The 127,774-nt window shown below is 43.8% G+C and overlaps 3 protein-coding genes, 1 long non-coding RNA gene and 1 pseudogene across 7 annotated transcripts; 3 read left to right on the forward strand and 2 right to left on the reverse strand.

Moving 5' to 3' along the window:
• Positions 1-4,921: 4,921 nt before the first annotated feature.
• Positions 4,922-56,842, reverse strand: ERMP1 (endoplasmic reticulum metallopeptidase 1). Of its 4 annotated transcripts, none has more exons than XM_074953326.1 (15): positions 56,702-56,842; positions 54,407-54,708; positions 44,662-44,789; positions 43,221-43,326; positions 35,832-35,978; positions 28,688-28,780; positions 26,852-27,064; positions 25,331-25,551; positions 22,856-23,030; positions 21,508-21,698; positions 20,253-20,405; positions 8,567-8,769; positions 7,869-7,984; positions 7,180-7,343; positions 4,922-5,553 (listed from the first exon to the last, which is right to left on the reverse strand). In XM_074953326.1, exons 3-15 carry the CDS (start codon positions 44,755-44,757, stop codon positions 5,389-5,391), a joined length of 2,043 nt encoding a protein of 680 aa, XP_074809427.1. In that variant the 5' UTR covers positions 44,758-44,789; positions 54,407-54,708; positions 56,702-56,842; the 3' UTR covers positions 4,922-5,388. The 4 variants fall into 4 exon arrangements, with proteins under 4 accessions (XP_074809427.1, XP_074809426.1, XP_074809425.1 ...); XM_074953325.1 differs by having other exon boundaries at positions 56,679-56,807; XM_074953324.1 differs by lacking the exon at positions 56,702-56,842 and adding an exon at positions 56,310-56,651.
• On the forward strand, positions 29,941-31,607 carry LOC141987903 (uncharacterized). The gene is made up of 2 exons (XM_074953741.1): positions 29,941-30,493; positions 31,087-31,607. The coding sequence occupies exons 1-2, from the start codon at positions 29,941-29,943 to the stop codon at positions 31,605-31,607; spliced, it is 1,074 nt and encodes a 357-aa protein (XP_074809842.1).
• A 7,552-nt stretch (positions 56,843-64,394) lies between the features above and the next one.
• LOC141987716 (uncharacterized) lies at positions 64,395-85,890 on the reverse strand. Its single transcript, XR_012639608.1, has 4 exons — positions 85,475-85,890; positions 85,114-85,229; positions 83,578-83,636; positions 64,395-64,854 (listed from the first exon to the last, which is right to left on the reverse strand). It is a non-coding gene; the product is annotated as an uncharacterized LOC141987716 (long non-coding RNA).
• LOC141987904 (uncharacterized) lies at positions 77,438-78,936 on the forward strand (annotated as a pseudogene).
• A 30,882-nt stretch (positions 85,891-116,772) lies between the features above and the next one.
• MLANA (melan-A) lies at positions 116,773-126,703 on the forward strand. The gene is made up of 5 exons (XM_074953328.1): positions 116,773-116,955; positions 118,263-118,361; positions 119,685-119,781; positions 125,334-125,435; positions 126,566-126,703. The coding sequence occupies exons 2-5, from the start codon at positions 118,288-118,290 to the stop codon at positions 126,638-126,640; spliced, it is 348 nt and encodes a 115-aa protein (XP_074809429.1). The 5' UTR covers positions 116,773-116,955; positions 118,263-118,287; the 3' UTR covers positions 126,641-126,703.
• The last annotated feature ends 1,071 nt before the right edge of the window (positions 126,704-127,774 follow it).

The raw sequence follows: 127,774 nt of genomic DNA on the forward strand, positions 1-127,774 counted from the left end.
CAAATATTAAACTAATGAAGAGTTCTATATAAAGGTTTCCTCTCACCAACAGAAGTTGGTCCAATAAAAGATACTGTCTCATCTACCTTATCCTGGGACTTACACAGCTGCATGTTTGTCTATGAGGTACAGCAGGAATTGGCTTGATATAACATTTTATCAATTAACTGGAAGAAAAGAATTACTGAGACAGTTTGGGGCTTAGTAAATAGTGACAGTGGGTCAAGATGCAAATGTAAGGTCATACTTACACGATGGGGAATCAATCCTGGGATGCAATGACTCAAGAGTTAATCAGGTGAACATGAACACTACTGTAGCCAAAAAACCTTATGCAATCCTTGGATCTACAGGCAGGAGGAGGAAATTTATATTACCGCACTGGTGCAGCTGTGTTCAAATTTATCACCATCATTCCTAAATTGTGGAGAGAAGAGCTGAGTTATTGGAAAATGTGCATTATAAGACTCCAAGGTGCTGAGACTGATCAAGTTAAAACCTACACTGTGAACCCAAATTTGATAGCCCTTCAATTTAGCAGAGAAATATAATCCAATAGCTTGAAGCAAAAGTGCTTCAGACTAAAACTATGAGGAACAGTTTACCATGGGTTGTGGTGGACTCTCCCTCGCTGGAAATCTTAAATCAAAAGATATGCTTTAGTCCAGTGACTTCCAACATTTTTTCATCTGCAGACCCCTTTGGAAATCTTACGCAGTGTGTGGACCACAGGTTGAAAACCACTGTTGTATAGTAACGACAATCTTTCGTTAATCCCTTAGATATAATCGGCAGACCACAGATTGAAAACCAGTGCTCTTGTCAACCATAGGTTTTGGAATTGAAGCAGGAATTATTTCACGTGACTCCCAGAGCCTGTATTATGCAGGAGATCAGAGTTTCTAGCCTAACCTGGAAATGCTGAGCAGCAGCATGGATCTCTATTCACAGGTATCAGCCTCCATCTCTGCTGCCCAGTTTGGTCAAGCAGTATTAGTCTTTACTTCAATAGGTTCCCATCTCATGATCTAGAAGAGTTAAGCCTGAGTAATCACCAAGAGCGGAATACATACGGACAAATACTCAAAGAAACAATGGTTTACTTACCTGACAGTAACTGAGGTTCTTCAAGATGTTCTATACGCAGATGGGGATGCTGCACCCTCAAGAGGGGTGGCATGAAGCCATATAGAGCACATCCACAGCCCCAAACACACACTGCTGGTTAAAAGATTCTGATCACCTGTGTACAAGAGTGGGATCCATGTGTACAGAATGCACAGATCCACACTTACTGTAACATAATTAACTTATTTTGAAACTTTTATGTTTATTTATATAAACACACCACTGGTAAAGGTTTAAATTAATAAGACTTACAGGTACTCCTGGAAAGTCTCACGTGGTAAGAGTTAGCCTAAACTAAAGCAATTTTAAAAAGACTAGACCTCTAGAAACTTCTACCACCTCAAATGGAACAATTAATCCACTACTTGCTTACTGCACCACAAAAAGTAAAGAAAGGCTTCCACCACAGTGCACCTTTACCTTTCAACTCAATGCATGAGTGTGACAGCCTATGGGCATATTGCAATTTAGTTATGAAGCATGTCACAAAGGCAGTCAAGTCCAACACTGTGCTTTATTAGGAGTTTGAGGCAAGAAAACTGCAGTATTAAAAAAGGTAGGTGAGTTCCTGAAATGGTTTACTGAAGGCTGCACTGTTTATAGTGTGAAATGAGTGAGTTGCATGTAGGGCTTGCAGAATTATTTCTAGAATTCAAAGAAAAAACTAATACAGAAGAAACTGCATTGGTATCAGTTTTTATTCAACATAACCAATATACCTGAATCCCACTGCCATTTTGGCATCTGATTACCTACACGTGATTTGTATCATTGCAGTTTTTAGATGCCTGTTACCCTGACACCTGCTAAATAATTCAGCAAACCTATGCTGCACTAAGCAGGCTCACCTACTAAGATACACAGACATGTTGCCCTCTTACTCCATGTCCACACTTCACGGAGAATATTTTTACGCTCTTCATTCATGCCATGTCTTACCAGTAATTGTAATTCCCCAAGTCTCAAGTAAAAGGTTTGGGCTTGCAGTGCTAGAAACAAAAACAATCAATCAATCTCCCAGTAACAGAATTGGCATGTTAATAAGGCAGGAATTCCAGTAAGTCTTCCCAGACAATTTAATTCTGTTATTTAATAAAGGGTGATCCTGAGTTAGCAACGCCATTTTACTTTTTCTTTCAGTAACAAAATATAGTTATTGCTTCACTGAAGTTCCAGAAGTTGTCTGCATGCTGCACACTGACATTTCCCCCCTCCCCATGGACTCCTCTTGCACTTGTTTTTTTAAGTTTACAAGTTAGAGGCACAATAAAAATACTAATTTTGGGGAAGACAGTGAATGATTCTGGTACAGCCTTAATCATTATTTAATTGCCAACTCTAGTGTAAGTGGAGTACAAAATAGTACATTTAATGAGACTTACTATACATTTAAGAAAGCTATTAAGACTCAGATTTCTGCAAAACTATTACTAATAATACACCCCTATTTATAGTTAAGTACTCTAAATGAATAGGGATAAGCACTGTACATGAAAGACCAGGTGCTGTTGAGCCAACAGTGTTAGTCTGGTGGCTTTCTTTCCTTTATGCAGTACACAAACCAAAACAATTAGATACTTTAATTGGTCTGTGAGAATCTCACTCATGCAACACCTTACAAATGTATCCTCATAATATTCTGATTTGTTCCATGCTGGTTAAGTACACTCTAACTGAACAATTAAAAAAATTAAATTAGCAGCTAATAAACCTGATCATGAGAACCATCATCCTGCAGGGCCAACTGCAAGTCATGAGGAATGTCATCTTAACCATTAATTTCTCACATAGATATCCACAACACTACAGCGTGTTTGCTTTAACTGGTACATACACAAGAACTCCTGTGCATATAATTTGGCAATTTTTATTCAGGTGAAAGTGAGGAGTGGTAGATACGCTGGAGAGTATGGCTAGGATACAAAGGGACCTAGACAAATTAGAGGATTGGGCCAAAAGAAAGCTGATGAGGTTCAACAAGGACTAGTGCAGAGTCCTGCACTTAGGACGGAAGAATCCCATGCACTGCTACAGACTAGGGACCAAATGGCTAGGCAGCAGTTCTGCAGAAAAGGACGTAGGGGTTACAGTGGATGAGAAGCTGGATATGAGTCAACAGTGTGCCCTTCTTGCCAAGAAGTCTAACGGTATTTTGGGCTGTATAAGTAGGGGTATTTCCAGCAGATCGAGGAACATGATCGTTCCCCTCTATTTGACATTGGTGAGGCCTAATCTGGAGTACTGTGTTCCAGTTTTGGGCCCCACACTACAAGAAGGATTTGGAAAAATTGGGAAGAATTCAGCGGAGGGCAACAAAAATGATTAGGGGGCTGGAACACATGATTTATGAGGAGAGGTTGAGGGAACTGGGATTGTTTAATCTGCAGAAGAGAAGAATGAGGAGGGATCTGATAGCTGCTTTCAACTACCTGAAAGGGGGTTCCAAAGAGGATGGATCTAGACTGTTCTCAGTGGTAGCAAATGACAGAACAAGTAGTAATGGTCTCAAGTTGCAGTGGGGGAGGTTTAGGTTGGATGTTAGGAAAAACTTTTTCAGTAGGAGGGTGGTGAAGCACTGGAATAGGTTACCTAGGGAGGTGGTGGAATCTCCTTCCTTAGAGGTTTTCAAGGTCAGGCTTGACAAAGCCCTGGCTGGGATGATTTAGTTGGGGACTGGTCCTGCTTTGAGCAGGGGGTTGGACTAGATGACCTCCTGAAGTCCCTTCCAACCCTGATATTCTATGAACAAAGCACTAAGTTCATGCCATTGTGCTAGAGAATGATCAGCACAAACAGCTGGAATTAATTTGGAGAAGTTTCCCAACAGTCTAAAAATTTTCCCTACTTCCCCAGCTTACAGATACAGTTTAGGAAAACAAAAATCAAAGATTCCAGTTTTTTTTGGTGGCTGCATTTTTCTAGAGGGGTGGAATTTTCCAAAACACATAGCTAACTTAGGAGCACAAGCCCTGTTGACTTTAAATGGGAGCTGTGTTCCTAAATCACTTGTGCTTTTGAAAATCCCATGCTCTTAAGATTAAGTTAAGAACAGTTCTCCACAAATGTCAGATACTTCATGTGCTTTAAAAGTCTCTTTTCACAATAGTTACATAAATCCTTATGGAAAGCACTTTGTTTAAATTAAACTAAACACGGAACCAAAGTATTAATGAAATGAAGTGAAATGAAATGAATTACGCTTAACCAACCAAGAAAACCTACATAAAAGTACTTATCAAAAATATACAGATAGAAATAATCCAGTATGCTAAATAGAGATTTATAATCAACACCAATTTAGAAACTAGTAATCAAGCGGTTACAAGATGCCCACTCAAAAAAAAAAAAAAAAAAAAGGCCAGAGTGTGACTCAGTGCTCTGATGTACACGACAATGCCACATGCCTGCATCTCATGTACGAGTCTAGTCTTCATGTTGTACTTGAAACAGGTTGCAAGATCCCAACAGGGAAATAAGTAGAAGACTGTATGATTTGGTCAAACCTCCTCCACTCAAAAGTCACTGTGGTAAAGAGTTAGCACAAGGACAGAGAAAGGAAGTGACCAATAAACATCTTTAAACAGAACAGTGGAGGACAGGAAAAGAAAAGTTGTTAGTGATCTAAATAACAGACTGATCATTAAGTTTCATGGCATGAAATTTCAAGTCTTTGAAATTTTCCAAGGACACAGCATAGCCTAAGTGACTACTTCAAAACTGTTTCATCCAGAGGTCACAGTAATACTTACTCAGAAAAAGGCTTCTGGCTCCATCACATACATGATCAAAAATCTTTTAGCCAAAACCTTATTTTATTTTAATAGGACAGGTAGGACTAAGTGTTCGTAGGTGATAGCATCCATATGTATTTAAAACCTGATGAGTATTTTACAACATTGTGGGAATTCCTTTACAAAGACCCTCATTAAAGTTACCTCCCCACATGCAGTCTTCATGTTAGATCCACACTAGTCAAACTGCCACGTCAGTGCGAGAAACAGCTGAATTATAGTTGCATAAATATGGAGGCACTTCTCCCCCAGCCCGAGAGGGCAAGACCACCCACTCCCAGAGAAAGAGGACAGGAACCCTGCTTATCCTTTAAGCAGTCAAGCTACCACAGAAACAATCTTGTGTCCAAAATGTTTGCCACAGATTTGTGAAAACCATCTTGTGCACCTTGCCAGAATGAACTCATGAATGAGAGTTGAATCTTCTGACACAGTGACACTAATCTTTCATCTTTGCATTGCTGCAAGACTAAAAGACAAAGAGGTCATAGGTGCAGACCCAACCGGAAGGAAATGTCCAGTTTGGAAATCTCTCCATTAAGGCATACAGCTGAGGTGACTTTTGATCTTCCCCAAAGAAATAATGTGCTGCTATGGCGAGGGAAACCATTCCATCAGAGTGCTTTTCTGAAGCCTGAAAGTGAGAAAAGGCAATGCCAAATTTACCAAGCATTACTTTTACCTTGGCCTCTTCATAGGTTCTAGATACCATTTATTCCAGATACCCCTGCTGAGTCTTCCTACAAGCCAGCTAGTGTCCAATATACTACATCAGCCCCATGGTTCACTATTTTTAAAGTTAAAAGCCTTCTTAATGTCTGTTAAGATATACCAGCAGTATTATCTAATGTGAAAGAAAATCAATTTACCATCATGCAGAAGAGACTCTGCAGAATGGAGATCCCTGATAGAAGAGAGAATCAACAGATGTATTGGTATTGACCCAATATCCCAGCTGATCTGTATTCCGCTGCACATGTACAATGCCATTTACTTAAGACTGCACACATTCAGTTGTGCTCAGGACTTGGCCCATGTATCCTTGAAGAGGTCAGTATGATCAAATCTCCAATACAAACAAGGAAGTGAATCTTCCTGCCTGAAGAGAGTTACTGTGAAAAGCTTCCAAAGGCTGCTCCTTCACCTGTTGGATCAATCTACTTGTCATGATTCTGATGGACCCTGCAGCAGGCTCACTCATCACCAGCACCAGAGTTCCTTTCCTAGCAACTAAATGAAATTAATTTACCTTAAGTTTACTATACAAAGGAGTTCAGCCCCCTGATCATAGCTACCAAAGCGGGGCTACAAGTTTTGCGAGCTCTTCCCAACTCCTCAATCTCGTGTTCAGGTAACAAATAAAATTTCTTTGTCCGTCTGGCAGAGCTCCAGTATAAAACAGACTCCTGTTTGGCACAACTGGGTGCAAGGCCACTGGTGAGTATCTCTTTACTCCACCTTGGAAGATCATTTGGCAAGTGATCAGAATACCTTATCCAGGAATGAACCCTTGCTGAACCCGTGTGGTTCCCTATAAAAATTTCCAAGGGAATCAGACATCTTAAATTTTATGGCAATAAAAGATTCCAGGTATGCTGTGAATTATTTCTGGGAAACTTTAGGTAAGATGATGAGAGATGACTACCCTGGTCCCATCAACATTCACCTTGGAAAACAAACTGGGAATTGCTCAAAGGGGCACCTTAAAAGGGTAAACGTATCCACAGGAAGTTTACAAAACAAAGCCTGTAACTCCCTCCCTTTCTCAGGGAATGGATTTGCTACTTAAAAGAGTCCTAGTTTCCCAAAGCAAGTAAACATAGTACAGGGGGAGGAATTATTTAGACTACAACAAAACTGCTCTGATTAGGAGCAGTGAGATACTATTAAAAAAAGGTAAATTTGAGCTAAATATAAAAAAATCCTAATGGCAAGACAGAAGACTGTAAAAGAGTCTATCAAAGGAAATAATGGAAGCCCCACCCTTGGGTCATTTAAAATTTGACAAGAGAATGCACTAAAATATATATATATATATATATATATATATATATATATATATATATATATATATATATATATATATATATATATATATATACACATATACACACACACACACAGTGAGGAACAGCCTTGTATCAGCCCACAGAGGACAGACTAAAAGACAATTAAATCTCATCTCTACATTCTGTTAATCTATGTAATAAAGCAAGTTGGGTTTATTTTTAAAGTTTTCTCAAACATTTTTCACTCTTACCTTCAACTCTATCCAGAAGCGCCATGCCACAGCCTGCAGCCCATGAGCGTAAAACACAAAATAATCCCCTCCTATATTAGCAACAGGAATTCCATCTCCAAGAGACCAGCTGGACAGTGTTGACCCTTCATGTGGTCGAATGTACAGCGACATGTGACTGGGACCTACAACATCAGACAGGCAAATGTATTTGGATGTATTAGCAGAAGAAGGTGAAGAGAAACACATTTCTACTGCATTCTAGCTACTATGGGTTCTTCTGTGCCCCAATCAGCTGTTTAATTTCATTTTGTATGAGAGATTTCGTCTGTGCGCTGCCAGTTGTCTCTCTCAATATGAGATACAGAACTAAGCAGCTCTCCTGTCTGTAGCAGAAGCCATAGAGGATCCTGTGCAGCAAGACAAATAAAGGGGGGTGGATGGGATAGAGTTATAAAATGGGCTTTAAAAAGTTCTAGCTAACAAAAGTCAATTGTTAATTCAAATGAGCCTTTAAGTTTACAATTGCAATATAGCCACAATTTTTCGAGTGCCTGGGAAGTTGAATTAGTTGATGCCAGGTTCCCAATTATGCATTAGTGCCAATCACTCCACTATCCTAGGGATAGCATAGCCACTTTCAATACCAGAATTTAAGCCTATAATGAGCATAACAATCACAAGAGGCAGATAGACAGATAGCCACTCACCTGATACTTCAAAGGTTAACTTTGTAGAATCCCAGTGCATTTGCTCTTTGGCCAGAAGTTTAAAGTGAACAGGGTTTGTGGGAGAAATTTCTTCAGCAGGAAGATACCAGTTCTTTCTACAATAAAAAGCATTTTTTACCTTATAGTGCTAAAAGATTACAGACTCTGGGCAAAATGCAAGTCTTTGTACAAGGCTGGGTGGCCTTGCTATTACAGAATGTAGTGTTCAAGTGCCATTCACCCTAGAGGTGAAGATTAATGCTTTCACAGTCTGTGGCCACAATCAAAACATTTAAAAGGGACACTCAGTGAACAGCAGGATTGCCTCCACCATGCCTTTATTCCTCACCTCATTCTCTTTGACCCAAGCCATGGTTAACTTAAGGTAGAACAAGCTAAAACAATAACCAAAGTAAGGAATTTTTAGATGTCCAAATTGCTACCCTTTGGGTGGACACGAGACCATGACATCAGTTATCAAATGTTTTCTCATAAAATTTCTGTGACAAAACACTTGCAGCCAGGGACATTATAATATGATGAAAGAGAAAGCCTTTTGCAGTGACAGACAAAAACGTTACAAAATGAGTTTTATTCTTCATCCTTCTATGGATCTTTTGCAAAAGTGTCTGGTGCGTCTTGGAAATTAAGTTCCATGTGGCCCTAACAGGCAGTGGCATTACTGAGAAGAAAGTTACCTGAGAAGAAAGTGCACAGGAAGAATCCAAGGAAAGCCACAGAGAGGGGCTTTGTCCTCACAATTAGTTCTGATAGTGTCATTGAGTTCAGGTACGTGAGGAGTGATGTGAGATATTCCAGCATAGTCCAACCCATTAATCCATATTCCAGAGTCACTTTTTACCAAATTTCCATTTAGGCCATAAAATCTTCTGCTCACGTGCTGGAAGAGTGAGGAACAAACAGAAAAACCATCAGGCATTTGGAATATTTTGTGCAACCTGATAAAGTCAGAACTGATTCTGAAATGCCCACCACAACCGCCTACACATTTTTGGCACAGCGTAAGGTCTTCTATGGCAGCGTTTTTAAAACTGTGGGTTGTGACACACTACTGGGTCGCCGCATGTAAGGCGCTGGTTCGCCTTGCTCTGGTCAACACTGCCAACCGGGATGTTAAAAGTCTCATCGGTGGTGCTGCCTAGCTAAGGCAGGCTAGTGCCTACCTTTTCCAACACCACGCTGCGCCCCGGAAGCGGCCAGCAGCGGGTCCAGATCCTAGGCAGGGGGGCCACGGGACTCTGCACAGGGCTCCACACACTGCCCCCGCCCTGAGCCCCAGCTCTGCACTCCGATTGGCCAGCAACCAATGGGGGGTGCCTGCAGGCGAGAGTCACGCAGAGCTGCTTGTGCGCCTTTGCCGAAGAGCCAAACCTGCTGCTGGCTGCTTCTGGGGCACAGCATGGTCCACGGTGCACCCCGATTGCGCCTGACAGGGAGCTGCTGGAGGTAAGTCCGTGCCCATGCCCCAATCCCCTTCCCCAACTCTGAGCCCCCACACACCTGCACCCCAAAATCATCTCCAGCTCCACCCCAGAGCCCTGACCCCCCCTGCACTCCAATCCCTTGCACCAGCCCTGAGGCCCCCCCCCCCAAACCTGGAATCCCTTCCTACACACCAAACCCCTCATCTCCAGCCCCACCCCAGAGCTCTGACCCCCTCCCACATCCCAACCCCCTGTCCCAGCGCTGGCCCCAGCCCACAGCCCTCACCCCAATCCTCTGCCCCAGCCCTGAGCCCCTCCCAAACCCCTCATCCCCAACTCCGTTGGGTCACAGGCATCAACAATTTTCTTCAACTAGGTCCCCAGAAAAAAAGTTTGAAAACCACTGTTCTCTGGCAGTGGTTGTCAACCAGGGATCTGGGGCCCACGAGCAGGTTTCAGGGAGTCCGCCAAGCAGGGCTGGCATTAGACTTGCTGGGACCCAGGGCAGAAAGCCAAAGCCCCACCACCTGGGTCTGAACTCCGAGGCTCCAACACCCACTACCAGAGGCTGAAGCTGAAGCCTGGGCAACTTAGCTTCACAATGCCTCCTGTGGTGTTGGGTGCTGGGCAACTGCCCTGCTTGCTATCCCCTAACACTGGCCCTGACTTTTATATGCAGAGAAACAGTTATTGTGGCACAGGTGGGCCATAGAGTTTTTTTCACATGTTGGGGGGGGGGGGGGGGAGACTCAGAAAGAAAAAAGGTTGAGAACCCCGGTTCCACGGTATGTTAGAAAATGTGTTTCTATCAAGCTACTTATATGGTCCCCAGCATCGTGGTACCTGAACACCTGCGCAGATTTGGCCACTAGATATTGCTGTAGGACACAAACAGACCTTCTTAAACATCAATGCTTATTGGACCTAGTACAGAGGTTGAACTCAAGTAAAACAATTTTACAAAGCAAAGAAACTAAGCCCCACGGACTCAGGGAAGAAAGACTGTCCCCAGGTTGCACTTTCCAAATGTTTTATAAGAGGTACTTGCTACTCCCTGAATAAGGTCAGTGTAGCCCAGTGACACTGGCAATAGTCCCAGAGATGTAATGTATAGTTTGCCTGACTGAAGCACTTAGGATATGTCTACGCAGCAAATAAAAACCTGAGGCCAGCCCACACCAGGTGACTTGGGCTCGTGGGGCTCAGGCTAAGGGACTGTTTAATTGCTGTGAAGATTTCCGGGCTCAGTTTGGAGCGTGAGCTCTAGGACATTATGGGGTGGGAGGGTCCCAGAGCCAGTGCTCCAAACCAAGCCAACAAGTCTACACAGCAATGAAACAGCCCTGCAGGCTGAGCCCTGTGAGCCTTAATCAGCTAGCAAGGGCCAGCTGCAGGTGTCTAGTTGCTGTGTAGACATAAGCTTAGAGGGGAGATCCTCTGAACTTGTCCCCAGAATGACCAGAGAGGCTGTATGGAGACTTTTAAACTGAGCCTAAGTTTCTAAGAACAGCTCAAGTATGGCAGAAAGTAGAGGACTACTGAATTGGCTGTTATGGACGTCTAAGCAGTTTTTAGCTCTAGTGACAGTAAACAGATGCCTCCAGCTTTGGAAGGGAAAAAGGCAGCAACAGACTTTGGAGAGCAGGAATTTAGGAGGAGTTTACAGGAAATTAACACTCAATGAAACTCAATTAATCTCCCTCTAAAGTACTGAGTCAACCCTTCTTTAGGCCTTGTTTACACAGGAACTTGGTACTACCTTATACTGGTTTCGTTAGACCTGTACCGAACACTTTTTCCCCCCAACCCTGTGAGCATTCTTATTCTCTTATTTTTCAAAGAGCCTTTTTCGGTTTAGGTTAAACCCCTTGCCAGACAAACTACCTCTACTTAGCTTAACAAAGAGAAGGTTATGAGGAGACTTGATTATAGTCTAGAAGTATCTACATGAGGAACTAATATTTGATAACGGGCTCTTCAATCTAGCAGAGAAAGCTATAAGATGATCCAATGTCTAAAAGTTGAAGCTAAACAAATTCAGATGGGAAATAAGGCATAAATTTTTAACAGTGAGGATAATTAGCCATTGGAACAATTTACCAAGGGTCATGGTGGGTTCTCTATCACTGTCAATTTTAAAATCAAGAATAGATGTTTTTCTAGAAGATATGCTAGGAATTTTTGGGGGGCGGAAGTTCTATGGTCTGTGTCATACAGGAGATCAGACTAGATGGTCACAACTGAAAAACACAAAAGTAGTGGACAAGAGTGTCCAAATGGAGCATTACACCAGTTTAATAATTCACACCTTAGATTATACCAAAAAGACTTTCCAATGTAGACAAGGCCTAGTGTGAATCACATATTCCAAAAATCTAGGAATTACAAATCCTGTACTTATACATTTTTCATACTTCTTTTCTGGGTGACTATAAATGGAAGTTACCTACCTGTAACTGCAGTTCTTTGAGATGTGTGGTCCCTATCTGTATTCCACACATGGGATATGCATGCACACCATGCACGTGAGTAACCTGCATTTCTTCTTTGAGTGAGGTCCCGATGCATATTCCACACATGGGAGATTAACAAGCAGTATGGTGGGTGGAGAGGATACAGAAGTAACAGTTAACTGCAGTACTGCTGTCCCCCCAGCCATATACACAGTTGACGACTGTATCAGGGCATAACGTCTCGTGAAGGTATACAAAGAGCTCCAAGTAGCTGCCCTATATATATATATATATATATATATATATATATATATATCTCTAGAATGAAGTAACCTACCCCCTTGTGCAATGTGTCTCTACCCATCATGGCTAGTTGGTAACAAAAGGGGTACTATAACCAAGATCCATTTTGAAAGTCTCTGCACCAATATAGATGGACCTCTTGATTGCTCTGCTATGGAAACAGTTTAGGTGTCTTTCTAATGTCCTTTGTTCTTTTCTCCAAACGTCCAGAGAATACAGTCTTTTCTTCTCTTCTGAGACATGTGGTTTAGGAAAAAATACAGATAAGTGGATGACCTATGAAACTCTGAAACTACCCGAGGTGGGGGCATAACAAGATCTTTTCTTTATAGAAAGCAATGTATGGTGGGCCTGCAATAAGCACTCTCAGTTCATTGACTCGTCTGGTCAATGTTTTAGCTATCAGAAAGACCACCTTCACGGACAGATGCATGTGGCCAGCAGTTCAAAGGGAGTCTTACTCAGTGATGATAGAACACAACTGAGGTCACATTGAGATTTGATCTTCACCACTGGTGGAAAGGATCTGAGAATCTCATTCAAAAATCTAGCTGTGACAGGGTGCATGAAGGTCATACGATTATTAAGTGGAGGATGGAAAGCGCAGATTGTGGCTACGTGCACCCACAGGGAACCAAATGCAAGACCTGAAGACTTGGGGTAAATGTACACTCTAAGACATCAGGGATTCCTGCGGAATCTGGACGCAAATTGTGTTGATGAGCCCAGGCAGAAAAATGGTTGCAGTTAGGTGAATAAAAGATGGTTACTCACCTTTGTAACTGTTGTTCTTTGAGATGTGTTGCTCATATCCATTCCAATTAGGTGTGTGTGCTCCGCATGCACGATCGTTGGAAGATTTTTACCCCAGCAACACTCGGTGGGTCGGCTGATGCGCCCCCTGGAGTGGCACCTTCATGGCGCCGGATATATGCCCCAGCCGACCCAGAGCCTCCTCAGTTCCTTCTTGCTGGCTACTCCGACAGAGGGGAAGGAGGGCGGGTTTGGAATGGATATGAGCAACACATCTCGAAGAACAACAGTTACTCACCTTTATAACCATCTTTTCTTCTTCGAGTGCTTGCTCATATCGATTCCAATTAGGTGACTCCCAAGCCTTACCTAGGCGGTGGGGTCGGAGTGAGATGTCGCAGAGTAAGGACTGCTGAACCAAATGCAGTATCACCCTGGACTGCTGAATTATCACATAGTGGGCGGCAAAGGTATGCACCGATGACCAAGTCGCTGCCCTACATATCTCCTGTATGGGTACATGTGCCAGGAAAGCAGAAGATGAAGCCTGAGTCCGTATGGAGTGGACGGTAAGGTGCATAGTTGGGATACCAGCCAAGTCATAGTACGCACGGATGCATGATGTGATCCAGAATGAGATGCGCTGGGAGGAGACTGGAAGGCCCTTCATCCGGTCTGCCACAGCAACAAACAGGTGCAACGTTTTCCTGAAAGGTTTCGTTTGCTCAATGTAGAAGGCCAGGGCCCTGCGGACATCCAGGAAGTGCAGCTGTTGTTCCCGTCGAGAGGCGTGCGGCTTCAGGTAGAAGACGGGGAGGAAGATGTCCTGGTTGATATGGAAGGCAGACACCACCTTCGGGAGGGAGGCCGGGTGGGGTCGCAGCTGTACCTTGTCCTTAAGGAACACCGTATACAGTGGTTCCAATGTGAGTGCCCTGAACTCAAGACACGTCTCGCCGAAGTGATAGCTACGAGGAAGGCGGTCTTCCAGGAAAAGTACAGGAGCGAGCAGGTGGCCATCGGCTCAAACGGGGCAGCCATGAGTTTGGAGAGGACCAGGTTAAGATCCCACGTAGGGACTGGTTGTCGAATTCATGGGAACAGGCACTCCGATCCCTTGAGAAATCTGCTGACCATGGGATTGGAAAAGACCAAACGCCCATTTTCGCCTGGGTGGAAAGCCGAAATAGCTGCCAGGTGCACTCTGATGGATGATATTGCCAAGCCCTGCTGTTTTAAGGACAGGAGGTAGTCCAAGATGATAGGTACTGACGCCTGTAGCGGGGCCATATGACTGAGCGCACCAGCAGGAAAAACGCTTCCACTTGGCTAAGTATGTGGACCTGATAGAGGGCTTCCTGCTACCCAAGAGGACCTGCTGCACCAGGCGAGAGCAGCGCAGCTCAGATTGAGTTAGCCATGCAGCATCCATGCTGTGAGGTGGAGAGATTGCAGGTTGGGATGACAGAGTTGTCCGTGGTCCGGACTGATCAGGTCTGGTCACAGCGGGAGTGGAATTGGAGTGACCACCGACAGCTCTAGGAAAGTGGTATACCAGTGCTGCCTGGGCCACGCTGGGGAGACCAAAATCAGACGGGCTCTGTCCCTGCGCAGCTTGAGCAGGACCCTGTGGACTAGCGGGAATGGAGGGAAGGCGTAGCACAGGTGAGCCTTCCACTGTATTAGGAAGGCGTCTGACAGGGAACCCGGAGAGCGTCCTCATAGAGAGCAGAACACTTGGCATTTCCAATTCTCATGAGAGGCGAATAGGTCTATCAGGGGAAAGCCCCACTTCAGGAAGACAGAGTGGATGATGTCCGGGTGAACCGACCACTCGTGAGTCTGAAATGATCTGCTGAGGTGGTCCGCTAAGGTGTTCTGGACTCCTGGGAGAAACAACACCATCAGACGGATTGAGTGGGCGATACAGAATTCCCACAGATGAGTGGCCTCCTGACAGAGGTGGGATGACCGGGCTCCCCCTTGCTTGTTGATGTAAAACATGGCCTGCAACACAATGGCCCTGAATGCACTCTCGGAATCCGACACGCCAGGCGCACAGCTCTGAGTTCCTGTACATTGATGTGCAGGGATAACTCTCCTGCCAACCATAGCCCGTGTTTGCGGAGGTCCCCGAGGTGGGCTCCCCATCCCAGGGATGACGCATCCATGACATCCGGAGGGCCGTGAGACGTGAAATGGCAACCCTTCGCACACTGATTTGGGGTCCAGCCACCAGTCTAGAGAGGCTAATATCCCTGGCGGGACGGTAACCACTATGCTCAAGCTGTCCCGACCTGGGCAGTATACTGTTGATAGCCAGGGTTGGAGTGGACGTAGCCGCAGCCTGGCATGCACGGTCACATACGTGCAAGAGGCCATATATCCCAGGAGGCATAGGCATGTTTTCACAGTCGAGGTTGGGAAGTTTTGCAGGCTGTGGACAATGTTCACCAGGGATTGGAAGCGTGCTTCCGGCAGAAGTACCCAGGCTAGGCGTGAGTCTAAGACTGCTCCTATGAATTCTATCCTCTGGGTTGGTACCAGAGTAGATTTCGCGACATTGAGCAGGAGGCCCGGTCGATTGAACATGTTCATGGTGAGCTGGACGTGAGACTGCACCTGATCCCTGGAGCAGCCCTGAATAAGCCAGTCGTCGAGGTATGGGAACACTTGTCGAGGTATGGGATCCGTTGTCGACGAAGGGAGGCAGCCACAACAGCCATGCACTTGGTAAACACCCTGGGGACCGTAGATAGGGCAAAAGGACGGACAGTGAATTGAAAGTGCTGTTGATTGACCACAAAGCAAAGGAAGCGTCTGTGCGCTGGGTAGATCACGATGTGGAAGTATGCTTCCTTCATGTCGAGGGCAGCGTACCAGTTTCCAGGATCTGAGGAAGGAATAATGGTCCCTAGAGAGACCATGTGGAACTTCAACTTTACCATGAATTTGTTGAGTCCGTGTAGGTCCAGGATGGGCCGAAGCCCGCCCTTGGCCTTGGGGATTACGAAGTAGTGGGAGTAAAAACCCCTGTCCCTTGACTCTCTTGGAACCTCCTCTATCACCCCCACACCTGGGAGTGATCGGACCTCCTGTAGAAGGAGGTGCTCGTGAAAAGGGTCCCTGAAGAGAGGTGGGGTAGGAGGGTGGGGGGAGAACCAACTTGAAGGGAGTAACCTCTTTCCACCGTGCAAAGGGCCCAACAGTCTGACGTTATGTGAGACCATGCACGGAGGAAATCGGAGAGACTATCTTGGAAAGGCGGGGAAGGATCCTGAATGGAGACTGGTGCTCTGTCCTCGGGCGCACCTTCAAAAAGTTCTGCTTAGGCCCAGCCGATGGGGGAGGGTAGGACCTCTGAGGCTGTGGTCTGAAGGGCTTTCTCTGCATTACTGCGGTATGCATTCCCAGAGAGAGCATAACAGTTCGAGTCCTTCAGACTCTGCAGCCTTGAGTCTGTTTTGTCTGAGAATAGGCCCTGGCCATCAAAGGGTAGGTCCTGGAGGGTCTGCTGTAACTCTAATGGTAAGCCAGAGACCTGCAGCCATGAGATGCGGCGCATGGCTATGGCCGAGGTTAGGGTCCTAGCCACGGAGTCCACCGTGTCCAGAGAGGCTTGCAGGGAGGTTCTGGCCACCTTCTTGCCCTCCTCCCTAAAGCCCCAAATTCCTCTCTGGACTCCTGTGGAACAAACTCTTTGAATTTCTCCATAGAGTACCATGAATTATAATCGTATCTGCCCAGGAGTGCCTGATGGTTGGCCACCCTGAGCTGCAACCCTCCGGCCGAGTACACCTTGCGCCCAAACAAGTCTAGGCGTCTAGCATCCTTTGATTTGGGCACTAGGGCCTGCTGACCATGCTGTTCCCTCTCGTTAACTGAAGCCACGACAAGGGAACACAGTTTGGGGTGTGGGTAGAGGTACTCATACTCCTTTGAGGGGACAAAGTACTTCCTTTCCACCCCCTTGGTGGAATAGAGGCTGGCGATTGCCAGATTGTCTTGGCATTGGCCTGTATAGTCCGTATCACTGGGAGAGCCACCCTGGACGGTGCCTCCACGGACAAAATGTCAACCACCGGGTCCTCTACCTGGAGGTTCATATTGCGCGCCACCTTGCAGAGCAACTCTTAGTGGGCGTGGAGGTCCATAGGAGGAGGGCCCGAAACCGTAGTCCCTGCCACTGCCTCATCAGGCGAGGATGAGGAAGATACCCCTGGGACTAAGGGATCCTGCGTGGGGTCCTCATGTGGAGGAACTTGTTGCCCAAGGTCCACCACGCTAGGTGCGTGGGCCTGTGTTGGCGCTGGAGCAGTCCCCTCAGAACCCTCGGGGGCGAGGGGGGGGGGTGGAGTGACGAGACACAGTGGTCTCTGGTACGGGAAGCCCCTGAAGGAACCCCTTGGGCCTGATGGTATGCCCAGGGGGTCCCAAAAGACCACCGTGAGGTCCTTGGCTCAGGTCCTGGCCTTCGTCCAGCCACTGGCCTGCACCATCCTCGCCCTAGTCCTGGGCGTGGTGGCCACCTTGTGAGCGTGACGACATGGAGGCGGAATGAGGTGGCCAAAGCAGTGCCGAACGTGTTGGCGCAGAGCCATCCGGTGCTGTATGGTGCCGTGGACCAGTGGCAAGATGTAGAACAGTACCGAGATGTCCATCGGTGCCTGTGGTCGTATCAGTACCGGGAGCCTGATCTGGATCTCGACGGTGAACTTCGACAAGACCGGCATTGAAATTGGCTCCGGGTCGAATGCTGCTCTGACCAGTACCGGGAGCAGTGCCGAGAGTGCGATCAGTACCAGCCGTACTGCGATTCTGATCTCCGCGAGCCGGAGTGACGTCACGAGTACAACCGGCACCGAGAACGGGATCGGAAAGGTGCCGGGACCAAGATCGCTTCACTTGGCGACGGCGGTCATATCAGGGATGGTTTTCCCTTCGATGGCACCAGCAGGAGTGCCACTGGCTGCAGGGGAGTCGGCTCTGTGAGTGCGATCAAGTCCTGTGCTGTAGAGAAGGTCTACGGCGTGGAGGGCAGCCTTACCTCAACCGCGGTGTGCACTGGGGAGCTAACAGGCACCGGACTCGACAGCCCTTGCGGCGCCAGAGTGGACAGTGTAGGAGCCATTACTTGTCCTGTGCGCTCCAGCAATGGACTCGGCTCCGGCGCGGGAAGTGTCGGTGGCTATCAAACTGACAACGAAGAAGCAGTCAGCACCTGCTTGGGCTGCTTCTTCTTCTGGCCAGGAGACAGGGACCGGCGCCACGGTGGTGGAGGTGCCGGGGGGGCCCGACGCCGCGAGTCCTTAGCAGAGTCCGAACGCGGTGCTGGACCAGTCGGTGCCACAGGGGCACTTCGCACTGAAGACAACGCCGAGTCCCGGTGAGCGGAGGAAGGGACCAGGCTAAGTGCTGCCTCCATAATGAGCTGCTTGAGTCTAAAGTCCCGCTCCTTTTTGGTCCTTGGCTTGAAGGCTTTGCAAATGCGGCACTTGTCCGCTTGGTGGGATTCCCCCAGACACCTTAGGCAAGAGTCATGGGGGGAGGGGGGTCCACCTGTTGGCATCGGCTTCAGGCAAGCCGAGCAGGGTTTGAAGCACAGAGACCCAGGCAGGGGCCCCAGTACCAGGACGGGGGTGAGGGGAGAAGACCCCGCTCCACCCTATTAAGTACACTAATCTAACTACACTAACTACTAACAACTAATTACAACTATTAACAGGTACTAAGAGAGAAAGCTAGGGAGAGTGGAGATCACCTACGCTGCACTCCACAGTTCCAACGACCATCCCGGGCGGTAAGAAGGAACTGAGGGGCACTGGGTCGGCTGGGGCATATATCCGGCGCCATGAAGGCGCCACTCCAGTGGGTGCCTCAGCTGACCCACCGAGTGTTGCTGGGGTAAAAATCTTTCGACGATCGTGCACGCGACGTGCACACACCTAACTGGAATCAATATGAGCAAGCACTCGAACAGCTTATTGTAGAAACTTTTCTCCTTTCGTTAAAGATAGATTGCACCCTCTTGAAACGTGAGCATTCTATCTTTGATGCCCAGCCAAATACCAGGCTCTGAGTTGCACCAGCCCTGGACTGGGATGTTTGATCTTGCCCCCATGTCATGTTAGAAGGTCTTGCAACATGCTTTTGAACAGACCCCAAAATCCTTTTATTTACTTATCATTATTATTGTTATTTTTTATTGTTATTTTCTTTGGAGTCTGGACCTTGACTATACCTTGCCCAAGAAATTTGGACCTTGACAAAAAATAATTGACTACCCGGATTATGCTAGACTATACTATAAAAACTCCTAAAGAAACTAGTTATATACAAGTCTTACAGGAATGGTGCAGTAAAAAAGATGCTGAGGACACAGAAGATTCTGACTCAGAGCATGCGGTGGTCAGAAGGAACTGGAGAGGCGTCAGCCCACATCTCCCTTTACGCCATTGGTTGGGAGCACAAGAACTATGGCACATGTGGGCTAATGGAAACGGCTTGCAAGAAACTCCGGACTCAGACACATGGGTGTCCCACATGTGGGATACACATAGGCACCATCACTGAAAGAAGAACAAGTTGTCAGGAGCAAAATCAATTATCCCAGTTTCCAAATTACTGCCACTACCCACTACTCTGCTAAGAAGGTAATTCCACTACATAATACCAGGATATCATTGATAAACAGGACTGGTTGTCTTTTAAGTTACTAATAAGTTTTCTTGATGTCAGATCTCTCAACTGGAGATAAACAGAGAAAGAGGCTCCAAGCCCACTGCAACAAGACAATTTGCCTTTATTTTATAATACTTCTTGTTTTTACACTTTGTGGTGTTCCAAAGTCTGGTAAGACTTTTAACCATTGCAAAGCTACACTTGGCACTCCACCCACTCTTTGCACATACATATGCACTCTAAAAATAACTGGGGAAGGCAAATCATTTCACTGCTAAAGATTAACCCACTATCCTTTCAGGTTGACCATAGCACTCCAACAAAATAAGCATACACAGAGTGCAGCTGAACCAGCCTCCACAGGAAGTAGATGGACTGCTCCACAAGGATCAAAAGAGAGACAGTCTACCTAGCTTCCTGCATGCTACTTCTAAGAATATTGTTGGTTAGAACAAATACATGTAAGTATTTAAACATGTTTATTGAGCCAAATTCATTCCTGGTGTAACCGAACAGAAGTCAGGGAAGAGTGGCCCATCATGAGCAATGAAAACAAAAAAAGTTACAATAATCTCAAGCAGCTACATTATTTAAACTGCTTGGAAATGAACAATCCTCTTATGAATTGTCCTGTATCCAAGGACAAAATGCCCTTCTTTGAAGGGGGAAAGGAAGGCTGAAGAGAAAAACATCAGTTTAAAAAAAATTTTTCTAAATGTAGGCTATATATTATGTAAGGTTTTTCTTACCTGGAGAAAGACTCGCTTAGGCTTTGGATTAGCAGAATCAGAACTGTATGGGAAGAATACTCCACTGCAAACAAGAATTAGTGTAACTCCAAACACTGTAGTTAAAGTTATCAGTGTCTTCTTTGTACTTTTGGCAAGATAGATGAAGTTAAGCTACAGAATAAAAATATCAGACACTAGTTATGAAATTACTGCACTGAATAGCGAAAGCTAGTGCTAGTATATTTCTAAAGATCTAATTTATGGAATTCAGAGGACATTTTAAGATGTGATTATCTTCACAAGTGTTATTTAATTTGATGCAAGAGATGTTAAGTCTTGCAATCTTAAATAACCAATATGCTAGATCTATGTGCAAACTTCCTAGAGTTTTAAGAACGCACACACAGTTTTTTAAAATGTTCATTAGGAAATGGTACCTGATTATTTTTAATTAGAGGACTGTGTGAGGGCCACTGTCAAAAACAGTGTTGAAACATCATGGTATTTATATATTATTCAGGTCAATTTATACACAATGCCACATTCTTCCTAAATTACACTAAAGTCCTAATTAGTTTCCAGTATTAAAATATCTCAAGAAATTTAAATTATGTTTTTCAATTGAGGATACTCTTCCCTTGCACTGATCTGTGTATCTCCACCCTACAGCAGATATATTCTTGTGTTCTGTCTAAATGGGTTTGCTTCAACTAACAATGTATTGTTTACTGCATTTAAACTCTCTCCTGTACAATGACTCAGTTTAATCTCACCATGAATGCAAAACAATCATCCTGAATACAGGAAGGGAAGTTTATAATGGGATGGACCCCCATCTTCATAGACAGCAGGTTACTTCAAGAGAATATTGACCAAAAAAATGTACTCGTCCTCTCGGGGACTCCTTCACTAATAGGGGAAAGCCACTGAGCTTCCCCATCAGCATCTCATTTTCATATCATGTATACATCCAACTCTCTAGTCAGATACTGGGCAAAATTCAACCCTGTAATATGTACAACTTCAATCAACTTCACTGAGAGGAGCACACCACTATATGAAGGTAGAATTTGGCTTTCAAGTATCCACAAACAGCAGCTCTGAAGAGTCTAGTTTAATTTTAATGTGTTGATTTAGCTACTTTTATGGGAGTTCCTTGTAATACGCTAGCTTTTTAGCCTACAATTAAACCACGATTAATTTCAAATATTCCTTTAAAAAAGTAGCTCACTATATAGATTACAAGATTTAAAAAAAAAAAAAAACTCCTTACAAAATAGGAAGATAGAATTACAGTGCTGCTAAGGATAAAGGCTGCCAGCACTACATCAGGTGGAATTTCTGTACCACTTCGACCCATGATGGGAATGAACATTTCAAATATCGTCCAGGTGAGGTACATTATATACAGGTATGGAATAAACATTCCCAGCATGTAAATCATGACAAATCTTATTGTGGCACCTACAGGAGAGAGGAAAAAAACAAGCAAGCATTATATTCTGTAGCCTGTAAGATACAGAATTTACAGTTTTAATTAGTTACTGTATATAATATCAAGGCACAAATACAAGCTATTTCCAAGGGCGAGGTCCATCTACATGGACAGAAGGCTCAATTTGGTACAGACCATGCCAATGCAAGACATTTTTAAAGCCACATAATACTATTCTGGTATTGTGAAAAAAACGAAACAGACTTTTGTCTCAATATCTGTGTCCAACTATAACACTGCTTTAGGTCCCATCTTCCATCTAAATATTTGAACAATGATCAAAAAACTGAAAACACTGATAATTTGCCCCACTGAGTCTATATTGATATATACATTATATTAGTAGCCAAAAGCCGAGGCTCTTTCACATGGGTGTAGCATTTGGGCCAAATAATCCACATCTGTGCAACCTCCCTCACATGGTCAATGAAACTGTTACATGCAAATTAGTTGTAAAGGAAGGGTGGTGACAGGTTGAGTTACCTCTGATATCACAATGGTCTAGGACTCTTGGCATGGCATAGATGTGTAGCCGTACAACAAACAGGTGTAATTCGTAAAGTCAAAATAGTTGAGAACTTAGAAGTGGATGGTAACAGACTGCAAACTCTAGTGATGATTGAACCTTGTGATATGCTGAACAAAGAGACATGCTTGTTGCTGTTTCCATAGCTTCACACCGACAGACATTCTAGGCTTCAGGGTGACAATACTGGAATATTATATATAGAGCCCTGCAAATCCGTGGATATCCGCTTTGTATCTGTGTTTTATTGCATCCACGGAGGAAGATATCCCTGGACCATTTTTGTGGATTGCGGATCGGATGCGGATATAAATTTTGTATCCACACAGGACTCTAATTATATAGATGACTCAAACCACTCCTACATATTTGCTCTATTCTAAAAAGCTGCCTTTATGTCAAGGTTACAGTTATTCCTAACAAAATGCTACCGGTTTTCTTAAGTTAGAATAATTCAGAGCTCAGAGAAGTTATTTTTGTTTAAAGAACCACACCACATTAATGGGAATTCTCTTTAGTTTAGTTCAAGCTGGCTGTAATCATGCCCGGACATATAATAATTGAGCTGCCAGGTTGTCAAATAATAAAATCAATTTTTACCTTTTTGTTTGAATTCTCTATAGGTCAATAGTTTTGTGAGTAAAGGAAACGCTACCCACATTGCACAGATGAATGCAGAGCAAAGGCCTAGCTGAGTGATTAGAACCAATGCAATAGACCAAACAAGAAGTGAGACATCAAAGAACATCTCCCCCAGGTACTGCTCATTTGTATTCTGTAAAGAAAAAAGAGAAAAAATACAGAATTAGCCCGCTCAGTGATCAGTATATATCCGATCTCTTAAGGCCACTACTGCAAATTTCTGTTGCTTATACACAGCTAAAGTTTTGTTTGGTCACCATCTATCCTTTTATAAACACTGCCACACCAGTTTCTTTCCCTTTATGGAGCTATATAATTAGATGCTACATCAGAGCAGATTCAAAAAAGTAGTTTACAGGAGATTAGTTTGGAAGTTGGAGAGAAGGAAGAGAGAATTAACGGAAAAGGAAGGCAACATTTTCTATGTATGTTTTATGCACATTGCTTTTTACTTTCATATGTAGCAAATGGTTTGTAACCACATGAAAACACATTTCACAAACACTTAAGAAGATTCTGAGTTACAGTTTCAGCAGCAGCTGTAACTATGCCTCTTCCTATATATTCAGTTTTATTACTGCATATACAATTACATTAAAGCCTTTTTTGGGTATAGTATTTTATATTGTCAAATGCAGGGGTTATTTTATTTTTTTTCAAAGGAAACACCAGGATCCACAGGCAAGATCAGGCACATTTTTAACATTGGTTAGCAATGTTAGTGAAAACATGTGGTAGGGGGTTTCACCTTCATCAACTCTAGTTTGTTAAGTTCTAGTACTAGAAACCATTTCATCTTTATTTCTCTTGTAACCATTTCTGATTTTAATATCTTATACTTGTACTCACTTAAAACCTATCTTCTTGTATGTAAATAAACTTGTTTTATTCTTTAATCAAAACTAATCCAATTGTTGTGGTTAAACTGGACTGTGAGATAACTCCATTTAAAGTAGCAGGACTTTAGAGGGGCAACAGACCTAAAATATCTGAGCTGTTCAGGAGAGGGTTGGACAGTACAGAACATACATTTTGAGGGAAAATTTAGGACTAGGAGTGTATTGAGATAACCATGCAAGTGGTAATCAAGGCTGGTGGAAACCAGAGTGTGACTGAAGCATGTATAGCTGCAGCCCGCCAGCAAACGCTCAAGGTGTGACTTGCATGCTGTTTTTTTGTTTATTGAGGGGCCAAAGTTGCGAGTTACGGCAGCAAAGCACTGTGAGGCACCCCAGGTTGCAGGACAAAGGTGACACAGCCCTTCAATGTCTGGATTGCACCCCGGAATATCATAGCAACATGATGGCAAATGAAATTCAATGTCAGTAATGCAAAGTAATGCTCATTGGAAGTGAAAATGTAAACTACCGATACACCTTACAGGGTTCTAAATTAATTATAGGAACTCAAGAAAGGGACCTGGACGTCACCGTAGATAGCTCAATGAAGACTTCTACTCAATGTGCAGCTGTGGTCAAAAAACCAAACAAGAAATTAGGATGCGTAAGGAATGGGATGAACACCATGGAAATTATAATGCCATCATATAAATCAACGGTATGGCCTCACCTAGAATACTCTGTGTAGTACTCAAAATGGAAAGTGCAGAATTAGAAATTCACAGAAGAGCAATAAGAGAATGATCAAAGTCAGGGGAAAACTCACATGAAGAAATTGAAAAGACTGGGATTGTTATCTTAGAAAGGAGAAAAATAAGAGGGCACATGACAAAAGTATATAAAATAATGAATAGTACAGAGAAGGCAAACTGGGAACTTCTGTTCTCTCTGCCTTATAACACAAGACTAAGGGATCATTTAATAAAATTTAAAAGGTGAGAAATTCAAAATGAATAAAAGGAACCACTTTTCCACACAGTCTGTGATTAATCTGTGGAACCCATTGCCACAGGCAGTTATCTGAAGCCAAAAAAATTAACAAGATTCAAAGAATGACTGAATAACTACATAGATAAAGAATATGCAGAGTTATCATAATTAGTGATAACAAGAACGTTGAAACCTCATGCTTCAGGGTTAAACCAATTTAACTACTAGAGACCAGGATGAGACCTAATGCGGTAGAATTATCTTAAATTAGCCTACCATGGGGATCTTGCCCTTTCTTCTGAAGCATCTAGTATTGGTCACTGTCAGACACAATATTCTGGACTACATGGGTCTAGGGACTGATCCAGTTTGATAATATGCTTAAAAATATTCAACTTAACACCCCTAAGAGATGTCCTTTAAATACATGTTTGACAGAGATACAAATCTTCATGAAGCTTATGAGCCAACTGAACTGATGGGCTTCCAAGTAGCCAATACTGTATCACAGTTCAGATTATTAAATCCCTGTTCATCATCAGTAATGATCTAATTTTTCTACTCCATGTCACCAACCAGTAAACTACAAAGAATCAGCACTTACCTTATAATAGAACTTTTTGGCTAACGTGTGCACAAGGATTAGTTTAGCTGCAGCTGCAGTTCCATACAAGAAGATGGAGACATAGAAGTGGTTATACCAAGAAAGAGACCGTCCGATGAGAGAGATGAACACTGCCACAATAAGGACAGTCATTAATGTGGAGAACCAACTTAACAATGTGAAGCCAAATGCAATGGAGAGCTCCTTCATGTAGTTAATAGCTAAGGAAGAGAGAAAGAATAGTAAATTCAAATGCAGTGGGCCATTTTATTAGCTACATCTTATAGTTAGGGTGCTATAGTGGAACTAAAATTACAACAATGATCACCTTGGTCATTAAAGCAATTAAACAAGACGCAATGTAGGTTTAGGGGTCTGCTGTTGAAGATTCCTTTGCAGCATCAGGGCCTAAGCTATCCAGCCCATGTCCTTATCACTACAAGATCCTTTCTTACTGAACTAGTGATTTGTTCAGGGCATTTCCCTTGAGAGAGATTATCCCACAGCCTAGGAAACCTCTTGTTTGTTTTTTTAAGGATTCCAGTTTATGTTTTCCCAGAGAAAGAAGGTAGTTTCCGTGGGTTTTGTTTTATTTATAAAGTTTTGATAAAAGTATTTCTTTATTAAGTTACATTATTATATAATTATTAGTTCTGTGCTCTCTCTCACCTCCCAGTAATTAAAGGAGGCTTAATTGCAGGGCATTTGTGATCCGGAAGGAATTTTCCCCCAGGTCAGATTGGCTGAAACCCAAGGGGGGGGGGTTGGGCGGGGAATCACCTTCTTCTGCAGGATGTTGCATGGGTCACTCGCAGGTTTAAACTAGTGTAAAGGGTGGATTCTCTGTAACATGAAGTCTTTAAACCATGATTTGAGTATTTCAGTAACTCAGCCAGGGTTTGGGGGTCTATTTCAGGAGTGGCTCAGGTTCTGTGGCCTGCAATGTGCAGGAGGTCAGACTAGATGATCACGATGGTCCCTTCGGACCTTAAAGTCTATTTAGCCTACATGAACAAGGTCCTTTAAGTAAGTTTTAGTACCCCTTTTTTCCTTTTAAAGACTGTTTTATTATTTGCTGCTGTATATTGACAAATTTGTATGTAAAAAGATACCCCTTTTTTTTAATAAGAAAGAAAAAAGCCCTGCCCGTGTTACTAAAACTAACATAAATTAAACTGGACATTGAATCATTTTGAAATAATTTCAGATGGCTGTTTTTAACTTTTTAAAAAATGCCACTGAAATTTTCATGAAAAGCTGAGCTACAACACATTCTTGATTTTGGGCCTATGATGATATCCCTTTATCACTGTAGTCATTTCATGCTTGAGTGACTTAATACAATGAGCTCCAAAGCAACTGACACAAGCCACTGAGTACACAATATCCATTTTATAGTTCATCTATGCAAGTAACTGCATAATCTGCTGATAATTTCCTATCATGTTAGTTCCTGTTTATTTAAAAACTTACGAAGTTCCTCCTCTTCAGAAAAATCACATTTTTCTTAACTGGACTTACCCCTGTTTCTGGGCTGTAATATTTTTTTTCCTAGATAAAGGACAGTAACTGCAGTTATTATATAGTTCATGATGGTGCCAACACGAGCAGGGTAGGCCAGGACAAACAGACCAAATACATCAAAGAAGACCACATTTCCATGCCGATAGTCAAAAGATTTGGCCAATTTATCTGATGTTGCTAAGTATTTTAGCATTCCTAATATATTGTCACCTGTTTAAGGGGGAGGGGGAAAAAGACAATAAATATAATAGGAAAATAGGAAAAACAAGTGCATAGTTCTATATATAGATGTTATAAAAAAAGAAAAACATTACATCTTAAAATTATACTTCTACATCACGTTAGAAATGTGTTTAAGATCTTTCAGCTGTCATTTCATATTTGATTACACACAATGCAAAATATTCTTCTAAACCAGGAGTTCTCAAACTTCAATGGACCGCGACCCCCTTCTGACAACAAAAATTACTACACAACCCCAGGAGGTGGGACCGAAGCCTAAATCTGCCTGATTCCCACTGCCCCAGGTGGGGTGCCAAAGCCAAAGCCTCACTACCCTGGGCAGGGTAGAGGGTCAAAGCCAAAGCCCAAGGGCTTCAGCTCCAGTCAGAGGGACCTGTAACCTGAGCCCCGCCGTTCAGGGCTGAATGCTTCGGCTTTGGCCCTGGCCCTGGGCAGTGGGGCTTGGGCTTCAGCCCTGAGCCCCAGTAAGTCTAAGCCAGCTCTGGCGATCCCATTAAAATGGGGTCACAACCCACTTTGTGGTCCTGACCCACAGTTTGAGAACCACTGTTCTAAACCTACATAGTGACCCTTAATATAAAAAATCCTTGGGAACCAAGCTCTAAGCAGTGACATGCTCTTACTGTAACAAATTATCAAAATGAGGAGCATCAGCTTTACAACAAGGATGGGGGGGAAAAACAGAAGTATACTACGTCTTGCAGCTGTATTACTTTAAAAACAAAACAAAACATGTAAAACTGTTTGATCTCCATGAAAGTTATTCACAGAACTCTGCTGCTGAACCAATTCCTTCAACTAAAACTGAATATTAGCTATATAATTTATTCATGACTGCAAGACGACAACTGATGCTTGAGTGCCTATAAAAAGATTGAGAAACAAACCTGGAAAGAGTAAAACTGATTTAATTCTGCCAGTCAAAGAAAGAAGACACTAATTTTGTTAATATTCCTGGTGGTGGCGAGCACACACTTGGGTGTTGTGGTTTTTCAAAAATCTATTAATAATTTCTTTTACAGATTCTCTTAAGAGTAAATTTAGTGCTTATAAAAAGGTAAAATATTGACAGATCTGGAAAGTGAATTGTTCTCTTTATCCCCGGAAATAATAAAATATGCGCAGTGGCAGCAGCAGAAGCTTGCCCAGATTGTCCTGCCATTTTCATTCTGCCCTGGTTCGGGAAGGACCAATCCTAGAGGCAGTTCAGTCTCCATGTCACCCATTTAACCCTCAGCCTCCTTGTTGAGAATATTAAACAAGGATTCAAAGTATTGTGCATATTTGCCCATATGAAAATGGCCAGAGACAGATCTTTGAACAGTCATCAGAGGGCGATGAATTTGGTCAACACTGGCCTTGCCAGATTTCAATCTGAAAGAGGCTCTACAGCTTGTTACAAATCAGGAGCCACTGAATTCTGAGAAGTTTCATTTCTTTTGAAATTTACCAAATGTTTAGATTATGCATCACTAATCGTTAAGAAATTTCCAACGTATAGGGGCTATGATAAGGATTAGTGGGAAAAGGAAGCAATTTTCATTTAGCCATATTCTTTATCGAATTTTTGATGGAAGTCTGAATACCAACCTGCTCTCTGAATTGAATCCGTTAGTATTCTGTCTGGTGTGTCATATTTTGTATGGTAAATGTAGCCATTTTCAATAAAAGCCAAGTCTATTCCTATGAAGATAGAAAAGGATTATGATTAAAGTTACCTAAACCTAATCAAAAACGCTTGAAAGCTTTCAGAACATTTTACAAAGTAAAAAATAGTTTTGTTCTACCAGCGTAACCCAACAACCACTTTTGACTACTATGACTTGAACAGCTTACCACATGTAGCAAGACTGCTTAAGAACCAATTTTGTAACAGAACCTGGACATATTTAATTAAAGGTGTATGAAAATATTTGAACCTTCTGTATTTTACTGCCATGCCTGGTGTTTATACACACAGCTTCCCTCTATTGTAGAAAGTCATGCCTATGCCAATATTCCTGATCACCTGATTCTCTAATGAAGCTAGCCTCTAGCCTCCAAGGACAGCATAAGCCCCCTATCACCTTCCATAGTTTATTTGGTGACTGGTTGTCTGCCTGAAGCAGTGGAATATCACTCTTACCAGCCAACAGCCAAATTCCAGATTTTGTGCTTTCCCAGAATCATCACTAAAGATTCAGTGTGGTTCTATACAGAAAAGCAACTAGAAAATGTAATCCTGAGATTGCATGATTACCACTGCTTAACAATTCTGTGTGGTAAGCTTACAAGTAAAAAGAGATTTTTTGTAATTGCCAGTCCTGCAAAGTCTACTTGGACTCCAAAAAATCAAGCTGAGTTCTTTCCTTCCCATGAGTCACCACTAGTAGAGATTCTGCAAGCCAAATGATGCCTTCAGTGTACCCCTGTGAAATTCATAGTGTGTACACTCACAGTAGTACCTACATACTCTAAGCCCTGGTCTACACTAGGACTTTAGGTCGAATTTAGCAGCATTAAATCAACGTAAACCTGCACCCGTCCACACGATGAAGCCCTTTATTTCGACTTAAAGGGCTCTTAAAATCGATTTCCTTACTCCACCCCTGACAAGTGGATTAGCGCTTAAATTGGCCTTGCCAGGTCGAATTTGGGGTACTGTGGACACAATTCGACGGTATTGGCCTCCGGGAGCTATCCCAGAGTGCTCCATTTTGACCGCTCTGGACAGCACTCTCAACTCAGATGCACTGGCCAGGTAGACAGGAAAAGAACCGCGAACTTTTGAATCTCATTTCCTGTTTGGCCAGCGTGGCAAGCTGCAGGTGACCATGCAGAGCTCATCAGCAGAGGTGACCGTGATGGAGTCCCAGAATCGCAAAAGAGCTCCAGCATGGACCGAACGGGAGGTACGGGATCTGATCGCTGTATGGGGAGAGGAATCCGTGCTATCAGAACTCCGTTCCAGTTTTCGAAATGCCAAAACCTTTGTCAAAATCTCCCAGGGCATGAAGGACAGAGGCCATAACAGGGACCCGAAGCAGTGCCTAGTGAAACTGAAGGAGCTGAGGCAAGCCTACCAGAAAACCAGAGAGGCGAACGGCCGCTCCGGGTCAGAGCCCCAAACATGCCGCTTCTATGATGAGCTGCATGCCATTTTAGGGGGTTCAGCCACCACTACCCCAGCCGTGTTGTTTGACTCCTTCAATGGAGATGGAGGCAATACGGAAGCAGGTTTTGGGGACGAAGAAGAAGATGATGATGATGAGGTTGTAGATAGCTCACAGCAAGCAAGCGGAGAAACCGGTTTTCCCGACAGCCAGGAACTGTTTCTCACCCTGGACCTGGAGCCAGTACCCCCCGAACCCACCCAAGGCTGCCTCCTGGACCCAGCAGGCGGAGAAGGGACCTCCGGTGAGTGTACCTTTTAAAATACTATACATGGTTTAAAAGCAAGCATGTGAAAGGATTAATTTGCCCTGGCATTTGCAGCTCTCCTGGATATACTCCCAAAGCCTTTGCAAAAGGTTTCTGGGGAGGGCAGACTTATTGCGTCCTCCATGGTAGGACACTTTACCACTCCAGGCCAGTAACACGTACTCGGGAATCATTGTACAACAAAGCATTGCAGTGTATGTTTGCTGGCGTTCAAACAACATCCGTTCTTTATCTCTCTGTGTTATCCTCAGGAGAGTGAGATATAATCCATGGTCACCTGGTTGAAATAGGGTGCTTTTCTTCAGGGGACACTCAGAGGAGCCCATTCCTGCTGGGCTGTTTGCCTGCGGCTGAACAGAAATGTTCCCCGCTGTTAGCCACAGGGAGGGGGGAGGGTTGAGGGGGTAGCCACGCGGTGGGGGGAGGCAAAATGCGACCTTGTAACAAAAGCACATGTGCTATGTATGTAATGTTAACAGCAAGGTTTACCCTGAAAGAGTGTAGCCAGTGTTTTATAAAATGTGTCTTTTTAAATACCGCTGTCCCTTTTTTTTTTTTTTCTCCACCAGCTGCATGTGTTTCAATGATCACAGGATCTTCTCCTTCCCAGAGGCTAGTGAAGATTAGAAAGAAAAAAAACCGCACTCGAGATGAAATGTTCTCCGAGCTCATGCTGTCCTCCCACACTGACAGAGCACAGACGAATGCGTGGAGGCAAATAATGTCAGACTGCAGGAAAGCACAAAATGACCGGGAGGAGAGGTGGCGGGCTGAAGAGAGTAAGTGGCGGGCTGAAGAGAGGGCTGAAGCTGAAAGGTGGCGGCAGCGTGATGAGAGGAGGCAGGATTCAATGCTGAGGCTGCTGGAGAATCAAACCAGTATGCTCCAGTGTATGGTTGAGCTGCAGCAAAGGCAGCTGGAGCACAGACTGCCACTACAGCCCCTGTGTAACCAACCGCCCTCCTCCCCAAGTTCCATAGCCTCCACACCCAGACGCCCAAGAACGCGGTGGGGGGGCCACCGGCCAACCAGCCACTCCGCCACAGAGGATTGCCCCAAAAAAAGAAGGCTGTCATTCAATAAATTTTAAAGTTGTAAACTTTTAAAGTGCTGTGTGGCATTTTCCTTCCCTCCTCCACCACCCCTCCTGGGCTACCTTGGTAGTCATCCCCCTATTTGTGTGATGAATGAATAAAGAATGCACGAATGTGAAGCAACAATGACTTTATTGCCTCTGCAAGCGGTGATCAAAGGGAGGAGGAGAGGGTGGTTAGCTTACAGGGAAGTAGAGTGAACCAAGGGGCGGGGGGTTTCATCAAGGAGAAACAAACAGAACTTTCACACCGTAGCCTGGCCAGTCATGAAACTGGTTTTCAAAGCCTCTCTGATGCGTACCGTGCCCTCCTGTGCTCTTCTAACCGCCCTGGTGTCTGGCTGCGTGTAACCAGCAGCCAGGCGATTTGCCTCAACCTCCCACCCCGCCATAAACGTCTCCCCCTTACTCTCACAGATATTGTGGAGCACACAGCAAGCAGTAATAACAGTGGGAATATTGGTTTCGCTGAGGTCTAAGCGAGTCAGTAAACTGCGCCAGCGCGCCTTTAAACGTCCAAATGCACATTCTACCACCATTCTGCACTTGCTCAGCCTGTAGTTGAACAGCTCCTGACTACTGTCCAGGCTGCCTGTGTACGGCTTCATGAGCCATGGCATTAAGGGGTAGGCTGGGTCCCCAAGGATACATATAGGCATTTCAACATCCCCAACAGTTATTTTCTGGTCTGGGAATAAAGTCCCTTCTTGCAGCTTTTGAAACAGACCAGAGTTCCTGAAGATGCGAGCGTCATGTACCTTTCCCGGCCATCCCACGTTGATGTTGGTGAAACGTCCCTTGTGATCCACCGGAGCTTGCAGCACTATTGAAAAGTACCCCTGGCGGTTTATGTACTCGGCGGCTTGGTGCTCCGGTGCCAAGATAGGGATATGGGTTCCGTCTATGGCCCCACCACAGTTAGGGAATCCCATTGCAGCAAAGCCATCCACTATGACCTGCACATTTCCCAGGGTCACTACCCTTGATATCAGCAGATCTTTGATTGCGTGGGCTACTTGCATCACAGCAGCCCCAACAGTAGATTTGCCCACTCCAAATTGATTTCCAACTGACCGGTAGCTGTCTGGCGTTGCAAGCTTCCACAGGGCTATCGCCACTCGCTTCTCAACTGTGAGGGCTGCTCTCATGTTGGTATTCATGCGCTTCAGGGCAGGGGAAAGCAAGTCACAAAGTTCCATGAAAGTGCCCTTACGCATGCGAAAGTTTCGCAGCCACTGGGAATCGTCCCAGACCTGCAACACTATGCGGTCCCACCAGTCTGTGCTTGTTTCCCGAGCCCAGAATCGGCGTTCCACAGCATGAACCTGCCCCATTAGCACCATGATGCATGCATTGGCAGGGCCCATGCTTTCAGAGAAATCTGTGTCCATGTCCTGATCACTCACGTGACTCCGCTGACGTCGCCTCCTTGCCCGGTATCGCTTTGCCAGGTTCTGGTGCTGCATATACTGCTGGATAATGCGTGTGGTGTTTAATGTGCTCCTAATTGCCAAAGTGAGCTGAGCAGCCTCCATGCTTGCCTTGGTATGGCGTCCGCACAGAAAAAAGGCGCGGAACGATTGTCTGCCGTTGCTCTGACGGAGGGAGGGGCGACTGACGACACGGCTTACAGGGTTGGCTTCAGGGAGCTAAAATCCACAAAGGGGGTGGCTTTACATCAAGGAGTAGTTCAGGCAGGACTTCACGGAGGGTTCCAATAAGAAATGGTGCACCTAAGTTATTGTTCTTATTGGAACAAGGAGGTTAGCCTGGCCTCTGATTGATACATGGCTAGATTTACCTCGCTGCACCTGCTCTGTGAGTGACTGCAGTGTGACCTAGAGGAATGAGTCCCCTAGACAGGGGAGGAGGCAAATGAGTACAAAACAAGTCTGGTCTATTTCTTGTTTTGATCCACTCCATCTATCTTTTACATCTTTGGCTAGCAGCAGACGGTGCAGAAGGACTGCATGCCATCCACATCTCATGGCTGCTCGGCAGAAGATGGTACAGTACGACTGCTAGCCATCGTCATCTCTTGCCTGCCCGGCAGAAGATGGTACAGTACGACTGCTAGCAATCCGTATTGCCTGCCTGCTCACCATTAGACGGTTTAATAGGACTGACTGCAGGACGAAAGAGAATGACCTGGTCAGGTCACTAAAAATTTAGTCTCTGCGCCCATGTCTGCCCAGGCGCTCCTGATCGACCTCACATAGGCGACCAGGAGCACCTCGGACATGACGAGGACGGCTACCAGTCGTACTGTACCGTCTGCTGCCAGAAGGCAATGGGTTGCTGCTACTGTGTAGCAATGCCGTACCGCGTCTGCCAGCATCCAGGAGACATACGGTGACGGTTACCTGAGCGGGCTCCATGCTTGCGGTGGTATGGCGTCCACACAGGTAACTCAGGAAAAAAGGCGCGAAACGATTGTCTGCCCTTGCTTTCACGGAGGGAGGGAGGGAAGGGGGGACTGACGATATGTACCCAGAACCACCCGCGACAATGTTTCAGCCCCATCAGGCATTGGGATCTCAACCCAGAATTCCAATGGGCAGCGGAGACTGCGGGAACTGTGGGATAGCTACCCACAGTGCAACGCTCCGGAAGTCGACTCTAGCCTCGGTACTGTGGAAGTACTCCGCCGAGTTAATGCACTTAATGCACTTCTGTGGGGACACACACACTCGAATATATAAAACCGATTTCTAAAAAACCGACTTCTATAAATTCGACCTTATTCCGTAGTGTAGACATACCCTTAGTGCTGTCACTGATTTTGTACCAGTGTAGCTGATCAAAACAAACGAACAATTTTGTTGGTGCACGAGAAGGAATAGAATCCATTTCTCAGACACAGCTGTTTTCGCTCTGCATGGCTATCAGAAGAAAGGCAATAAAAACTCATTTGCCACCTAATAGAGTAGATACATTTCCAAACACAGATGGACACAGATTAGCTACATCAGAAGGTACTATGCTTACAAAATCCATTTTGAGATTAGAAGTGTGCTTCAGAACAGTTCAGAGCACGCAGTACAATACTTTGCTTTAACCATATCCTTAAGTGTCACTCTGTGTAGACCACTTTTCTAGAGAAGATACCTCAGTGTTCATTCAAAGCTAGACATATTAAAATACCTTCAATCCTCCTCCTCTAGAAATCGATTTTCCTTTACCATTTGTGCTAAATGAGATGTCATTTTGTGCCGTCTTCTCCAATTAAACTACCCATTATTTAAGTGGTTAGGAAAAAGGGATTAGTGTGAAATGTAAACTAAGGATTCAGAAGTCCCCATTCCTGACCATCTGGAGCATGAGTACTGCAATGAAAGTAGTAAGACTGCAGCCATAACAGTTACAAATCTAAAAGTGATGCTTTTTTTTTCCCCCTGTCTATTCCTTACATAGATAATTTTTCTTTTAATTCTTGGTTGCAAGTGGGGGTTTTTCCCCACTTGAATTTAAATGTTTTAAAACGTAACTATGCTATAATATATATTTGATTTCCAAGAGATTTTCCTGATTTTTAAGTAAGTAATTTTCCCCATGTGGTTGCCCCCTGTAATAGGCTCTCTTTCTCCTTGGGGTACCCATTGGCTTTATTAACACTGTTTGCAAAAACTGCCATTGCCAACTCATATGCCAGAAACAAGCAAGTTTCTGTAGCCCATATATCTGGATTGCAAAGTGACAAGGGTAGCAGCTTTCCATAACCTATACTTGTGAGGTGGCATTAACCTCAGCTATAATGTGATACTGTGGTCAATGCTGTCATGGAGGAAAGCATTTTATATTTTCAAACCTGCTGTACTTTGACAATGTGGTACCTTTTTGGTTTAATTAAGATCAACTGTAGTTTGCTATATTAATCCACAACTTAAAAGTCAGAGAATTTTCAGTGTGCCATGGCATTTAGCACTAGTGTGCTAGAAGTCAGGGGGCTGACAGAGACACACTGAAACAGAGAACACTCAGGATCTTGAGTATATACACCTAGTCTGTGTGGGACACCAAAAACCTTGAGGGTTATTTTCCTAGGGGAGAAACACAGTATGTTCCTTCTAAACTTAAGCAGACACCAAGTCAAGTTTCAGTTTCAAGTTCATGGCCTAGAGCCCAAACCCTAAAACTGTTACATGAATGAGCATTTACAGGATTGGCCCCTTGTTATAAATCTAGATAAGCCCCCCATTGACAGGCTTACTGATAACATACCTGGAATATTCCCGAAGTCCCTGTAGATACGGAAGTCTGTATCTGCAGGGATAATTCCACTCTGAAACACTTCCTGTGCCACCACAGAAGCAAAGGGATGCTTGGCTGCAAAGACATATGCTTGTACCAACCAAGGATTTTCAGGCCCTGCCAATGGAGAACAAGGGATTTACAAAAACTGGAGAATCATATACAAGATCAAAACTAAAGGAGTGAAGACTGCTAAGAGGAGGCATCACTGGGCTTAAATATCTGATCCCTGGGAAACACCTTAATTAAGTGCATCTTGCAGGCAGGTCTACCTGATATGAAGGAGTACATTCTGAATCCACCTACCCCAAAACAAAGCAAATACTCGAAGAACTAGGCACATTCAATTACATCTAACCAGTCTCTGGATTAAGTATCAGTGTTCACGCATAAAAACAGACCTTAATGGAAAACTCTCTTCTTCCGTGTTTCCACAGTTTCTCCCTTAAATAAGTTTCACGCTGCTAATTAGATAATATCTCAAATATGTTGCTGTGAGAGAGCACAAGATTGAAAGTAAGGATAGTAAACCATATTGGAAGTGGATGGGAAGAGAGAAGAAACTGAAGTTTTATCAGGATTATATCTATATTATGTCGAGTTTGAGAGCCATGACCTCTATGATTAAAAAAAAAACCTGACTTGTAGGGTTTTTCATGTCATTGTCCTTCATTCCAATCATCCTACTCCTTAGTGCATTCATTTACAAATAATTCTCTATACATCCAGCATAATGGAATTTCATCAACTAAGAAGAGGTCATGAAAAATATGGGAAATTTCTCTATTTTTTAAATTTTAAATGTATGACTTCATTTCCCTGATCACTTTTGTATTGTTTGGCCACAGGTCTGAAGGGGCTAATTTCTATTATAGGACAGAGGGAAAACAATGTAGTGGCTGCATGTGCATCAGTAGGCGTATTCATGATCAAGCAAGAACCATCGACATATAAATGGTGTTACTGTGGAGGTATAATGGAAGACCAACAGCCGACTTCAACTTTTAATGATTGCCAGCCAAGGAAGGCTGAACATGTGAAAGTAGTGTGACTGAAGCTTGAAACAAAGAACTGAGATGTTAGACTATAATAAGAATGCTGCTGTCCAGTGCAGTAGTGTGTGAAACCCTGGATGTTTGGGCAAGACATGCACTCTATGCTGCAGCACACACATGTAGGTAGGCTTTGCTTTACCATTCTAATCTAAGGACCTAAATATTATATTTCTGTTGACTAATAAAGGATATCTTGTTTTGAAACGGCTGTCCTGTATTGCTGCAAACATTTGCTAGTTGCAGACCTCCCAAGACGGCAAGTCTCCAGTAGGGGTTTGAGCTCTTTGGGACTGCTGAAGGAGCCATGGTGAGAAAAAGAGGTGTTGAAGCCAGGGACCCAGTCTTGGAGTAGCTGAGTGGCAGGGCTGTCCCCTGTAAAAAGGGGAAGCCTAGGGAAAAGACAACTACACTCCCAGAGACTCTATATAAAGGTTGCTTGGAGGCATAGAGTGCTTTGTGGATCCATGACACATGGTTATCAATTTTATTGTAAATCCTTCTCTGATCTAATAATTTCCGAAGGGAAATTTATATGCTTTTATGACCTTCTTATTTTTAAACTAAAATGCTTCCCATGACAGGCAACCAGCCTTAATCATAACTATATCAGTGATTAGATACAATGGTTATAGGTTCAACATAAAACAGTAAGGTAGTTCTTGTTTAGATTACTGCACGTCTCCAGTTCACAATGCTCAAATCCCATTTTCCCATGCAACAAACACTAATCTCAGTGTTTAAAAACAAGTTAAAGCCCGTTCATTGTGAGAGATTAAAGTCAATCTCAAATAAACTGTTTGAGAACTGTGAGGATTTAACATAAGATTGCTACTGTCATTCAGTAAATCTCTTAAAACATTACTATACAAAAGATTCAAGTAGTACACAAGTCTTTACCTGTGACAATATTATGAACAAGGATTTTTAAAATTGCACTCATTGCATGTTTAATTTATTTTTCACTATTTAAACCATTTTTACTTTTTATACTTTGTTCAGTTTGAACACTGAAAATAAACTCGCATGGTGTCCTATGTTTTAGCAAAGCACCTAGCCCATTTTAGCCCAGCACTGGGCACAGCCTAGGAAGGAAGTCAGCCAAGGTGGCTTTAAACCTAGGGTTGCCAATACTCCAAGATTGTCCTGGAGTCCCCAGGAATTAAAGATTATATCATGTGATGAAACCTCAAAGAATAAGTCCAACCAATACTGGCTCCCCTATTTAAACCATATTTATACCCCACCCCTATCTTGATGCCAGTTCTGCACCATGCAGATCCCAACATGGATTTGAGCATCCTCAGGGGCTGGCTCCATAGGCCAGGAGCCACTATCATGGCTCTACGTCACATTAGGTTTCCCCAGGCAAGGGGGATTCTTCAATGGCAGGTTTACAGATTCTTCACTCCATCAGAACAGCATATAGCAGACAGAGGTATTGGGGAATTTAGCACTGTGGTCCCTACCACAACTTAAAAAATCTCTCACTTGATTACAATCAGTTTCATTTTCTGACTCTTGTGCAATAGCACAGTGATGCAGTGTTTGACCTACACATTCTTCTGGAGAGGTTTTAATCCAAGATGAAAGGATGGTTTGATTAAGGTTTTACAAAAGCCTCCTCCTGCCCCAAAACCAAAATCCTTCCTAATCTGGGCCTAAAATTAACACACAGTCTCTTTATATAATTTTTAAATCTAAGTAACTCTTTAGGACATATTGTTGATCAATAACCATTTATGTGGCAGTAGCACATAGGACCCTCAATTAATTTGGACCCCACGGTGCCAGTCACTGTACAAAAATGACAGTTCCCACCCCAATCCACCCACAAGATTTTTTTTTTTTTTTAAAGGTATCACAGGCAGAGGAGACAAATAAGCGGGCTAGGATGGGGAAGACAGGATAACAGATAAACATAACATGAGCACAATTAGCCATTTAGTAGCAGTGACTACAGCTCACCACTTTCCTAGCCATTATCAGGCTGTAATTTATTGTATGCATTACATAAGAGGCAAGTTTTGAGGACGATAAGGTGGCGAGCAGCTTTATAGATTTTGACTCCGAGCTTCCCCCCCAATAAGATGAAGCATGAGAGAAAACCTGAAAGTGCTCAGAGAGTCAGGAAATCCAGGCTGGCATCATGGGCAGAGTGGTGCCAAGAGATGACCTTGTGATGATAACCTGGCTAAGTAGGTTGGGGGAAAGTTGTGGAGAACTTTGAAAGTAAGGACAATATGTTTTTGCTTGATGCACTGGAAGAGGAGATGCCAATCAAGGGACTTCAGATGGGGCTGACAGAGCAGTTAGCAGCCACATTCTGAATAGATTTGAGTGGGGGAAGTTGCAGGCTTCAATGCCAGAGAGGTGGTATTAACAGTATTCATGGCAGATGATGATCATGGCATGGAGTTTTAGCAGTGTGAGCAAGGAGGAAATGTAGGATCTTGGAGATGCTGTACAGGAAGAAGCAGCAAGGTTTAGACATGTGTGGCTCAGAGGAGAGGGCTCAGTCAAAGAAGATGCCAAGATTACAGGCTTCAGAGACAGAGAAAAGATGATTGTGTAGTTCACTGCGATAAAGAAATAGGAGAGAGAGAGAAGGGCTTAGGAGAAGTTCAAGAATTCACTGAAACAGACATGCTTTTTCTGCTCTTCCCCTCAGTCAGCTGTTTAAAGCAGTTACAAGTTTGATTAATTTTTTTTTTATTTTAAATCTACATACTGTTAGGATATAGATATTCAGGCCTGTCTGTAAAGGCCTGTACTCTAAGAATTTAGGTGTATTCTTATCAGTTGGCTAGTTATAGAGGTATAAAAGAAAGAATCAAAATCACTGTCTGCTGGTGTAAAAGCCTTCTCTCACTGTGACAGTCTGAGGCTCTGTGCCTAGGCTAAGGCCTTTGGCTAAGCAGCAGAGGCAGCCATAAGCTGGGAAGCGACCGGTCATATCCTCACTTTCCAAACTAGTCACATTGAAAGAAGGTGCTATTGAGCTGTTAGGAATACAATCCTGTCCTGATAGTGCCTATTACTTCCAGAGAAAGGGAAGTGCCTAGAAAATGCAAAAGGAAACTTACTTTGACAGCATCCTGTCTGGCAAGAACTCACTTATCAATAGCTAGGATGTGAAATCCTCACTTCTGTATTGTTTTGTCATTATAGTTCCCACTTTGCTATTGTTTGTCTGCATAATCTCTGTCTGATTCGGTGATTGTTCCTGTCTGCTGTATAATTAATTTCGCTGGGTGTAAACTAATTAAGGTGGTGGGATATAATTGGTTACATAATCATGTTACACTATGTTAGGATTGGTTAGTTAAATTTCAGGAAAATGATTGGTTAAGGTATAGCTAAGCTGAACTCAAGTTTTACTATATAGTCTGCAGTCAATCAGGAAGTGAGGGGGGTGGGGGAGATGGGAACAGGGCATGGGGGGTAAGGAAATTGGAATCATGTTTTGCTAAAGGGGGAAATGGGAACAGGGAATGGGAGTGGGGAAATTGGAATCATGTTTGGCTAAGGGCAGGAATGGGAACAGGGACACAGGTGTAAGGCTCTGTGGTGTCAGAGCTGGGAAGGAGGATACTAAGGAAGGAAACTGGAATCATGCTTGCTGGAAGTTCACCCCAATAAACATCGAATTGTTTGCACCTTGGACTTCGGGTATTGTTGCTCTCTGTTCATGCGAGAAGGACCAGGGAAGTAAGTGGGTGAAGGAATAAGCCCCCTAACACATACCACTGACTTTGGTGCTAACAGTTTGTAGCACATAGCAACATGTACTGGAAACAGTCAATACCATCGTAAATAGTCACCACTTATTGAAATCCCATGTCACTGTTAATTGAAGAGCCCTGTCAGATCATTCAATCCATCTCTTTCACGTCCAATCAGTTCTGTTCCCTACAGAACAGACTCAAGAGCCATATCTTGCTTGCATTGAAGTCAGTTACAGTGTTACCATTAGGGTCTGCTGGAAGACTGAGAACTAATTTAACGTTTGAATATTTACAGTGACAGGAGCACTTCACTCTCCTTAGAAGTAACATAGCAGGGTGAACTAGTGGCACAATAGCACAAGGTTTTTTGAAATGTCCTTCTTGCTTCGTTTTAAAACTCCTTCCAGAAATGCCTCTCTGTCTGTCCAGATTAGACTAATAACCTTATACTGAAATCATGGCATTGGTTGTGACAATGGGCCCTCTTGGCTACTCCCAGCACACAGAGCACTTCTGCAGTGATTCACCTGGCTTTTTGCTTGTTGATCTTGTATATACTTTCCCCTTTAGTACAGAAGTTTGTTGATGCCAGCACTTCAGAAGATTAAATTAGTTTAAACAACAGCAACACGTTTTAAATGCTGTGTTGAACATCACTATTATCAAAGGATTAGATTAAGTTAAGCATTTTTTCAAGAACCACATCATTAAATGCATTTATTATCAATTTAATACCTAGAAAGGGAGTAAAAGACATAAATTGTTTGAAACTGCATAACAAAGTAAATCACTTCCCCCTAAAGGGAGTACTTCTTACTTCATCCCAAGGGTAGTAATATATAGCCTTCATTTAGTACTTTAGATCTTTAAAGCAATGTATAAACCAAATCCCCAAAACTCTTGAGGAAGTATTAGCAGTATTAGTCTCCCACTTCACTGATTGGGAAATAGATTAAGTAATATGGTGATGATGACATAGTGAGTCACTGGTAAAGCTGGGAACAGTTCTCAGACATTCCTGACTTCCTGTCTCAGATTCATTACTCTACCCCAGTGGTCCTCAACCACAGGTACCTATACCCCTGGGAGGTATGCAGAGCTCTTCCAGAGGGTACATCAACTCATCTAGATATTTGCGTAGTTTTACAACAGGCTACATGAAAAGCACTAGCGAAGTCAGTACAAACTAAAATTTCATACAGACAATGACTAGTTTATACTGCTCTATATACTACACAGAAATGTAAGTACAATATTTATATTCCAATTGATTTTATATTTATATGGTAAAAATGAGAAAGTAAGCAATTTTTCAGTAATAGTGTTCTGTAACACTTTTGTATTTTTGCCTGATTTTGTAAGCAAGTAGTTATTAAGTGAGGAAACTTTGGGGTACACACGACAAAGCAGACTCCTGAAAGGTACAGTGGTCTGGAGAGGTTGAGAACTTCTGCTCCAACCAACACTGAATTCAACAGCTCCTTTAATGTAATAACTGGATATACAGGAGTCATTTATAATGTGTATAGTCATTAAAATGACAATACAGTAATGTGGATTAATGCACTCAAGCACAGCAAGGCCTCTATTGTTCCTTAGGCAGATATCAAGCAATTTTTAGGAAAAATAAATGTCTCATATTTTAGAACTTTGTTTTTACTGTCTCCTTTCCAATGCTTTGGAACCCCTCCTCCCCACTACCTAAGGATATGTTTGGGAGACTCCTCAGCTCCCACATTATTCCTCCAGCAATGTGTCAAATTCATTGTTTTGAAACACTCTCTACTGAAGTTTTCCATAGAAGCAATAAATAAACTGGAGCAGCAGAGAAAAATCTGCAGCCCAACCAGGAAACAACAGAAGTTTATCACCAGCCCATTTATATTTCTGCAGAGTTGTGGTCAGCAGAAAGCTCTGGAAAGAACCAGCAGAAAGCTCTGCTTCCAACAGAAAAAACAAAATGCACTCATTTAAGGTGTTAGGAAGTACAGCAGCAGGATTATCCACCATTCCACTGATCTGTTTTGTACCAACTACTTCAACATAAAATGGAACTACAACTGCTGCACTTAAAGCTCCAGCTGTGCTGCAGAGGATTTCCTGCCTGAATGGTGAATTTCACAGCATAAAAGAGAGCTGTTGTTTTTTAAAAGGAGTTAGATGGAATTTTAAAGGATCCCAAAGTGTATTTTGTGGTTAAAAATTTAAGGTTGACAGATGAGAGCCAGGAAACCAAGATTAAGGCCAATATTTCATTTTAAATTCATTATGGAAAAAAGTACCAAAAAATTGGCATTAAGAAGACATGTTGCCTCACTGTCTTCACAATGACTTTGTCTCTGCTTGTGCCAAAGCCTTAGGGTAATTAAACCTGTTCAATAGTTTGTTATCTGCAAGGTAAGGATCTGATGGGGAGTCTGCATGGTGTGAAATTTATTCTCATCGACCTCATGGGCTATTTTCAATATTCTTTAAGAAGTTTGTTTCTAATAAGAAAACTTTAGTTTGTTTGTTTTTTGTTCTAAATAAAACACAACCAACTCATGTGTACAACTGGGAAATGTAATGCATGATCATACCTGTCTGAAATACAAGTTCTTTCCCTCCTACACCTGCTGCCTCCAGGTTAATAAATGCTCTAATCGACTTGGCCCAGCGGTGTTGAGTAATGAAGCCATGACTAGCCTTGACAGGAAGCAAAGAAGATATAGGTCAAATATCTTTAAGAAAAAGTCTAGAGATTATTTGCCATCAGAGGCACCTGAATTCAGATTTTGACAGGGGAACAATCACAGGTGCACTGCAGGTGAAGCCAGAAGTTTACTTGAGGGCACAGAGAAGAGGAGCCATCAACATAACAAAATTCACTCATCTGCGTCCATGACACCACCACCATGTCTCCTCTTTCTTCATGCCCTCAAAAACCCTTATGTTCACACTCATTGTTTGGTGTCCAATCCAAATATTTAATATGTATATTATTACATACTAGAGAGTCCAATCAGCTAGGCCCTTTAGAAACACAGACACATAGTGTTTGTCTCAAAAAGCTTACATGCCTACAAACAATAGTTTAGCATAGTTAGGGTGTTTAGAATCTAATTGTTTTTGTAATAACAACAAAACAAAACATATTTAGGTAATTACTACGATGATCAGGAATGCAACAGGTTCCCTACTATGGCCTACTAACCAAATTGTTCTCCCTGAATTATGAATGAAGAACCACATTACAATACAGACTTCCATAACAGTACACTAGTATGGTTAAACTTGTAGTATAAATGTAAACTGAGTACTAAAACCACTTTACACTTCCAGAATGATGTAAAAAAAAGTGACCTTAATCTAAGTGAGAATCATGCCTGTAGAGTAGATGACCCTTTAGAGTTACAAGGTCTGTTAACTTTCACTGACAGAAAGTTATACAGCATTAAAATACTTTTTCAGGGGAGGGTAAAGGAGGAAACAAATGTCTACAACATCAGATTGTGACTTGCCAACTGTCACAAAAAACTTTAAAGCAAACAAAATAATCAATTTGCACTTCTGCAACATCTGTCATAGGAAATCAAAACATTTACAAATATTAAGTCTGGGAGTTAACTATTTCACCCATCTGAAAACAAGTGTAAATGATGCACAGAGAATTGACTTTTTTTTTTTTTAAACTCATCATCACACAGGTGAGAGGTAGAGCTGGGAGTAGAACCCAAGAGTCAAGATTCTCAGTCCTCTGAGCTGAGCAACACATGATGCTGCATCTTACTTGCAACACTTAGGAACCTGCTCATTAAAGCAACATTGTGAATATTCATAATTCAGGTTAAATTCACTTTATAAATAGCATTAATTATAATTATCCTCAGATAACTGAAAAGCCGATTAACACCTGTCACGGACATTTAGACTTGCAAAATACAAGTCATACCTATAATTACTATTTCCTTTGTCAATCATCTTTAATTCAGGGTTCTGATTATGCATGTTTTATAAATCTGGCATACTAATTAATCTTACCTGCAAGATATTTTCTTCTGCACCGTTGAAAAGGAATATGACAGCATGTTGCAAGGGATCAGATGACTTTGAGAGAGTGTTCAGTATTTCAAGCATCACTGAGCAACTAACAGCATCATCACTGGCACCTTAATAAGGGGAACAGAGCAGCTAATGTGAGATTTTTAACATGGTTAAGACCTGTGCCCTCAACTTGACCCTTTACTACTCAAACATATTTAAAGAGTACATCATCCATCTCATTTTTGAAAACCTAATATTGTTACAAGTGACAAGTTATAACCCTACAAAGTTTTTAAAAATTGTAATATTCCTCAGTAATTTTATTCTGACTATATGCAATGTGCAAACAAATGAAGTTTCAGTGTTTGCCCCTGCATAATCCGTTTCCTGCATTTGTACGAGTCTCTTACAGCAATAGGTAAGAAAAAAAACATTTAAAAGCAAAAACTGCCAACTAGACTCAGGGAGAGATGTAGTATTTAAGATTAAAAAAAAATTAGTTAAAAGTAAACTGAACAGATTTAAAGTCAAGTGTGTTCCTTTAATATTTATGTTGTGATATTTTCATAATAAATTATATTAGTTGTGCCTTTAGTGATATTAGATAAATCGATGCAAAAAAATAGTGCTAGAGGAAACAGTGTAAAATGGTTTTAAAATACTGGACCAAACATTCATTCTTCTCTTAAAATAAAAAGTAGTTTCAAATATTATTTTAAAAACACTTGTGTAATAATCCAACTTCTGGTGAGAGTTAGCTTTTGGCATGTCACCATGCTGCACAAGTAACCTTTAAGTCTATGGGTTGTTTATCTGTAATTATTACACGAACAAACATGGACATAGAGCAGTGGTTCCCAAAAACTCGGGTTCAAGAAATGTATCAGGGGGTTCTCAGAAAAAAAATCTGTAATGGCGGACAGAGCCTCCCTAGGGACCCCAGGCGCAGGGCCGGCAGCCCAAGCCCCATGGAGCCAGCAGCCGGGACCCCGGGCGCGCAGGCGGCAGCTGGGACAGGGGAAGTTGGGCGGCATGAGGAGCAGAGTGGGAGCGGGAGCCGCGCTGTACCTGGGGGTGGGGGGACCGTCCAGGCTAATTTGTCCCTGGCCCCGAACCCCCCTGATGGCGGAGAAAAAGTATTTGTGCGCCAAATCAGCCAGAACCAAGGTCATTGTACCCAATGTGGCGGTAACGACTCTCAGTTAGTCCATACTCAGTCATTCTCTGTAGTGTGCCATTTTGCTCCAATGAGACGTGAGTGAATATTCTCATTTTCTAGTTTGTTCATTTGTTAGTGTTCTCAGTGCGTTATTTTTATCTGAACACCCAATATGGACAAATGGCTGAAAACGGAAAAAGTGTAAAGACATGAGAAAATGAACGTTCGACATCAGCTAGTGTTTCATCAAGTTCAAAGTGTGGAAAATGTCAGTGATCATGATGGTCCTGGAAAGTTGCTTATGAAGAAAAGAAAATATGACAACGATTATATAAAATATGGCTTTACATGCACTGGTGATCAAAGGTGTCCAAAACCACAGTGCGTAATTTTTGGTGATGTTTAGCAAACAGCAGCCTCAAACCTTCTCTACTTTGGCGTCACTTAGAACCTAGGCACCCCCCACAACTCAACAAGCCTGTTGATTTTTTCAAGCAAAAATTAACCAAAGTGGAAAAGTGACATGTTTTGTACCCAAAGCAAGTACTGCTAATGAAAATGCACGTGAAGCGTCATATCAAATGAGCTACCGAGTAGCAAAAGCATCAGAAGCCCATAACATAGCAGAGAGCTTGACTGGTCCATGTATAAAAGACAGTTCATTGCATGCTCAGAGAAAAGGCTGAAAAAAGGATTGACGCAGTACCTTTGTCCAATAATACGTTGTCACAAAAAATTAATGTCATGTCAAGTAACGCAGAGACCACAATTGTACACAGAGTGACAAATAGTCCATATTATGTTATACAGTTGGATGAATCAACTGATGTTGCTAATCTATTTTGCTAGTGTTTGTACGTTATGTGAATGAAGGTATGGTTGAAGACGACTTGCTGTTTTGCCACCCATGGAAAGAACGTACAACTGGAGAAGATATCTTCTGACTAATGCATATTTTCAAGAAAAGGAAATAGATTAGTCTCATTGCCTAGGCATTTGCACTGATGGGGCCACATCAATGAGGGATCTGTAGTTCGAACAAAAAAGGCTACATCAAACGTCTCTTGGACTCATTGCAGTATCCAGAGACAAGCCCTCGCAGCAAAACACATGCCTGAGGGACTGAAGGAAGTGCTGGACAATGCAGTGGTGAATTTAATAAAATCACGGAAAACAAATTGCAGAATATTTCACGTACTTTGTAAAAAACTGGGTAATGTACACAATTGCCTGTTGTCCCATAGCAAAGTTAGATGGCTCTCAGGTGGCAAAATCCTTGTGTGCTTGTTTGAGCTTAGAACAGAAATCCTTCTTTTTTTCAACAGCCACGCTTTCCATCTCACCAGCTGTATGGAAAATCATGTCTGGCTCCAGAGCCTGGCTTACTTAGCAGACATTTTCTCGACGATTAATGACCTAAATTTATCTCTTCAAGGCCTCAACATAACAGTTTTCAACGTACAAGACCGAGTTGAATCCATGATAAAGAAGTTGCAGTTCTGGGAAAGGTGTTTGGAAAACAATTAACCTGAGCGCTTCAGTACTCTTCATGACTTCCTGGCAGAAGATAAACTTTAGTTGGATCCCTGTACTAAAACCAATATAACTGCACACCTACAAGGACTTTGCAAACGTTCAGGGAATACTTTCCAGCTACGTCAGGTAATAACGACTGGATTCGCAACCCCTCTGATGATACCACTTTCTCAACACATATATTGAGCCCTGAGGAAAAAGAGAAATTAATTGAGCTCTCCTGTGATTACGAACTAAAAAGGAGTTTCAGAAGTCTGTCACTGATCAACTTTCGGCTGAGTTTAAGAAACAAGTACCCCCCTGCTGGCAGAAAAAGCTACTATAGTTTTGTTACCATTTTCAACAACATACTTATGCGAGAAAGCATTTTCCTTGTACACACATCTGAAAACCAAATATAGCAGCAGACTCAGTGACGAACCAGACCTGAGAGTTTATCTTTCTCCAGTGGTTCCAGACATCCAAGAGCTATTCAGATCAAAGCAAGCGCATCCATTGCACTGAGGAGGTTTAAACTCCTTATTAGAAATGGAAAGGGAGGTGGATATTTTTTGCTGTTTCTAAAATTAAATAGGCTGTGTTATTTTTTAAATTATTATGAAGAACCAGTTTTAAGCTTTGTTATAGTCGTGCGTTGTTTGCCTGGGCTGCTCAAGATCCGAATGTTTGTGGGAGGAACTCTTTATTTGAGCTGACTTCTTAAGTACCTTCATGCTGATTCACATCTAGTACTCCTTGATGAAACATGTAGGAGCCTTTTCCTATAACAGGCTTTATTGAAGTGATATGAGCTCCTGTGACATTATGAGTGTAAATTAATATCTCATTGAAAGGTGGCGGGGGGCCAGAAAGAGTTAATTAACTCACAGACTGACCTGACCCATGGCCGAACTTTAGAGACTGGTTAGGAAGATATGTAAATGAACAGAGCTTTGAAATGCAGCCTGCATCATTAGAGATGGAAGGGTAGATGTTTGCTCAGGTCTTGTGCTGTAAACAAACAAGTCTCGTCTATTGCTATAGCTTTGATTCAAAGATCAAAAAAAGGAATATTAACATTTAGGAAGACACTTGAGTGAAATAATATTCTTGTCAATATGTCTCTGAAGGTTCTGGTAACCTGTAGCTGAACTGTTTAATAGATAAATTACCCTGTACTAATTGCCACTATGTTTAGGAGAAGGAAAGTTAAGCCTATTGTTTTCTCAGGCCAAAAGGCTGCTGGAAATGTATAAAGACCTTGGGACATGATCCTTCTTCATCTTAGCTCTGCTTTGGGTTTCAAGAGGGGCAACCTTAAGCCATAAGGATTGAGATCCCCAGTCACTGACTGGAGTCACCCTGAATATGGATATTGGACTATAACCTATGGACTATTTCTAAAAGGACTTTTGGCAACTACAAGCTCATCTCTGCTATATATCTGAGCCTCAAGGATTGAATTCAAGTCTGTATGTATATTGATCTTTTAACCAAAACTCTTTTCTTTTTTAATAAATTTTAGCTTAGTTAATAAGAATTGGCTATAAATGTGTATTCTGGGTAAGATCTAAGTTATAATTGGACCTGGGTGTGTGGCTGATCCTTTGGGATTGGAAGAATCTTTTCTATGATGAGAAGATTTTCAGTAATCATCATCATATCCAACACGTGTGTCTGGATGGAGGCCTGAGGCTGGGCATTTTAAAGGAACAGCGTTGTTTGGACTTCTGAGTAACCAGTGAGGTAATACAGGAGCAGTTTTGTGCTGGCCTGGTAAATCTAAGTATTGGAATATCCACCAGCTGTTGGGGTTTGTCTGCCCCGCGTTGTTTGCAGTTCACCCTAATTGAGTGACTTCAGCTGGCTCCCACGGGTAGCATTGTTACAGCTACAAAAGTGAAATCTTGGAAGAGTATTGCCATTTTCATAACGTAATAATAGTGTGTAATAAGCATGTCGTAAAAATACCAAATTACTGCTTCAATAATTTATGCTCAGTAAGGGAGAAAAATCCCTGGAAATATTCATTTTTAGGAGGGGGGTTCACGAGATTTGGTATTTTCGTGAAAGGGGTCCGCGGGTTATTAAAGTTTGGGAACTACTGACATTGAGTGTGCTCTGTGTGAAAACTAATAAAAAGCCTCTTCACAGAAGTAAACCAAAGAGAATTCTGTAACATATTTATGCAGCAACATTTAAATAATTACATATAAAAACATACATTAAAACATTATTAGGGTTGCAAATTCAAGCACTCAAAAGTTATGAAATGCCAGAAATAAGGTTGCTTGTGAATATGCATTCATGGTCCTTAATTATATGCTACCTTTTCCATAGGGCCCCTGCCTCATTCAGTGTATAGGATGGACTATTTCCCCTTAATAAGGACCTAGTCAATATTTTATTGTCTCGTCATGGTTCAATATATGGCCACATCCACAGGAAGGAACTCCAGAAAGATGGGAGATTAGCATTTTCAAAGACCCACTGTCTTTCCTAATGGACCATCCAGGCTGATTGCATACTGTCTGGTGGGCGTTCCCCAAGTATGCACAGTTGCAATTGTTACATAGTCAATATTCCTAACTTCAGCTACAGAAATGATACATGCATACAAATTCGATAATTACATTCAGTAAATTATAACCTTTCAAATACCTCACATGACCCATCTTGCATAAAACATATCTTAGTTATGCCATATTCATATCATAACATTTCTATGAAGAATATGGGGGCATAACATCACACTGGCATTTCCTTTTTGAGTGTTAATTTTGCAATCTTAATCATGTTCTTTTAACATAGTTTGTGTGTGTGCAATTTCCTAGATTTTTTAGAAAAGCAAACTGAAAAAGCAGAAATTCTGTCGTATAGCATCATACTGACACACACATGGTTCCTCGGAACTGGAATCTCTAAATCTACTGCACAGACCTCTTCCCCTTGAGCTAAGGGAGTGACTGCTAGCAGTGGTAGGTCGTCGTCGTCTATGTGGACCAACAGTAGAGGCAGGTGAGACACACACTGCCACTGGTTTTCACAGGTATTTGTTGTCGACAAAGAAATAGCAAAGTTCTGGGATCTCAAGCTCCATTTCAGGTTCTGGAGGGTGTGTGCTTGAATGAACACAGACTTTTCTGCCCATTCCCTCCAAACTTGATCCTTCTGCTCCATCCCCTCCAACCTGTCCCTGTTATACCTCTTCCTCCTCCCCTCCCCCGAAGCCTTGTCCCAGTCCCATTCTCCTTCACTACCCAGTCACAGTCTCCTTGCCCTGCCAATCCTAGTCTTTGTCCCCACTTCCACATCTTGGCAGAGAAGGGAGACATCAGACAACACTTGCTCCTAATCCTAGTTTCACTGCCTGGGCTTCTCATCCAGTCTCAGTCTCCCTCTCACACACACACACTCCTTGCTCCAATGTCCCCCCCACCCCAGCTCCTAGTCTGACCTCTGTGATCCACCTCTCTAGCTATCTGGCTCCCAGTCCCCCCTTACCTCCACATTTTCCTCCCCAGTTCTCCCCGCCTCCACTTTCCCAGACTCCTTGTCCCCATCTACTCCTTTCCCTCCCCCAACTCCAGATTTCAGGTCAGCTTCCTACTCTATGCTGCCTTAGTGTCAGCAGGGAAGTCGCAGAGCACAGGAGAGAGACAGGCTCCCTGATCTCAGGTCCAGTGCCTAGCCCTAACTATGCCCAGAGCAGCCTGCCATTAAAGGGAAAGCCCAGCTTCATGCCTGTACCCCTAGGCTGGAAGGAACATGCTCAGTCACTCTATGAGGATAGCACATGCACAGTCTGGTCCACACTAGGAGCTAAGACAGAATGGAACTATGCAGTTTCCCCCTCCACCAAGCCACTCCTCACAGCTGATTTAAGCACAGAATTGTGACATTTCCCAAGAATAACCACGGTTGTGAGGCACCTCCCTACCACCGCTCTTAGTGTGAGGAAGTCTTATCTGTGCAGCCATGTCTCAACTTCCTAACTCCACTGGCCACACAAATACTCCCCACTCAGCCTAGACCAACTTTATTATCCCTCTGCAGGTCAGTGATAGGCACACTCCAATCCCTGAGCCCGTAAGAAAGTCTGCAGAAAAGAATCATTACTTTTTCATAGACCTCATGTCCATCAGGACAGGGCTCCTTTTCTGGCAACCTTATTCACCTACTGATGGTCTATACTATTATGTTCACCACTTTTACAAGACTGAGAAATTTTGTACGAAGTATGCCTTGTGAGGTGGTATTTGAAAAGTCAGAATCTGCTGAATGTCATTATCCTGGCGAAATATGCGTAGCAACACTATATGTGACATTAAGATTCTACTGTATGATTGTTACTGAAATACATAGTGACTCTGGATAGAGCCCACAAACCAGTTTTTTTGAGAGACAAAGACACACTGGCATGGAAAAACTATCACATGCTTAAGTGGCCATTCTGCAGCAAAGGGAAGGTGTGAATAAGAAATGTATATTGCATCATAAGAATGGTTCAAACCTCACATCCACAAAAGACTGCTTGTCGCCTGCACCCCAGCAGGGGTAGTCCTCATAGAGGGGAGGGGGGCATAAGAATGTGAGACAGTAGTCTCCAACTCACTTCTTCTCCAGTCTCTCTGCTCATGACATTAATGAATACCTGAAGGACACTGAACTAAGGGGGGGGGAGTCTCAGTCTGAACGGAAACCCAGCCTGTGAAATTTACTGCAGCATATGATGAGACAAAACCATCTGCTTTAAAGTTCACTTAGCTTGCATTTTACTTTTTTTTTTTAAACCAATCCTGAAATGTATGCATCACCACCAGTACTCACTTAAAATCTGTCTAAACTTATCTTATTGTTTTATCCTAACCAACATGTTTGGATTAGTATGGAAAACTCCATCAGGGATAACAAGGTTCGTGCATTATCATTTTCCTTTCATGAAGTGATGCACTTCCTATGAGCTTGTACTGTTCAGAAGGGTACTGAGCCATACAAGACACATTTCTGGGGGGACAAGGCTGGGACGAGGAATCTGAAGGAGTTGCCCTGTATGTAATTCATGAGTGATAGGTCAGAGTGCTCAAGAATTTAGTTAGGAGTGAATTTGCATGCTGAAGGCTGTGTGAGCAGGCCAGGAGTGGATGTTCTGATAGCAATGCAGTGTAAATAGCACCCCAGCCTAGAGAACTAAGGGGACACAGCTGTTCAACAGTCCAGACTGTAGCCTGGGTAATGTCACATCCACCTTAGGTCTGGGAAAAATAATCTCAATTCCCAGAAGTCCCTGACAAGTAAGAGCACCATCTAGATGTACAAAAGCATCAGGTTTTCTGCCTACCAGATAAGCTTCTTCTGTTGTCCTTAGATAGGCTGAGTGAAACCAGGAACAGCAGCACTGAGCTGCCAATCTAAGAGGAAGCTCAGTGAGAATGTAGCGAAGAGGCAAGAAGAAAGAGCTAAGCAGAGCAAATGGAACTCAGTTGCCAGCAAGTGGGAAGGGTGATTGGCCTAGCAGGGAACAGCCTGATGAGTAATGACATGAGAGCAGAGGGCCAGGAAGAAGTACACTGCAAAGCATCATCATCAGTAATCCCTTGATTCGAGGATGATTTCTACCACAGATTTACATATGAGTCTTGAGAGGACTCAGGAGTACGATACTGGAACCACAGATCTGCTCGCAGTAGGCACAGACATTCTCTCTCTCTTTTTTCAGGTTCAAGGGCAAGGCACTTCTCCTCAAAGCAAGCTACTGCCTAATGTAGGATGTGGCGCCACTGAGGTCACTTGGTGGCTTGCTCCTCCCACCTTATGATGTCCACATCAATTGTCTTGAGATACGCTTTCAATGTGTCTTTGTAGCGTTTCCTCTGACCACCATGGTCATGCTAAGCAGGCTTAAGGCCAACCCTCATTTTGTAAGCATCATCTCTCAGTCCTCCGATTAGAGATCTGTGGTAACTAGTGAGAGAAGAGAATGGGTGGCAATTTTTCCATAGACAGGAATCCCGATTCAACTGTAGTATCTCTTTGTCTGAAGGTATGAAATAGTTTAAATTTTCCAGTCAACTCAGAATAGGCTGTGTAGAAACTGTTAAAGAAACTTGCAAATTTAGCACCAGCAGAGGCTGCAAGATGTTCCGATTTGATTTTAAGAGAGTGAATAGAGCTTGTAAGTTATAGTCTGCAGTCAGGTCTCTCAAAGTAAAATGAAAACTATTTTTGCCTGAAACAAGCAACAATTCATTTTGCCTGCTGAGCCACAGTAGACTTGGTAGTAAAATAGTAACTAGAGTTTGATTACATGCTGCTGCAAACAAAAGTTGATTTGATTTTAGGAGGGAACGGCCTCCACTTAGAAATTTTATAGCCCGTGCAATTGAAGCTTAGCTGCCACCAGGACCAAATCAATCGTGTTATCTAACACATTTGTATAAAGTACACATGCAGATTTTATTAATTAAAAATATAAAAAAATCTAGTACATCAAACCACCCTGTTGGAGTTGGATAACAAGTGTCAATTTGAATCAGCCGAAAGTAACATTGAAGGATCTGGGCCAAGTAAGTAAAATGCACAATACAGAGGAGTATGCAGAGGGATACGAGAAATTCAGATGTAAATACGCTTTCCAGAATTCACAGGCAGGAAAATACTCATGGTTTCATGTCAGAGACCAAGGGTGAAATCCTGGCCCCACTAACTGCAATGGGGTCACAATTTCACCCTAAATGTTTTGTGCAATTTGTTGCAAGAATGAGATACTCTTTGATATGGCTAGTCCTCTTATAAGTGGATGTAAGCGACATTGTGTGTAGAAAAAAACAGAACAAATTCCCTGCATGAAAAAACAGTTCTGTTGCCAATGTAACATGCATCACTTTGTCCACAAGCAGCTCCTATTACTATACTGCTGTAAAAAGCATCATAAAAAACACCAAAAGCTGTAACAAAACAGAAGCTGCCTACTCTTCATTACGAAAAACTTTTAGAAGCCAAAAAGATATAAGTTGTCATATTAAGACAACAAAAGTTCAACAAAGACAGGTAAATACATGTACCTACCTGGGGTATTTGGTACAGAGTCAAAGTGGCAATTGGATAGCACGGCATGCTTAGCGCCACTTCTGGGCTCCAGCTTAACCACAACATTAGTTATGTTCGCATAGTAACTGGTAAAGCCACCTAAGAAGTCAATGCTGAAGGAGCCTGTTGGCCTCTGTATATCTACAGAAATCTTGTGTGCATCACTGCTTTCTACTTCAATTGCCTTAATTTGTTTTAAGAGGTAGTTAACTGTGAGAATTTCATTTTCTGGACTTCCGACTGTCCTGGGACCAACTGCCGTTATGTTTTCAAGATATTCCCTACAAGAGATAAATTGAAAAATTAACAATGCAGATCTCTTGTAACAAATGCATTCAATATGCAGCTTGGCCACAATTTCCACATTTTCAGATACCTTCCACTCCATAAGCTAAACAGAAGAGGTTTAAATCACCTAGCACGTACTGCAACTGACCACTGCTAAAATTCCTAATGGTATTAAGGTCAAAGATCTGGATACACAGCCTTTTGCTCAGTGCCATGTTGCCTATCAGAACCAGGGAGAAGTGTGACAGCACTGAACACCCCCTTTCTGTGTGACAATATGCCAATCCACTGATTTTATCTTTCAAAATAAGAATGTCAGCAGTGAAAATCTGCACAGAAAAAGCATGAAGGGAGAGCAGACTGTTAAGTAAGTTCGTTGCTTTTTGATGCATATATATCACACATCCCGACCGCATCCTCCACAGGTCTGAACAAGCACATTCTTAGTAAGATTTACAATGAGCCAAATAATAGATTTATTTTACATTTATTTCAATTTGTCAACCACCTTTCCCAAACACAGAACAATTAAAATTTAAGATATACAACACTAAAAGAAATACACAATTTGATAACCCAAACATTAACACAATATTTATTCATCAGAAAAATAAAACCCATGAGAATGCCAAAAGGAAACCATAGCTCTTAAATACTTAGCCCATTTTCTCCCCAGGGTATGTCTACACTGCAAGTGAAGACGTTAGTACACGCAGCCATACCCATGCTAACTTTAATTTCGCTAACATGGGTAACAATAGTGTAGATATAGGGGCCAGGGCTAATAGCCAGGGTATGGCCATATCTACACTACCACTTACGTCAGCAAAATTTATGTTGCTCAGTGATGGGAAAGCACCATTTTTCTTCTGCATGATAAAGTTTCAAAGCTGTATTAAGGCCACGTTCAGTTGTAAACTTTTAAAAGAACCCTAATGTTTTGTACAGAGTTAGGAACAGCCTCCATTACCAATGTGTTGTAATTCTGAGGTTCTACTGCAAGTCCAATTAGCTACACTCTGAAAACTCAGTGAAAGCATTTGGACTGCACAGGAGTCAGTGAGGGCAGAATCTTTATGGTGGGGATGGGGATGATGTGCCAGATAGAGATCACCTAGTTTGACTCTTAGTGTGTCTCTACACTGCAATTAGACAGCTGGCCCACTTGGCCAGTACCTGACCCAGTAGTGAGATGGGGAGGTCCGGGGGCAGGATGGGGGGGGGTGTTATTTTGGAAGGATGTGGGAGGGCAGGATGGGGGGGGACAGGGAGGCCACTGGTAGGGAAGGGGGGGGTCAGGCCGCTGGGAGGGAGAGTCGGGCCGCTGGGAGGGCCACATGCGCTGCCTGTACCTGGCCCGGGGAACGTCCAGGCACTGAGGGGAAGGGGGCGGGATGCGTTAGGGGGAGGTGGATGGGGGTCGCAAGCACTGCCCGTACATGGCCCGGGGAATGTCGAGGCGCTGAGGGGAAGGGGGCGGGGTGGGGAAGCGGGGGGCGCTGGGGGGAGGAGGATGGGGGCGTCGCAGGCGCTGCCCGTACCTGGCCGGGGAATGTCGAGGGGATGGGGGCGGGGTCGCAGGCGCTGCCCGTACCTGGCCCGGGGGGCGCTGAAGTCCCGCGGCCCCGGTCGGCGCAGCAGCTGCCGCAGGGAGAGCTGCACCAGGGCCCGCAGTGCCAGCAGGTAGAGCAGCACCAGCAGCGCCCCCCGGGCCTCAGGAAGCAGCCGCCACCGGGAGCCGCCGGCGGTGCAGTCCCGCTTCTTCCCACCTGAGTCCTCCGCCCCGCGCCCCGGCAACGGCGGCTGCTGCAGGGCCCGGGGCTCCCGCTCTCCGCCAGCGGCGCGGAGCCGCCTCACAGCCACCGCCGCGCCCCGGTCCATAGAGAGACCGAACCGGCACCGCCCGGCCGACTGCGCCGCAGCTGTTCTGCAAGGACGTTACGGGGTCGGAAACGGCTCAAACCTGCTCGGCGAGGGCCGCCCCACCTGGATTTCGCGGCGAGAGGGGGAGGCGCCGGCTTCCGAGGAGTCACATGTGGAGATGGCGGCAGCCATTTTCCCTTCCCCTGGAAGCGGGTGAAGATGCCCCGCGCCCCTGGGGGGTCGGACGCCACAGGCCGCGCGCTCCTGAGCCCTGCCTGTGAGGGTTCCCTGCTGACAGGAGCGCTAGAAAAGCAAAGGCTGCCTGTCCGCCAAAGAGTAAAGCGCAGGGGTCTGGGTCTATGGAGCCCGTCGTAAACTAGGGTGAGAGGGGCCACTTTTCAGACATGCTGGTCATTCATAACTTCAGCTGGAAGTTGAAAATGGTGAAGGCAATGGGAGGTGCAGAGAATCAGCACCTCTGAAATTCAACCCCTACCTGCCTCTTTGCTTTAACCTCCTTCTAACTAACCTTGTTATCCCTAGCCTGATTCTTGCTTGCATATTTATACCTGCCTCTGGAAATTTCCACTACATGCATCCGACCAAGTGGGTATTCACCCACAAAATCTTGTGCTCCAATACATCTGTTAGTCTATAAGGTGCCACAGGACTCTGCAGCTTTTACAGATCCAGACTAACACAGCTACCCCTCTGATGATCTGTGATTGGGTCCCTGGCTGACACTGATGTTTGGCTCTAGTGGAGCAGGACCACAACCGGGCAAGTCTCTCATAGTATAGAGCCCTAGCCTCTGCTGCACAACTCCCTTCCAGAACTGGTCCACCAGGCACCTTCACTAACTGTCTATTTAGTATATGGTAAAAGACTCTTCTCTTCCAATTAGCCTCTCCCTGACCATCTGGGGCCCTCTCTCATGTTTCTGGTGTCTCCTCTATTAGTACCAAATACCTTTTGTCAAATGGTTTGCCTTGATGGTCACTACTATTCCATCTTTGTCAGTTTCCTTGGTTCTGTTCTTTAACAGATTTTATTTCTTTTAGAGGTTTGCTACTTCATTTTAGTCTAAGATGCATTTGACCTGTGCAAGGCACCCTATACCTGAATTAGTAAATAAATATGTAATCAATTGGTCCAAAGTTTGAAAGACCTGAATAAGCCCCTGAGGAAGAAATCTAAGCACCTCCATCTGCTTTCCTGCCTGCTTGTATGTTTTTCCATCTGAGTCATAGAATCAGCAGTTGTGACGCCTGGTGGCTAAACAAAGAGGCCTGAAAGAGAAGGGACAGGTTGAAATGCAGTGACTACATTCCCAACAAACTTTAGGTGTTTTTTTGTAAGTTTCCATATTCTAGTTCAGTGTCTCTTTTTACCTGATGCAATTCACTTGTTGAAGTCAGTATGTTTATAAATTTCACTGCAGTCTGTGTCACTACACAACTTTTTTTAAGGCTTCCTGGCATAGTGCTGGAGTTCATGCATTTCTTTCTTTCTTCTTTCCATTTGTTCCTTATTTGTTCTCTCTTCTCCTCCAAGGGAACACTGTTGGGACAAAATTTAGTTTCCATAAAACCAAGATTGATTGAAAGGAAAATTACTGGGAAAAATTATTTTATTTTATTTTTTTTAGAAAGTGGAACAGGATTTTCCTTAAAGTAAACAATGTGATCATTCCCACACAAAGCTTGCAACTCATACTCATAACAATTAACTGGAAGAACAAAAATGTGAAATTAAATCAAAATGGAAAAATCTTTGCTTCATCTGTGTAAATATCTGCATTATAATAAGGTGTTGTTAGTAACAAACCACGGCTGTTACTCTGAAACCTTTAAAAAGATGAGAAAAGAAAAGAGGAATCTCACAGCCTCCTCCTACCCTGCTTGCTGGCTTCATGGCAAATTCTATGGTCCCTAATCAAGTAAAACTAGTCCCATTCATTTTGTGAATGGGCTAGGGACTGAAATTGCTCAAAATTTGAATCTCCTGCTGCTCACTGGAATGGAGGCAGCGGGGAGAGTAGAGAGACAACACAAGATGCTCAGAAATGCAAGCAACCCACTGTCCCAGGTTTATTATATTCAGGGGACCCTCAGTTTGAAGATTAGAATTTTAATATTGTTTCAGCACTTTAAAAAAAAAAAAAGAAGTCATATGGGGTTTGTTTGGGCTTTATTATTATTGGGGATATTTGGAAACCAAAAATATTTATTTTTCAGAAGTGAGAAGTGAATCTGAGACCTATCAGTGTGGACAGCATGCTTTGTAGGCCAAAGTTCTGTTTTATTATTCTAATAGACAAGGTGGGTGAGATAATATCTTATTTTGGACCGTCTTCTGTTGGTCCAATGGAAGATATTACCTCATCCACCTTGTGTCTCTACTATCCTTGGACCAAAACAACACCACCACCACCACTGCATACGTTTTATTATTCTGTCAATTCAAACTTCACAAGTAATTCTCTGCCTTAGTGAAGAGAGTTTTGTGAGACTTCACCAACTGACAACACTCTTATGTGCTCAGAAAAGTTAACACTTAGGATAGCGCTGTGTAACCTGTGTCAAGCTGGATGGATGTTGCACCATGCATCGGTTCCAATATGACCTGAACGTCAGTCAAAAATACTATGGAACACAGCCCTTGAGTTATGTTTCTCAGGAAGGAAGCTTGCTTTCTTAACAAAAAGGATTTGACCTAATTTTGGACCAAATGATTCAGCAGTTTTTCAGTTTGACTTTGTTTATGCCAAGTAAATGTATGCTTATCTTAGGATATAATCCTTTTACTGCCACTCCATTTTCTCACAGGGCAATCTGTCAGGAAAGCCTTGTTCATTGGAGCATTTGATTTATTTTTAAGCATTATTTTAATTGAAGAAAGACTATGAATTCAGTATCAGTTCCTTAGGGACTTGAGGCCTGCTCCTGCTCCTATTGAAATTAACTATAAAATTCCCAGATCCACATCCTTCAAAGGTATTTAGGCACCTATCTCCCACTGAGTTAGCCACCTAAATACCTTTGAAGATCTGGGCCCCGGTGACTTAAATGGGAGCGGGATTGGGCCTTTGGTAAAAATGTAAGTGTTAACAGATTATAAAACCAGAAATGACCATTGTAATCATCTAGTCTGACCCTCTTGCATAACATTGGGCACAGGACTTCCCAGAATTAATTCCTACTTCAAGTCCAACAGTTGTGGTTGAACTACAGCATATCTTTTAGAAAAACATACAATCTTGATTTAAAGATTTCCAATAATGGAGAATCCATCATGACCCTTGGTAATCCAATGGTTAATTATCTTCATGTTTAGAGTCACTGTTTCCCAGGATACAATTCCCCTTCCTGTAAGTATGGTTTACATTCTTTGTTCCTAGATGTATGATCTTACATTTGGCTATCCTGAAAAACACAGTTTGCTTGCATCCAGTTTATCAAATGATACAGAACACTGTGTATCAGTGATCAGTCCTCTTCATTATGTACTGCCCCCCCAAGTTTTGTGCCATTTGCCAATTTTATCAGTGTTGATTTGGGTTTCTATTTCTTTCATGTATTACATCAGCATCACTCTGTGATGTTGCACTCCATATGTTTATGGAAATATGCTTATGAGTGTAAATATAATATAACTGGAATATGCTTTATGCAAAAGGTCTCTTATAGGGTATCATTACTACGCTTATAATCTAGTCAATATATTCATCCTGTTTGTATGCATGTCTCTTTTTTATATCTGAAGTTACGAGCATTGGCTCTATGCTAGTATTTGAAGTGTTTGCTGTAGGAAACACATAAGGGAGGTTTGGCCAATATATTGTGAAGGGGCTATTCAAGTAATTTGGACTACTTAACTAATAATGGACTTTGGGAGACGCCCATCCACATCTGAGCTTTCCTAGGAACATTCAAACGAACATGTAAACAATGGCATTGGCATGCAAAAAGCTGAATCATTCATGAACATGTGACTTGCCCAGGTGGCCACAAACTTCATCTTGTTGCTGTGATTTTGCATAGAAGAACAAAGAGGTTGCCGCCTACAAGAGAGACTATAAAAGGCCCTGGAAGCCTCTCCATTTTGTCTTCAGCTAGCTCAAGAGATGGCTTCTCTACTCCAAAGAGATGCCTGAAACAAACTGGAACAAACGACTGTAACTACAGGGGTGTGAGTGATTGCTGGACCTAGGCCATAAACTACAGCATTGGTCTGAAAAGGATTGTACCTGAGATAACATCTAGGATTAGAAGTTATTATTTGTAACTAGATCCTTAGTGTATTAAGTTAGCCTTGCATATTTTGATTTATTTCTGTTTATTACTTGAAACCACTTAAATCGTACTTTTACTTTTTACTTTTGTTTATTATTAACCCAGAGTAAGGGATTAATACCTGGGGGAGCAAACAGCTTTGCATATCTATCAGTGTTCTAGAGGGCGGACAATTTATGAGTTTACCCTGTATTAGCTTTATACAGTGTAAAACAGATTTATTTGGGGTTTAGGCTCCCAAAAAGACTGAATACTGGATGCTGGGAAAGTCCCTGTTAATTGAGAAGCCCGTGGGCTGAGTGAATCTTAGTTTCTGTGAATTGCAGTGGGGCTTGGCCCAACTTCTTGGTCTGTGCTGGAGCCGACTGGTATCTCTGGCTCAGCGAGGCAGGATTGGAGAGAAGCCTTTTCTGGCAGGAGGGTTTGTTCTCAGCGGTATCCCAGCACATCTAGTGACAGTCTTGAGGGAGATTCCGTGCCCCAGCCCATCCCACTGTCTACCTCAGTTTTATTTTGTCTCTTGATCTGTGCCCACATTGTGAGGCTTGAGTGAAAAGCTAAAAACCTTAAGTCATTAAAAATAATGGCTCAGCAGTTTAGATCTGAACAGACTGAGTCCTACTGATTCTGTAGTTCCCTTAAAAAGAAGGGGAGTACTTGGGGCACCTTAGGGTATGTCTACACTACGGAATAAGGTCGAATTTATAGAAGTCGGTTTTTTAGACATCGGTTTTATATATTCAAGTGTGTGTGTCCCCACAGAAAATGCTCTAAGTGCATTAACTCGGCGGAGTGCTTCCACAGTACCGAGGCTAGCGTCAACTTCCTGAGCGTTGCACTGTGGGTAGCTATCCCACACTTCCCGCAGTCTCCGCTGCCCATTGGAATTCTGGGTTGAGATCCCAATGCCTGATGGAGCTAAAACATTGTCGCGGGTGGTTCTGGGTACATATCGTCAGGCCCCCCTTCCCTCCCTCCCTCTGTGAAGGCAAGGGCAGACAATCGTTTCGCGCCTTTTTTCCTGAGTTACCTGTGCAGACGCCATACCACCGCAAGCATGGAGCCCGCTCAGGTAACCGTCACCGTATGTCTCCTGGATGCTGGCAGACGCGGTACTGCATTGCTACACAGTAGCAGCAACCCATTGCCTTCTGACAGCAGACGGTGCAGTATGACTGGTAGCCGTCCTCGTCATGTCAGAGGTGCTCCTGGCCGCGTCGGCTGGGAGCGCCTGGGCAGACATGGGCGCAGGGACTAAATTTGGAGTGACTTTACCAGGTCATTCTCTTTAGTCCTGCAGTCAGTCCTATTGAACCGTCTTATGGTGAGCAGGCAGGCAATACGGATTGCTAGCAGTCGTACTGTACCATCTTCTGTCGGGCAGGCAAGAGATGACGATGGCTAGCAGTCGTATTGTACCATCTTCTGCCGGGCAGGCAAGAGATGACGATGGCTAGCAGTCGTACTGTACCATCTTCTGCCGAGCAGCCATGAGATGTGGATGGCATGCAGTCCTTCTGCACCGTCTGCTGCCAGCCAAAGATGTAAAAGATAGATGGAGTGGATCAAAACAAGAAATAGACCAGATTTGTTTTGTACTCATTTGCGTCCTCCCCTGTCTAGGGGACTCATTCCTCTAGGTCACACTGCAGTCACTCACAGAGCAGGTGCAGCGAGGTAAATCTAGCCATGTATCAATCAGAGGCCAGGCTAACCTCCTTGTTCCAATAAGAACAATAACTTAGGTGCACCATTTCTTATTGGAACCCTCTGTGAAGTCCTGCCTGAAATACTCCTTGATGTAAAGCCACCCCCTTTGTTGATTTTAGCTCCCTGAAGCCAACCCTGTAAGCCGTGTCGTCAGTCGCCCCTCCCTCCGTCAGAGCAACGGCAGACAATCATTCCGCGCCTTTTTTCTGTGCGGACGCCATACCAAGGCAAGCATGGAGGCCGCTCAGCTCACTTTGGCAATTAGGAGCACATTAAACACCACACGCATTATCCAGCAGTATATGCAGCACCAGAACCTGGCAAAGCGATACCGGATGAGGAGGCGACGTCAGCGCAGTCACGTGAGTGATCAGGACATGGACACAGATTTCTCTGAAAGCATGGGCCCTGCCAATGCATGCATCATGGTGCTAATGGGGCAGGTTCATGCTGTGGAACGCCGATTCTGGGCTCGGGAAACAAGCACAGACTGGTGGGACCGCATAGTGTTGCAGGTCTGGGACGATTCCCAGTGGCTGCGAAACTTTCGCATGCGTAAGGGCACTTTCATGGAACTTTGTGACTTGCTTTCCCCTGCCCTGAAGCGCATGAATACCAACACGAGAGCAGCCCTCACAGTTGAGAAGCGAGTGGCGATAGCCCTGTGGAAGCTTGCAACGCCAGACAGCTACCGGTCAGTTGGGAATCAATTTGGAGTGGGCAAATCTACTGTTGGGGCTGCTGTGATACAAGTAGCCCACGCAATCAAAGATCTGCCGATATCAAGGGTAGTGACCCTGGGAAATGTGCAGGTCATAGTGGATGGCTTTGCTGCAATGGGATTCCCTAACTGTGGTGGGGCCATAGACGGAACCCATATCCCTATCTTGGCACCGGAGCACCAAGCCGCCGAGTACATAAACCGCCAGGGGTACTTTTCAATAGTGCTGCAAGCTCCGGTGGATCACAAGGGACGTTTCACCAACATCAACGTGGGATGGCCGGGAAAGGTACATGACGCTCGCATCTTCAGGAACTCTGGTCTGTTTCAAAAGCTGCAAGAAGGGACTTTATTCCCAGACCAGAAAATAACTGTTGGGGATGTTGAAATGCCTATATGTATCCTTGGGGACCCAGCCTACCCCTTAATGCCATGGCTCATGAAGCCATACACAGGCAGCCTGGACAGTAGTCAGGAGCTGTTCAACTACAGGCTGAGCAAGTGCAGAATGGTGGTAGAATGTGCATTTGGACGTTTAAAGGCGCGCTGGCGCAGTTTACTGACTCGCTTAGACCTCAGCAAAACCAATATTCCCACTGTTATTACTGCTTGCTGTGTGCTCCACAATATCTGTGAGAGTAAGGGGGAGACGTTTATGGCGGGGTGGGAGGTTGAGGCAAATCGCCTGGCTGCTGGTTACACGCAGCCAGACACCAGGGCGGTGAGAAGAGCACAGGAGGGCGCGGTACGCATCAGAGAGGCTTTGAAAACCAGTTTCATGACTGGCCAGGCTACGGTGTGAAAGTTCTGTTTGTTTCTCCTTGATGAAACCCCCCGCCCCTTGGTTCACTCTACTTCCCTGTAAGCTAACCACCCTCTCCTCCTCCCTTCAATCACTGCTTGCAGAGGCAATAAAGTCATTGTTGCTTCACATTCATGCATTCTTTATTCATTCATCACACAAATAGGGGGATGACTACCAAGGTAGCCCAGGAGGGGTGGCGGAGGAGGGAAGGAAAATGCCACACAGCACTTTAAAAGTTTACAACTTTAAAATTTATTGAATGACAGCCTTCTTTTTTTGGGGCAATCCTCTGTGGCGGAGTGGCTGGTTGGCCAGTGGCCCCCCCACCGCGTTCTTGGGCGTCTGGGTGTGGAGGCTATGGAACTTGGGGAGGAGGGCGGTTGGTTACACAGGGGCTGTAGTGGCAGTCTGTGCTCCAGCTGCCTTTGCTGCAGCTCAACCATACACTGGAGCATACCGGTTTGGTCCTCCAGCAGCCTCAGCATTGAATCCTGCTTCCTCTCATCACGCTGCCGCCACCTTTCAGCTTCAGCCCTCTCTTCAGCCCGCCACCTCTCCTCCCGGTCATTTTGTGCTTTCCTGCAGTCTGACATTATTTGCCTCCACGCATTCGTCTGTGCTCTGTCAGTGTGGGAGGACAGCATGAGCTCGGAGAACATTTCATCTCGAGTGCGGTTTTTTTTCTTTCTAATCTTCACTAGCCTCTGGGAAGGAGAAGATCCTGTGATCATTGAAACACATGCAGCTGGTGGAGGAAAAAAAAAAAGGGACAGCGGTATTTAAAAAGACACATTTTATAAAACACTGGCTACACTCTTTCAGGGTAAACCTTGCTGTTAACATTACATACATAGCACATGTGCTTTTGTTACAAGGTCGCATTTTGCCTCCCCCCACCGCGTGGCTACCCCCTCAACCCTCCCACCTCCCTGTGGCTAACAGCGGGAAACATTTCTGTTCAGCCGCAGGCAAACAGCCCAGCAGGAATGGGCCCCTCTGAGTGTCCCCTGAAGAAAAGCACCCTATTTCAACCAGGTGACCATGGATTATATCTCACTCTCCTGAGGATAACACAGAGAGATAAAGAACGGATGTTGTTTGAACGCCAGCAAACATACACTGCAATGCTTTGTTGTACAATGATTCCCGAGTACGTGTTACTGGCCTGGAGTGGTAAAGTGTCCTACCATGGAGGACGCAATAAGTCTGCCCTCCCCAGAAACCTTTTGCAAAGGCTTTGGGAGTATATCCAGGAGAGCCGTGAATGCCAGGGCAAAGTAATCCTTTCACATGCTTGCTTTTAAACCATGTGTAGTATTTTAACAGGTACACTCACCGGAGGTCCCTTCTCCGCCTGCTGGGTCCAGGAGGCAGCCTGGGGTGGGTTCGGGGGGTACTGGCTCCAGGTCCAGGGTGAGAAACAGTTCCTGGCTGTCGGGAAAACCGGTTTCTCCGCTTGCTTGCTGTGAGCTATCATCATCTTCTTCGTCCCCAAAACCTGCTTCCGTATTGCCTCCATCTCCATTGAAGGAGTCAAACAACATGGCTGGGGTAGTGGTGGCTGAACCCCCTAAAATGGCATGCAGCTCATCATAGAAGCAGCATGTTTGGGGCTCTGACCCGGAGCGGCCGTTCGCCTCCCTGGTTTTCTGGTAGGCTTGCCTCAGCTCCTTCAGTTTCACGCGGCACTGCTTTGGGTCCCTGTTATGGCCTCTGTCCTTCATGCCCTGGGAGATTTTGACAAAGGTTTTGGCATTTCTCAAACTGGAACGGAGTTCTGATAGCACGGATTCCTCTCCCCATACAGCGATCAGATCCCGTACCTCCCGTTCGGTCCATGCTGGAGCTCTTTTGTGATTCTGGGACTCCATCATGGTCACCTCTGCTGATGAGCTCTGCATGGTCACCTGCAGCTTGCCACGCTGGCCAAACAGGAAATGAGATTCAAAAGTTCGCGGTTCTTTTCCTGTCTACCTGGCCAGTGCATCTGAGTTGAGAGTGCTGTCCAGAGCGGTCAAAATGGAGCACTCTGGGATAGCTCCCGGAGGTCAATACCGTCGAATTGTGTCCACAGTACCCCAAATTCGACCCGGCAAGGCCGATTTAAGCGCTAATCCACTTGTCAGGGGTGGAGTAAGGAAATCGATTTTAAGAGCCCTTTAAGTCAAAATAAAGGGCTTCATCGTGTGGACGGGTGCAGGTTTACATCGATTTAATGCTGCTAAATTCGACCTAAAGTCCTAGTGTAGACCAGGGCTTAGAGACTAACAAATTTATTTGAGCATAAGCTTTCGTGAGCTACAGCTCACTTCATCGGATGCATGTATATAAAATTGTCCTACTGTATTTTCCACTGCATGCATCTGATGAAGTGAGCTGTAGCTCACGAAAGCTTATGCCCAAATAAATTTGTTAGTCTCTAAGGTGCCACAAGTACTCCTTTTTTTTTTTTTTTTTTGGGAGGATACAGACTAACACGGCTGCTACTCTGAAACCTGTAGTTCTATTGAGGCTGATTATCAAAACAGCTGATACAAAATTGCATTGCCCAAGATATAAAGCCCCCAAAACACATCACTTTTTCATATTGCCTGATCAATAAGTATGATTCTAAGCTGCTGAACAAGGACAACAAGTCTTCTGGCTTTGAACCTGCTGTGAGAACTGTTTGTTTAGTGGGGCTAGGGATTAAGTGCTTTGTCAGATCTGAAGTCAGAGTGCTCAGGAGTTTGTAGGTTCCAGCCCTTGATAAGAACACAATGCAATGTTGATACAGCCTTACCCAGTCCAAATTAGCCTCCTGTGACTGTTGGCTTTTAGAAGCTCTCCACAAAGGTATTCCCTATGTCATTTAGGAACTTCGGACACTATAAGGACTTACTACACCAATTCTCATTTTTTTACAGCTCCACAATCGTGCCCCCTTCCCAGGGATGGCATCACATATGGAAATCTAACTTATATCCTTCAGTATGTTAAACTAGAGGCAAGAGCTTGTTTGGTGCTCAGCTGGGAAAGATTTTTAACAGGACCCAAACGTGAACTAGAAGGATGACATTAAGGCCCATTTAGCCAAATACTTGCCTTCATCTCCCTCCCCACTCCCCCCAAAATGGTAAGGGGAGAGAGCCCCTCACGCAACATCCCAAAGCGATCCAAGAATTGGGCATCCCCACCATTCTCTAGTGAATAAAACAGGATCTCTTCCCAATCACCCATCTCAGCAACTGAGAGACAGAGAAGCATCCACATATGCTATGATGATGGGGACCAAATAGAGAGAGAGATCCCAAGTAAGCATGTTGCTACAGTCTGCCTTTGTCAGATGTGGCTGTTTTGTTTGTTTAATTTTGGGGAAATGTAATCTGATTACAGAAGCAGTTTAGAAGATGCTCAAGCTATTTTTTAAAGAAAATAAATGACACGTGAATGCTTGCTGGAAAGACAGGGGAATTAGGGGGTGGAGGAGTGGGGGGAATAGGAGCTTGGGTTGCAGTGAGGAGAGGGGAATTATAGGGATGGGTGATAGGGGAGAGGCACTGAAGGGCTCAGCTCAGGGACAGGCATTGGAGATTAGGGGGAGTTGGAGGGGAGGGAATGTACACTCAGTTTCAGGAGGGTCTCCATTCCCTGCCATCTCATGTGGGATCTAGGAAGCCCCTTCTTCTGCCACCTCATGTAAGAGCTGGGATCCTTGCCCTTCTCTGAATCCCCATGTGGGTTCTGGGCGGCCCCATGTCTCTGAAAGTGTCTGAGCTCCTCTCCCTGCCCTACATGTGGGCCAGCATCTGGGGAAGCCCTGCCCCTCTGGTTGAGAAGCTGAGAACAGACATGCTGGGAGCATGCATCAAAACCCTATTGCTGAGACCAAGGCAAGGAGTTCAGAATGTACATGCTTGAAGCATATCACAGTCTCCGAAGCACTAGTACTGAGGAGGGGGAATGAGAACACCTTGAGATGATTGGAGCAGTTTGCATGTCTCAGAGGTATTGTTTCAGGGTGCATTCATGTTCATAGGGTGTTCTAATTCAAGTCAGAATTTACCATTGCAATGAATGAGTCATTTCAGAGCCTTCTAGGAATTAAGGTTATGCTGTGCTGAGGATCTGGATATAACATAGCAGTTGCGGATGATTAATTCCACATACTATTATAGCAAAGCACGAGCAATAGCTCTGCAACTGCTACTGTGAAGAATGAGAAGACTTTTCTTTTTCAAGGTTGGAGTCATCTTAGTCCGCTAAAATTTGAATGCTAACTTGGATTGTCTTGAAATTTGGTGTGCCTCGGGGTTTTGGGTTAGGGGGAGTGAACTAAATTTGGGGACATATGAGCAAAAGGTTCTCAAGACACAACCCACAGAAAAAAGCATTTCTTAAAGTTCAGAAATACTACCAGCTTTTTTTTGGTGCACACCCTGCTTCTAAAAGTTAATGGCTTAATGGGATGGGATGAGCTGAAAATGGTAGCCCAGCCCCTGACTGCCATGTGTTGTGGATGGCGGAGAGGGGTGGAGAGAGACACACACACACAGACCACTCTTCTCTCACATGCCTAAAATTACTGTAACCAGACTCTGCCACTAGCCTTCTGGGAAACCTTGGCCAAGTCATGTCACTGCCCTGTGTCTCAGTTTCCCCATCTGTACAACAGGGATAATTATGTTTCCCTCAATGGTAAAGTTCTCTACAATCTACTGATGAAAAGAACTAGGTATTATCATTATTAGTTGGCTACAGTAGCATCTTAACTGCAAATCTACATGATAACAATAACTGCTTAAATAACCACTAATTCCTACCAACATCACTCCTCTTACTGTTTAAAAAGCTAGAAAATTCACTTACAAAAAACTTGGGGGTATTTTGTGCCCTTCCAGAATGTGGAGTTCAGCAAAACTTAAACGTCTAAAAAACCAGGAAATGAAGAATTGAGGTATTTCAAACTCAAACTTCCAAAAACCAGGGATAAGGCACATACCCATACAACCTTAACTGTGCCCTCTTAGAGCAATGCTTCAGAAGACCCAGAACATACTCACTCTGCCTTTGAATTGTACTGAACTTGAGCTACTTACATCTGCTCTACACATGAAAATACAGCCTACTCCATGGAAAGACCACCACCACATTTAACACATATAACCTCTTCAACCACTTTTTACAGCCCTTTCCCCCTTATATGTGCACAATGTCATCTAAAATTATATACTTTCACTTATCCTTCATTAAGCCCACAGACCACACTAATCTCCCCCCAATCTACTAACAATCCCCACAGCAAGATGACCCCTATGCCCCACTACTCACACAACCTACTTAATGCAGCACTGAATGAGGCATACTGGATCTCTCAAGGTACCCATGCACCTTTTCCCTTTGATCACACACATCCCACAAGGGGGACAGCCCCCCCATCACCTCCTATCACAATCACAGCTCTGCCAAGCTGCTCCAACTAATCCCTCCCTGATTCAATATGGCTACACCTAACACAGTGAATGCATCTGGATTGCATGCAGACAATTCCCAGTGGCCATTGCCAGCCCCAGGGGGTCAGAGTTAAGGTTACCTGGGCATTTACTTAAACTCTGTATTTCCTGGTATTCAAAAGTTTATACTCAATTGCTGAACTCAATGTTCTGCAAGGGCATGAGACACCACTGGGCAATCTTAGCTCTATAGTAATGTTTTTTGTCAGTGAACAACATCACATACTAAAGAAGAAAAGCATCAAAAAGCACTTTTAATTGAGTCATTGTGACAATCACATCCTTAAATTGGGTAACTGTGTGATCTTGTTGTTATGACTTTGCCATTCTTCATACCCTCCCCCACCTCTCCCTAATGTTTCTTACCATCACTTGCTGCAACACTAAGAACCTTGTGGTTATTTAAACATGCAGAGCAAAAACTAACTCCTGACATGGTCAGAAGCTGAGCTGGATCTGATCAGAGGTGATTTCTCTTGGAGCCAGATGGAGGGCGTTCCCTCCACCTTTCACTTATAAACTGAAACAAGTCATAATCCAAGAAAAGCCTTTTAGTAGAGTACAAAAACTCTTACATGCCAAAGGAATTCAAAATGGAATTCATACAAGTTTAAACAGTCTAGGGATTTTTTCTTTTATCCCCAACATTTTCTCATGAAAATGTTTATTTTGGGCTATGGAATGGACCAGAAGAGGGGAAAAGATAATTCAGGCAGTAGTACCGCACAAAGCTGCCTGTCCAAAAAGCAAATGTTTCATGTGTTTCCATACATTTTTATAACTGTTAACTGAATAAACAAACAGCAGAAGCTGTGACACTAATACAGAGCACAGCAAGTCTCTCAGAGGAAAAATAGCTGATGCAAATTCCTGATAAGATTTTTCATCTTAATACTTGGAATGAGGGAGTCAGTTACGTATATTAGTGTAACTCAGGTCAGGTCATTCTCAAAGCCTTTAGTGCTGCTTTATGATTGAATGATGTTTATTTGGCCCTTTCATTATCTGCATTTCTTCATTGTTTTAGCATTCACCTGGTATATTTAAAAAGATATACAGTACCGGGTGCTAGAATCATTCCAAAACCCATATTGCCAAAGAAAACAACAATGTACAACTTTCATCCAAAGCTCTTTACAAATTACACAGGAAACAAATTCACCTACCATGGAAATGCAGCTCTCTCTGCCATGAATTATATGACACAAATGCTTTTAACAGCACATGGTAACAATTCTCAACAGTTGAAGACAATCATTCCTGTGACTGCAGACATTTAGCTCCCTAGATCTATTATTACTGCATCACCCAGCAACATCACCCAGTCTCCATTTTGACCATGTGCTTCCTTGCTTTGGAAGGCAGCGTTTCAGGATGTCTGCATGTCCTGTTTTTAAATCATGTTCAGCTTTGGACCTCTTCAGACCATGCAGCGTTTCTTTGAACCCAGTTTCTTTCCAACAACTGGATTTTATTTTCAATATGTAACCCTTCTGCCTGTCAGAGTTGGCAGCAACAAGGGCCAGGTTCAATATCTAGGGGATCCATTCCAATAACACAATGCAAACCGGCTCGAGCCCCCACCCAGTGACCTGGGACAAACATATACCACCCCCGCTGGGCGCCTCCAAGAGGCAATACTTCCCTTCTCGCAAGCACCTAGTCTGAGTGTACCAAAAAGCCTTTTAATAACAGAGAGAAACAATGTGGCATTATGTTGGGGAAAACACCACCAACAGGATTCATAACACAACCCATGAGCAAAAAACCCACCCCAAGCAAATTGGGGCATGCCCTTTCCCTTTTGTTCTTGAGTCCAGCAACCCCAAATCACCCCAAGTCCCAAAAGTCCAATGACCCAAAAGTCTCTGTCCCTGGTCAGGGCAGCCCCAGAGTTCAAAGGTTTTTCTACAGAGCTTTACCTCCCAACCTGGGTGGAGATGGGGGTGGAGGTAAGAGGCACCTTACATGATCTGAAGCTGACCGCCCCACAGCTCCATAGGCCTTCACTCCACTCCGCCAGCTGCCCCACAAACTGCTTCGCTCAGCAGCCCACACGCAGCTCCCACTGTCCCATGAACTGCTCCACGTCCCACCAGCAGCTCCCGCCATCCTATGAACTGCTCCACCAGCCTGTCCACAAGGCACTCCAGCCGTCCCACAAACTGCTCCACGACATATCTTCAGGCTCCCCCCCTACTTAACACAACCCTCAGTGATTTCAGCTCTTAGGTGAATTCAGCTTGTAGTAGGGGAGCCTCAGTGCTGGTGCACTATTAGCCCAAAGTGAGCTCAGCAGCCTGTAACTAGACTTCTAATGAAATCAAAATTAGCTCTGATATTCCACAGTGGAGAGAGGAGGAAGTGCAATTAGCATGTAAGGCCCTCACCAAGGGGCCCATGCCACCAAGTATTAATATTTGTCCCCAGCCTCTCTCCATTCACAGAGTTTTGGAACCCATGACCCTTGCCTAGCGAGTGCTACTGAGTTGATGGTGAGTCCCTCCATCATAACAAAAGGCCAAATACAGTTCCAAGCACAGTTCCCATAATCAGGGTAATAACAATTTATTCTTCCTGCCCCAATAACAGAGACACTGGGGATCCCACAGCAGCCAAAGTGACCATTTGGGCAGCTATGGCCTCATTCTAGGCGGGGTGGGTGTGCCTATGCAAATGAGATCGGCCCCTGAAGTTCTTTTCCACAACTTGCCACACCTCACCACCAGATGTCAGGGTGGAGCTCATCCTGACACTGCTTACAAATACATTCAGTACAAATATATATCAAATTACTGGCTGATGAATCACCACATACAGGAGTGAGAGACACTCCTGAGGTCACTCCTCTGCCTGCAGAGTCTACTTTCCATGATTAGGAAATGAAGTGTACTCCTAGGAGAATTCTGCACCAAAAAATTAAAAATTCTGCATACAATATTTTAAAATTCTGCATATTTTATTTGTCAAAATTACGCAATATCATCACGCTGGTTTCAATTATTTTGATAATTTATTTAAATTACAATAAAATGGATGGAGAGTGGGGCTGGGGAGCATTGGAGGAAATCCCCAAGCCCCTTCTAATAGTAATGTAACTAGTACTGACCCTTTACTTCTAGTTATTAGTTAACAAATAGATGCAGCCATACGCTCAGTGTTACATCATACACAACTGAAGAGCAAATGAGGGCCGGGAACTCAGGCTCACAAATTTATACTGGCTACTGACCATCTCCAGAAAGGTCAGTAGCAAACAGTTCATGAAGCATATTTTGATAGGAATTTTTTTCAGTCCAAAAATTTAGACCAGTTCTAATCACTAAAGCACCATAAACATTTATAAAGCCACACTGTCCTTTGCAATAAGGCTCCTTTACACCACTTTGGCAATTAAAGGAGCCTTAAAATTTTTATACCTGTTTTATACTCCTGGGGGAATTCACTAAGAACAATGGAAAATTCACTAAGCAGGCAGGCTGCTACATTCTGCTCTGCCTGAGGGGACAGAGCCTGCCCCGTGCCTACTTCCTCAGAAACACCCCCAAAGCCCTGCACTTCCACACCAAACATGCTGCAATAGCGAGTGAGAGGGACAAAGTGTGTCTCTCTCTCTCACACACACACACACACGACTGCCCAGCCCTCCCTCTTCATCCCCCCTCCCCCCATACTGATTTATGTCTCGACCAGCTGCTCTGGGTGCCCAGACTGACCTGCCTGCAGTGTAGAGGAGGGGCACATGACTGCTCTTGTGGCTTCCCTATCAGAAATCATTTTTCTGCAGGGAAGCAAAGAAATCTGTGGGGCCATGAATTCTGTGCACACGCAGTGATGCACAAATTCCCCCAGAAGTAGAAGTGGTATTGTAGCAAAGCGAAGACTCACGGGTGCACAGCCTCCTACTGGTCATCCAGGAATTAGCTCTTTCCAGCCTCAGAGCACCTCCTGCTGGCCGGCATCTCGCCTGCCTCAGGCCCCATGTCCCTCCCAGACCCTGGTGCCCCTTATACTGGGTTTCTGCCCACGGCAGTCCCCAGGGTCTGGGTCTCCCCTCCCAGGGGAACCCCCAACCCTCTATCCCCACCTTGCCTCAGTGGCTACTGCCAGTCATCACCATCTGCCCCCATTCTCTGGGGCAGACTGCAGTGTAATGGCCTCTCATCATTTGCAAGGGGGGTTGGACCAGCTGCCTCTGCCTAACCCCGGGCTGCACCTCTGCAACCCCAGTACCTGCTTTGGCCTTTAACAAGGCCTGCAGCCTGGGTGTTTACCAGGCTGGAGTACCCCAGCTCCTCTTGTCTTTCCCCAGCCCTGCTCTGCTTCCAGTACCCTGTCTCCCAGGCAGCCTGGTCCTTCTCTCTCCATAGCTAGAGAGAGAATTTGTAGCCCCTGGCCTCCAGCTCTCTTATCAGGGCCAGGTGGGCACTGATTGAGCTGGCCATAGCTCTGGTCAGCTACTCAGTCAGCTTCCCCAAGCTGTTCTCACTCATCTTATTTTAGGATTGAGACAATGAACTGTTCATCATGAATGGTAAACCAACAGAATGAATAACTCTTTCTATATCTCAACTTCAAAGCCTTCTGTCTCCTCCATGTACATTAATCAGAACCAAATCACCACTGAGGAGGCTCTCTCTTAAAGGGTATGTCTACGCTGCAATGTAAGCCCAAGGGTAGTGGGACTTAAGTCAGCAGACCCAGGGTTTGAGAACCCATGGCTTGAGCATTTACATTCATGGCCAACCCTAGGTTAAGAAGTTTTTAACCCAGGGCTCTGGCATCTAAACTGCAGTATGCAGACCCAAGTGCATCCAACTGTATCCCAGACTTCCTACAGAACTCTTGAAAAGTTGTGCTAGCCCTTTGACCCTGGTGCCCTGTGGGAAAACTTGACTGTCCACACCATCCATTATAGGAAGTAACATGCCAACACATCCTGCTGAGCCGTCATTTTGGCATGTATACTCCCAGCAACTGGAACCAGCAACATGGAGGAGCTGCCATTTCAAGAACTTCTTGAGCTTGGCCTTTGGTTCCTGTTTCAGAATGCAGGCAGAGCTTCCATGAGATACTGGTAAGCAGTTTGGTGGCATTTTCCTACCCACCGTAGGCACCTGACAGAGCTAATGATGGAGGAGGAGGAGGACACAGACATGGCAGACTTGAACTGGCTGATGCTGCTCATAACACTCGGTATAGCTGCTGATGCCCTCTACCTACTCCAGCACTTCTGGAGCAGGGCAACAAGCACAGACTGGTGGGAAGTGGAATGACCCAGCCCCAGCCTGCTCTGCTCCCCTGGCTCCCAGGCTTGGGGGAAGCGGGGAACCGCCCCACAGCACTCACTGATGGTGTGGCTGGGAGCAGAGCAGGCTGGGGCTGCGTCGCTCTACTTACCAGCGAGGGCAGGCCCGACCGCTTCTGGAGTCCTCAGGGGAGTGGAGGCGGAGTTGGGGCAGAGCAGGAGCAGGGACTTTGGGGAGGGGGCTTTGGGGAAGGGGTGGGAAGAGGCAGGGCTGGGGCTGGAGCTGGAGCAGCACCAGGAAATGTGGTGCCCCATATTTCCTGGTGCCCTACGCAGCTGCGTGCTTTGTGTATGGGTAAGGACGGCCCTGCTCCCACCCCCTTTCCTTTCCCTTCCTTCCAAGTTTGCTCTGCACTTGAAGCCAGGGCCCAGGGTGGAGGCATATATCCACAAGGCAGGGGTTCAGCACTGGGTTCAACACTGAGGACTCCATGGGGCACGTTTGCCCTGTCCAGCCACTCACAGGGGCAGACTGCATGGGCAATGGAGTTGTCCAAGCTGTTCCTGGAATACAGGCAAGGGTACTCTGTGGTGCAGGCGCAGCAAGAGCCTGAACTCTTGTGGCTATTAGACACAGCAGCTGCTCAAACCAGTCTCTCTATTGTACTCTGTCTTTCTCCCTTAACTGCTGTTCAAGAAACGGCAAAGCGGGTGCCTGCTCCCACGCAGTTATCCTGTCCAAAAGCTGTGAAGTCAGCATGAGCCTTTCCGCTTGTCCCTTGGCATGTCTTTCCTCTCACTGTAAGTCCCTTTGCCTTGGTACCAACCTGCTTGTTGGCCCTGTCCAGAACTTCGATCATACATTAATCACGGAAACACTATGGAATATACTGCCAATCCTTCCTACATCATTCAAACCTTGCAAAGCAGCGAACAGGTGCTCTAGGGAAAAGTAGAATGGCCATATTTTATCACCAGGAACAGAGCCCATCTGGGTAACTGCAATAGGATTCCTACAGTTTCATGGTCAGTGAACGTAGCCACCGCTATTGCAATGATGGTTTTGTTTAGCTCAGACACGTGTACAGCTGAGCCCACTACTGCATTCTGTAACCACTTGGCTAGATTACTACCTACCTGAACTTACTTCTTTGCAACGATTTTTAGGTTTTATGCCTCTCTCAGGCCTAATAGTCGTTGTTACGCATATAGCTGACAGGATAAAACATCACAACTTCAAACCTCCATTGTTCATGGAATTTATCCTGAGAGTGACCCTTCCATGCTGTTTTCTGCAGAAGGGTCTCCTAGATCTCCAAAGTGAAGAGAAGAGCCTAGACTACCACAAAAGCCAGAACCACCAGTCCTGTTACATACACTGTCCTGTTACATACACCAGTGGCTGAAAACACTGATTTAAATTCTTTGCTCAAGACCTCTCAGGTTTTTCCGATCATTTAAAATGTTAAGTGAATATGCAATTCTACTAAGATATGCAAATAACAAAAATTTCAGATTCCAATAGCTCTGAACATTGGGAAAACATGGGTTCAGTTCTGGAGCCATATTTCATGATTCAGGTCCATTTCTAGCCTCCACATAAGAGCAATGGGAAACCTAACGCACAGATTTATATGGGTGGTCCCTGCTCATGAGAAGAGGGAAAATTCACCTGGGACCATTGTGAAATAAATCTTCTAGCAATAAACTACCGGTGTACTAAATATTCCTGCATAGATTACAAGAGGTTTCATAGTTAAAGTCAGTCTCAATGGGTGTTTAGTCAGGATCTTTGCTTCATTCTGTGAAAATACTCAGGGTGTGTACTTCACAGAATACCATGGAAATAGCTTAAATACAGTTTTATTCAGGCGGAGAAACCTAAGTCTTTGTTCAAGGTCAAACAAGTATTGTGCTTTTTACAGCTTTAAGCTGTTTAGAGCTCTTATCTTTAGAATTCATATTTATCAAGGACACTGAACAGAATTCAAGCGGTAGTAGAATCACCAGTGAGAAAGAAGGAACTGCATTTCACACTAATTTAGCAAAGGCAATGGAAGAAGTAAGTCCAGTGTTCATGTTCTCCCTCCCTGCCTGCCATTCCCTTCTGTTCAGTATGATAAACACATGTCTCTCCCCTGCAGGGGACAATCTAATCTTTCTTTAAGTCAAGAATAAAACTCCCACCAAATTCAATGAGTCTAAAATCTATTATCTTAGGCCTGGTCTACACAGCATTAGGTCGACATATGCCACGTTAGGTCAAATTTATAATGTTCATGTCTACACTACCAAGCTCTTTCCGCCGACCCAAACGGTTTGTAAAATCAATGCCTGTACTCCACCTCAGCGAGAGGAGTAGCGCTAGAGTCCACCTTCCCAGGTTGAATTAGGAGTAGTGGAGACACAACACTGTAATTCGATGGGATTGGACTCCGGGAGATGTCCCAGAGTGCTCCAATGTGACCGCTCTTGATAGCACTTTCAACTCCACTGCACTTCATGCAGGTACACAGGAAAAGCCCCCGGAACTTTTGAATTTCATTTCCTGTTTGATCAGTGTGGAGAGCTCACCAGCACAGCTGACCATGCCTGCCCAGGGCCACAAACATGCTCCAGCATGGAGCATACAGGAGACATTGGATCTGATTACTGTGTGTGGAGAAGAGTCTGTGCAGGCAGAGCTCCAAACCAGCAGAAGAAATGCTGATATCTGTGCCAAAATCACACAGGGCATGGGTGACAAAGGCTACACTAGGGAGACACAGCAGTGCTGCGTGAAAATAAAGGAGCTTAGGCAAGCGTACCAGAAGACAGGGGAGGCAAACAGTTGCTCTGGTTCTGAGCCACAGACATGCCGCTTCTATGAGCAGCTGCATATGATTCTAGGCGGGGACCCCACCAGTACCCCAACATTCTCTGTGGATACCTCCCAGGGGCCCCAGGTGGCTACCGGAACAACAAGGAGACATTGTTGATGATGATGAGGAGGAGGAGAATGTGCAGCAGATAAGTGAAGGATCCATTCTCCCCAACAGCCAGGACCTTTTCGTAACTCTGGAGCCAATCCCCTCCCAGGACCTACTGTTGTGGGACCGTGATGGTGGGGAAGGCACCCCTGGTGAGTGCACACTTGTAATCACACTACAGGGGTTAAATGCAATTGTGGTTAATGTTTAATCTGAGGTAAACAATTGGGATACAGTGGTGGCCAGTCCAGCTACGCAAAGGGTGCTCCCCGGAAAAGCCTGTTTATGTGCCAAGAGTTTCCACACCAAAAAATGTCCTCAGGTGTGCCCTGACACCACCTACTCTTTCATGTGTGCTTATCATGTCTGCCTGCAAACCAAAATCTGCTGCCCAGCGCTCTGCCATGTATTGTACCTTACTGGTAGGTGCTTCTTTTAAAGGACAAAATGTGTCTGTGTACCTCAGGGAATGTATTTACTGCTGTGAAGTGTTTCATTCACTGTAAGGGTTAACCTGCTGTTTTCAACAATGTCTGTTCTGTAAGGCTACCCTTGTGTTTTTTGTTTCCTTGCAGCTGCAACCTTGTCTGTGGGTGCGTCCTCCACACTAGCACAAAGGCTGTCCCAGATTAGAAGGTGAAAAAAGCAGACAAGGGAAGACATGTTCTGTGATTTGATGCGTTCCTCTGAGACTGACAAGGCTCAGCTGAATGCATGGAGGCTTACACTGTTGGAGAGCATGCGCACCAACCAAGAGGGGAGGAAAGCATGCAGGGAACAAAAGTGTAACATGCAAGAGGAGATGTTATGGCTTATGGGGCAGCAAACAGACATGTTGAGGCATCTGGTTGAAGTGCAGGAAAGGCAGCTAGACCTTAGAGTTCTGCTGCACCCAATGATGAACCAGCTGCCCTCCTCACCAAGTTCCATATCCTCCACTCCCAGACATCCTAGAATGCAGGGGGGAGGGGAAGGGAGCTCCGTTAGCCCTTGAATTCAACTCCAGGGGATGGTTCATGGAGCAGAAGGCTCTCATTCCCATAGCTTTGATTGCTAGACAATGCAATTGTAATAAGCTACGTGTCCTTGCCCCTCCCCCCATGTTATCAGGCCCTTAGACCCAGGTTATATTTGCTATTCATTGCTGTCTCTGTTCAGTGTTTGTTAGCATAATAAAAATGCATGGCTTGAGGACAACAGACTCTTTATTCTCTGTGCACACTGTGGTTGGTGGAGGTTTAGTTTTCAAGGCAGTACATGCAAAAAAGGGGGCAGCTTGGTAAGGAACAACACACAGAACTGTCACATCAGTGTTGGGTCATTCATGAAACTGGTTTTCAAAGCCTCTCGGAGACGCAATGCACCTCGATGTGCTCTTTGTATTGCCCTGGGTCCGGCTCCTCATAACTGGCAGCCAGGCGATCTGCCTCAACCCCCAACCCCACCATAAACTTTCCTGCCTTACTTTCACAGATATTATAGAGCACACAGCAAGCAGCAACAACAATGGGAATATTGCTTTCGCTGAGGTAAAACCTAGTGAGTAAACTGCACCAGCACCCCTTTAAACATCCAAAGGCACATTTCTACCACCATTCTGCACTTGCTCAGCCTTTGGTTGAACTGCTCCTTACTGCTGTCCAGGCTGCCTGTATATGGCTTCATGAGCCATGGGAGCAAGGGGTAGGCTGGGTCTCCAAGGATAATTATTGGCATTTCAATGTCACCAACAGTAATTTTCCAGTCTGGGAAGAAAGTTCCTTCTTTCGGCTTTCTGAAGAGACCAAAGTTCCTAAAGATGCATGGGTCATGTACCTTTCCCAACCATCCCACGCTGATGTCGGTGAAACAGCCCTTGTGATCCACTAGCACTTGCAACACCATTGAGAAGTACCCATTTCGGTTTATGTACTCTTTAGCAAGGTAGTTTGGTGCCAAGATAGATATGGGTTCCGTCTATCACCCCACCACAACTAGGGAACCCCATCGCGGCAAAGCCATCCACTATGTCCTGCACGTTTCCCAGGGTCACTACCCTTCTTAGCAGAAGTCTATTGATTGCCCTGGCTACTTGGATGACAGCAGTCCCCATGGTAGATTTACTCACTCCAAACTGATTCCCAACTGACTGGTCTGTCAGCGGTCTGGCATTGCAAGTTTCCATAGGGCTATCGCCACTCGCTTCTCAACTGTCAGAGCAGATCTCATTTTAGTATTGCTGTGCTTCAGGGCTGGGGAAAGCAATTGGCAAAGTTCCATGAAAGTGGCCTTACACATTCGAAAGTTATGTAGCCACTGCTCGTCATCCCATAGCTGCATAAAGATGCGGTCCCACCAGTCTGTGCTTGTTTCCCCGACCCAGTAGCGGCGTTCCACCGTGTCAACAAGCTCGGCTGCCACCACCAGCATCTGCCAATTGCTCCATTCGAAGGCTTCCAGCATGGCTATTTGCATGGCATCACATTCTTCTGCACGGCGGCTCCTGGCTAAGCTCTGCAAATACCACAGGACGATGCGTGAGGTGTTTGCGACACTCACAACAACAATGTACAGCTGAGCAGGGTCCATGCTTGCCATGCTATGGCATCTACACCAGTAATCCAGGCTTAGGCAAGAAAATGATTGTTTGCCGTTGTTTTCAGGGACGGAGGAGGCAAGTGTATCATGGAAGGCTTACGACATGTACCCAAAAAAACCCGCAAAAATGTTTTTGTCACATCAGGCATTGGGAGACTAACCCAGAATTCCAATAGGCAGCAGGAACTGTGGGATAGCTGCCCACAGTGCATTGCTCCGTGAGCCGATGCTAGCCATGGTAGTGAGGATGTGCTCCGTCGATGGAATGTGCATAGTGGGGACATGCAGCATCGACTTTGTAAAATTGGAGGCTAAATGTCGACTTAAATAAATTCAACCTAATTTCATAGTGTAGACATACCCTTAGATTCAGGAATGGGAAGGAGAAGGTTGTGAAATATGGATTCTATTCCCAGCTCTCCTACAGATTTACTAGATCAAATTCAGATGTAATATGTAGTGGTGGTGTGAGTTGGTAAGTGAGTAGGAGGGAATATAGGCTGGTGTAACATGCACTGAGGAGCCAGAAGAGAAGGGGTAACAGAAAAAGAAAGGAACGGGAGAGTGCAGGTGTAAGTTAAAGTAGCCTCCCCTCACACCCATTTGAATTCTCATCTTCTTTCACCTACTTCTTGCCCTTCACTATTTACCTCATTTTGTATTCACTCACCCTCATAGACACCCATTTGGGCCCACTAACATTGCCTCTAGATGTGTCTCCAGTTGACACTGGGCAAATAATTTGGGCGAACATTTTCAAAAGTGACCACTGATTTTGTGTGCCTCAAATTTTGGATTCCCAACTTGAGATACATTGGGCCTGAACATCAATCGCACTGAGCAACAGTTTCCACTGAATTTGTGTGTCTTAATTATTAGGTTTATAAAACACATTGAGACCTTTTGATGGGAGACACTGTAGAAGTGCAAAAGTATTAATAAGGGCTTTTAGGAGAGGGAGATAATTGTCATTTTAGCACTGGCTCCCTAACATCAATAATAATTGTACCAAAACTGCTTGTACACAGTTGAAGAGCTGAAGGGCATCTGCAAATGGTTTTGATATTTGTTGTTTAGTTCAATGATTCATGTACAGACAGTAACACTTATACCTGAGGATGCTGTGTACTGAAGGTGGCAAACCATTCCAGCATATTTTTTCAATCCAGAATTCACATTGCCAATAAAGTATAATGTGGCTGAAGCCTCTGAGTTTATTATTGCATGGGGGGGAAGAACAGGAAGACACACTGCTACACTGATCCATCCTCCTCCCCTCTTCCTCTGTGGTGCTAAGGAGCTCATCTTATTCCTCCCACAGATTTGAGCTGAGTCCTGAAGCGTCTCAAACATTCCTTTACTCTTCACTCTGCATAGTGGTGTCAATCTGCTGCAGAGCAGAACTGGGTCTATTTTCTCCTCTTAGTCAGCATTGAGAAATGACTCCTATATGCCTGGTGTCACCTCAGACAAAACAGCAAACATTCCCTTCCCCTGCAGTGCACCAGAGGATTAAAAGCTAAATCCAAAAGAAAATATCCATTTTTAATAATATCACTCCTAAAGACTTAATAGTACTTCCCTCCTGGCCAGTGGAACAAACAAACTAATATGCCCCATACTGAATATTGATCAAGTCACTAGCACCTAAATCACCCGATCACTAGGACAAGCAAAACAAACAAGCTACTGCTACAGAACCCTGCACAGAAGTGTCACACTAGCAGACTACCTGTACCACAGTGAAATGTATTCTTACCAAGCACAGAACCAGTAACCAAAAACTAGCAGCGGAAGCTGGGAGATGCAGAGTACAGAGCAAACTCAGGCCCTGATCCAGCAAAGCACTTGATCACAAAAGAAATTGGGCTCCATAAAGAAACTTTTCAACCCTGGGGCAGCTCTAATGTGGTGAAAGGGTCTGATTGTGTATGCAGCAGCTCCAGGATTTGGAGAGCACAAAAGCAAGTTTTGCAGCACCTTTGCAGTCCCCTTGCGCTGCCTTGTATTGTGTGCTCCTCAGATGTGGTGAAGGATCTGGCCCATGGCATACACACTCAGAAACCTGAGATGAGCCACAACCAAACCCTAGTTCTCAACAAACATCGGCACGATTCAGATCCAAACTTTCAGGTTGGCCTGATTCTTGGGGTGAACCAAAACGGTCGATCCAAACACCCATGCCTAATACAAATACAACCACACCTAGTATGACTTCTTACCCACCTACCTCCCCACCCCACCCTTGCTTTCTCTGGCTTCTTAGTAGTGTCCAACTGCCTCTCTGAGTGTAGGAGGAGCCAAATGACTTAAGAGAAAAAAAGGAGTTCCTATCTCATACTGCTGTTTGGGCTAAAAATCCTGTACAATGCACATATCCCAGAGATTGGTTTGTTTGACTAGACTGAACGTGGAGAAGAATGAATAACAGGAACTGGTGGTTTGCAATACAAATCAAGAGCTTATGTGACATTGGAAGGTAGAGGAAGAGCTGCATATCCAGCTCAGACCTGGGCTGCTGTTATCTGAAGAAGGTAAAATAATCCATAACATTGTGTTATACTTTAATTATTTTAGACAAGCTTCTGGACAGCATTCTGCTATTCTCAGTCTTCTTGTTAAGAGATGTATGTGAGCTGCGTTATTACCTATATTAGTTTAGACTGTCCCTCACTTAAATGACATTAACGAAGTAGGAAAGGAAGATTTTATTAAATAAGATGGCTTCTTACCTCTATGCTCCAGGAACAATCATTAGCAGCAGCTATGTAACACCTGAAAGTTGTGGGGGCAAAACTGATTTGTAAGGGTGTAGTCAGGGCCAATTTATAACCTCAGATAAAGATCAGAAAGTATCTTACTGAACAGTGATTACACAGCACAGACATTATGTGGATTTCAGCATGCATTGCTATTTGTGTCCCTCCCCCCACCCCCAGACTTTTAATCTGATGACAATTAACAAAGGTTTGTTCTGATGTGTTTGTCACTCACTTATTAAAAAGACACTCAGCAGTTGGCTTCAGTATGAAAATACCTGCAAGTCCAATAATCCCTTTTGTAACTGGTTACGTAATTCTGCTGTAAAGCAGTTTTTATAATGATTGTGTCACAGTCCCAGCCTTTTACATGAAGAGAGATTTGTTCTCTCCCACCCTTTTTTTTTTTGATACCTCACTCACCTCAGTGGTGTTTCCTTTCCCTTAAGACCAAGGGACAAGGCAAGGTGCCATTGTCGGTGCTTAAATAAAAAGAAAGGAAAAACTGATTATTAATAATAATAATAATTAATAAAATGATATCACTTTGCTCTTACCTAGTGCCTTTCGTTTAAGCATCACAAAGCTCAGTACTTGAATTTTTCTCCTCTCTGTGAGCCTGATCCTGCTAGGTGCTAAGCATCTCCAACTTCCACTGAATTCACAGGATTAGACTTTGACTGAGAGTGAATTAAATAATTCTGGGGCATTTGTTTATATTGGTTGTATTCAAACAGGAGAGTGGGATTCAGAATTTCTGGATCTATTCCTGGCTCGTCCACTGACTTGTTACATGACCTGGGGAGAGTCATTTAAACTTGCCGTACCTCAGTTTCTCCATCTGCAGAATGGAGATACTACTATTTGTCTAACACAGAACCGAAATGTGTGACTTAATGAATCTTTGAAGGTTATTTAGAGTCCTCAATTGTAGACTGACAAAAAAGTACACATTATTATCTATTATTAGTGCCTGACAAACTTACTGCACATGTCTGACGTGTCCTAAAACTGGTAACAATATTGGAGCTACATTCTGGTTCTGAGAGCCAGGGGAGCACCTTCAGTGCCTGAGCAAGTGATGTGTGAGGGGAACAATGTGCCTTAGTAGCTGGTGAGTTGCAGAGATGTAGCACTGCTCCCAGCACCGCCCTGCTGGTGTGCAGAGGTAGATGGGATCATGGTCATCTGCTCTCTAAGTTGAACAGCACTGGTTGCTTCCCCGATCCACACACAGGGCATGGCTACACTTAGAAGTTAGAGTGCATTAAAGCAGCGCCAGGCATCTGGCAAGGCATGTAGAGCGCCTGGACTCCATGGCTGCAGCACTCCCGGTAATCCACCTCCATGAGAAGCATAATGCTTGCTGCGCCCCAGCTGGAGTGCCGTGGCGCCAGTGTGGATGCCCTGGTCTATTAATGCGCTCTGATCAGCCTCCAGAAGTGTCCCACAATGCCTGTTCTAGCCACTCTGGTCATCACTTTGAACTCTATTGCCCTGCCCTCAGGCGAACAACTGTCAGACCCGCCCTTTAAATTCTCTGGGAATTTTGAAAATCCCCTTCCTGTTTGCTCAGCCAGGCATGGAGTGCTCTCAGCGAATCTTTCAAAGTGACCATGCCTCCAAGCACCAGGCGATCCGCAGTATTACATACATGTTTGTATGTAAACAAACATGTGGCTGCCTTTTGTGCAGGGGCTCCCTGTGTCCTCTCTTCCTGTGCACCCATGCTGGCAGCCATGAGAGAGCTCTGAACTAGGAAGCAGTCTGATACTAGAAAGGCTGTTTGTACTTGCAACCCAGTTTTTACATTTTAATCAAAAGATCCTTTTGGAAGCCAGCTGCTGGAGAAGGGGAAGTTTCCCTATACATAAAGCATCCCTTTCTTCCTCTCCTTCCATAGGGAAGTCACAGTGACAAGATGAGAACGTGGAGACTTTTGAAATATTCTGCACTTACCACATTTTAGTAGTTAGAGCACACGAGTGAGGTGACAGGGGATCTTGGGTGCTACTTCCAGCTGAGTTACTGTCTCACTTGTGTGTCCTTGGATGGGTCAGTTGACTTCCTTGTACCTAAGCATGAAGGTAGGTAAAAGTAGAATCTTGCTGAAAATGTACTGTCAATAACAACAGATCATTCTAGTACCTGCAGGGCAGGGAAATTTCCCAGAAATCTGGCTACAGTAACATTATTAATTACTCTAATAACTGAGGGTATCTAGTCTAAGTCCATGATTACTAAAACTAACCAGAGCCTGTCAAGGTCCCATTTGCGTTATTTGAATCCTACCCAAAAGTTTTCTATGTGGAAGGACTACCTGAGGGGGTGCCATTCCGCCGACCATCTACTTTTGGCATTCCAAGATTGGAGAAGATCCTGCGAAACAAATCTAAGATAAAATTTATCATAAAATTTATCAGAGCAGTAACCTAAATTATGATATATTTGCACTCAGGAGGAGGAGAGAATTAAGTTGCTGTGTATATTATGGGCTAAATCATGCCTCTTATGTGGCAGAGACAGGCTGGGAAGGTTGAGGAGTACAAGGTGATGTCAGGAGGCATTGGACCTTTGTAAGGCTTCATAATTATTTTGTACTGGGTGAGGCATGACAAACAGCAGAGCTTATTCTATCTGTACAAAGGGATAGCTTGCACTCTCTTGTTCAGGCACAGGGATAACACCTCATCATGACCCTGCTCAGGTACATGCACATATTTGGTCATGACTGCTGCATCCCTAATTGTGCTCCCCAGTGCCTCAGACCAAATTTTGTGACTGCCTCCTTCCAGCACAGCAACCTAGGGCACAGCTGTAACTTTGCCCTAGTCTATATTTTTTACAATATCAGAGCACTTACATATATTTATGGATTTGGCACAAAACCTCAGATAAGGTATGGGAGCATTAGCCCCTTTTGACAAGTGGGGAAACGCAGGCACACCAAGATTAAGTAACTCGCCCAAGGCCACACAGAAATTCAGTGACAGAACTGGAAACTGAACCCAATTTTCCTGATTCCCAGTGCGGTGCCTTAACCACAAGACATTCCTTCTTCTCTTAGTATTTATTTTGTCTGGGAGATTTTTGGACATAGTTCAGTCCCCTTTGCAGCTGATTCACTTGTCTGTCTTTTGCAGCCAGCCCTGTCTCTGTTATGCAAATACATCCAGTTCTACATATCAGTCAGAAATAAGAGCCAGACATGTGGCAGAAAAGTTCCTTTGCTTCACCCTCTTACAGGGGGGAGCCTCAAGCATTTTTTGTTCTGGCTCAGAAAGTTGCTCAGATGGTTCCTTTTTATTCTGAAGAGTGTTTGGTGCTCACAGAACAACATCATTTGTGCAAGGTTACTTTGGAGCTTACAGCGGGCACTTGGTGCCAGGTGGGTTCTGCAGGTCTGGACTCCACAATTGTCACACCTTCCAGCTGCACGCAGACAAGATAAATACAAGTAACGGGATCATTTTCAGCACACAGCACACATCCTCCCTCTGTGATCAAAACTGTCTTCCACACCATGTCTCTTTTAACCGATGGCATACATGCTTACAGCCAGACCTACAGAAAGTCCCCTCCAGTGCCCACATTGAAAACGGTGGGAGGTAAGAAGCATTTTCCTGTGTCTGATAGAGTTCACCCACTCCAGCCCACTTGTCAATCACCCCTGCAAGGCTGACAATCCCAAGTTCATCATAAGACCTCAGAGGAACAATTCTCTCTCTCAGGAATGTACCAAATGAGACACATCTATTAAAATATCTCCAAAAAGGATAACACCCCAAACCACCACTATTAGGCCTTTACCCACTGCCCCCGTGCAGGTCAAATACTGATTCCCTGATATGTTGTATGTGGACCTAGAATAACACACAGCTCCATGCTGAAAACCATTCTCAGACTTGCTCTCATGCTTCTCATGCAGGTAAGACCACTATTGTCTTCACCTGTTATAGGATCTTATACAGAATTGTCTCCTATTATGTGGGCTCAGCCCTCCTGCTCATAGAATTTGATGTTATTCTGAAGTACTGCAAAGTTATTTCATTGTTCAGGCTGAGGCAGAATGTTCCTTTTCATTTTCCATATTCCCTCTGTGCATGTCACATTAATGCACAGGATAGTTAGGTTTATCAACAGTTGATGAATCTTACTCCAAATTGCCTCTTCACCATTGTTCAGGATACAAGCAGGAACAAGAGAAGGCTTTGTCTGCAACGATCAAGGCATCTACACAGTGATTAAAAAGACAATGTCAAGGTTCAGAGGTCCCAAACACAACTTCTCTTACTTGACTTTTTCTGTTTTAAAATGTCCCCCGGGCAATAAGGTAACTCATCATACTTGTTACTGGGGTCTGCAATTGGCTTATAAAGTCAGCTGCTAAACTGGGCGACCCAGCAATGAGAAATCCAACATGTTCAGGGTCTTTGCTGTGCACATGAGGATGCATGAGCAGTGACCTGCTGCTCTCCCTCTTAGTCCCACTCTTGTAGGCTCACAGAAGATTGAAACAGACATCTTTCCTACCCTCTGGAGCTCAGAGACAGCAGGAATCGTCTCAGTTTACATCTCCTACTGAGTCACGCAAACAGCACCAGCCAGACCGAACAGCATGACGTGTATGCTCATGTCTTATGCACACATGACAACAGAGTTGTTGTTTAGCTCAGCCCTGCAGCTGCAATTTACAGAGAGCTGTAGTCCTGGTTTTAGAGAGCTGATGGGGATGGGGAAGTTGCCGCCAAGGGATATTTTAAATTACATAATGTCAAGGCAGGAATCAAATTTTGGGCTTGGCAGCCTTAACAGCACGGCTTCAAAAACTGGGCAGGCTGGGGCTGTTGAAGGCTCAGTATGAGCTGGGCTCTCTGGTTCCATTCTTTAAGAATATGCCCCTCTCTCTTTTCCATTTCCACTTTCTCATTTGTCTTCTCCTTCCTCATCCTTTTCTCCCTGTCCTCTTGCTCTTTTTATCCCTCTTCTGAGACTCCTGCTTCCCAGCTCAGGGACCCTTCAGTGAATGTTATAAACCAAATTACTGAAGTCCACATTATTCTTTACTTGATCGCTGTACCTGTAGTTAATCACTAGTCATTCCCAGAGAAGTGGATGACATCTCTTTAATGCTGGATCTTTTATTGTTTTGCAGAGCTACTAAAAAAAAAATCCTCACACAAAAAAAAACGAAGAGAAGACTCAAGATACAGAAAAGATGCAGCACAGAGTAAACAGCCCACCAGATGGTGGCTACGGATGGGTGGTGGTGGTGTCAGCCTTCATAGTAATGGGCCTCACCACTGCTGTTCTAAAGACCTTTGGTTTGTTCTTTGTTGAAATTCAACAGCACTTTGATGAACTCGCAAGCACCACTTCCTGGATTACATCAGTAACTATTGCCATGTTTCACTTAGGAGGTGAGTATAAGTGTCCCCTCCTGCCCCCAATGGTCTCTGTGTTTACTGTGTGATTCATATTTCATTAGGTATTTTCACAAACTTGTCAGATACACAAAGGAAGTCATGTCTATCTAACTATATACAGAAACACATCCATCCAGGGCACACGCGGTACATAAAGCAACAGAGTAAGTAAATACAGGGCATGTTTACACTAACATTAAACCCACCTGATCCAGTTCCAGAACTACATCCACATATCTACTATCTGCCAAAAATTAAAAGATGAAGGGAAAGGCAGAATGTTCAGTAATAACAAATAGTGGCACTTTGGAAATTAAGAGACCAGGGTTCTCTCCTCGTGATATGGGGCAAGCTGCAAAAAGCTCTGTGTGTCAGTTTTCCCATCTGTAAAATGGGGATGATAATAATTATAATACTGACCCACCTTTGAAGGCATTTTGAGATCTCTGAATGAAATTAAAATCAGGCCTAGATCTCAAGTGTGCAGCATAGCTCTGTGCAAGTGTGACCTTTCCACTCCCTCAGTCTTGAGCTGGCTGCATGCCAAGCCAGTCTCCCAGCATAATTCAATTTAAAGCAGCCTTCTAGCTTATTGAGATTGACAGTAGCAATCAAGGGGCTATTGTACTAGTTGGGAATTGCCAGTGACTAAGGAAGGCCTAGACGTACCCCATTCCCGCATTCATGTCTATGACCGTGCTACCATGTAATATGTTAGAGAAGCCTGTACTAAATTACACTTTTTCCATGTCTCTGGCTGCAAACCCTGCCCACTAATCCATATCCCTAATACTTATCCCAAGATCTCAAACCCCCAAGCAATTTCATATATCCGCCATTAAAAAAACAAACAAACAAAAACAAAACAAAAAAACTGCCAGAGAAATCGTTGCTCCTTCTCAGAAACAAATTCACTTCCCTCCACCAAAAAAATGATTGATGGTTCAGTGACAGCTTTTCATTATATACTGTGACAGGGTCAACCCAAATGGCTACAGAAGAGTGATCCTATCGGGATCCAGGAAGTGGGTGGGCGGAAGCCCGCCCACTGCTAAAGGACCCAACCACAGCTTAAGGGGAGGATCCACAGGACCTGGAAGCCAAGTGATTTCGGGCAACTAATAAAATAACAGAGACAGGAGTGCAGTCAAAGGGTCAAACAAAGGGAACCAGACAGGAACACTGGGCAAAGAACCCCGGACAGCACCCACTGCTCCTCGAAGGCGTCAAGGGAGTCAGTGGACGCCGCCCAGAGGAACTGTGCCCGGATACGTGAAAGGACGGAGGACTGGAAATAGGCCCCACAGTCACAGAGAGAGATAGAAGGCAGATATATCAGTCTCAGATTAAGTAGATCCCTTTTCCCTGAGTAAGGTAACAGGCAGTTCCAGAACAAGCAGGAACTTGATGGAACCAGTTAAGGTAGGCAGGCTAATTACGACACCTGGAACCAATTAAGAAGAAGCTGCTAGAATCAATTAGGACAGGCTGCCTAATCAGGGCACCTGGGTTTAAGAAGGACTTCACTTCAGTTAGGGAGAGGCATGTAAGGAGCTGGGAGTGAGAGGATGAGCTGCTGGAGGACTGAAGAGTACGAGTGTTATCAGACACCAGGGGAAGGACTGCCGGGGGTTGTTCTTTTTCCCCATGCTGGCCAGTAATGAGGTTGTCAAGGTTCCTTCCCCACTCTGAACGCTAGGGTACAGATGTGGGGACCTCATGAAAACCTCCTAAACTTACTTTTACCAGCTTAGGTTAAAACTTCCCCAAGGTACAAACTATTTTACCCTACTTCCTTTGGACTTCCACTGCCACCACCAAACGTCTGACCGGGTTACCTAGGAAAGCGTTGTTTGGAGACGTCTTTCCCCCACAAAATCCTCCCAACCCTTGCACCCCACTTGCTGGGGAAGGTTTGGTAAAAAGCCTCACCAATTTGCATAGGTGATCACAGACCCAAAACCCTTGGCTCCTAAGAACACTAAAAACAAAACAAAACATTCAGTTCTTACAAAAAAAGAATTTTAATAGGAGAAATAGTAAAAGAAAAAAACCCTGTAAAATCAGGATGGTAAATACCTTACAGGGTAATTAGATTCAAAACATAGAGAATCCCTCTAGGCAAAACCTTAAGTTATAAAAAGACACATGGACAGGAATATCCATTCTATTCAGCACAGCTTAATTTCTCAGCCATTTAAAGAAATCATAATCTAACGCATATCTAGCTAGATTACTTACTAAATTCTAAGACTCCATTCCTGTTCTGTCCCTGGCAAAAGCATCACACAGACAGACTCTTTGTTTTTCCCTCCCCCCAGCTTTTGAAAGTATCTTGTCTCGTCATTGGTCATTTTGGTCAGGTGCCAGCGAGGTTATCCTAGCTTCTTAACCCTTTACAGGTGAGAGGATTTTCCTCTGGCCAGGAGGGATTTTAAAGGGGTTTACCCTTCCCTTTATATTTATGACAGAGGTTATCTGAGTGAATGGCAGATTTGAGCCACGAAAGTGGCCAAACTGAGGGCTGCCGTGAATCCCTGAGGCGAGCAAATCTGCCAATAAGCACAGGACCCACCAAGGTAGCGGAGGAACTTTGACACAACACTTAGAAATATCACAGCTTGAAAGACTGACATCTCATAACTGCAGCGCTAGAAACTGGAGCTTTATTCCACTGGGAAGGGGAGATGCCCAGCTTCCCAATGGGGGACACAGCACTCACTTCTGGCCATGGAAAGGCCCTAAACATTAGACTTTAAAGCGCTGACATTTTTAGGTATGCAAAGGCCACAAGAGGTCATTTCTGGAGGTATATATCATTTATTAGTTTTCATTTTTCTCTTCTTTAGAGCTCTGTATGCTTGAACTCATGGAGGATGATTCCCCTCTCACTTAGGGTATGGCTACAATGCAATCACAGGTGTGATTGCAGCACATGTAGACATACCCCAGCTAACTTTGATTTAGCTGCCTTGAATAACCATAGCAGTGAAGCTATGGCAGCCCAGGCTGGCCGCCCCAGTACATACCCAAGGTCCTGGGTGGGCTTGTGCACACATGCTGCTGCCCATCCTGCCACAGATTCACTACTATTGTTACTCGAGCTGGCTAAATCAAAGCCAGCTCAGGTATGTCTACTACACATGCTGCAGTAACTCCTCTAATTGCAGCGCAGATATACCCTCAACCCATTGAGGTCTATGGGGATCTTCCCATTGACTTCCAAGGGTCGAGGAACAATCCCTTATGCTGGTTTTAAACACACCAGTGTGACTTCAGTGGAGTTACTTCTGATTTATACCAGCATAAGTAAGTAACTAAGGGCTCATTGCACCTGACTCTTCACTAACCAACCCCTGGTATAATCATTAACTGCTCTGCAAAGTGGGTCATTTTTCACCATTTGTAACGCAATAATCCCAAATAAATGCAGATTGAATCTTTAATCATCAAGTAATCCCTACATACACTCATCTATATAGTAAAACAACAGTAATAAGCAGGTAATATGCAACAAGTAGTAGTATAATTTTTTTGTGAAAAAGCTTTATAACAGATACCCTGTAAATAAATTGCATTCCATAACCTGCTGAAGTCCACCATACAATCTCCCCCAGAAACTCCTTTTAAAGTAGCAGGATTACAAAGAAAGTATCATTGGACAATTCCCATAGAACTCTTTGAATGGCTGCTGTAGCAAATCAGAATAGCAGCATTCAGCAAACCAGGCAAATGCCATCTTCTCATATATGTTCCAATAAATTATTCTTCTCACTGCACAATGTTCAATGTTGTGTGGTTTTTACATTCTGCAAGAACTAATTTATATGCAGCTATCTTGGCTCTTAAAAAACAGTGCACACCCATCCTACCCTTCATTCTACCCCATTGTAAAACTATAATAAGTAATCATAATGGAAATTGTTTAGTCCATGAGGTCAGCATATCAGTGACCAATTGTGATACTGTTTGTGTGACTTGCACACAATCTTGGTCTGAAAAAAAAGTCTATTTGGGAAAACTGTTTTCATAGGAATTTCCAGATCATGACATAACATGGGGTGATGGTAAAGGGACGGATCAGAAAATGTACCAAATACCAAACATACATCTGCTCAGCAGGCTCTGAGGCTAGTCAGATTACATGAGTACAAGTCAGTTTTCTTCCCAGTACCAGAGTATAGGGATAAGGAAATGAATGTTGTGATTTAATAGTTGGGTAGAAAGTTTCCATTCAGAAACTTGTCAGAATTTATCAGAATCTTTCCAGTGGTTGGGGAATCTCAGCTAGGGGTACATAAACACACATATATTAAGTATTACCTCAAAAAAAGGTGTAGGGTTAGTTTCAGTTGTGGGGAAAGTTTCAGGTCAGTTCTTTTTTTATCCCAAACTGTTTTTAACCCAAACTATCCTCAACTGTGAAATCCATATTTAGAGAGTTTTATATGGAGGTGTTTGAGGAGTGGGGGGACAAATGAAATTGTGACAAATGTTTTCCACAATCTGACCCTTTGAGGCAACTTTTTCCCCCAAAACCATCCAACTTTGAAAACGGGCAGTCTTACATAGCCTGGAAGGTATGATGCCCTCTCAAGCTGGTATCAACAGTGCAATAACAGCAATAAACTACACCATCCTAAGGGCTAGCATTGTCTTCTGTCTACAGATGGGCCAGACTCACTGTGTGACCTGAGGCAAATTGTATAAATGGTCTCTCTTCTCAGTTTCCTATCCAAATAGTAGGGGTCACATATCGCCACAGGAGTGTTTTGAGGCTTAATTCATTAATATCTGTTACACACTGTGAGATCTTTGGATGGAACGGACTATAAAAAGGCAAAGTATCTGTAAATATTATACAGTCATCATCCCCCTAGATCAAGTTCACTGCCTCTCATAATTGGTATGGATGATAACTGTTCCATCTAAATGTTACCTTTAACCACAGTGAATCAAAGATTCATGAAACGCTGCTGAGTATTTTAGTTAGTGGGTAGAGCACTCAGCCTTGGGTGGAATAAATGGAAGCTCCCAACTTTCTTGATCAGTTTGCAGCAGGAGGCCTCATCTGTAGCAGCCATCTCAGCATCTATTATTCATGTGTAAGTGTTCTAACTTGCAAAGAAACTTGGGCTGTTCCATACTCTACACCAGGATTTGCACGTTAGACATGTGCATGAACGAATGGGCAGAGGCCATGAACAATGGCACTCAGGCAAACAGCACAGAACATATCAGTGGTTCTGAACTCTTTTGCCCATTGAAGCTACTGAGGTCAAATACTTTATTCCCCTCCGCACTCTTCCTCTTGCAGCTCCTGTGCTGCCACTATAAACTGATGTTCCCAGTATAGTGGGCAGCACAGGATGTACCCATCACACACTGTTCATTTCCAGCATGTTTAGTATCGGTCAGCAGGTTGAGACTCCAGTGTAAGAAGCCAGTTGGTCTGTTCAGAACTCATCCTGTTAGCCATGAATTTCTTTGCTTCAGGCTGTACCTTTACTATTACTCTTAGCATAGTTGTGGTTTCATTTTCCCCCCACTCTTTCCCTTTGTTATTCCCCACCCAAGGGTAGATATTTCCTACTGTAATATGTAAAACAAGATACAGGATAAACAATCTTATTGAAATGTCTGAATGTTAACAACAGAGACCATTTGCAGTTGCTGGGGTTTCAGATAAATAGGTATTTAAACAAGTGGAAAACAATTTGCTCCCAGTCTGACTTTGACCCAGTGAGCTAAATGTCATTCCCTCCTCAGACTCTAATTTCTATGATCTTAGGAACTTCATTTGTATGAAATCTGCTTACTTCTTAAAGTAAAATCAAACGCTGTGAGGTGTTACCTCAGCTCCCTCTAGTGGCCATAGAAATGTCATACAATTTCACACAGTTTCTAGCCATTAGTAACTGTACACAAAAGATAAAACAGTCCGTTAAATGGTAGGCAGTAATCATCTGATCCAATGCCCACTGACATCAATGAACAGATAGTCACTGAGTTCAAAAAGCACTGGATTATACTCCAAGAGGAGTACCTAAACATTACTGATGCTTCTGCAATGTGATTGGATCACAGGGTCTAAGTTTCTGGAATTTTTGCAGCAAGTTGTGAATGACAAGTGAAAGAACCAACCCTCCCGAGGAACTGCTCAGTACCCAGGGAAACTATATAAGCTGTGCTGTTTATTGTGTGTTGTACAGTTCCCATAGCTCACCAAGAGATGCAGAAGCTCCTAATGTCCAACAAGTTTAGGGACTGAATCTGAGAACACATAGGAAAAATACTTCAAATCAAATATGGATCTCCTGCATCTCCTCAGCACATTACAGAAGATTTGCAACGTCAAGAAGGAGTCAGCTTTATCAACTCTCTGCCTGTGGAATTACTGTTTTTTACAGCCCCTTTTGGGTAAGCACTAGAGAGCGTAACAGATAATTGATCACTTTTCTATAGAAGTTTTAAGCCAAACTTTAGCAGATATATAATACTCTAGTACGAAAATCTAATAAATTGACCAAAATATCGTATAGCTGGGATCTCATTCTCTATTAAAAGCTTAGGATCATTTATACAGAACATTATTAGTTTCATTAAATTCAGTAGGACTCTTGCACAAAGGAAATGCTGAAAATCTTTTTTTTTTTTTTGCAGAAAGTCTGCTCTCTAGCCCAGAATACCCCTCCCTAAACACATGCTGATTATGCTGCTAGAGCTGCCCTTCCTCAGCAGGGAGTCTTACATTTGTGGGGCAAAATCCTCCTTTCAGATCAGCACAATAGAAGTCAGCTCTAATTTTCTCATACACATAGAGACAACAGAATACTGGATCAGACAGATGCCGGGTACAGAAGAGAGGGAAACTTTTCCTTAAATGTTTTCCTTTCTTGTGTAATTGGTTTAGTGAGCTTCATGTCCTAATGTTGCCTTATCCTTATTTTGTTGTTGTTTTAGCACCAGTAGCTAGCAGCCTGTGTGCAAGATACACCCATCGAGCAGTTGTGATAATTGGAGGACTCCTGGCTTTCTCAGGGATGACACTGGGGTCTTTTGGTTTCAACACTATCTGGATGTATACAACTACTGGCTTCCTACAAGGTACAATCAAAATGATGTCTCACACCTGCACTTCTGACCCCTCATTTAGGGTGATTTTTTTCAGTGTTTTTTTTCTTTTAATATATCGAATTTCTGCTGTAATGTTGCTGGTTTTATTTATTTTCGTTTTAAAGCTTTAATGCACACTTCCCCCCTCCCCCCATTTAGGTGGGTAAGACTCTGCATCAGAAAATTGCAATGGCAAATAATCATAACAGATAGATAAGCTTCATTTTCACTTGCAACTAACTGCAACCAGAAAATCAGCAGCTTTTCATTTTTAAACTAATGAGGCATTAAGGATTTTGCAGTGCATCTGAGGAGCCTAAAAGTAGCAGAAGTGCAAGAAAAATGTGTCCCTAATGCCGCACTTTGTGTGGAATAAGTTAAATCACAGGGCCATTACCCTGAGTCACAGGGCCAGATCCTCAGCCTGCTCCAACCCACTGCATTGTTCCAATGATGCAAGTAGGATGGAAAGCTGGTTTAATCAGTCAGCTGGGGATTCCCCTTGATCAGGGAATAAAGCTGACATAGTAACCCATTTCTGGTTCCATCCTGGTTGTGTGAGAGGACATGGCTGAAGCCAGAGCTTCTTGAAATCTGCCAATCCTGGGCCAGCAGAATTGACTCTTGGGAGCTGTTATGGGTGCTCCAGCTTACACCAACTGTAAGGCCAAATCCTTCCAGCCTGTCCTAAGAATGAGGACCACATAAAGATGGCATAATGCCATCTTTGCTCCCTTCCTCAGATCGTGCACTTGAATGCACCTCAGCCTGATGCATGGATATGGCTCAGGACATTTTCACTCTGTGTGTGCTGCCGCAGCAGCATCCCAAGGTGTATCCAGTTTAAGCTGCATGACTTATTTCAGCCAGTAGCAAATTGGCCAATAGTCTTTGGAAAAACAAAAGTTGTGCAATGAGGAGGACAATAAGTTATCTATATGCACTACTTTGTATTTCTGTTTTTCTGGTTAAATGTGTAACTAAATGTCATAAAACACCTGACACAAACATACAGAATGTGTAACACAGCTGAACTAATGCTGCTGATGGAAGCATAACTTTTTACAATTCCTGATTTTAATTATGCAAATTTAACGCAGAAGTAATAGTGTGAAAGCATTTTCTGCTGTAACGGTGTGCTCCTGCCGGGACACAATAGCATGGTCAAGTCTAACTTTTCTTCTCTCCCCATGCAGGTCTTGGGATTTCCTTTTCATGGACACCAGCCATTAGCATTGTCAGCCATTATTTTTCTAACAGAAGGGCTTTGGCCAATGCTGTTGCCAGTGCTGGGGAATGTGCCTTTGCATTCACCTTTGGCCCTTTTTTTCAGTGGTTAATCGGTCTATATGGGTGGAAAAGTGCTCTGTTGATCATCGGTGGCATTCAACTCAATATATGTGTCTGTGGAGCACTGATGCGACCCCTGAAGAACCGTTGCATTCCTGAAGCTAGGAGTTCTGAAGCTCAGAGACCATCCGGCAAGGATATGCCTAAGGCTGGCAAGGAACATGCATCTCCCAACACACAAAAAACATTCAACTGGATGCTTGTGAAGAGACTGGAGTTTATGCTTTATGCCATTTTTGGTATTTTAGCTGCTATGAGTTTTTTCGTTCCCCCATTATTTTTGGTTCCACTTAGCTACAGCCTAAGGATAGATGAGTCTTGGACTGCATCTCTCCTGTCCATTTTGGCTATAGCGGACTTCATGGGCAGGCTGTTGTGTGGCTGGTATGCTAACCTCCACCTTACTAGGACTATACACTTACTGACAATGACAGTTGTTCTGATCAGCACGTCTTTGATGTTATTGCCACTGGCTAACAATTACCTGTCCCTGGCAATATTCACTGGCTTCTATGGCTTTTTCTTTGGTGCGACAGTGTCCATCCACATCACAGTGCTGGCAGAAGTTGTGGGTATGTCAGATTTTGACAGTGCCTTGGGGCTCTTTATGCTCATTCGAAGCACTGGAGGTTTTCTGGGGCCTCCTCTTGCTGGTAAGTTGAGATGGCACTTTCATAAACACAGCTTATTAGTGAACTGCTTGTTGTTTTGTAGCGATAGGCTCAAATTGAGAAGTTTAGATCTGGTCCAGATTTCCTCCAGTATGGATTTTAGCCATGTTTCAAGCCCATCTCTAGTTATCTGAGCTACAAAATTGATAATACAAAGAACCAGACTAAATCCTATGGAGAAAATTTTGCCCCTTCTCCTCCCTCTGTGTAGAGCCCTCCCAGCAGTGAAACTGGTGGGAGAGTGGCAGGATTCCTGCCGGCATTCATGCCCTCATACAAACCTGCTTCATGGTGTGCAAATTTTTGGTGGTGCCAAGAATGGGTCCAAGTCTCGCCCTGCCCCCCCCCACACCTGCCTAAGGCTCTGGGAGGGAGTTTGGATGCAGGAGGGGTGCAGGCTCTGTGAGGGGGTTTGGGGTGCAGCCTCTGGGCTGGGGCAGGGGGTTGGGGTGTGGTAGGCGGTGAGTTTGGGTACAGGAGGGGGTTCGGGCTCTGGGAGAGAGTTTGAGTGTGGGAGGGGTGAGGGCTCGGGGTCTGAGAGGGAGTTTTGATGCAGGTTCTGGGCTGGGGCAGGAGTGCAGGAGGGGGTGTGGAGGTCAGGCTCTGGGAGGGAGTTACTTACTATGGGGGGGCGGGCTCTGGGATGAGGCAGGGGGTTGTGTGCGGGTGAGGCGCTTACCTCAGGTGGCTCCCGAAAGCGACTGGCACACCCCTCTAGCAGAGGCTCCTAGGTGGGGGCACCCCTCAGGCACCGCCCCCGCAGCTCCCATTGGCCGCAGTTCCTGGCCAAAGGGCGCTGCAGAGTCGGCGCTTGGTGGGGGGGGGCAGTGCGTGCAGACCCCCCCACCCCCAGGGCTGTTCCAGCTGCTTCCAGGAGTGGTGCGGCGCGAGGCCGGGCAGGAAGCCGCCTTAGCTCCACTGCTCTGCCAGTGGTGGCGGCGGTGGCTGGGGGCCCCCGAGCCCTTTTAAATCACCCAGGGGTGGCAGGTGGGGCTGGGAGATGCTTCGGGGGAGGCACGCAGGGCCAGGGGAGAGATCCAGCCCCCAACATTGGTGGAGCCGGGCCCCTGGGCCCTGAATATTCCTGGAGCACGGGCACCACAGGCCCATATAACTCGCCACCCCTGCCATGGAGTACAATTCTGTAGGACTCCCAGTGTCCCAGCACAGAAATCATGTTTGTGAGAGAAGCAGAGTAGGGGGATATAGCCATGATTACATGGTATGAACTATGGGGGCTACCGCATCCCTGAGACTGCAGTATTGGCCACAAAGTAGCGGTGGTACTGCTCGGAGGTAATGGCTGCAGGAGGATTCCATCCCCTTCCGGCCTACTGCAGAGAACCTCAGCTCAAAGCTTGGCCACTTAGGGTATGCAACAAGTGCCTCCTCAACATACCAATATGTTTTCTGGCAGCATCTCAGCCTATCAATATATTAAATGGAGAGGTGGCACAAAAAACAGTGGGAAGAAATAGGCCACATAGAGAAACCTTGAGTGAGTAGAAATATACGCTGGAAAAATTCAAGTGCAAAGACTGCAGAAAAATACAAAACACAGATATCCAAGCAGGATATTAAGCAGTAATGCTGACAGAGACTTTGGTGTTACAGCGGACAGCAAAGTAGATATAATTTTGCAATGTGATACGGCAGAGAAAAGGCCAATATGATTGTAAGCCAATGCATATGAGCCACTGAATTTAGTGGGAGTCTTTCGAATCAGTCCCATGTAACAGCATAATTTCAGAAAGTAAGAAATTTTTACAGCCCTTTTCCATATAGTTCTTGTCCAACTGCCTCCAGCATTCTAGGCACAATTAACTGCATCTGCAACTGCGTTCATTGAGCAGTCTAAGCTACCTGACTGCATTAGCAAACCAGGAAGTTGTCTAGATGGATATGAGTGTGGATAAAATTAATTGTGCCTGCGTTTCACTGCCACAGCATGATTGTGCACCCACAATATCCTATCCATCCATTCACGTTCTTACACCATACCTGTCACTGTGGTATCTGCAGGCCATGTTGAAGCCTGGCTAGAAATAAGAGTTTCCTCTCTCTCTAACTTTTATGATTCTTTGAAAAATAACTGTCCCAAAGAGCAGAGAAGCTAAGAATAGAATGGACCTGAAGACAGGACCAACTTCTTGCCCCAGGTCAGGGCTGAGGCTCACTAGCAGGGTGCCAGGAGGAAGCTCACACTACCCTTCTGAAAATTACTACAGTGCTACCCAGTGACTGTCCAAAATACAGCACCTAACAACAGCAACACTGCAGTGCACTGGGCAACTACAGCACAATACTGTAGGGTTTGTTTTTATGTATATAAATGTGCCACTCTCTGTGCTGTCCTCCTGTTTTGTGGCTAAACAGAGAATTTAATTCTGTAGAGCTGTCAGCCTGGTGGCATCTTTCACTAGCATTAAATTCCTGTACACAAAATAAGTGATAAGTACACTGTGCTCTGAACTGTTCCTGTTAAGAATACTCCGATAAGGGTGATCTAATAGTCTCTGCTGCTGTTTGCATGGAGAGTGGCAGCTATATAGTGGCTGATAATATAGCAGACACTTCAAATGAACTCCTCTTCCCAGGACACTCCAACAGAAGAGCTTCATGTTGCCCTAGGATGACTGCACCTGGCACATTGGCATGCTATATCATTGGCCACTATTCGAGACAGGGTATCAGGCTTGGTAGTCCACCAATAGAATCTGATATGGCAAAACGTATCCCTGCAGGTCCTTTTCTGTTGGGTGTATAGGGCCTTTGAGACAAGAGTGGAAGAGAATACAGAGGGGCCTCCGCACTCCCTGAGGGGCTCAGAAAATACCATGCACTTAGTTTACAAACTGGTGTCACTGGGCCAACTTCAGCCCTGGCGTGAGCAGATGCAAACTCCATTGACTTCAGGGGAATTGCACTTGCTTGCCCTTGGGTTGAGCTTGGCTCATCATGAATAAAGGGATTTAACAAGTGTTATTGTTTTTCCCATCCCCCGTATTAATCTGAGCTGGTATAGGTCAGGTATAACACCAACATGTGTGTGAGGAGGAAATAGCATTTTCCAACACAATGAAGACCATGAGGCTCCTATCCACTGATCTGGTGGATTTTAGGGGATTTTCCTCTTAGGAGGGTCAGGAAAACACCACAGGATTCACCAGAGATAGCACAAACCCTCCAGTGGCCACTCAATTGTTTGAAAATTCATCCACAGTAAAATCTATCATTTCCCTCTTCCATCCCACAGTGGCCCCCCTTCTATTCTCTGATCACACCGATATAGCTCACCTCTGCTGCCCATGACTTGCCCTCCCTTCTATCCTCTATGGTTCACCCTATGCTCTTCCTTTCCCTACATGGCTTCTTCACAATTTCTGTTCCCTCTACCCTCCCATAGATTGTTCCCTCCTCTCCCCACTCTTTGTTGCCTCCTGCCCTGTTTGTGGTCTCACTAGTACTCTGGACCCTCCCACTCTGCAGTAGTTGCTGCTGCTGAGGGAGAGACAACTTGCAAAAAGCACAGCAGGAGGCCATTACCTGCTGTACAGTTCTTGGAAATTGGGTGGGAAACCAGTTCACTAGGACAGATGCTCAAAACCTGCGATGGTGCTAGCCAAACTGGCACTACTGGCTTCTAAACAACAAGCAGTCAGATACCTCATCGTCCATGTGGCTAAATTTTGTGGCTGATTAAGTTGTACCCATGCATCTGTCCATTGCACCCCAAATTTGCACCTGCAGAACTGGTGACTGCACCCACTAACAGATGCTTACACACACAATTACCCACTGAGCTTGAACAAGTGCACTTGCAAACAGAGCAATTTAGGCAACTAATTTTGTAAAGATGGGCCTAAACCTGTTCTACATTTGCTGTCATTACAAGTATCTTAAACTGGTGAATTAACCTTTACAAAGCCAGAAGATGAAACAAACTCACAAAGAAAAGGTGTTCCCCTTCTTAATAAGATATCTCAGCAATTTCCATTAATTTCTTCTTGACAAATCACACCACTATCATTTGCTTTTCCCACCAGGTCTGATTGTGGACATGGCAGAAAATTACAGCGCAGGGTTCTACATAGCAGGAGCCACTCTCATCATATCTATTGTATTTTTGGTCGTTATAGATCAACTCCAGCAGAAGAAAGAACAAGAGAACGACACAGACACTAAACCAAAGAAGCAAATCCTGCTATTCCCTTCCCTTCATTTCCTGAAACTTAAGACTGGAAAGTGTCAAGAACAAGATATGGGGGTGTGACTATTGCTATTTATCTCTAAGAAAATTTGAGGGCTTATTTAAATGTTTTAGTTTAATACATTCCAAATCCCCTCCCCCCCCAAGGCTATCGAAGTGGTGTTTACAAATTTTTTACTGATATTCTGTGTAGGGCTATGCGAAATTCAAAAAAAAAGTCACAACAATTTGCCTGCAAAAAAACCCACAAATTTTCACATATTTTAATGTGAAAGTTGCAGTTTCATCTGAACAAAAATTCAGATTTTGAAATGATAAAATGTATATTTTTTAACCCAAAAGATGCAGTGTTTAGGTTGTTTTCTTTTTCTTTTTTGGAGGGAAGGGAGGAGGACAAATGTGGATCATACACACAAAATGGCAATAAAAATCTTAATACAATTCCCACTCCCTAAGTGCCTATTAAAGTCTGATGTTTTATTTATAATCTGGGTCATTTAAGTATTTCTGTCTGGTGATACTTATTGACAATATTTTGAGCACATGCAGCAGGCAGATTAGAGCTGGAGAGCAGTTCTCAAACTTTTTCACAGTGTGGACTGTCCCTTGATAGTGAGATGTCTCTTGGACACCTCCCCTCACCCATTCATTATTGTGCAGACCAAGAATCTAATGTATTTTAACGTCTTTGAAAGACTGCTATTATTTAGTGCCCATGGGCCCCAGTCAGAGCTCAGCCCCCCACCAATGTCCCAGATGCAGTTAAGGTGGAGGAACCAGCATCATGCAACCAGACAGGTATTCTGGGACCATCCCTTTGGGAAACGCTATGCTCAGATGCAACATAAAACACTTGTATGGGGAAGGAGAAAAGGAATTTAATCTCAAAGGGCTGGATCACTCCTACCATGGTAAAACCTGTGAGAGGGAACTCAGGCAAATGAAACTTCTGTGAAGCTCACCTCACAGAAATTACCCCACCGTGTTATTTTGATGGTGGAGATGGGTTAGGTTTACCACAATGTTTGTAAATCAGGACACTGTAATTAAGGTTCTCCCAACAGCCTTAATTCTGACCATATATCAACACTTATGTCCTCCCTATCCATCAACAACCTCCTTACACCAAAACACAATACTTCACCCACATTCCCAACACTCATCGTGTATGCTAAGCCAGCATTGCCCAGAGTGTGGGTATACCCCTGGGTGGTGAGCATGAACGACTAGTTGGAAGGGATGGAACAGATAGACCCTCTCAATTGTTTTCCAAAATCTCAGGTTCAATTTTTTTAAGTTAGTCTTTAGCTGCTAGGACAGTGAAGAGAATTTCCAAACATGAGCTGAGACACATCTGTCTGAATTTGCAGGACAGCCTGAAACTTAAACTCTGAGGTGTGAGAAACCCCATTCATTCCAAAGGGTGCTGACTTAGGTGCCAGTGATGATACTTTAAATGTCAACAGTGTTAACCAGTTCACTGCTCATGAAAGCATGGAAGAAAGAAAAGAAAGAATCATATTATAGTTATAAAATAAAGGACACATTTTAAAAGACAATTTACTTTCATGCAATTAAAACTCTAACATACATATAAGCCTTTAACAATATTTTCCTGAAAGGAGAGCTCATCTTTCAAAAGTTGGAGAAATTTGGTCTAAATCACTGTACTACAAACATGTTAGAGATATAAAGAGCCGAGAACCGCCAGCTAAAAAGTCAACTTCTGAAGTCGATTTTCTAAAAAGAAACCAATGACTACCTCAGTTGCTTCATCCTAGCTGTCAACATCTTCAAAATGCCAGTTTTGATTAGCCAAGAGTCTAAACTACCCAATATTCAGGATATCTCAGCTGCATTATACAACCCCTTTCCTTAATTTGAATACTGCCTCTCTCTATTCCAACAAGCACGGGAGGCGATAACATCAGACAAATGGGCATCGGAGGCCATTACATCAAATTATACTATCCAGTTTACCTCCATCTCTCCCTCCACCCCCTTTCCCAGACCCCTTTCACGATCAATTGCTTGCACAGGAGATCACATCACTCAAAAGTCTAGGGGCCACAGAACCATTCGACACAGAGGAAAAGGGTTCTAATTCAAGATATTTTCTGATACTCAAGAAAAAATGGGAATTGGAGGCCAATACTAGACCTCAGGCAATTGAATAAACATGTCATACATCTAAAATTCAGGATAGTGTTCCTAGCAGCTATAATTCCCTCCCTGGACTCTGGGGACTGGTTTGTAACTCTCAGCCTCAAAGATGACTACTTCCACATAGCAATTCATCCCTCTCTCATAAGATTTCTTTGTTTCACATTCAATCACAACCACAACCAGTACCAGGAATAGGTGCTAATTTTCTAATCTGGCGGGGGTGCTCCCCCCCATCCCCATATCACCCCTTCCCAAGATCCCACCCCTGCCCTGTTTCTTCCCACCCCTGTTCTGCTCCCACCCCACCTCTTCCTGTCCCCACCCTGCCCTTTCCCCACCCAGTTCCACCCCCTCCCCCGAGCATGCTGTGTCCTCACTCCTCCCCCCCGCCACGCCTCCTGAAACAGCTAATCCACGGCAGGCAGTAGGCGCTGGGAGGGAGGGGGAGGTGCTGATTTGTGGGGCCCGCCAGTGGGCAGAAGGCACTGGCGGGAGTGGGAGGTTCTGGTAGGGGGGCTGCCGGTGGGTGCTCAGCACCCACCATTTTTTTCCCCCGTGGGTGCTTGTGCTCCAGCCCCGGAGCACCCATGAAGTCAGCACCTATGGTACCTCTAGCCTTTCTTCTGCTCCAAGGGTTTTCTCAAAAATCATAGCAGCTGTAGCTTCCTACCGCTACTGTCTAGGAATAATACAGTCTTTCCTTACCTCGATGACTGCTACTGTCTAGGAATAATACAGTCTTTCCTTACCTCGATGACTGGCTCCTCAAAGGCCGGTCTTATCGGGAAGTACAATTGGCAGTTCAAACAAGAACTTTGCTTTTCCGCAGTCTAGAACTACAAATAAATCTCAATAAATTGACCTGTACCCTTACACAACAAATACTTTTTATAGAAATGTTTCTGGATTCAATGATGGGCAGAGCTTATGTCCCTCCTAAAGGGTTCCTTGCTCTAAAGAACCTTATCCAAAGAATGCAGCTCTGTCCTTGAGTCCCAGCAAGTACATGTCTGCAGCTTCTGGGGGATAGGGCAGCTTGTGTTTTTATAACATAGAACAGCAATTTACATCTTCAGTGTTTCCAGGGGTGGCTCAGGATAGTTCATGTACACAAACAAACACAATCTGAACAAACTGGTGTCTATACCCAGCCAGTTCTACAATCATTCACCTGGTAGAATGATCCTTTCAAGATTTGTGCAGGAATCCCGTTTATCCAGAATCTCCTTACAATCATGATAATATCGGATGCATGTCTCCTTGGGTGGGGAGCAGGTTTGGGTCCTCACGCAGCCCAAGGCAAATGGTCACAACAAGAACAGTGCACTTGCACATCAATCTGCTAGAATTGAGGGCACTCAGAAATGTTTGCTTCCACTTTCTTCCCCTAATCAAAAGCAAGTCAATCAAGATCATGATAGACAACGTAGCTTGTATATATTACATCAATCATCACAGAGGAGCATATTCCCCCTCACTCTACACAGAAGCAATAAAGTTTTGGAATTGGCACATAGGCAACCAGAGAGTCATTTCGGTTTCTTACCTTCTGGGTATACAAAACAGCCTGGCAGATATCCTCAGCAGACCTTTTTTCCCCTAAATTATGAATGGAAGTTGGACTTGAGTCCTCAACAAAATATTCCTAGCTCGGGGGTTTCCTGAGGTCAACCTTTTCACCACTGCAGCCAACGTGAAATGCAGAAAATTCTGTTTCAGAGGAGGAACACAATCTCTAGGAGATGCCTCTCTCATTACATGGACAAAGTTTTTGGTCTTTTTTAATGCATATCCACCAATTCCATTTTTTTTTTAAAGTTCTCAACAAGATCAAGTAGGACCAGACCAGGATCATTTTGATTGCACCAACTCGGCCAACACAGGTTTGGTTTCCTTATCTCAGACTCACTCCTCACCCTCCATGGCAGCTCCCCAGAAATTCTTGACTACTATCTGAGAATGCTGGTGGAACACTTCATCACAATCTGAATGTTCTGAAACTTTAGCGTGGCTTCTCAATAGTTCTCGGGGCTACAGGCATCCTGTTTATCAGGAATACAATACGTCCTGTTAAATAGCAAGAAGGAATCAAGACGCTTACCTCCAGAAATGGAGAAGATATCATCTTTGGTGTAACCGTCATCATCCACCTGTCCAGATGTCTCTTTCCACAATCTTGGATTACCTGTTGGAACTGAAAACTTCAGGTCTCTCTCTGAATTCCATCAAGGTTCACTTAGCATCAATAACAGTGCACTCATCAGTAGATGGTTTCTCAATTTTTGCTCATCCCACCACACTGAGGTTCCTGAAAGATCTTATGAGCCTTTCCCCACAGATTAGGGATACTATTCTACTTTGGGATCTCAGCTTTGTTCTTAATGGTCTCATAAAACTGCCTTTTGAGTTGGACTAGCTGTGTGCTCTCTGTGCTCTCCATTTACTGTGTTCTCCAAGGAGAAGATATCATTACGACTCCATCCAAAAATTTTACGTTAGATTTCTTCTGAGTTTCATATTAATGAGACAAGTCACCTTCTAGTTTTGATCTTCCTCAAACTAGCCAATAATTTAGGTAAGGAAATATTTTAATTCCTAGATGGGCCGCTACTGTCAGGAATTAGGGCTTGCAGCTGAGCCTGGGACCAGCTAGTTCCATCCCCAAGTAAGCAACAAAGGACTCTCAGCTGAATCCCAGTTGGCTTGCAGCAGAAGCACCTGACTGGCAGATCTCCTGATTGGCTAGAGGAACCAACAGATGCACTCTTAAGCCCCACACAGAAGGTCGATGGCTGCTCAATGCTTATGCCCACAGCTGCAATTGCTCCTGTGCCTATCTTATTCCAAGCCTTGCTCCAGTCCACTCCAAACGTGCTCCCCTGCTCATTGCCTGACTCCTGGTTCGTGACTCCGGCTATGCCCACTAGACCTTGCGGCCCACTGCTTCACCCACTAGGACCAGCTGCCCATACCTTGCTTCATGACAACTACCAGTGTCATACATTTTGCAAATACCCATGGGGCTGAAGAGAGACCAAAGGACAGCTTTGTATATGGTTTGTTATACACTGTTAACTATGAACTGAAGAAACTTTTTATGGCCAGAATATATTGCCACATGAAAAGAGGCATCCTGTAGGTCAAGAGCAGCATACCAATTTCCAGGGAAGGGATAATAGAAGCAACGGTGATCATCATTAACTTGATTTTCTTAATAAATCTGTTAAGCATTCTGAAGTACAGAATGAGTCAAAGACCACCTCTCTTTTTTGGGAATCAAGAAATAGCGGGAATAGAAACCTTTCCCTCTGTGTTGATAAGGAACTTCTTCTATTGCTCCCAGTTTTAACAGAGAATGTACTTCTTAAAACAGTCTTGTGAGATGGGTCCCTGAAAAGGGACATGAGAGTATGCTGGAGAAAGGGAAGGAGGTAAATTGGATAACATATCCCTTCTTTACTGTGCTAAGTACCCAACTGTCCAATGTAATCTCTGTTGATGCACTGTAAAAGAGAGATAGGCATGTTCCAAATGAGGGAAGGGGTATCTGAATGCAAAAGATGAAACAGGGTTGGTATGTTGTCTTGACAGATATATTAAAACACCTGTTTCAAAGTTACTGAAGACTGGTGAGAAGGACCTGCTACAGACGATGCCGGTGGACAATGTTTAGAAGACCTCCATATAGAGGCCTCTGCTGATAGTAGGGTGTGTACCATGTTTGAGGCTTAAACTGTTTCCTCTTTGCTCCGGAAGTGTAAACACCCAGCAAACAAAAGGGTTGCATGAGAATCTTTCAACATGTGCATCATGTTGGTGCTCTTCTGAGAGAACAGTGTAGCACCTTCACATGGTAAATCGCCTATTGCAGCAATTCTCCAACTCTGGGTCGGGACCCCAAAGTGGGTCATGACCCCATTTTAATGGGGTCGCCAGGGCTGGCATTAAACTTGCCAGAGCCCGAGCCCCACCACCTGGGGTCAAAGACCAAGGGCTTCAGCCCTGAGTAGTGGGGCTAAGGTTACAGGCTCCCTGCCTGGGGCTGAAGCCCTTGTGCTTGGGCTTTGGCCCCTTGCATCCAGGGCAGTGGGGCTTGAGTTTTGGCCCACCCCCGCACCCGGGGCAGTGGGACTCAGGCAGGCTCAGGCTGCAGTCCCCGTCCTGGGGTCATGTAGTAATTTTTGTTGTCAGAAGGGGGTCACAGTGCAATAAAGTTTGAGAACCCCTGTTCTACAGTATTTTGCAGCAGTCTTGGAATGCTGAAGGCTTGAAACCAAGAAGAGCATCTCATTGAAATGTGATGCAGTATCTGACATGTCAATCACTGCTTTGAAAGACGTGCAAATAGTGAGATGACCTTTTGAGGGAACGGCCAAGAATTGATCTTCGTATTTCTTGGGCAGTTTGTTAGTGAATTTTGAAATTGCTGACTAGTTAATAAAAGTATATTTTGACAACAATGCCAGATAATTTGATACTCTCATGGTGGTATATGCCTTTCTGCTATACACATCCAATCTCTGATAATATTTATCTTTCAGGGTAGCTTTGGAGTGAGGCTGCCTCAAATGCTCGTTAGATGCTGTGACCACTAAGAAGTCTGGAATTGGAAGGGTAAAGAAACACTCAGTCTTGCTGAGGAACCTGGTAGCATCTGTCCACCCATTTGTCAGTGGGTGGGTTGGAGGCAGGTATCTGCCAAAGGGTCTTCATAGCTTCCAGTAAGGCATTGTTAATGGGAAGGGCAACCCTTGCAGGAGCAGGAGTTTGCAATATGTCTAATAATTTGTTCAGATTGTCTGGCACAATTTCTGCTTGTATTTCCAAAGACACTGCTACTCTCCTAATCACCTTACCTTAGACCTTAGTTTATCCTGTGCCCATCGGGCACTCCAGTTCCTTAACTGACTGACCGCTCACTAGTTGTGGTACTTCAGTCACCAGGTGATGGCAGCACATTCAATATCTTCTGTCACTGTCTTTGGCCAGTTCTTCCTTGGCCTTCCTCACTTTCTCTTTCCTGCCTTGGGTACCCACTTCAATGCTTGTTTAGCATGCCTCCCATCTTTCATATGATGTACACATCCCAACGGCCTGAGCCTTCTTTCTTTGATGATATTTTTCTAACATATCTTGTCCTATCAGCTTTCTTACTCTTACATTTGTTTTGTCTTTCCATGAAATGTGTAATATCTTCCTCAGCCTACTGTGATGGGCAGTCTCTAGTCGCTCTTTTGTTATCCACTGTCATTGGCCAAGTCTCTGCTCCATATAGTAGCATGTTCACCACAGTGGTATAATGGTCTGATCTGACCTTTGGTTTAGTATGGAGACCTCTGTTTGACCAGATGCTGTTCATCCTTCCAAAAATGGTGTTTGCTTTTCCTAATCTTGTATGAATATCTTTATTACAGGCACCTTCAAATGTTATCATACTCCCCAGTAGCAGAACTCTTCTAACTGTTCATTTTCTTTTCCCCCACATACACTTTTGCATCTGTTGTCCAGTTTCCTACTTTCATAATCTTGATTTTCTCTTCATTTACTTTCAATTCAATTCTTGCTGCATCCTGTTCTACCTCTCAAGTAAGGGAAATTATCCCATTCCATGTCACTTAGTAAAGCAATGTCATCAGCAAAGACAATGAGAGCCTGAAAAACTTAAAAATCCTCAGGAGGAGGCAACGGGGACTTTGGAGACAGCCTCACTCAGAGAAGAGGAAGAAAAACTGGGGGTCGGGGGACATCTACAGGTCCCTCCCTCCCTAGTCTCCTCTTCTTCTGTGTGTTCCAGTAAAGAGGGAAACTGTGAGCCTAGATGTGTGTCATCTCTGGGCACTACAGGGGCAGGAGAAGATGACTTTATCCTGGATTTAGTCACTAATGGTGGCCTAGACATTCTAGAAGCAGGCCAACAAGCCCAATAAGGCTAGGGAGCACAGTCCCATAGTGGAGGGCACCAAACTGAAGCATCCTTAGAATAAAGACCTTGCTCTAGAGTTTGGGCATCTCTAGAACGTTGACAGTATGGAGACCTAAATGACCTTGTTGGAGATACAGGTTTGCCACAGTGAGAGTAAGAAGAGAAGCTATAACTCTTCTCAGTAAAAGGAGGAGTCCCAGTAGTCAGCGGGGCAGGTCTTGGCACTAGAGGACACCTGGGGTATTCTCAGAGGAACTGAAGTCAACAGTGTAGCTGATGGTTGCAGTGGATGAGGCAGTCAAAATGCAGACAAATGGGCCAACATTCGTGGTGCCAGAGGAGCTGATGCTGTATATATTGATGAAGTGGATGGAATTGCTGGTGCTGTGGTAACTGTAGTTGCCAGTGCCAGTGGTGCCACAGATATTGTGAACAGAGAATCCAACAAAGGATGGTCCAGGAGAGGAGGGAGAGAGAGAGAGAAGGGATTTTGCTGTGAAGAATGCCTGCAACGTCAATGGCCCAATAGCAGAGGCAAGTGCTCAGCCACTAAAGCTAGCACTGCTGGACCTGGCAGTGCCAGTGACAACAATCTCCCTGGTATGTGTGATGACACCAGCCTTGACAGCTCCTCTGCTACCAGAATCGACAGTGCCACCTCTGATACGGTCAGTGAGTGTCAGTGCTTACAACCAGACCTCTCCTCAGCGCTGGAGGAGCTTTCAGAGCTTTTTCTGTGAGGGGACTTCAAATGTTGATCAGTCTCCGAGGACAAAGAGGGTTTTGAGGAGGCCACTGGAGATGAAGATGAACAACATTTCTCACCTGATTTTGGCTTAGAAACTGGGACTGTCAAAGGGGCACTTCTCGTGGACAAACTCTCCACTGTCTCATGGTTGGGGGTGGTCTCTGAAGAGGGACACCTTGTCTTCTCAAGAAGAGGTTCCTTGAGGTGGAAATCCCTCTTATTTTTTGTTCTTGTTGGGAAGCAGGCACAAATAGAATATTTGTCCCTCACATACCCCTCACCTAAGCAGATTAGGCAACGTTTGTGCCTGTCGCTGACAGGGATCACAGTCCTGCAAGTGGCATGCTGTTTGAAACCTGGGGATTTCTGCATATTAACCCCACTAATTAGTAACTAGCTTACTCTAACTAAACTAACACTAAGCTACAACTATATACAGAAGGAGAATTTATCTAAGACTGGTTAATGGAGTGTTGAGGAGCTGCAACTCTCACCATGGGCAGCAAGATGGAACTGAAATGGAGGCAGTGATCTTGCCCTGATTATGCCCTCAGCTTGGTGCACAAAGGGAGCAGGGGCACATGTGTTGCCTTCTGATATGGTTGGAAAAAGTTTCCAAGTCAAATGCACATACAACTACACTTCAGGTGTCATTGGCATAGCGTAAGTACCAGAATCCATACCCCCCGCCCCCTCAATAAGGCCTCAGTCCTGTATGGGGAGCTGCCCTAATCTAATATTAGCTGGCTATCTGTTGGGCATTGCTGTAGCACAATGCACTTCAATAATGCCCCTCTTCACTCTTTACATATCCCTGTGCTGGAAGCTGCAGTGAGGTGCCACAGCATCTGGCTATGACAGCTCAATATCCACTGAAGAGTCCCCCACCCTTGGGAGGCAGGATCCTTAATTGGGGGAGATCTGGCTGCTTTTTGGCCCCTTTGTGGCAGCCAAGTAGCACAAAGGGACCAGAATGTAGCCGAGAATCTGTTGCTATTTTTTCCTAAAAACAATGAAACTCTTCTGGTAGGGACAGACTAAGGGTAAATACCCTTTGTATAATTAACAACTCAATCCTGCACGGTGCTGGGGAGTGCTTCCTCGGAGATTCCAAGTGCCCTGAGTTTGAACTGAAATTATGGTGTATCAGGCACACTCAGCACCTCACAGGAGGCACCAAACACCTTGCGTTATCAGGTCCCAAGTAAACATTCCTATTTCTTCCTTACCCTGTTGTGGATCTTAAGTTTCAGTGAAAACACAAACAAAAATCACAAGACCTCATCCTAGAGAGATGAAATGACCCTACGAATAACATAAAGACAATGGGTCCACTGTTTAAAAGGTCAGACACCTTTTCAGTGACACAGAAAGCATTCATTCTCCACCTGTGGATGGTCAGGATTTGGCATACTCTCACAATAGTTTGCCAGAGGCTAATGGATGTCAAAAAAGGTCTGGATTGTTGTTTTCTGAACATATTTTAAAATGTTTCTTTCCAAAATGTGATCAGGAGAGAGCTGAATCTCTAGCTCATAGAATGTCTTTAGAAATGTAATGTAGCTGGGGAGGTGGCCAACTTCTGGGCACAACTCCCTCAAGCTGTGGGTCTTTGCCAGTACATTTCTGCCCCACCGAGGAGGTCCAGCATAGTAGTGACTTCAGTCCTTTCAGGTTGTTCAAAGGTAATCAGGAAGAAACACACTACTGAAAACTGGTCATCCCACAAACCTTCAGTAGGGCCCCTCCCTGCTATTCAGCACTTGTTTCCAAAACAATCTCTGCTTCCCCTGATTCCCTTCTGATTCTGGTTGTCCCTTCCAGGATGGTTGTCCCGGCTGGCCAGTCAGCTCCATCTCAGGGCTGCAACCAGGCTTCTCTTCCACCATGAGACACACGGAGCTGTGTCCTCCCTACTCGTCAACCCTGGACAAGGCTAGGCCCTCTCCTTTTATCTCTTCTCCCCACATCTGAAGTTGAATGCAGGTGTAGCAGAGCAAGGCAAGGGGGTCCACAGACTTTCCCTAACCCTTTCACTGCCAGTGTGGAGCCGGTCAGCTTCCTTAACCCCCTCTCTGCTGGCGTAGGGCCTCTCTGCTCCAACACAGTAATGCTTACAGAGTCTGCGCTTGGTGTTTTAATGATCTCACTGGTGTAAATTAGGAGCAATGCCACTGAAGTCAATACAGACACACCGGTTTGACAACAGTATAAATGAGAACATGACTGTGTGTTTCACCTTAACAACTGTTCTACCCCTTAACAGCAGCATTATGCCTCTGTCTTATAAGGCATTATTTGCACATTTTTTTCCATTCATTGCTATTAACGTCAGCGCATTAGCCAAAGGCAAGATAAAAATACACTGGGTTTTGTTATCACATGGTTTTTTTCATGAATGCTGGACTGTTGGCACCGATGAAGAAGAAAAAAATATATCTGTTATTTAGCCTCCTTCTTCTAGCAGTGAAACATTTGTTCAAGGGTGGAGAAAATCCATGTAAAGAATTATATGAAATCTGCCATTATATAAAGTTGGGAAGTGGGAAAGATTGAATTTGAGGCCTTACAAACTTGATATTAGCTCTTTAATGCTATACACAGATCTAAAACCTGATCCTGCAATCCTTTCACATTCAAAACTCACACAGGAGTACAAGTGTAATCATGCAGAGGAACCACTGCAAGATCAGATAATTATATAGCAGACATTTATTTAAAAGGGGCCAATTCTGCTCTTAGTTACTGTGTGACCCGACTGGATTTGTTTTATTGTTATGGCTCCAGAAAAGAGGATTTCTTAAGTCCCATGGGATAATGGAAATGTTTAAACAAATAAGGCCCTGTCCACACTGGGAGCAGAACCATGCTAGCTTCAAATGTTTGCCCAGAAGAAAGATGTTTTCCAAAAGTAATGAGTCCTAAACACACTCGTGACTATATTAGGAAATATCCAATGCACTGGTACCAACAGTGGAGGAAGCTGTAGTGTAGAGAAGGTTCAGGTGTTTTTACCACCATTTTATCTAAAAAGGCAAAAACAGGGGAAAACACAGAGCAGAAGAAATGTCTTGCTCTCCTGAACCCCACACTAACTAAATCATAATGTAGTAGTTATGGCTTAGGTGGTTTCTTTTTACTAGAGCGCTTGCTTACTTACCAGTACCAAATGAGCTACATTGGTGTAAGGGCTCTTTCCACTGGTATAACTGCATACACATGAGGGATTTGCACCTATTTAACTATACAGTATCAGTTTCTAAACTGATGTGGCTATAGTGGTCCAAAAACTGTGTGTAGATAAACTTTCAATTAAACTGGTGCAAAAACTTTGTGTAGACAGGTTTCAGAGTAACAGCGATGTTAGTCTGTATTCGCAAAAAGAAAAGGAGTACTTGTGGCACCTTAGAGACTAACCAATTTATTTGAGCATAAGCTTTCGTGAGCTACAGCTCACTTCATCGGATGCATTCTGTGGAAAGTGTAGAAGATCTTTTTATATACACACACAAATCATGAAAAAATACCTCCCCCCACCCCACTCACCTGCTGGTAATAGCTTATCTAAAGTGATCACTCTCCTTACAATGTGTATGATAATCAAGTTGGGCCATTTCCAGCACCAATCCAGGTTCTCTCACACACACCCCTCCCCCCCACAAACTCACTCTCCTGCTGGTAATAGCTTATCCAAAGTGACCACTCTCCTTACATTGTGTATGATAATCAAGGTGGGCCATTTCCAGCACAAATCCAGGGTTTAACAAGAACGTCTGGGGGGGGGGGGTAGGAAAAAACAAGGGGAAATAGGCTACCTTGCATAATGACTAAGCCACTCCCAGTCTCTATTCAACCCTAAGTTAATTGTATCCAATTTGCAAATGAATTCCAATTCAGCAGTTTCTCGCTGGAGTCTGGATTTGAAGTTTTTTTGTTGTAAAATAGCGACTTTCATGTCTGTAATCGCGTGACCAGAGAGATTGAAGTGTTCTCCGACTGGTTTATGAATGTTATAATTCTTGACATCTGATTTGTGTCCATTTATTCTTTTACGTAGAGACTGTCCAGTTTGACCAATGTACATGGCAGAGGGGCATTGCTGATGATGGCATATATCACATTGGTGGATGCGCAGGTGAACGAGCCTCTGATAGTGTGGCTGATGTTATTAGGCCCTGTGATGGTGTCCCCTGAATAGATATGTGGGCACAGCTGGCAACGGGCTTTGTTGCAAGGATAGGTTCCTGGGTTAGTGGTTCTGTTGTGTGGTATGTGGTTGCTGGTGAGTATTTGCTTCAGGTTGAGGGGCTGTCTGTAGGCAAGGACTGGCCTGTCTCCCAAGATTTGTGAGAGTGTTGGGTCATCCTTCAGGATAGGTTGTAGATCCTTAATAATGCGTTGGAGGGGTTTTAGTTGGGGGCTGAAGGTGACGGCTAGTGTCTGTCTCTGTCTGAGGGGTTGGAGCAAATGCGGTTGTATCGCAGAGCTTGGCTGTAGACGATGGATCGTGTGGTGTGGTCAGGGTGAAAGCTGGAGGCATGTAGGTAGGAATAGCGGTCAGTAGGTTTCCGGTATAGGGTGGTGTTTATGTGACCATTGTTTATTAGCACTACCTACATGCCTCCAGCTTTCACCCTGACCACACCACACGATCCATCGTCTACAGCCAAGCTCTGCGATACAACCGCATTTGCTCCAACCCCTCAGACAGAGACAGACACCTACAAGATCTCTATCAAGCATTCTTACAACTACAATACCACACAACAGAACCACTAACCCAGGAACCTATCCTTGCAACAAAGCCCGTTGCCAGCTGTGCCCACATATCTATTCAGGGGACACCATCACAGGGCCTAATAACATCAGCCACACTATCAGAGGCTCGTTCACCTGCACATCCACCAATGTGATATATGCCATCATGTGCCAGCAATGCCCCTCTGCCATGTACATTGGTCAAACTGGACAGTCTCTACGTAAAAGAATAAATGGACACAAATCAGATGTCAAGAATTATAACATTCATAAACCAGTCGGAGAACACTTCAATCTCTCTGGTCATGCGATTACAGACATGAAAGTCGCTATTTTACAACAAAAAAACTTCAAATCCAGACTCCAGCGAGAAACTGCTGAATTGGAATTCATTTGCAAATTGGATACAATTAACTTAGGGTTGAATAGAGACTGGGAGTGGCTTAGTCATTATGCAAGGTAGCCTATTTCCCCTTGTTTTTTCCTCCCCCTCCTCCCCCCCGACGTTCTTGTTAAACCCTGGATTTGTGCTGGAAATGGCCCACCTTGATTATCATACACAATGTAAGGAGAGTGGTCACTTTGGATAAGCTATTACCAGCAGGAGAGTGAGTTTGTGTGTGGGGGGGGGGGTGAGAAAACCTGGATTGGTGCTGGAAATGGCCCACCTTGATTATCATACACATTGTAAGGAGAGTGGTCACTTTAGATAAGCTATTACCAGCAGGAGAGTGAGTTTGTGGGGGGGGGGAGGTGAGAAAACCTGGATTGGTGCTGGAAATGGCCCAACTTGATTATCATACACATTGTAAGGAGAGTGATCACTTTAGATAAGCTATTACCAGCAGGTGAGTGGGGTGGGGGGAGGTATTTTTTCATGATTTGTGTGTGTATATAAAAAGATCTTCTACACTTTCCACAGAATGCATCCGATGAAGTGAGCTGTAGCTCACGAAAGCTTATACTCAAATAAATTGGTTAGTCTCTAAGGTGCCACAAGTACTCCTTTTCTTTTTGTGTAGACAGGCACTAACTCCGAAACAAAAGCAATATAAACAGTTTTAAACAGGTACAAGTGTGTCCACACTTGGTGTTTTCACTGATTTAGGTAAATTGGTGCAAAACCTGTGTGTGGCCCAGCCCTATGCAGTGTATGGGAGAGCATGGAAAAGTAATAGATCTTGTAGCTGTTTACCGAAAAAGATGGGGGTGGGGAGCAGGGCAGGGAGAGAGAAGAAGAAAGGGAAAAAGCTGTCTCTCTGCTTGGCCTCTTTCATGCTAATTAAAGAAATCAAAGGCTGCACCATTTGGAATTTAAACTCGTGATAGTCATGAGTGTAGAGACCAAAAAAAAAAAAAAAAGATTAAGTGCTAGAGAAAAAAGCTGCCTATGCGTCCACCGAGCAGGCAGAGAGTGTGGATCTGCGAAGAAGGTGAGGCTTGCATGCTTTGTATTCTGCTAGAATTTCCCCGTTTTATTTTAAAACTAAGTTTCAGAAGAGGTTTACTGGCTCATTCTGAACTCTCTGAAAAAGTTATTTAATTCGGTCTGATCTATTTCTAAAAGGGTCATTTTGTCTTAATTGAATTTTGTGACAGATTATTTTGGGAATATACAGTAGAATTTGCTCTTCTGCTATTTAACTGAGACCAATGTATTTACTTATGTCTTTTTCTATGGTTGTGTCAGACAAATTAGATTTGAACTGTTCTGTCTGATCAGATTTGGATGGTTAATTTCCCCCAGGAACCTAAACTAATGGCAATTAAGCATGCACAGATAGCAAATATAAATTGGTGCAGCTCTCTCCAAATCAATGGAGCTGTGCCAATTTATGCTAGCTAAGGGGTTTATCTAGACATAGACCACTCCAGTGGCTGTAGCACTCCAGTGAAGACACTACCTATGCTGACAGGAGGGGTTCTCCTGCCAGGAAAGGTAATCCATTTCCCCTACAGGCAGGCTGGGTCAACAGAAAAATTATTCCATCCGCCTAGTGCTGTCTACACCGGGGGTTTGGTAGGTTTAACTGTGTCACTTGTGGTCTGGATTTTTCACCTCCCAGAGTGACATAATTATACCGACCTTATTTCCTAGTGTAGACCGGCCTAAGTATCTGGCTTTGGTTGTTTAAAGGGAATAGAAACAAACACTGTAAGTAAAATATTCACCTTCTCTTTCATCTACTTCTCCCCTACCTCACCCTTAGATAAAGTGCATTATTAACAGATTATTCCTGTTCTCTAAATGGCTTTCTTAAGAACCGATCATTTGGTCATGAATTTACAACAAACAAACAAAAAATGTATGAGTGGTCTAAAGAACAGAGGTCTCCTCCTACATTGTCTTCAGGGCTGGTTTCAAAATACAGTGGCTTTACCTTGGGTTGAAAGGAAAACCCATTCTCATTCTTGAGAAATTTTATTTCAGAAACCTGTAAACATCTAAAGAGAACAAGCCAAATCCTTCTTTCAGTCACTGTGCAAACCCAGAGTAGCTCCACTAAAGTTGGTGGAGCTATACTGATGCAAACCCAAAGTTATGGCAGTGTAACTGACAGCTGAATTTGATCCAATGTGTTTTGTTCTTATTAAGTTACCACAGCCTTGTGTGTAAATGGATCTATCTTTTTCTAAAAATATTTAAAAGAAACCCAAACTCTCTTTCTTCTGATAATGGAAATGGTGATAATGTATTATGCCTTAGGAGTATTGTAATGGATTACTCTTGTCCTTGTAGGTGTGACCAAAACCAGTCTTACAAAATGCCCAAAGGAGACCATCAAACAGATGGCATCTTCAGCAGAGGGAAGCGATATACTTATCTTGCAGCACAAGAGTAAGTATAAAACAAAACCCATGACAGCTTCAAAGCTAGTGAAAAGAATTGCATTCAAATTCAGATGTGGCATTCTCTGAAAGCCCACTTATAAATGACTCAACAGAGAGGTTTTCCTCTATCCTGGGAACAGAATTTTACAAAGTAGGATTTTTCTTCCAGGTTGCAACAAAGAAAACAGAACCCAAGATAAATTAATCAGAATTTCTGTGTTCGGGGAAAGTAACAAGGCCTTATAAAGATGAATAAAATCTCACAATTCTTTTGTCTCCTGGCTTCTTTAAATGGTACTAGAATCCTAACCGTCTTGAATCCCTTTCATAGAATGGGAAAAGACAGATGTATGTCTACATATACTGTTAAGCCCATGGTCCCCAAACACAATGTAACTCAAAATTCCCACCCTCTAACCACACAGTTCTTGTGCTTAGTGTGTCATGGAACATGACACAAGTTAGGAAATTGTCTGTGCACAGTTTACAGTCTTCTTACCTCTTTTCAGAAGTTGGGTAATGATTTATAAACCCAGTAATCCTTGTGTCTCTGGCATTTGCTATAACATGGTAGATGTTGGACAGAGGTCCCAGTGTTCTTTGCCTGAAGAGATTCAACTAATAAAAATGGGGTGTGTCTCCACAAGTGAGGCATTTCATTGCTTACATAGCTTTCCCATTATGGGAATGCTTTTTTCAGGGATTGGGGTGCGTTCTATAAGTGGTGGTTCTTTGGAGACCAATATTTGAGGCAATGATTGCATTTTCCCAGTTGTTGAAATAGTCAAGCTTTTGGCAAGGACTTTAGCTAGGTCAGTTACAACGGGGAGGTTGGCAGGAATTAGAGACTTAGACAAGAATGTGTAGCTGCCAACTGGAGTGGGTTGAAGCTAAGAACAAATGTTTTGTCAAATTTTGCTGAAAGGTTTTGGCCAATTCTTTTTCTATGGTTCTCTAGTCCTCAAAAAAGTTGTTTAAAATGAAATTCTGAAGGTCCAAAAGGCCCACAAATGAGTGGAAGTCTCATTCAGCGGGCCGGTTGTACAGCGTCCAGCAGGTGAGGTTGCTGTTCAATAGCTATTTTTATCTTTGATGTTCACCATGTGATGCTTCATACTCCGTATATCATCGAACCACTGCAGGATTACTCACTGCCCGGTAGTTCAAGAGCTCAACATTTTAATAGTTTTATTTTTTAAAAGGCATAGTATAGTTCATTTGTGTTCTCATAGAAGCCTCTTGAAATTGCTGATAAATTTGAATGCTGTAAACACTTGTGCTAAACACACTCACTTATGGAAAAATTCATCTAGTTTTTCTTTTGCAACAGGGCTGCAGGTATTGGAATCCTTGTTGTGGTTCTTGCAGTTTTACTGATCATTGGCTGCTGGTATTACAAAAGGCGATGTGGCTATAAAAACCTCCGGGTAAGTGTGGCAACTCATATTCTGGTATAACATCATTATTATTACAGTAGTGCCTAGGGGACAGAACCAAGATCAGGGCACTATTGACTGAGGTACTGTACAAACACATAATATGAGAGCTTTTAAAATAAGACAAAGGACGGGGGAGAGGAAACTAAGGCACAGGGAAGTGAAGTGACTTGTCCAAAAAAAAAAAAAATTAAAAAAAATATCCACACAGTAGATCAGTGGCAGAGCCAGGTGTAAAACCCTGTCCTGCAGACTTTCAGTCCAGTACGTTTTCAATTATATCATGCTGCCACTAATATATATTGAACACCCCCAGTCTGCTAAGCACTTTAATAGTTTTCATCTAAGTCTTTGATTTGGCTTAGAGGGAGAGACTAAGGGCTTGTCTACATTACCCGCTGGATCGATCCAGCGATCGATCCAGTGGTGGGGCCAGGGGTCGATTTATTGCATCTAGTCTAGATGCAATAATCGACCACCGAGCGCTCTCCTGTCGACTAGGATACTCCACCAGGGTGAGAGGCACAGGCAGAGTCGACGGGAGAGTGTCAGCCGTCAACTTACCACAGTGAAGACACCATGGTAAGTAGACCTAAGTACGTCAACTTCAGCTACGTTATTCACATAGCTGAAGTTGCGTAATTTAGATTGATCCCCACTCCCATGTGTAGACCAGGCCTAAATAACAAATGGAGTGGGGGTAGGGAAGAGAAGGACAAGGGTTACAGTTACAAGCTTATGTGTTTAATATAGTGGTTAAACAGACACCACAGTGCACATGTACATGTAAAAGGTAACCTGCAAAGGGGGTGTCATAAAAATAAAGGGAAAGGTAACCACCTTTCTGTATACAGTGCTATAAAATCCCTCCTGGCCAGAGGCAAAACCTTTTCACCTGTAAAGGGTTAAGAAGCTAAGAACCTCGCTGGCACCTGACCAAAATGACCAATGAGGAGACAAGATACTTTCAAAGCTGGAGGTGGGGAAACAAAGGGTCTGTCTGTGTGATGCTTTTGCTGGGAACAGATCAGGAATGCAGACTCAGAACTTCTGTAAAGTTAGTAAGTAATCTAGCTAGAAATGCATTAGATTTCCTTTTGTTTAATGGCTGGTAAAATATGCTGTGCTGCGTGGAATGTATATTCCTGTTTTTGTGTCTTTTTGTAACTTAAGGTTCTGCCTAGGGGGATTCTCTATGTTTTGAATCTGATTACCCTGTAAGGTATTTAACATCCTGATCTTACAGAGGTGATTCTTTTACCTTTTCTTTAATTAAAATTCTTTTTTAAGAACCTGATTGATTTTTCATTGTTCTTAAGATCCAAGGGTTTGGGTCTGTGGTCACCTGTACAAATTGGTGAGGATTTTTATCAAGCCTTCCCCAGGAAAGGGGGTGTAGGGCTTGGGGGGATATTTTGGGGGAAGACGTCTCCAAGTGGGCTCTTTCCCTGTTCTTTGTTTAACACGCTTGGTGGTGGCAGCATAGAGTTCAAGGACAAGGCAAATTTTGTACCTTGGGGAAGTTTTTACCCTAAACTGGTAAGAAAAAGCTTAGGGGGTCTTTCATGCAGGTCCCCACATCTGTACCCTAGAGTTCAGAGTGGGAAAGGAACCTTGACGGGGGAAAATGAATTTGTGCTCTTGTGGGTTTCATGATTATGTATAAAGAAGATCTAAAAAGGTACTTGCCAAGAATTGCAAAGATACTATATTTGGAGTTCTGTCTTCTCTTAGTTGAGCCAGACAGTAATTTTGAATTTTTAACAATGAGAGCTTTTCTCCAAAATATTTTACTTAAATAGGTTGTGTACAATCTGAATAAAAATCTCCTCTCATCCCAATTAATTAGAAGTTGTACTTCATTACTTGTGGTATCATAATCCTATTACCTCTCCCCTCCAATGGGGCATAGTGTCTTCCAAAGTACACATGACCTGAATTTCTACAGTGTTAAAAACCCACCTTTGGAAAACAAAAACAAACACTTTTCAGGCTCTCTTTATACGTCACAGAAAATGCACAAAGTAATTTTTCCCTTTGAATCTCCCCTTTAAAAATGTTATTATGAAAATATAATTACGATGTTTGTGCTGTTTGTTGGGGGAGAAACTGGACAGAAGAAATGACAATGCAGGACTGAAATAGGAAAGGAAGAAGAGAGGGGAGAGACTTCCCTCTTAGAGGAGAGTCTATTATAGAGATTCTCTAGGTTTTAGTCAGGAGGAGAGGATGGAAGAGGATAAAGTATGGGCCAGATCAGATAAGAAACATTCACATAAAGAATCTGAAACATCAGAAAAGGGCAGACAAATAAACAGTGACAAGTTTTCAAAGTGTTTGTACACAAATGGTAGAAGTCTAAATAATAAGATGGGTGAACCAGAATGCCTCATGTTAAAGGAGGATATTGAGATAGTAGGCATTACAGAAACCTGGTGGAGTGAGGACAATCAATGGGACACAATCATTCTGGGGTACAAAATATATCAGAAGGACAGAACAGGTTGTGCGGGGGGTGAGCGGGGGGGAAGGGCACTATATGTGAAAAAATGTAGAATCAAATGAAATAAAAATCTTAAATGAATCCACATGTTCCATAGAATCTCTATGGATAGTAATTCCATGCTCTAATAAGAATATAACAGTAGGGATCTATTATTGACCACCTGACCAGGACAGTGATAGTGATGATGAAATGCTAAGGGAGATTAGAGAGGCTATCAAAATAAAGAACTCAATAATAGTGGGGGATTTCAATTATCCCCATATTGACTGCGTACATGTCAGGTCAAGATGAAATTCAGAGACAAAATTTCTCGATTCTTTAAATGACTGCTTCTTGGAACAGCTGGTACAGGAACCCACAAGGGGAGAGGCAACTCTCAATCTAGTCCTGAGTTGAGTGCAGGATCTGGTCCAAGAGGTAACTAACAGGACCGCTTGGAAATAGTGACCATAATATAATAACATTTAACATTCCTGTGGTGGGAAGAAAACCTCAGCAGCCCAACATTTAATTTCAGAAAGGAGGTTAGGTAAACAGAAATTAAAAGGTACAGTGACTAGAGTGAAATCCCTGCAAGCTGCATGGACACTTTTCAAAGACACCATAATAGAGGCTCAACTTAAATGTATATCCCAAATTAAAAAAACACAGTAAAAGAACTAAAAAAGAGCCACCGTGGCTTAACAACCATGTAAAAGAAGCAGTGAGAGATAAAAAGGCATCTTTTAAAAAGTGGAAGTCAAATCCTAATGAGGTAAATAGAAAGGAGCATAAACACTGCCAAATTAAATGTAAAAATGTAATAAGAAAAGCGAAAAAGGAGTTTTAAGAACAGTTAGCCAAAAACTCAAAGGTAATAAAATGTTTTTTTAAGTACATCAGAAGCAGGAAGCCTGCTAACAATCAGTGGGGCCCCTGGACGATCGAGATACAAAAGGAGCACTTAAAGACGATAAAGTCATCGCAGAGAAACTAAATGAATTCTTTGCTTCAGTCTTCACGGCTGAGGATGTTAGGGAGATTCCCAAACCTGAGCTGTCTTTTGTAGGTGACAAATCTGAGGAACTGTCACAGACTGAAGTGACACGAGAGGAGGTTTTGGAATTAATTGAGAAACTTAGCAGTTACAAGTCACTGGGACCAGATGGCATTCACCCAAGACTTCTGAAAGAACTCAAATGTGAAATTGTGAAACTATTAACTATGGTTTGTAACCTGTCCTTTAAATCAGCTACTGTACCCAATGACTGGAAGATAGCTAATGTAACGCCAATATTTAAGAAGGGCTCTAGAGGTGATCCTGGCAATTACAGACTGGTAAGTCTAACGTCAGTACCGGGCAAATTAGCTGAAACAATAGTAAAAAATCAAATTATCAGACACATAGAAGAACATATAATTGTTCCGCAAAAGTCAATATGGTTTCTGTAAAGGGAGATCATGTCTTACTAATCTATTAGAGTTCTTTGAGGGGGGGGGGTCAACAAACATGTGGACAAGGGGGATCCAGTGGACATAGTGCACTTAGATTTCCAGAAAGCCTTTGACAAGGTCCCTTACCAAAGGCTCTTACGTAAATTAAGTTGTCATGGGATAAGAGGGAAGATCCTTTCATGGATTGGGAACTGGTTAAAAGACAGGGAACAAAGGGTAGGAATAAATGGTACATTTTCAGAATGGAGAGGGATAACTAGTGGTGTTCCCCAGGGGTCAGTCCTAGGACCAATCCTATTCTACTTTTTCATAAACGATCTGGAGAAAGGGGTAAACAGTGAGGTGACAAAGTTTGCAGATGATACTAAACTGCTCAAGACAGTTGAGACCAAAGCAGACTGAAGAACTTCAAAAAAGATCTCACAAAACTAAGTGATTGGGCAACAAAATGGCAAATGAAATTTCATGTGGATAAATGTAAAGTAATGCACATTGGAAAAAATAACCCCAATTATACATACAATATGATGGGGGCTAATTTAGCTACAACTAATCAGGTGAAAGATCTTGGAGTCATCGTGGATAGTTCTCTGAAGACGTGCACGCAGTGTGCAACAGCAGTCAAAAAAGCAAACGGGATGTTAGGATTCATTAAAAAAGGGATAGAGAATAAGATGCAGAATATCTTATTGCCCTTATATAAATCCATGGTACGCCCACATCTTGAATACTGCGTACAGATGTGGTCCCCTCATCTCAAAAAAGATCTACTGGCATTAGAAAAGGTTCAGAAAAAGGCAACTAAAATTATTAGGGGTTTGGAACGGGTCCCATATGAGGAGAGATTAAAGAGGCTAGGACTTTTCAGCTTGGAAAAGAGGAGACTAAGGGGGGATATGATAGAGGTATATAAAATCATGAGTGAATAAGGAAAAGTTATTTACTTGTTCCCATAATATAAGAACTAGGAGCCACCAAATGAAATTAATGGGCAGGAGGCTTAAAACAAATTAAAGGAAGTTCTTCACTCAGTGCACAGTCAACCTGTGGAACTCCTTGCCTGAGGAGGTTGTGAAGGCTAGGACTCTAACAGGGTTTAATAGAGAACTGGATAAATTCATGGAGGTTAAGTCTATTAATGGCTATTAGCCAGGATGGGTAAGGAATGGTGTCCCTAGCCTCTGTTTGTCAGAGGTGGAGATGGATGGCAGAAGAGAGATCACTTGATCATTACCTGTTAGGTTCACTCCCTCTGGGGCACCTGGCATTGGCCACTGTCAGTAGTATGGCCATTCTTATGTAGGAAGGAATGATTTTTAAAAGTAGGGGACATCAGAGAGAGGCATAGTAGCTGGGGGAGAACAGGATCCAATAGGAACAAGTTAGTACATCTTTGTCCTCATTTTTGATCATCCCATGATTGGACGTCTCTAAAGAGAGATCATGGATTGCATTAGCAGTGACAGAATAACAAAGCTTGCACAATGCCTGCTGGCATTATGTCCACATTCTTATTGACTTTCACACTTTAAGTGATACATTTATAGTCATACTCAAGGTTTCTTTTTCTGTCACTCTCTCACCTTTCCTTATTGTCTATCAGAGTAAAAGCTTGCATGCTGGCACTATGAGAAGAGCGGCAGGTGAAGATGCCCCACTGGATTGCAAAGCACTTTTACAGGAGTACAGCAACTTTAACTCTGTGGTAAGGTGAAGTCCAAGGTTTCATTTACTTACAACGTTTAGTGAATGCTGCAGTTAGTCGGTGAGATGACCGCTGGTGAAGTAGTAATGACGCACTTTTACCTCTGGTCGATGGCTTCTTTTCTGGATTTGCATTATCTAAGCTGGGTCTGCATCTTCCACATGTTGACCCAATCTGTTAAGAAAAGTACTCTCATGTAATTCTTGTAATGAAAGTGATTTGTGAAATCTAATATTAATAGCTTGTCTTAAAAAAAATTCTCTTCTTCCTCCTCGACTTTACGCTACTTTGATTTAGTTGCAACATGATCATTCCTATTTGATCTACTAGCTGTAATAAAATAGTTATATGCTACAATATCCTGCAATAGCAGGGTCTTCATGTCAACAGCTCTACCATTTTTATGGTGTGTGGGATTCCATAATCGGATATTGATTGTTTATGTGCTTCTGACACGCAGTACCAAAATCCACATACTATCTATTTACCATAGCACTAATTGGGGTCCTCAGCATCAATCAGAACAGAAAGATGCATTATTGTAACCAATGAATGCCCATCCCCCCAAAATAGTTCAACTTCCAGAAAGTGAATATGAAGAGTTAAATATATTGAGTTATGATGGTGTGTAATTAATTTGAAGAAAGGAGAAAGGGTAATGAAATAATTTATGGTCAATATGCAATAAATATGCTGCTAAATATTGTTAATTTTGTAATAAGATATGTATTTACATCTGCCAAGACACTGTAATGTTTTATTATAAACTACCTGAAATATCAACATCTCCCTCCCCCACCCCCTCAAAAAAGCCTATCCTTAAAGTACTGAACATTTGTTCTTTGATAGCAGCCGCATGGACAAATGTCTCATCACAAAATGAACTCAATCTTATGCACAACCAAGAAAGCAATGCTTAATTTTTTTTTAAAATAAATTCACAATCAGTTGTTTCAGCTGTTCTGAACTACAGTATTATTTAAGGACAACCAAGTAAACAGATGTGAAATTCTTTAAGAGGAATACAGAGCTGGCTAGAAGATGAAACTATTTCAGCTTTAGTGTGGTTTGCTTGTCCCTCAATGCGTTCACTCTACTTAGCATCTTCACCCCATTTTTCATTCCCACAGGTACCTGATGCTCCACCAGCATATGACAAAATCTCTGCCGACCCATTGCCACCACCTTATTCACCAGGACGTTGAGTCAGTCTTAAACTCTAAGTACACAAATTGATTCTCTTTGTGCTTTTGCTTAAACTCATGTGCAAACCAAGCATTCTTTATGGGTAAACTGTAATAATAAAGTATACATTTCCATGATGAGTTGCTGACAGTTATTGCCTAGTTCAATTTGCCTTTCATCCACAGATGAAACAGATGAAAGGCTTTTGTATTTCTGCCCATTCCTAGATTATTTTTTCCCCAGCACTTGTAGTTGTGGGTGTATGGTGCAGTAGCTCATTGTGATGAAAGAGGCTGGTTTGGTAAGGGGCAATTAATGGGGTGATAGAGAGATTGGCATTCCAAGGGGAAGACTTCAGGCTGTCACGCTACAAACTTGCTTGCCCCTCCCTCTCACTAATGAGATGTGCGTGTGAACTTCTTCCCAATTAGTCAGGTTTCCATATACTCAGTCTCCCTATCCACCACCTTTCACACTTATGTGGGCCTAATTTACCCCCTCCATCAGTCACACTTGGGTACACTTGCCTCACAAAGGACATCAATCAAGCTTGCGTGTACCCAATCCCTCCTGCTAAGGTTTGTAAGCACCTGGGGCTACCCCTTTTGCCCTCCCCCTACTGCCCCAAAATCAAGCTTGTGTGCTCATGGACTGCATGTTTCACCAACCACCAGTTTTATGAGCACCGTGCGTCAAAATTTGAGTTGTCATGTGAATAAAGACTAAAAATTACCCTAAACCCAATAATTAAAAAGTATTTGAAAAACAAAAACAAAACAAAACTAGGCATTAGACCAGACCTAGTGAGGACCTACCTCTCCACCAAATCTTGGTACGTAGATGGTATTCTGAAGAGCTGCTACTCAAGCAATGCCTAGGACAGATTTAAACCAGACACTAAATCTGGAGATTTCTTATTTAAAAGTTTGTAAAAGAAGTCAAACAACCACTACATTAAATGTTCAAATAGTATAAAAACAAATTGTGTGTGAATTCTCACCATGATTGTCAATCAGCCTTTAGGGGGAAAACGGGAACATATTCCCAACTGGAAATCCCTTTTCCAATGCAACCGAAAATAGGAGCCTCTGTACCTTCACAGTCAACAGCTGGTGCCACTGCAGAAGCTGTTGCTCATCTTTATCTCCGGGGTT

The sequence above is a fragment of the Natator depressus genome, chromosome 5, assembly GCF_965152275.1.
Source record: "Natator depressus isolate rNatDep1 chromosome 5, rNatDep2.hap1, whole genome shotgun sequence".
Taxonomy (NCBI): Eukaryota; Metazoa; Chordata; order Testudines; family Cheloniidae; genus Natator; species Natator depressus.

What these genes read in the sequence shown, in the direction of transcription:
- LOC141987903 (XM_074953741.1), top strand. Translation starts at nt 29,941, where the DNA reads ATGGAGTCCCAGAATCGCAAAAGAGCTCCAGCATGGACCGAACGGGAG. An exon ending in AGGCGGAGAAGGGACCTCCG is followed by an intron (nt 30,494 to 31,086) that starts GTGAGTGTACCT and finishes TTTCTCCACCAG; the next exon opens with CTGCATGTGTTTCAATGATC.
- ERMP1 (XM_074953324.1), bottom strand. Translation starts at nt 56,596, where the DNA reads ATGGACCGGGGCGCGGCGGTGGCTGTGAGGCGGCTCCGCGCCGCTGGC. An exon ending in GGACTTCGGGAATATTCCAG is followed by an intron (nt 28,781 to 35,831) that starts GTATGTTATCAG and finishes CTATCTTCATAG; the next exon opens with GAATAGACTTGGCTTTTATT. An exon ending in TAGAGAATTCAAACAAAAAG is followed by an intron (nt 21,699 to 22,855) that starts GTAAAAATTGAT and finishes TCTCTCCTGTAG; the next exon opens with GTGCCACAATAAGATTTGTC.
- MLANA (XM_074953328.1), top strand. Translation starts at nt 118,288, where the DNA reads ATGCCCAAAGGAGACCATCAAACAGATGGCATCTTCAGCAGAGGGAAG. An exon ending in ACTTATCTTGCAGCACAAGA is followed by an intron (nt 118,362 to 119,684) that starts GTAAGTATAAAA and finishes CTTTTGCAACAG; the next exon opens with GGCTGCAGGTATTGGAATCC. An exon ending in GTGGCTATAAAAACCTCCGG is followed by an intron (nt 119,782 to 125,333) that starts GTAAGTGTGGCA and finishes ATTGTCTATCAG; the next exon opens with AGTAAAAGCTTGCATGCTGG.